This window comes from Hemiscyllium ocellatum, chromosome 15, assembly GCF_020745735.1.
Source record: "Hemiscyllium ocellatum isolate sHemOce1 chromosome 15, sHemOce1.pat.X.cur, whole genome shotgun sequence".
Lineage (NCBI taxonomy): Eukaryota > Metazoa > Chordata > Chondrichthyes > Orectolobiformes > Hemiscylliidae > Hemiscyllium > Hemiscyllium ocellatum.
Genome location: NC_083415.1, coordinates 16,802,789 through 16,946,967, shown reverse-complemented (window position 1 = coordinate 16,946,967; position 144,179 = coordinate 16,802,789). Strand labels below are relative to the sequence as shown.

At 41.2% G+C, this 144,179-nt stretch overlaps 1 protein-coding gene across 1 annotated transcript; it reads right to left on the bottom strand.

Moving 5' to 3' along the window:
* Positions 1–43,540: 43,540 nt before the first annotated feature.
* LOC132822897 (protein-glutamine gamma-glutamyltransferase 2-like) lies at positions 43,541–125,568 on the bottom strand. The gene is made up of 13 exons (XM_060836292.1): positions 125,391–125,568; positions 124,930–125,109; positions 99,081–99,323; positions 97,867–97,985; positions 97,585–97,713; positions 82,914–83,091; positions 73,396–73,531; positions 66,980–67,083; positions 65,673–65,915; positions 58,437–58,709; positions 52,535–52,695; positions 49,884–50,020; positions 43,541–44,708 (listed from the first exon to the last, which is right to left on the bottom strand). The coding sequence occupies exons 1-13, from the start codon at positions 125,398–125,400 to the stop codon at positions 44,561–44,563; spliced, it is 2,061 nt and encodes a 686-aa protein (XP_060692275.1). The 5' UTR covers positions 125,401–125,568; the 3' UTR covers positions 43,541–44,560.
* Between the last annotated feature and the right edge of the window lie 18,611 nt (positions 125,569–144,179).

Below are 144,179 nucleotides of genomic sequence, written 5' to 3'. Positions count from 1 at the left end.
TAAATTGTCCTTAGTGTTAGGTGAAGGGGTAAATGTAGGGGAATGGGTCTGGGTGGTGTGCTTCGCAGGTCGGTGTGGACTTGTTGGGCCAAAGGGCCTGTTTCCACACTGTAAGTAATCTAATCTAAAGACTCCAGATTTGTCAGAATGTTGCCCTGACCAATCACTTAGTTCAATGTTAATTAGGGAAGGCCACCAAAGCTGGCCTGGTCAGAAATGACAATGTCCATGGAAGACTGAAAAAGAAGTTGGATATATTTTGATGTTCCTTATAGTCACACACATGAAACAAAAAAGATTACATTAAATATTGAGTGGCACTGCTGCCTCACAATGTCAGGGAGCTGGGTTTGAGTCCAGCCTCAGGTGACAAGCATTGATGTCTTCTGCTTAGACCTCTGTGCCCATGCTACTCTCAGTAATGTTCAACATGGATGAGGACTGAATAATGGTTTGAGGAGAGGACAAAGTGGGGAAGGAGAAAGAAGGTGTGATAATCAGCAGGAGGTTTCCTGACCTGATGCCATTAAACTTCATGAGATCCAAAGTCAATGTTGAGTACTCGGAAAACAGTTCCCTTCCAACTTTAAATCCTTGTTCCGTCCCCACTGCTGGGCCTGTCCTGTTGATGGTAGAAGTGTTACAACACGGGGTAAACCCTCCTGCTTAATTTAAACCAGCAACACAGAAAAGATTTATCCTGTGCAGTAATCTGTGAAAATTTGAGAGGCCAAGGACAATTTAAAGCAAAAATTAACAACTTTATTTCTTAAAGTATAACAGAGAATAATTAACTAACAACTATTTGCATCTCTTTCCTCTAACCTTTCCATTATCTTCCCCTTCTATAATACAAGTCAGATAAAACCCCTGATTAAGATTTATGAAACAAAACTTCTTATCTCAAAACCAGGCAGCTTTCAGTTCTTCTCTGTATTCCTGTGTTCTTTTCTTCTTCTTGAGAATTCTGCTTCACAGGTTACAGATTGATAAAGGTACTTTTAAGAGAGCTATTTTTTGGGCAGTCTTTACATGCTGGTAGCTTGGCAGTTCTCCTCCCAACTGATCAATTTTCCCTGGTCTTATACACCCAAAGCATCGAATTGTGTCATTGGTTTTTAAGATTGTCAATATATTCAATTCAAACTTGACTGGAGGTTGGTATTTTGGAGTATAATTGAACTGATTGGCCAAATTTGAGTTTGTTTTTGTTTTTGTCTCCAGGCAACCAGCTAATCGAGTTGTTCGACCAAATGTTACATGATTTTTTTTCAGAACACTTGGTGCTGTCAGGTAATTCTAATATCGTTTAACTTTCTTAAAGGTATAGTACACCCATATCTTCATAACATCTCCCTCCTTAAGAAAAAATGAACCATCATAATGAAAAGATGGCTTCATTTTTTTCTATTTTGTAAATGCATTACCCTAACATACAGATAACTTTAATGTAAGTTCACCTTAACTTCTTCCTCTATATAAATATATAAAACATTAAATAAATACAAATCTCATCCAAACTTTATCAGTTAAATCCTCGATAACACATTTGTGATTATGTTCTTACGACCCGGAACATGAATGACTTTTAAATAAAAAGTCTGGAACATAAGACACCAACGAAATAGTCTCATAGTCTTCTCTTTAGAGTGTTCTAAGAATATAAGAGGATTGTGATCCATGTACACCGCCATCTCTGACACATTGTTCATGACATACACATTAAAATGTTGTAAGGCCAGTACCAAACCCAATAGTTCTTTTTCGATTGTGGACTATTTCCTCTGGTGGATGTTGATCTTCTTCGAATCGTAACCAATTGCCAGTTCAATCCCATCCTCATCTCCAATGTCACTAGGATTGATGTGACTTTAAAACATTTTGAAAAGTTTGGTGTAGCTAAAACTGATGAATATTGATTTCAAATGGTTGAATGCCTCCTGGCATTGTTCTGTCCACCGAAACTTTGTGTTCTTCTTCAGCAAACCAGTTAGCGGTGTCACTACACTGCTGAAGGTTGGAACAGATAGAGTCCGCTGAGTCCTAAGAATTGAAGCACCTCTTTCTTCAAGGTTGATCATGGAAATTCCTCGATGGCCTTCCTCTTTGCGTCCCATGGGGTCAATCTTCCATGACTGATGTTATGTCCCAAGAACCTCACTTCTGCTTTGACAAATTCAATTTTATTTATGTTTATCACTGTCGTGGAAAATAAATGGACTCGACTCAACTATTAGCAAGAGCAACCAAAAAGTTTTATTAATGTTTTTAACCTCTGCATTGTAGAGGGACCACATGCACTTGACAAAAATGCCTTGTGCAAGGGCCCTGAGCATAATTCAGATACTCGTCTTATACCGTTTCTTATCACACTCTCAAGGACAAAGATTGTGAAGATTTGAGTTGTTATTCTTTTCATTCCCTTGTTGTGGACATACTGTTCTTATATTTTTCTCTTGGTGAATGTTTACAAAGTTCCGCAGAGACAAGCTGTCTCTCAACTGCAGGCTTCAGCAAAGTTGAAAAGTGTCAGAAAGTTTTAAATTTAGTAAAACATTGTCTTCCAGATTTAAGAGTAAATGGATTTCAGAGTAAATGTTAATTTTGTTAATTTTCCATTACAATCACCAGTTTTGCTTCTCATGATCATTCAAAGAGCTCTGCCAACTGTATTATGTGATCTTTCCAGGACTTACTAAAGATCACTACATGGTCCAAATAGACTGCGCAGTTTGTTAACCCAGCCACAACTCTGTGGAATTTGAAATGTGGCGGGTGCGTTCTTCATTCCATAGGGCATCACTTTAAATTGATATAGCCCATTCCTGGTGAGAAATGCAGAAATTTCTTTTGCCGTCTCTGATAAAGGTACCTACCAGTAACTATGCATTAAGTCCAACTTGGTGATGTGACTAGCTTGTCAGACTTTCTCGATACAGTCCTCCAACCTAGGAATTGGATAGGAGTCCGATTTTGTAATGCCATTGACCTTCCGATAACCCACGCAGAGTCATTGAGTTCCATCCCGTTTGGAAACTAAGATGATCAGCGAACTCCACTCGCTCGGGTTTGGTTTGATGATGGCCTTGTCAAGCACGGCCTCCACCTCCATCTGGACCTGTCTGGCTTTGAAAGGATGTAGCTGATATGGGTGGTGTTTTATCAGAGTAGGATTCCCTACGTCTACTTCATGTACAATAGCATTAGTCCTCCCCATCTGATTCTTACATATGACCTTATACTGCAGTTACAAATCTTTCACCTGTGTTCTATGCTCCTGAGACAGATAGCTTACTAACCCATCCCCACTCCTCAAGGACTACTTCATTTTTTAATGTATTTTGAGGCACGTAGAAATCCACATCATATGGATTTGATTCCTCACTCTGCAGGGCAGTAACTAACATCTATTTCTCCAGGTCTTTCTCTCTAATATAATACCGTTTCAACATGTTCACATGACATACTTGATACCTTTTTGTTCTATCCGGTATCTTTATGAGAGCTAAAACAGAAATATTCTGGTATTTTCCCAGACTGTGTGGTAACCAGATCCCCATATCATAAGTCACAGCACAAAGAGAAAGCTGAAAAAATTGAGGTGCAGTTAGCAGATCCCCTTTTTGATGCAATGGTGTCGACTGGAGTCAATGCTTGGGACTACAGCTACTCATGTTAAACATTAATGATCTGAACAAAGGAACTGATGGCAATGATGCTAATTTTGCAGCTGTACAAAGATCAGTGGAAGCACAGATGGTGCTGAGGAAGTGGGCAGATTCCAGAAGGACTTGGGCATGTTAGGAGAGTGTGCAAAGATTTCCAGATGAAATTCAATGTGGAAATTGAATTGCAAAATTAGGCACTTTGGTCGGTAGAATAGAAGTGCAGAGCTGAAAAATGTGTTGCTGGAAAAGCGCAGCAGGTTAGGCAGCATCCAAGGAGCAGGAGAATCGAAATTTCGGGCATAAGCCCTTCTTCAGGAATGAGGAGGGTGTGCCAAACGGGCTAAGATAAAAGGCAGGGAGGAGGGACTTGGGGGAGGGGCGTTGGGAATGCGATAGGTGGAAGGAGGTTGAGGTGAGGGTGATAAGCCGGAGAGGAGGTGGGGGCGGAGAGGTCAGGAAAAAGGTTGCAGGTCAAGAAGGCAGTGCTGAGTCTGAGGGTTGGGACTGAGATAAGGTGGGGGGAGGGGAAATGAGGAAGCTGGAGAAATCTGCATTCATCCCTTGTGGTTGGAGGGTTCCTAGGTGGGTTCCCCTGCAACCGCAAGAAATGCAAAACTTGTGCCCACACATCCCCCCTCACTTCCCTCCAAGGCCCTAAGGGATCCTTCCATATCCATCACAAATTCACCTGCACCTCCACACACATCATTTACTGGATCCACTGCACCCGATGTGGCCTCCTCTACATTGGGGAGACAGGCCGCCTACTTGCGGAACGTTTCAGAGAACACCTCTGGGACACTCACACCAACAAACCTAACTGCCCCGTGGCTGAACACTTTGACTCCCCCTCCCACTCTGCCAAGGACATGCAGGTCCTTGGCCTCCTCCATCGCCAGACCATGGCAACACGACGCCTGGAGGAAGAGCGCCTCATCTTCCGCCTAGGAACCCTCCAACCACAAGGGATGAATGCAGATTTCTCCAGCTTTCTCATTTCCCCTCCCCACACCTTATCTCAGTCCCAACCCTCGGACTCAGCACTGCCTTCTTGACCTACAATCTTCTTCCCAACCTCTCCGCTCCAGCCCGTCTCCGGCTTATCACCCTCACCTTAACCTCCTTCCACCTGTCGCATTCCCAACGCCCCTCCCCAAGTCCCTCCTCCCTACCTTTTATCTTATCCTGCTTGGCACACCCTCTTCATTCCTGAAGAAGGGCTTATGCCCGAAACGTCAATTCTCCTGCTCCTTGGATGCTGCCTGACCTGCTGTGCTTTTCCAGCAATACATTTTTCAGCTCTGATCTCCAGCATCTGCAGTCCTCACTTTCTCCCAGAATAGAAGTGCAGACTACTTTCTAAACAGGAAAAGGCTTCAGAATTCCCTGAAGCACACAGGAGCATTGGGACAGCATGGTGGCACAGTGGTTGCATTGCTACCTCATTGTGCCAAGGACCTGGGTTTGATTCCAGTGTTGGGTGACTCTCTGTGTGGACATTCTCCCCGTGTCTGTGTGAGTATGACACTTTAGAATTGAGTTGAGGACGAATTTCTTCAGAGGGTGATTAATCTGTGGAGCTCATTGGTACAGAGTGCTGTGGAGGCCAAGTCATTGAGTGCATTCAAGACAGAGATAGCTAGGTTCTTGATTGGTAAGATCAAGGACTGTTGGGAGAATGAGTTTAAGAAACATGTCGGCCATGATTGAATGGCAGAGCAGATTCAATGGGCTGAATGGCCAAATTCTGATCCTTTCTCTCATGGTCTTATGATTCATACTACATTGTCAGCAGTTTCATTGCTTACCTTCAGTTTTGTAGTAGTTTGGTATAACTGACCAGCTTGCTGGACAATTTCAGATTCTGGGGTCACATGCAGGTCATACCAGCTAAGGAAGGATTTCTTCCCCTAAAGGTATTAGTTATCCAGACTATTTATTAATGAAAATGGAACATCATTACTGTTAGCCTAGTTTTCCTTTAATATCCAGATTATTATTGAATTTAACTGCTAATGTGAGACTGGAACCTATGCCCCCAAAACATTAGCCTGGAGCTCTGGATTTTTAATCTAATGTCATCATCATTCCACAACAGTAAGTTCATAATTTGGCAATTAACTAAGCAAGGAATATGTTTTCCTTGTTGAACAAATCTAACAATGTCACCGTTTAATTGATTCTGTGCTTGAGTTTATATTATGGCTTTCTTGCTGAGTTTGAACTGCTTTTGATGGGAATCAGCTGCATCCTTGCTGCTGAGGTGATGGTGAAATACATTTTCTTGAACTGCTGCAGTCCATTTGTTGTAGATATACCCACAATAGAAAGGAGTTTTGACCAATTGACACCGAATAAATTATGTTTTTTCAAATGACAATGGTGAGTGGCTTGGAGGGGAACTTGCAGGAAATGGTGTTCCCATGAGTTTGCTGCTTTTGTCCTTCTAGTTGGTGGTGGTCATGGGTTTGGAAAGTGCTCTCTATGGAGGCTAAGTGAAATTCTGCAGTCCATTTTGTAGCTGGTACACACTACTGCTACTGAAGGAAGTCAGCCCATTGAGTCTGTGGCTGCCATTCAATCATGTTTGTGGGAATGGTACCAATCACGCAGAATTCTCTCTCATAGATGGGTGTTGTTGGAGCTGTACCCATCCAAGCAAGTGGGGAGTATTCCACCACATTCCTGAGTTGTACCTTATGTGGGGAAATAGATGGTGACATCTTGAAAGTTGTCCATATTACAAAGGAGGAGACGCTGGATGTCTTAAAATGCATGAAAATGGATAAGACCCAGCACCTGATCAGGTGGACCCGAGAACTCTGTGGGAAGCTAGGGAAGTGTTTGCTGAGCCCCTTGCTAAGATATTTGTATCATTGATCATCACAGGTGAGATGCTTGAAGACTGGAAGGTAGCTAATGTGGTGCCACAGTTAAAGAAAGGTGGTAAGGAAAAGCCAGGGAACTATAGACCAGTGAGCCTGACATGTGTGGTGGACACGTTGTTGGATGGAATCCTGAAGATCAGGATTTACATGTATTTGGAAAGGCAAGACTGATAAGGGATAGTCAGCATGGCTTTTTGCAGGGGAAATCATGTCTCACAAACTTGATTGAGTCTTTTGAAAAAGTAACAAAGAGGATTGATGAGGGCAAAGCAGAGATGTGACCTATATGGACTCCGGTAAGACATTCAACACGGTTCCCCCTGGAGAGTGACTAGCGATGCGAGATCTCATGGAATACAAGGAGAAGTGGCCATTTGGATACAGAACTAGCTCAAAGGTAGAAGATAGAAGGTGGTGGTGGAGGGTTGTTTTTCAGACTGGAGGCTTGTGACCAGTGGAGTGTCACAAGGATTGGTGTTTGTTCCACTACTTTTCGTCGTTTATATAAATGATCTGGATGTGAACATAAGAGGTATACTTAGTAAGTTTGCAAATAACACTAAAATTGGAGGTGTAGTGGAGAGTGAAGAAGGTAACCTCAGATTACAAAGGGATCTAGACCAAATGGGCCAATGGGCTGAGATGGAGTTTAATTTAGATAAATGCGAGGTGCTGTATTTTGGGAAAGCAAATCAGAGCAGGATCTATACACTAATAGTAAGGTCCTAGGGAGTGTTGCTGAACAAAGAGACCTTGGAGTGCAGGTTCTTAGCTCCTTGAAAGTAGAATCACAGGTAGATAGGATAGTGAAGAAGGTGTTTGATAAGCTTCCCTTTATTGGTCAGAGTACTGAGTACAGTAGTTGGGAGGTCATGTTGCAGCTGTACAGGACATTGGTTAGGCCATTTTTGAAATATTGTGTGCAATTCTGGTCTCCTTCCTATTGGGAGACAGGGAGTGGTTGAATAGGCTTGGGCTGATTACCCTGGAGTGTCAAAGCTGAGGGGTGACCTTATAGGGGTTTATAAAATCAAGAGGGGCATGGATAGGGTAAATAGACAAGGTCTTTTCTCTGGGGTGGGTAAGTCAGAATTAGAGTGCATAAGTTTAGAGTGAGAGGAGAAAGATATAAAAGGGACTTAAGGGGTAATATTTTCAGGCAGAGAGTGGTGTGTATATGGAATGAGCTTCCAGAGGAAGCTGGTGGAGGCTGGTACAATTACAACATTTAAAAGGCATCTAGATGGGCATAAGAATGGGGAGGGTTTAGAGGAATATGGGCCAAGTACTCGCAAATGGGACTAGATTAAATTAGGATATCTAGGCGGCATGGACGAGTTGGACCGAAGGGTCTGTTTCTATGCTGTGCATCTCTATAACTCATGTCTCTAAATGATTCACCATATCTAAAGTTACTACTGATGCATTCTAGCTATTAGCATCACTGGATTGACCACTCATGTTACAAAAAAACTTGCCTTTAAGATCCGAAGGACCAGAATAGGCCTAAATTCCTCTCCTGAGTGATTTAGAAACCACAGTTCAGTTTTAAAAATGATCTGTAAATAACATTTAAGATTAGATTCCTATAACAAGGCAACAGGCCCTTCAGCCCAACAAGTCCACATCAACCCTCTGAAGAGTAACCCACTTCCCACTGACTAATGCACCATTTAGCATGGCCAATTCACTTGGCTTGCGAGAGGAAACCTGAGCTCCCAGAGAAAACCCACGCACACAGGAAGAATGTGCAAACTCCACACAGACAGTCACCCAAGGCTGGAATCAAACCTAGGCACCTGGCACTTTGAGGCCGCAGTGCTAACCACTGAGCAACTCTGCCACACCCGTGGCATGGAAAGAAGAGATGCCATTTTGTCTCCTTTGTAAATCTACAACATTTTTCAAATGTCTAATTCAATTTAAATTACTGTATGATTCTTTCCATTGCCAATATATTAACCAGTAATCACGTTTATTTTTAATAAAAAAACTAATTTACACAAAGTTGGGGTTGTTTTTGCCATGCATGATCATCTTGATTTTTAAAAAACAATGTGTTGGAATTACTATATTTTTCAGTTGAGATTTTCTTTCTAATGTGCTAGACTCTCTTTACATTAGTGGAGTGGCAATTGTCAACAACATCTGTTTCAATGTCTCCATTTTTTTCTCTGAGAGCTTTACAATTCACATATCACACATGAATAATGAACACAACTGTTAGTTTTCTCAAAGCATCTGTCAGGTTTTGTTTGTCACAAGTAACATCAACAGTGTTTATTGCAAAATACTCAACTTTGGAGGAGACTAATGTGAAAAAATGATGAAACCAGACATAGAAACATATGGTCTATGTAAATGAAATAAATGAAAATCATCTATGCGATAATGTAATAAGACATGACATATAACAAAAACATCTAACATTGATTGATGCATTATTGTTGCAGCAATGATGTGTTACTACATGCCTGTACAAACAAATCCTTAACTTGAAGATGTACGTGCACATAGAAACATTTCGTTGATCTACAAACATTTAAATTTGTTCTAATAATGTGGGTGACACTGGTCAGTCCACTATTTACTTTTCAGCTTTGATTCCCTGTCTGAATGTATTCTTGAATTATTGCAGTCTAAGGGCTAAGGGGAGGTTTGAGGATTTTGACTGAAAGAATGATGAAGCAATGTATGACCTGGCAGGAAGCTTGAAGATTCTGGCACCCCCATGCACTTGGTGCATTGACTGACAAAGGAAGTGGATGTGGAGTGTGGTAGATGTTTGTTGATCAATTAGGTTACACTACTCAGATGTTGCCAAACATCTGAAGTAGCTGCACCCATCTGGAAAAGTGGAGTACATTTCAGAACTCTCCTGAAAGTGAAGAACCGTTGAGAGTTATGAGGTGAGTTGCAAAAATGCTACAGAAAGCCTAGCCTTGGAGCTGCTTTAACATTTAATTACCGACAGAGTAATTGATTTCCGCTGCATATAACATTAAACCCGCCAGTGTCCATTTGCAGCTGAAAATGGACCTTATATAAGTTCAGTTCTATGTTCACGAATCCAAATAAGTATTCCATTCTAACCAGGAAAATGGCATCAGATATTGGTAGAAACCAATTAAAACTAAATATAACGTACAAGTAAAGCCAATACTGAGCCAAAGGACCTGTTTTAGGTTTTTGATTGTTTTTCAGGCATTGAATAGCCCTTTAAAACTAATGTATTCTGTACAAAAAATGGATGCCTATTACACATCTGAAGTGTGCCACATGTAATTCAAAAAAGGAAGCTATCTATAGCCTGTATCTGAGATAGGCATTGGCATTTTTGCATAGTTGTGGAAGAGGCTTAGCTCCTGCTTAAGGTGATCTTTCAACATTTGGGTCAGCCTGAATACAGATGGAACTACACTCTCAATGTCCAGGAAAGTCAGATCCACATCCTTTAAGAGTCTTTCTGTATTTTCAGCATGTGATAAAAGATGGTCAATCAAACATATGCTCAGTAATTCATCTCATTAAAGCAATTGTGAGCTGAGGAGGGTTTCACAATTGATTTGTGCTTGTGATAGTTTGACTGATCTCACTACAGGTAATACAATTGATTTCAGCCCCTTAGGTCAGAACAAGGGAACAATGACCAAGGAATCAGTTGTTGGTTGGTCTCCAATGACAAGTATGGAAAATGCTGACAGGATCAGGAGTTGCTCTGAAACTACCGAACAAACACTGGTATCATCAGACAGAGAATTTTAAAGAATTAGCAAAAAGGTATCAGTGGACTGAAGCAGTCCATGTCCAAAAGCAGGAAAATCTGAACAATGCCCAGGTGGGCAGACAAGTGGCAAGTAATATTCGTGTGACTACAACTGCCAAGCAATGACCATCTCCAACAAGAGAGAAACTAATCATCACTATCTAATGACATTACCATCATTGGATCCTCTACTATTAACATCCTGAGAATTACTATTAACTAGAAACTGAACTGGACTCACCATACAGCAGGATAAACATGAGGAATTAGGATTTAAGGGAAGACAATGACCTAATCACTATTGTCACCAGACTCATAATCCAAAGACTCAGATAATGTCCTGAGGAGAAAGTGAGGACTGCGGATGCTGGAGATCAGAGTTGAAATCAGAGCCCAATGAAGGCTGATGAAAGGTTCCTGCCCAAAACATTGTTTCCCCTGCTCCTCAGATGCTGCATGACCTGCTGTGTTTTTCCAGCACTACACACTCTCAACCAATGTCCTGAGGACCCAAGTTCAAATCCTATCATGGCAAATGGTGGAATTTGAACTCAATTTTTAAAAATATCAAGAAGTAAGAGTCTAAGAATAATATGAAACCACTGCTGATTGTTGAAAAAGAAACCATTTGGTTCACTAATGTACTTTAGATACTTTTTAGGGAAGGAAATCTGTCATTCTTATCTGGTCTGACCAACATGTGACTCCAGACTCACAACAATGAGATTAAATCAACCTGACTGGCAACATCCAAATCCTATGAATTAATATAAAAAACACCTACAGTGAGCTCACCCCCTGACTCCTCTAAGCCTGACACTATTCCTCTCATGTCCTTCTCCACAGTAAACGCTGATGCAAAATATTCATTTATCATCTTTCACATCTCCTGCGGCTCAACAGATGGACTGCCTGGCTAATCCTTGAGGGGCCCTATTCTCTCCCTGGTTACCCTTTTGTCCTTAATGTATTTTTAAAAACCCTTTCGATTCTCCTTAACTCTATTTTCCAAAGCTTTTTCATGTCCCCTTTTTGCCCTCCTGATTTCCTTCTGAAGTATACTCCTACTGCCCTTATTATCTTCTAAGGATTCACTCAACCACTCCTGTCTATACTTGACATATTCTTCCTTCTTTTTCTGAAGCAAAACCTCAATTTCTCAAGTCATCCACATTCCTTACACCTATCAGCCTTTCCTTTCAGCCTAACAGGAATATACACACTCTGGACTTGCGTTACCTGATTTTTGAAGGCTTCCCATTTTCCAGCCATCCCATTACCTGCGAACAACTGCCCCCAAACAGCTTTTGGAAGTTCTTGCCTAACACTGTCAAAATCACCTTTCCTCCAATTTAGAACTTCAACTCTTAAATATGGTCTATCCTTTTCCATTGCTATTTTAAAGCTAACAGAATTATGGTCCCTGGCCCCAAAGTGCTCCCCCACTGAGCCTTCAGTCATTTCCCAAGAGTCGGTCAAGTTTTGCACCTTCTCTAAAAGGTACATCCACATACTGAGTCAGAAAGTTATTTTGTGAACACTTAAATTCCTCTCCATCTAATTCCTTAACACTATGGCAGTACCAGCCTAGGTTTGGAAAGTTAAAATTCCCAGCCTATTATTCTTACAAATAATTGAAATCTCCTCACAAATTTGTTTGTCAATTTCCCATTGATTATTAGAGAGTCTATAATACAAGATTAGAGTGGTGCTGGAAAAGCACAGCAGTTCAGGCAGCATCTGAGGAGCATGAAAATTGACGTTTCGGGCAAAAGTCCTTCATCAGGAATAGAGGCAAAGAGCTTGCAGGGCGGAGAGATAAATGAGGGGAGGCAAAGTTCACAGATATCTCAGGCTTCGGAAATTGGCGACAAACAGTGGCTCTTGACAGTTCCCATCAGATGCAGCGAACAAGCTCCTATCCACATAAAATACTTGCTTTGGAAGACATCATTTTAATTGCCTTCACATCGTAATTGCCTCAGCGCTGAAGTCTTCCACTGGGCACTGTCACAATAAAGCTGAAACATAAACTATCAACTTTGTCTTGCATCATCTCATTTTAGTTCCTGTGATTATCTTTAATTGAATTGGTTTTAAAGATGAAAGACATTGATTTAGAAGTGATCATGGGTTATGCAAGGCCCCAGGAAATTAATGTGGGAGAAATAAAATAATCTGAATTAAAATTAACCCTTACTTCAAAAGAGCTTGAAACCAGTCAGGCAAGAAGTAGCCCACAACTCCTCTTTATATTTCACACCTGTATATAGGAGGGGTGAAAGATTTTCCTGTCATTATCCAGATTGGAAACAATGGCCCCGAGCAAGGATATACAAGGATATACTTCAAAAAAACTGCTTTGGCAGAATATTGGAGGTGGATATATAAAAGTAGAACAGGAAACTTTCTCTGCTTTCATTTAGAAGGACAAAGCAAATATTGACAACACACATTTGAGAAACACTTGAGCTTTCAGAACTCAAAGAATTTGCAATATTCATGGCTGCTGCTGATCCTGGTCACTGTGAACCAACTGTGGTCTCAGGTTAACAACTCCAGTACATAATAAGGACACTAAATTTAATATTCTTTTATCTTCCTTTTTGTATTGAACACGATCTCCTTTTAAACTTTGCCCCTACACGTGCTTGAAATTGCAACTTTATTATTTGTCTTGGAGTTACAAAGTAAAAGCATTATCTTTTTTTAATCCAGGGAAACCCTGTAACTGGCTTCTGAATGTTTCTGGTGAACTAATAAACTGCATTTGATGTAGAATGAGGGGTGGCTATGTGCTAGAAATGTCAGTGAAACCTTGTTGTGGCTAGGCAAGTATGTTGACAACAATGGGAACTGATTCCCGCCTCCTTAATTGGCCATTATAGGCTGGCATCCCAGAGAGACCTGACAAAGTCATATGCCACATAGGTGATATTCTGATCTATGATTCTGCAGTGGTTTTTGATGCAAGAGTATAAAAATGCTATAATGTTTACAGATTGCGATTCTCACACTCAATCACACACTCATCATAAGCTTCCTAGGCCATCATGTCCAAGACAATGACAGAACTAGTCTGGCACTTTGGTCTTGACACTTGTGGGGAAACATTTAGAGCTAAGGGCAACACACAAGCAGCATTAGAAATGCTGTTGGTGTTATTTTAGTGTGAAAATTCCAAAGCTTTGGAAACTAAAACATGATAGACAATAATGGAATAATTGAAACTGGAAGACTTAAGTGGATATAATTGATGAGTGCAGATATCTCAATGCTTTGGGCCTGCAAGAGTTTAGAGAGACACAGAGATAGAGAGAAAGATGATGCCATGGAGAGTTTTGGAAACAAAAATCCGAATTTTAATATTGGGGCTTCATTTCTCAAGAAGCCCAAAATAGATCAGTATGCCCAATCTCCCAGTCTCCCATACATTGAGACTCACACTGTGTGAACTCACTATCTATACCCTGCAGCTACAGTGTAGGGTGGTATGAAATAGCTGTTTATTTCGGGGATGTGGTTCTCTCTTCTCCTTTGTTTCTATGATAAGTGAAAAACTCAGTATTAGGAATTGGTTGGATGCTCTAGCCTACCACAGCATTTTCACTTCTTGACCCTCTCCGTGACACAGCTCAAGTTGTTTAATGTTACCTGACAAAACTTTACCTCGTTAGACATGAATGTGGGGAATCCTTTGACTTAGCCATTGCCGCTATTGGATAGTGTCCTCCTAAAAGACAAAAATAAAAATGTTCTGAATGAGTCAATAACTCCTGTTCTGACGAGAAAGGCCTTTCAATTAAATTTTAATTAACATTCTATCAATATTCTATACTATCAAAAATGACCTTTTGTTTTATTCACACACTAAACACTTTCATTAGCAGTTTAAAAGTTCAGCGCTTCCATAGATTAACTGATGTCACCCATTGTTAACAGCAGAGATTAAAGCATTTTCAAATATGCTTCAATGCATATGCTGCAAAAGATCTGACACTGATACTTTGTCTTTATCACCAGCCAAAGGTGAATGGAAATTATATTAGCAGAAAGGTTACTGTTTAAAACTGTTCCCTGATGCGGAGCCTTAACAAATTTCAGAAAGGAGAGTCAGTAATTTGTAATTAATGAACAGGGGTCAGGATTGCCATGAATTGGGCATGTTAAACTCTGAACTGATTCTTCAAATCATGTTCTGGTTGAGTGGGGCCCTGTTCCAGAGACAAGGCTATCAGATTATCTTCTAATTAACTGTAGGGGATAAACTTGGCTAACTTCTGCAAATGCACACAGAGATTGTGATACGTGATTAATCGATGGCCATTGAAATACAGGCAGCATGCCAACTTCATGCATCATTGGAAGTCTCAAAAATAATTAACAGTTGGATTGGAATCCTTAGAATATGGATCCATATATGCAAGAGGTTCAATAAGCTCATAAACCCACAGAGAAATGAGGGTCTCTCATATTAGTTTATTAGTTTATGTTCACTATGAAAATTTGCTTTCAACAATTTCTTCTCAATCTACTTTATCTTCCATGGGTTCTGTAAAGTTGCAGCAAGAGAATCTGAAATGAGAAGGGCCAAAATGTCTTTAAATGCAGATATAGTTGGGTTTATTGCTTAGCGATGCACAGAGATAATACACTCCGATTTAGATGTCTGAACAGTATATTAACCAATGCTATAAATCGTAGCTGTGGGTATGTTCACTGAGCCGGGAAGTTGATTTGCAGACATTTTGTCCCTGTCTGGGTGACATCCTCAGTGTTTTGGAGCCTCCTGTGAAGCGCTGCTGTACCGTGCCCTCTGGAATTTATTTGGTTGGCTTCCTGCTGCTTCCATTGCCGTGGCCGGTATAATGGGTCCAGGTCAATGTGCTTTTTGATGGAGCCTGTGGGTGAGTGCCATGCTTCTAGAAATTCTCTGCCGGTCCTATGTTTAGCTTGCCCTGTGATCGTTGTGTTGTTCCAGTCAAATTTGTCATCTGTGTGTATGGCTACTATGGACAGCTGGTTGTGGCGTTTAGTGGCTAGTTGCTGTTAGTGGATGTGGATTGCTTGATGTCTGCCTGTTTGTCCTATATAGTGTTTTGTGCAGTTTTTGCATGGAATCGTTTAAATTATGTTAGTCTTGCACATGATGGGTATAAGGTCTTGTGTCCGGGTGAGTTGTTGTCTGAGCGTGGCTGGTGGTTTACGGGCTGTCATGAATCTGTGTGGTCAGAGAAATCTGGCTGTCAGTTTTGAGATTTTTTTATGCAAAGTAGTATAGTTAGTGAGTTAGGTCGTGTCATGTCCTTGTTGCATTGTTTGTCTGCTAGGCATCTGTGGATGAAGTTGTAGGGATATCCGTTCTTGGTGAATACTCTGTAGAGGTGGTCTTCTTCCTTTCATAGGTCGGCAGTGCTAAAGTGTGTTGTAGCCCTTTTGAACAGGGTTCTATTTCAGCTTCTCTTGTGTGTGTTCGGGTGGCTGCTGTTGTAGTTCAGGAGCTGGTCGGTGTGTGTGTGGTTTTCATGTGCACTCTTGTAGTGCATTCACCATTCTGTGTTCTTTCTGCCATCACATCCTGGAATGGGAGTTGCTTGTTGGTTTCCTCCTCTCTTGTAAATCTGATCCCTGTGAGCATGGTGTTGATGATCCAGTGTGTGTTCTCGATTTCTGTTTTCTTAAAGGTAACAAAAGTGTTGTCCATGTCTCTGATCCAGAGTTTGGCTTAGATTTGTGGGAGGGTCATCACTGCTTCTGCTATGAGCTATTGCTGTGACATTTTCATGTGGTGGTTGTTCAGCGACCACTGGAGGTTGGTGCTAGTCCTGAGTTAGCTGGCACTTTGGACCCTCTTCAATTTCCCTGTGGCAATGACCCCTTCTGTGACTGAATACATTGTTCCCCGCTTCCAGTGAACCTGTGTGGGGAGTATCAGATACAGAACAAGTCCTTAGTAATCTGAGCAGCCAGAATTCATATCACAAACGAGCATTTACCACACTCCTCCATGCAGAAGAACATGGAGGACTCTGACATGGAGGTCAATGAAATACTACATATGGACCTTTGATGTAGGGGATGTTCTTACGGTATATGCCGCACAAACTATGTCATGAAAATACAACAGGAGACTGTAAGCATAAATGAATTACTGAGATATTACCCCCTTCTGCAACCCCCCCCCCCACCTCCCCCCCCCACCCCCATTCTTTCCCAACACCTCGATCACAAAAGAAAAGCAGACTTGCATACATTGGCAAGTACTTGCAGTTCAAGGTGAGAGAAAATCAACTTTCATTGTTTCACCTGTAAGATCTGGTTTCTTTTTGTGAATTGTACCCTGCAGGTGAGAATTTTAAGAATTATAAAGAAGCTGCAACTATACAAAACGCTAGTGTGGCCGCATTTGGAATATTGTGTACAGTTCTGGTCACCATATTTCGGCAAGGATGTGGAAGCGTTGGAAAAGTTACAGAGGAGATTTACCAGGATGTTGCCTGGTCTGGAGGGAAGGCCTTATGAGGAAAGGCTGAGAGACTTGGAACTGTTCTCATTCGAAAGAAGGCTAAGAGGAGATTTGATAGAGACATAGAAGATGATCAGAGAATTAGATACAGTTCACAGTGAAAGTCTTTTTCCTTGGACCAGGGGGCAGAACTACAAATTGAGGGGTGATAGATTTAAGACAGATGTCAGACACGGGCTCTTTACTCAGAGAGTGGTAAGGACGTGGAATGCCCTGCCTGCCAATGTAGTTAATTCAGCCACATTAGGGAGATTTAAACAATCATTGGATAAGCACAGGGATGATAATGGGATACTGTAGGGGGACAAGCTGAGTATAGTTCACAGATCGGCCCATCATTGAGGGCCGAAGGGCATGTTCTGCGCTGTATTGTTCTATGTTCTATTTATAACTATTTAAGCTTCACAATATTACAATGATGGGTCAGAACCCCAAGTATTATGGTCATTTTTAATTTGTAACTTGTAAATTCCAAAATGCAGTTTTTAGAAGCAGGCTGATACAGCAAAAATGGCTATGGTATAAATTATGTGGTTATCTGGACAGAGAGAGGAAAAACACACATGAATGTCAGGCCTACAGGTACAAAGGGAACTTCAAACAACAATGCTCCAAAGAGGGAGGAATAGGCAAGTTGAACTAGACTAGATTGTGATCTCATGTAGTTACAATGATAGCAGAAGCTGTCAAACCCTTGCTCAGCAGCAAGCCATCCCCTACAGATTTTATCCCAAATTGCAGCCACACTTCCTGTTTACTTTTCCTTTATTAAAAAAAAGGGGTTAAAAAGTCAACTCTACTGGAGTATACTCATACAACTCACTCTGTCATATGTCCCGCCGTGCATGCTGTGAAGGTCACGGTCGAAGAATTATCCCCTACCCGATTCTGTACTGCGGGGTAAAGACTTATCACACTCTGAGGGCTAGAAATTGGCTGGCTGACAGCCAGGGAAAAGCAAATAGGACAGCCAAAAGGACTCAGTCTCACACCCTGAATGCTGGAATTCACTCACAGTCGAAATGAACCAGAACTTGACTGTATCAACTAATGTACAAATGTAAGAATCAGGAAACAGACTATTCAACCAGCAGCATCAAAGCTACCAGAAGTCTCAATTGAAATGTTACAATATCCAACTAGCTGATCTCAACAGTCGATTCAAAAACTTTTGTACATTTTAAAAATATCTTTTTGGACTGACTGAGCAAATGGTCACCCCCCGTGACTGACCATTGCTAATGATTTGTCATACTGCCCAGCTTCATTTCTTTTGCAAACATTACAAAACTTCAGTGAGAGTGTTAAGCTCTGACTGAGGCAGAAAGATGCAAAAAGACAACACAAGTTTAGGGAGGCAAGGCAGAGATGCCACAAGTATCAAATTAGGTACAAAATGAGCACTAAGAAGCAAGGAGCTCAGAAATACACCTTCATTTGATCCATGATATAGAGGCTTGTCCTTATGCACAGGGTGCCCTGGAAACAGAATTACTATCTAAGGTGTTGGTGAACTCCAAAGTGCAGCACTGAGAACTGTATTCGAAGTCAGCTGAAAATGTGCCATGATGATGTGGTGAGGCTGGTACGTGTCCAATACTAACATCCTTGGAGGTGCAAGTGGTTGCTGTCCATGAAGCATGCCATGAAGTGGCCAAGATTGAGGCAAAGTGGGGAAGTAGTGAGCTACCAGATACTCACCTTAACTTTTATGACAGGAATTCTCACCATCTACTTCCTCTCATTTTTTCTGATCTCACCATACAGAGTTACCACTATCCATGTCATTAGAAAGCTGGTGAAATTCGGCCCAGTGATGTTTCTTTAAAGTAGATCAAATCAGAATATTTTGCAAAACATACTGCTATAGTAACCTGATATTTTGTGGATGTTTCCCACTCACCATTGAATGTATTCCAGAAGTGAGCAATATCATGTCAGATTCCCAAAACAAGAACTCTTTTCATGATTGATATCCCCTGCACCTGAACCCATCAACTCTTGGCTGTTAAAATTCTTCCTTTGTTTCAGTATTTGAGATTCCACTTTATTGATCTCTGAATTTAATTTCAAGGCATGATGTTCAACGGCATCTACCTGTTGAAAGTAAGAAGCACACAAGAGAATTTCATGCAACTCATTTTTCTAATATTTGTTCATGTGATGAGAGCATCATTGATGAAGCCAGCATTTATTGCTCATACCTCATTGCCCTGACAATGGTTGGGTGAGCTGCCTTCTTGCAATACTGCATTCAGGATGGTGTAGAGACATCCAGAGTGCTGTTGTGGTGGGAGTTCCAAGATTTTGATCCATTTAGGAGTTGCGAATTAATATTCAAAAAAATTATAGTGTTTGTTTCTGGTAGATAGCTTATCTATAATACTCATTCACAGGAAGCCAATTACATTCAAGTGACGCAGAGGCTGAGCTAACCACATGTGCAGCCGCAGGTGATGTTTTCAAACTAACCAGTGAATAGACAACTAATCACAGGCAAAAGCAGATAATCCTAGGCAAAGTGTCTACCCAAGAGGCTAGCTATTGAGGTCTAAATGGAATCAGATTCTGACCGAACAGAATTGTTAAGAGACAGAGGTCTTTGAGAGTGATGAGGTGTATATTGTGCAAATGATCCAACATCGCCTGGATTACAGTGTCATCCAGACTCATAATTATCTTCTGCCCTGGACAAAGATGCTGAAATAAGAAAATAAATTGCATTAATTTCTTGAAGTTTTCAAAGTAAATATTTAACACAGCACTTGCTTGACTTTCAGTCTGATTACATGTGAGCATATGAATTCGGAGCATTTGCCTATTTGGCCATTAGGTCATTTGGTCCCTCAAGATTGCTCCATCATTCAATAAAATCATGGCTGATTTGTTTGCGTTTTGAATTCTACATTCTCATCCAACCATAATAACCTTTAATTCCCACCCACCAAGAAATTCTCTGTCTTAAATATATTCTCATTCGGATTGTGACAACCTCAACTAGCCATTTTACTCATTAGATTGACAGAACACTGTGATCAAAAATTTGATGTCTGTAACTATTGTAATTGTTGCCAAGTTGCAGGCAAATCACAAAATGAAGATTAAATAAAAGTTCATGTATAAATCCAACTACAATTGAGGGGAGCATAATTTTAAGATACAGGTACAACAAGTAATCAGGACTGCTAATGGACCTTTACATTTTATTGCAAGAGGAATTGAATGCAAGAGTCAGTTTTACAGGGCATTGGTGAGACTGCATCTAGAGCACAGTACCCAGTACTGGTCACTCTGTACTTAGGGAAAGATGTTAATGTGTTGGAAGCAGATATCTGGACAAATTTTCCTTATGAGGAAAATTAAGACAGGCTGGGAGTTTAGAAGAGTCAGAGGTGACTTAATTGAAAAATGTAAAATTACAAGTTGACTTGACTGAATGGTTGTGGAAAGGTGTTCCTCTTTCAGGGGAACCTAGAGCCATATATCAAAAATGAGGGAATGACCAATTAAGATTGGGATGAGAAGGGCATTATTTCTCTCAGAGCTTTTTGAGTCTTTGGATGCAGTGGATCCTTCAAAGGCAGTGGCTGCAGAACCTTCACATATTTTTTCGGACTGAAATAGTTAAGATTCTTAATTCGGTAAAAACAATGACTGCAGATGCTGGAAACCAGATTCTGGATTAGTGTCGTTAGGAGGCATCCAGTCTTCCCAATGTAGAGGAGACTGCATCGGGAGCAACAGATACAATAAATGACATGGAGGTCCTGGCCCTCCTTCACCGACGCTCCCTCACCACCAAACGCCTGGAGGAAGAACGCCTCATCTTCTGCCTCTACATTGGGGAGACTGGACGCCTCCTGGCAGAGCGCTTTAGGGAACATCTCTGGGACACCCGCACCAATCAACCACACCGCCCCGTGGCCCAACATTTCAACTCCCCCTCCCACTCTGCCAAGGACACGGAGGTCCTGGGCCTCCTTCACTGCTGCTCCCTTTACCACCAGACGCCTGGAGGAAGAACACCTCATCTTCCGCCTCGAAATACTTCAACCCCAGGGCATCAGTGTGGACTTCAACAGTTTCCTCACTTCCCCTTCCCCCACCTCACCCCAGTTCCAAACTTCCAGCTCAGCACTGTCCCCATGACTTGTCCTACCTGCCTATCTTCTTTTCCACCTATCCACTCCCCCCTCCCCCCCAACTTATCACCTTCATCCCCTCCCCCACTCACCAATTGTACTCTTTTCTACTTTGTCCCCACCCCCACCCTCCTCTCAATTATCTCTCCACCCTTCAGGCTTTCTGCCTGTATTCCTGATGAAGGGCTTTTGCCCGAAACGCGATTTTCCTGCTCCTCGGATGCTGCCTGAACTGCTGTGCTTTTCCAGCACCACCAAGATTCCTAACTTCCAAAGGGATCAATATTATCAGCATTACATAGGAATGTAGAGTTGAGGTTAAAATCAGATCAGCCATGATCTTATTGAGAGATAGAGAAGGCTCAAAGGGCCGACTGGCCTTCTCCTGTTCCTTAGTCATATGTTAATTTTCTTCCCTTTGGAAAAGTTTAATGTACTATTATTGTTTGTTTAAAATTCATAGTCCTGTCACCAATTTTAAACGTTGATTGAAAGGATAATAAGCAGAAGCAACAAATATAAATGACAATTAAATAAAGGAAGATCTATCAAACAGATACTATACGATCAGAAACTTACCTTACCTTAGATATTCTCATGACACAGTGGCATCCATTACCTCTAAGTCATTGGAACATCTTACATTTAAGCATTGTGGACATACTACCAAATATCCCATACAATAGTGTAAATGGGCAATAACAATTCATCTGCATCTCCTGTAACCAGATTTATTCTGGCTATTGAGGGAGTGCAGCGTAGGTTCACGAGGTCAATTCCTGGAATGGGGGGATTACCTTACACTGAAAGACTGAAGCGACTGGGCTTGTATATCCATGAGTTTAGAAGACTGAGAGGGGATCTGATTGAGACATATAAGATAATGAAAGGATTCGACACTCTGGCAGCAGGAAACATGTTTCCGCCGATGGGTGAGTGCTGAACCAGAGGACGCAGCCTAAAAATATGGGGTAGACCATTTAGGACACAGATGAGGAGAAACTTCTTCACCCAGAGAGTGGTGGCTGTGTGAAATGCTCTGCCCCAGAGGGCAGTGGAGGCCCAGTCTCTGGATTCATTTAAGAAAGAGTTGGATAGAGCTCTCAAAGATAGTGGAATCAAGGGTTATGGAGATAAGGCAGGAAGAGGATACTAATTAGGAATGATCAGCCATGATCATATTGAATGGTGGTGCAGGCTCGAAGGGCTGAATGGCCTACTCCTGCACCTATTGTCTATTGTCTATTATTGCATCTGTTGCTCCCGATGTGGTCTCCTCTACATCAAAGAGAACGAGCGAAAACTCAGGGACCAGTTTAGGGAACATCTATGGTCTATATCCTCCAATCAGCTCCACCTCCCGGTTGCCATCCATTTCAACCCCCCTAACGATATGTCCATCCTGGGTCTCCTCCACCGTCAAAATAAGGCACATGCAAACTGAAGGAAGAACACATCTTCTTAGCTTACAACCATACGGTCTTAACATAGAAGTCACTAGTTTCCAAATCACCCCAACCCCCACCTCATCCCAGATCCAGCCCTCCTTCTCCGCTCCATCCCCTTGACCTGACCTAATCGGTCCATCTTCTTTCCCACCCACCGACCTATCATAATCACCTCCTACCTGTGTCCAATTATCACCATTCCACCTACCTTTCCCCTAGCCCCAGCCCCTCCCTTTATTTATTTCTCAACCCCTTCCTCTCGCCCAGTCCTGATGAAAGGTTCAGACCTGTAACATCGACTCCCTTGCTCCTCTGAGCTGCTTGACATGCTGGGCTTTTTCCAGCTCCACATTTTATTGACAATAGCAATATCATACCATTAGGAATTAAAATGTGTATTTTCATATCTTTTGTGCCTGTTTTTCCAATCTTTCTCAAGACAAATCTGGACAGCAGCTGATAAAAGGTGCTGGATGCAAATTGTTTAGTATGCTTATTTCCATGAAACTAAATAATGAAGGACAAGCACAGTCAAAGAGATCAATACAATATTCAATCATGAAAGAATTTGAAATATTCTGCACGTTGACATTGCAATGTCATCAGTTATTTTGTAACAACTGCTGTGTAATCTGATCCTGACCATAACTACTTCATCTAACTAACTGGTTAAACGCAACTGCCTTCTGAGCTTGTATCTTTCAGTAGATATGTCTTTATCCTGCTCTGATGAGAGCCCATGAGAATGCCTGTCAAGTGACCTCACACTAGCACCATGACAGAGACCAACTGATCCAATCAATGTGAAGCACTTAGAGATTATTGAGTCACACCAACAAATTGATTATTACTTGCAGGATTTTGGAAAACTAGTACGTTTGCAACTTAACTATCTTTTGCCTCATCATTTTCCCTTTAAGTTGCCTTACCATCAAATGCAAACCTTACATTGAATGTTTTCTTAATGAATCCTGTCCGCTGGCAAATGATCAAAAAGTTTTGGCAATATAACTTATTCATTTGAGACACTTCTGTTACAACTGCCTTCTTCCTATTCACCACCTGCTCTCTCTGCAGAAGTGACTGTTTTCACTTCCAAAGCTTTACCTTAACAGTGACCTCTAGTAATTCAATATTTATAATCATTATATACAGTAAATCTCACAAACACTAATGCAACAATTTTGTTCCATGTCAATCTGTCTTTCAAATATTATTCTGTATATGATTATTCCATTAAAATTAAGGCCAAGTTATTTTCTGTATTTTGTGTTGCAATGATATTGTGCCCTGGAAATGTGAATCATTTCCTTCCATCCATCATTCCTAAGGTATTGGAGGTGGTATTTAAACATTATAGAACTTGTGCAGAGCAATTGATCTCACTATGTCCTGCTGTGTAATGTTTGACATGTACCCATATCCTGTCTTTCTCTACTCAAGGTGTCTAAATGGAGCTGAAATCTGACAGATGGCTATCATGACAATGCCAACTTCTCTCAGCTTGGGACATCACAGGTTTACTTAGGATATAGAATACAGAAACAGGCCTATTGTTGAACCAGCCTATACAAGTAATTACATTCTATTCAAACCTCCTCCCAAGTTCTACCTTATCTAAATCTTATCATCATAAACCTCTTTTACCTTTTCGTTGGATGCTCTCCTCATTCCCTTTTAAATGTGTCTATATCATTTGCTGAAGTCAGTCTTTGTGATGGAGAGTTCAACTTTCTCACCATTCTTTATGTAGGTAAATAATTTCGCAATTTTTGATTGGATTTCTTGGTGGTCTGTATCAATGACATTCGAAATCTCTCTGGATCTACTATTGAACAGTTTGGGAAGTTATTTCCCTCTACTGACCTTTTTTAAAAGCTCTGCTGATTTCAACAATTATCCTGTTTCCAGTCAAATGTTGATACCTAGTTAAAATGCAACTTTCTTTGTGAAAAGATTTAGGACACGATGGCTGACTAATGGGAGAAACATAGGCTCCGTTATGACATTTTCCTTAGATATATTATTTGCTTTACTTCCTGAACTCACTTTGCACTTCATACAGTGAGCTAAACATTCTTTACCCAATCTGCACACTATAAATGCATAGCAGCAGCTTAATTATATTTTAATGTTTGTAGCTTCCTACAATTAAAGGACTTTTGGATAAAATCAAATGATGGCGGAGATGCTAATCGCAGAGTAAAATCAACTTTCTAATCCTGGGGCACAATAATTTAGAAATTGCTGTCAAAATATTTACTTTAAATGCTTAACATATTTGTATTAAATTGCTCTGTTTCATTGGCATGGATTTTAATTCCTTAAAATAAATTGGTTAACATTGAAATAGCTAGAATAATTTATAATTTTGGTAAACTTTGTGGTCAACTTTGAACTGAATCAGTAACTAAAGTATACAAAACTTCACCTGCTTGGAAAAAGCTAGAAACTGGAAGTGAAGGCATAAAGAAGTACATTAATTGGATTTAGTAAAATTCTAAATGCATCTATTTGTTTAGAAAAATGAGTAAATAAATTAATTTGTTTGTTAATTAAAATTGATCAAAAAAATCATACTTGACTTCAGCAAAGGTTTCATCATTTTAAATAATATGCAGATTATTGGAATGATGTTGTTTGTAAATTAATGAATGTCAAGACCATAATTCGATTAGTTTTAAAATAGCGTTGGAAAAGGATAGACTAGATCTAAAAATTGAGGTTCTAAAATGGAGGAAGGCTAATTTTAACGGTATTAGGCAAGAACTTTCAAAAGCTGATTGGAGGCAGATGTTCGCAGGTAAAAGGACGGTTGGGAAATGGGAAGCCTTCAAAATTGAGATAACAAGAGTCCATAGACAGTATATTCCTGTTAGGGTGAAAGGAAAGGCTGGTAGGTATGGGGAATGCTGGATGATTAGAGAAATTGAGGTTTTGGTTAAGAAAAAGAAGGAGGCATATGTCAGGTACAGACAGGAGAGGTAGAGCGAACCCTTAGAAGAGTACAAAGGCAGTAGGAGTACACTTAAGAGGGAATTCAGGAGGACAAAAAGGGGATATGAGACAGTTTTGGCAAATATGGTTAAGGAGAATCCAAAGCGTTTTTGCAAATACATTGAGAACAATTGGGTAACTAGATGGAGAATAGGGCCTCTCAAGGATCAGCAAGGCAGCATTTGTGTGGAGCCACAGGAGATGGGGGAGATATTGAACGAGTATTTTGTGTCAGTGTTTCCTGTAAAGAAGGGCATAGGAGGTATAGAATGTCGGGAAATAGATGGTGACATCTTGAAAAATATCTTAAAATGCATAAAAGTGGATAAATACCAGGACCTGATCAGGTGAAACCTAGGACTCTGTGGGAAGCTAGGGAAATGTTCTCTGGGCCCCTTGCTGAGATATTTGTATCTTTGATAGGCACAGATTAGATGCCAGAAGACTGAAGGTTAGTTAACTTGGTGTTGCTATTTAAGAAAGGTGGTAAGGACAAGCCAGGGAACAGAAGATCAGTGAGCTTGACATTGGTGGTGGGCAAGTTGCTGGAAGGTAACCTGAGGGACAGGATTTACATGTATTTGGAAAGGAAAGTAATTAGCGATCATCAGCAAAGCTTTGTGCATGGGAAATCATGTCTCAAAAACTTAATTGAGTTTTTTGAAGAAGTAACAAAGAAGATTGATGAGGGCAGAGCAGTGGATGTGATCTGTATAGACTTCAGTACGGAATTTGACATGGTTCCCCATGGGGGGCTGGTTACCAAGATTAGATCTCATGGAATACAGGAAACTAGCCATTTGGATACAGAATTGGCTCAGAAGTAGAAGACAGAGGGTGGTGGTGAAGGTTTGCTTTTCAGACTGAAGGCCTGTGACCAGAGGGGTGCCACAAGGATCGCTGCTGGGTCCACCGTTTTTCATCATTTATATAAATGATTTGGATGTGAACTTAAGAGGTATAGTTAGTAAGTTTGCAGATGATAATAAAATTGGAGGTGTAATGGACAATAAAGAAGGTTGCCTCAGAGTACAATGGTATCTTGATCAGATGGGCTAATGGGCTGAGGAGTGGCAGATGGAGTTTAAATTAGATAAATGTGATATCCTGCATTTTGAAAAGCAGGACTTAAACACTTAATGATAAGGTACTGAGGAGTGTTGCTGAACAAAGAGACTTTGGAGTGCAGATTCACAGTTCCTTGAAAATAGAGTCACAGGTTGATAGGAAAGTGAAGAAGGCATTTGGCATGCTTTCCTTTATTGGTCAAAGCATTGAATATATGAGTTGGGAGGTCATGATGTGGCTGTACAGGACATTGGATAGGCTGCTTTTCGAATATTGCGTGCAATTCTGGTTTCCTTCCTATCAGAAGGATGTTGTGAAACTTGAAAGGGTTCAGAAAAGATTTACAAGAATGTTGCCAGGATTGGAGGGTTTGAGCTATAGGGAGAGGCTAAATAGGCTGGGGCTGTTTTCCCTGGAGCATCAGAGGCTGAGAAGTGACCTTAAAGAGGTTTATAAAATTATGAGGGGCATGATAGGATAAATAGACAAGGTCTTTTCCCTGGGGTACGGGGGAAGACCTAGAGGGCATAGGTTTAGGGTGAGAGGAGAAAGATATAAAAGAGACCTAAGGGGCAACTTTTTCATGCAAAGAGTGGTGCATGTATGGAATGAGCTGCCGGAGGAAGTGGTGGAGGCTGGTACAATTACAGCATTTAGAAGGCATCTGGATGGGTATATGAATAGGAAGTGCTTAGAGGGATATGGGCCAAGTGCTGGCAAATGGGACTCGATTAGATTAGGATATCTGGTCAGCATGGACGAGTTGGACTGAAAAGGTCTGTTTCCATTCTATACATCTCTATGACACTATAACTCTAACTACTTTGCTTAGAGCTGAGTAAAAATATTATTTCCATTTTAAATCTTTTAATCCTTGATTGAAAGTCAAAATATATTCTGAAAACCAAAAGCAGACAGCTTTAAATAATACATCAAAGTTAGGCCAAAATGTAAAGGATAATGGCAGATATAGCATTGACGTTAAAGGTAATATTATGTTGAGTGGAAATTCATCCTTGGGAATACAATAATATTTTTTGTGATATAATGGGTGGGTGTTCAGGTTTGTTAAATTGAAACACATGATTCTCCTCATTCTATGATAGTTTGTTATCTTGGTTTCAGTAAAAGCTGTGTCGTATCTCTGCCTGCAGCTGTCCACCTCTTCTGACAGAGCATAACTGACAGAAGATCTTTTTAAAGAAATATGAAAGCATTTTTTTCTCTCTGTTATACCAGCAAAATTTTGCAAATGACTCAGAGTTGTCCATCACAGAAACAGACCCTTCGATCCAACTCATTCACGCTGACCAAACATCTCAATCTGCCCTAGTCCCATTTACTAGCATTTGGCACCTATCCTTCTGAATTCTTCCTATTCATCAACCCAGCCTGGTCCCTTTTAAATATAGTCATTGTACCAGCCTTCACCACTGCCTCTGGCAGTTTATTCCATGCACCCACCACCCTCTGCTTGAAAATATTGCCCCCTAGATCCTTTTTAAATCTTTCCCCTCTCAAGTTATACCTATGCCTGTAGTCTTGGAATCTCCTACCCTAGGAAAAAGATCTTGACTATTCACCCTATCCATACTCCTCATGATGTTATAAACTTGTATAAGGTCAGCTATCAGCTTCCGATGCTCCAGGGAAAATGGCCCCAGCCATTCAGCCTCTCTATATGTCAAACCCTCCAAGCCCAGCATCATGCTTATTATTATTTTCTGTAAATGCTGGAAGTTTGAGACATCAGACAGAAGTTGTTCGGCGTGTGCAGCAAGTCTGACAACATTTGAGGGAAGTGGAATGAGGTTGAAGAGCTGGGTTTTTTCAGTCTTCTTGGATAGCTTGGAGGCAAGGCTGCCTGGAAAATACTGGCACAGTGCTTCTGCATATCATTCAAACCTTGTCATGGGCAGCCAAATTTCCGAGGGGCAGCTGAGGAACAGGAACTGGAGCCAGCTGACTCATGGTAGGGATCCAGTTGAGGCTCTTTTGGGGGTGATTAATCATGATCTTGTGAAGTGATTTGAATGGAGCTTCACAACTCATCAGCTGTAATAAAATGAGGGCCAATCACTACGAGTCAATGCTCAGGATGTATTATTGGTAATGCTGTTTAATATTTTTCAGACAAATACCAAGTCTGCATTATTACAATGCTGTTATTTTATTTCATTTTAAAGATTAAAATTTGATCAAATAGTAACTCAGTATCTATGTACTGCTTGGGAGAGATTTCCAACATGTTCATGCAATGCAAAATGGTCACATCCCTCCTCCTACAGACAAATGGCGATTTTCCACATTCTACAGTTCACTTCCTTCATTGAAAAATCGATGCTTTCCCACCTTTCACAGTTCAACATGCAATGAAAATTCCTTCCCCTGATGCTGGAAATAAACCTCTATGGCTGTGGCCTTAATAAGACTTCTCACTAAATCTGCAGTTTAATTCTTCTATCTTCTGATTTTGACAGCTTCTCTTAAAATTCATCAATCTCCTTCTGCTAGAATCTGTTTCCAAAACCTATAAAAATGGCCTTTGTTGCCTTTATCCTACTCCATTACCTTTTCTACTGTGGCTGGGTCTCAGGGATCTGCTTGCAATTGTGGAAATGTTCACTGTGAAAACACGTTTTTACTTCTATGCTTCACAGTGGCTTCCTATTACAACACCCATGGGAAAATGCACTGACATTCAAAGTCTCGCTACTCTGCGATCATCGCCGAAGTTAAAGGTTTCATCAAATTACCCAAACTTTCTAATTCACCTGTGTGATAGATTTGGGTCAACAGAAAACACTGAGCGTGTTCTGTACTTATTTACTGTCTGTATTAGTTTATATCATAATTAAGTCAATTCTCACTGCAGGCAAACAAACATATGCATTATCAACAAATAACCCGACTAGCTTAAGCTCCATTCCCCCTTCTTAAATCCGTATCGACACGTGCTGACAGACACATGGTTACACATGGACATATTGGTTATGTCTCACCAACTTTATTGAATTGTTCAAAGAGGTGACCGGTGTATGGATGGGGGGGGCCAATGCATTTCAATGTAGTTTACTTGGACTTCAGCTTTTGATAAGTTTTTAAAAATTCATTCTCAGGATGACAATGTCACTGGCTTAGCCAGTATTTATTGCCCATCCCTACTAGTCCAGAGGGCAGTCAAGGGCCAAACACATCGCAATGGAACTGGAATTGCATGTAGGCCAGACCAGGTAGGAATGGCTGTTTCCTTGCCTAAGGGACATTAATGAAGCAGATGAGTTTTCCCAACAATTGACAATGGATTCATGGTCATCATGAGACTCTTAATTTCAGATTTTCTGTTTGCACTATTCCACCATTTGGCATGGCTGGATTTGAACCTGAGTCCCAGTTCGATAATTGCCTCCCCTCAAGGTCCTGCATGGGAGACTGATAGCAAGGAGAAGAGCACATGGGATCCAAGGAAATTTGACAAATTGGATCCGCAACTGGCTGAATGGCAGGAAGCAGAGAGTAAAAAATGAGGTCTGCAGATGCTGGAGATCACAGCTGCAAATGTGTTGCTGGTCAAAGCACAGCAGGCCAGGCAGCATCTCAGGAATAGAGAATTCGACGTTTCGAGCATAAGCCTGATGAAGGGCTTATGCTCGAAACGTCGAATTCTCTATTCCTGAGATGCTGCCTGGCCTGCAGGAAGCAGAGAGTAATGGTTAAGGAGTGTTTTGCCAACTGGAAGCTGGTGTCCAATTGCGTCTCACATGGGTTGAGATCGTTGCTATTTGCAATTTTTACAAATGATTCAGACTTGAATGTAGAAGGGTTCGCAGACCATGCAAAAGTTGTTTGGGTTGTAAGTAATGAGGAGGGTAACCTTAGATTACAGGAGGATTAGATGGGCTGATCAGTCCCAAATGGACTTTAATCTGGATAAATGTTGACTACGCTGAAATGCATTAGACCCCATCCATATACCTGGTCACCTCCTTGGACAACTCAATAAAGTTGGTGAGACATAACCAATATGTCCAGGGGTAACCATGTGTCTGTCAGCATGTGTCGATACGGATTTAAGAAGAGGGAATGGAGCTTAAGCTAGTCGGGTTATTTGTTGATAATGCATATGTTTGTTTGCCTGGAGTAAGAATTGATTTAATTATAATATACATTAATTTAGGCAGTAAATAAGTACAGAACACGGTCAGTGTTTTCTGTTGACCCAAATTTATCAGACAGACGAATTAGAAAGTTTGAGTAATTTGATGAAATCTCTAACTTCAGCGATGATCGCAGGAATAGTGAGACTTTGAATATCAGTGCATTTTCCCATGGGTGTTGTAATCGGAAGCCAACTGGGAAGCATAGAAGTAAAAAAGGAGCGCTTTGTGTTTTCACAGTGAGCATTTCCACAATTGCAAGCAGATCCCTGAGACACAGCCGCAGTAGAAAAAGTCATGGAGTAGGATAAAGGTAACAAAGTGGTGATGCACTTGAACAGAACAAACAAGACAAGGGAATGCATGATGAATGGCAACAGCCTGGGAAGCACTGAGGATCAGAGGGACTGTGGTGTGCATGTCGACCAGGCATCAGGGCAAGTAGAAAAATTGGTGAAGAAGGCGTTTGGAATGCTTTGCTTTATTTGTCGAGGCATAGAGTTTAAGAGCAGGGGTTTATGCTGAAACTGTACAAAACATTGGTTAGTCCACAGCTAGAGTATTGTAGCAGTTCTGGAATCCACACTATATGGAGGATTGATAACACTGGAGAGGGTGCAGAGGATGTTAACTGGATTGAAGAGCTTTGGATGTTTATAGATATTGGACAGACTGAGTTCTTTTTTCTGAAGTGCAATGGCAATTGAGAGGAGATATTATAAAATAATGAGGGGCACAGATAGGGCAGAGAGGATGAAATGTTTCCCCGTCCTGGAGGGAGTAGTGGCCAGGAGTGGGGATTTAAGGTAAGGGTTTCAAGAGGAAATGTTAAAACAGGGCAGGCCAGATGAGCAGAGAGACTTCACCTGATATTTGCACTGGACAGCAGAGAGCCCAATCTCAGGGAATCCACTCTAGTGTCTCAAACGACTCATATACTGTTTACCAAAAAAGTATTTTCTGAAAAAAAATCCATCTAGTGTATTTTTGGGAATCACAGCGCCAGAGACCCGGGTTCAATTCCTACCTCAGGCAACTGTCTGTGTGGAGTTTGCACATTCTCCCCATGTCTGCGTGGATTTCCTCTGGTTGCTCCAGTTTCCTCCCACAATCCAAAAATGTGAAGGTTAGGTGAATTGGCCATGCTAAATTGCCTGTAGTGGTAGGTGAAGGGATAAACGTAGGGGAATGGGTCTGGGTGGGCTGCTCTTCAGGGAGTCGGTGTGGACTTGTTGAGCCGAAGGGTCTGTTTCCACACTGTAAGTAATCTAATCTAATCTAAATACTAACTGCTTCCACTATCTACCTTGGGAGCCCTTGTCATAAAATGATCCCATTGCTTTGTGAATATAACAGATCTAAATTGCAAATTCACTCATTTCAGATAGAAGACTGGTCAGTACTGGTGCATTCTGGGCTGTACTGAAACCTCTTTTAGAACTCTTTGCCTGTTTTTAGCAATCATGAAAATAGTTTTCGAGGTCTAATTGACACCAGTGAACCCAATTGTTTTCCTTGCTCGAAAGTAAGCAAGCAAGGCACGGCATTTCTGTCACTAGAGCACCAAGGTGTTCTACATAAGTACACCTTGCCAAAGAGTGCTACGCTTTGTCAATCTGATATCAAAACATTAAATGAACAGATAAAGTTCAATTTCATTGAAAGGTGAAGAAATTATCAAATCCATTCCAATTAAATATTTAACAACCCCATCATATGTGCTTTTGCTTAAAACACAGGATTATTTTTAGCAAAGAACAATTATCTGTATAGAGAGAAAACTGACCAGCATGGAGTGAAAATAGATCTGTTCTAACAACATCAGAGGCAAGCCTTAAATCATTGGCTGTTTCAAAAAGTTTTTAGTCCAATGTAACATAGCTAAGTTTTCTTTTTGAAAAATACGGTGTGAAATTGTCAGTGCTAATAATTTTAAAATGGTGTTTTTATTTAATTAAAAGTTTGCACACATTTGCTGCCATGCTGCCTTTATCACAACTGTGATTGCATTTAATAGTACAGTTGATGGTTTAATTATAATATTTAATATTGCATAATACAATGATGCTACCTTTGAAATGGCAGTCTCAGATTGCAGTGAATTTAGCAGGCCAATGTGTAAATATCAATAAGCAATAACAAGTTTTAATTATACCATTGATTTCATGAAATCTATTATTTCTATTGCATCCTGGATTCCAATTCCCTTTTCAGTACCTGCTGCAAGTTATCTGAGTGGTCACTTTGCCTGACAATTTCCAAAGGTAAACTTTTGACAAATATGCAGCAACATTATTATTTCAGTTAACTCTATAATCTCCAGATGAGGTGACCTGAGGCCACAGCATTGAGAGTCAGACGTTGGATGTTAGACAAGAGTCAGTTTGCAGGGCTTTACAGGTAAAATGAGGTAATTTCACCTGAAAGTTCATTCCTTGAAGTGAACAAACATTTTAATGAGGAGAGATGATTGTAAGTAGATGCAACACCGAAAGAAATCCAAATCTGAGGCTTGCTGGTGGCAGAGCCTACAGGAGCACTTCTGTACCCAAATGGAATGATTTCGTTTTCTGGTATGCAGTAATAAAACTTAATAATTGCATCTAGTAGGAAGCAATCATAGATTAGGAGTACACAGATCGGCTATCATGCCTGTGCAGCCCTTTGAATATGTAATCAACTAAACCCACTCCCCTACTTTTTCTGTTTATCTATACATTTCTTCTGTCAGTTATCTGTCCCTCACACTTTTAAACATTAGTAATGAATATGCAACTATTACTTCTTCATGCAGTGCATTCAAGATCATAAAAACTCACAGTGTACAAAATAAAATTACCTTATTCACCCTGATTTTGCTAATCTATAGTTGGTTACTGGTGTTTTGTCACTGGAAACAGGTTTGCCCTTTGTACATGATATACAAAATACCCTGCAAGGACTGCAAGAAATATTACATTGGACAAACGGACAGGAAACTGGCCACCAGGATACATGAGCACCAACTAGCCACCAAGAGACATGACCAACTATCACTAGTATCCATACACACAAACGAACAGGGATATCAGTTTGACTGGGACAATACATCCATCTTGGGACAGGCTAAACAAAGATACGCATGGGAATTCCTAGAGGCCTGGCATTCAAACTGGAACTTCATTAACAAACATATAGACTTGCACTCCATTTACCAACCTCTCAGAAAAGGACTGAAAGTGATATCACCCACCATAACAGACCAAGACATATAAATAGCAAGTGGAACTGAACACCAGTGCTTTGTTGGAGGCTTACTGATGATGTTACCTAGCATAGTGATGAAATGTCTGAGAACAAATCTACTAGCTCAGTGAAGAAACTTACAATCTGATCCACAACCTGAGCTAAAAATCTTCTCCGAAATCGCATATATCAAGGGATCCACTAAAAATAATATTCAGCATAATTCTCATTCTTGATGAATGGCTTCTGCCTGAAATGTCAATTCTCCTGCTCCTCGGATGCTGCCTGACTTGCTGTGTTTTTCCAGCACCACACTTTTCGACTCTGATCTCCAGCATCTGTGGTCCTCACTTTCTCAGCATTTTCTTCTTCCTGACTAGATTTTTTTAAGGAAACATTTAAAACAAGAATACAAATTGTGACTTGACAAGTTTTCAAGTGGTTTTCAAAGAGACATAACCAAACGAAAAAAAATCAAGCAAGAAAAGGGTTTTATAAGAACTTCTCCTGATAGATTTCCCTTAGCTTATAAGTGCAAAAACAAAGGTCAGTTGAATGGTCAGGCTAATTATTAAAGGAACTAGTGAGTCCAGTAGATGTCAGCAGTGATCACTATGAAGGCAGATTGTACAGACCATCCAATTTTTTCTCTGTTCCTTTGGGGTAAGCACCTCACAATCCATTTCCCTAATGATCTTCTCTTCTGCCATGTCAGCAAGGCTTCCACAAGGGCATCCTGGGGCACTAACCTGAAGAGTGATGTCTTCATTCAGAATGCTAAATAAGGGATGTAGGAGCTTATTGTAATTTCAAACTATAAGTGGGTATAGGACCTTTCAGCCATTTATACCTGGCAGTAATTAGCCTAACCAGCAGTCTTTAAAGGTGCACTTGGAGACTGTTCTGATAACTAGTCAGGAAAGGCTAACTGTCACTTCATGCAGTTAGGAGAGCTAGTGTTGTCCCACCTTCAACAACAATAATATTGGGGAAATCTGAGGTACTGAACACTCCCCCAAGATTTAACGTTCTCCTTTGCTCCCATTCTCAATTATCTCAATGGGAATTTTGATTATTTCACACTCTCTCAGAACCAGTGAACTGAAATCAGGCACCTATTTAGCACTTTCTGCTCCCCACTGGAATGTAAATGAAGATTGGACCTCTAAGCAGTTAACCTTCCACCTGGCATGAATATGTGGGAGATGAGACCAAATATTATCTTCAACCTACCCCGTGAGTTCTCCATTGGCAATTAATGTGTCTTTTTTATCTCCTATTCATTGTGCCTTTAAAATTCTTTGTTAGAATGAGCTTCAATAAATATTGTCACAAGTCTGCCTTTATCTTAAACTATCTTCGACTCCCAGCCTTGATGTTATGTGTCAACCATGTAAAGTATCAGCCCTATTTTTCTGTATATTTGTGTAAAAGGTTTAATGTTAACAGATAAGAGGATATTGCAGAAGTGTTACAATCGGCTGCAAAAGATAGATACAGAGAAGGAGCTCAAAAAGATTGCTCACTAATATTCTCATATGTAAGCACTACAGGAAATCCAAAATTCTTTTTTCTTAACTGTAGCCAACAAAATATTCAATGTTTGTCTTTACCGTTTTAAGCAGGATGTTCATTATTATTGGTTTGTGCAAAATATGTTTCCTATAGTTTGTACCAATAAGGTGACACTCAATGAATTAAGCAACTTGTATACTTCAAGGCCACCATTGTGGAGGTCATAAATTGAGGTGTTCAATGCAACCTAAATCCTTCTAAACATTTCATGGAAAACATTATGTTTGATTTTGCAATGGTAATTACATTTATTCATAGCTGTTATGACTCTTGACAGTCTAAATTTAGATGATATTGTCCTGAGTTACACAAAAGGTGGAATCTTATAGAGGTCTGAAAAACAGGAGCTATGGCAGAAATATGGCAGAACCACATTAGTGATAACTACCTCAACATCAGGAATAATGTGTTGCACCTTCTTTACATCTGCGAACCTGAGAGGCAGATTTCTTGCTAAGATTTGGAGATGCTGGTGTTAATCTGGGGTGTACAAAGTTAAAAATCACAAAAAACCAAGTTATAGTCCAACAGGTTTATTTGGAAGCACTAGCTTTTGGAGCGCTGCTCCTTCATCGACCACCTGAAAGCTAGTGCGTCCAAATAAACCTGTTGGACTATAATCTGGTGTAGTGTGATTTTTAACTTCTTACTAAGAGGCAGCGAATTTCTAATTAAAGGGAATTATAGGTTGTTAAGTGCCTTATTAATGCCACAACTCACCTCATTAGTTTTTAGCTTCCTTTCTTACCAAGTGCACTGAACAAGTTAAACGTTGACAATTCTCAAGAAATCAGAGAGTTTCTTGTTCGTGTTGGGTAAACATTATTTTCGCAGCAACATCTCTTTCCTCTGTGACCATCTCTGGCTTTGCCGTACCCACAAGCATTCCAACTGAAGTCCATCCTTCATATTTCAAGCCCAACCAGGATTACAGGTATTTCTGAGACATATGTCACTGAACATCAACTCTGAAACATCTCCTCCTATCTCCCCCGCCATTGAAGATCGAGCTCTTGCACCGTCACTGACTTTGTCTCTTCTGGAGATCCCATCTCCACAACTTCCAACTTCACAGATCCATAACCAACTTCTACCTTCTTCTCAAAATCCACAAACAGGACTCTCCTGACAAACTCATGGTTTCAGCCTATTCCTGGTTCACTGAACTTACCTCCTCCTATCTTGACTGTTCATTGTTAAATCTCTTCCCATTTACATTTGTAATTGTTCTGACATTTTATGCCATTTCCATAATTTCCAGTTTTCTGGTCCTGGCTGCCTCCTCTTCACTACGGATGTGCAATCCCTCTACACATCTGTTCTGCATAGTCTGAGAATATCTAGTTCTTCTTTGAAACAGGCTAGCACAGTTTCTGTCTCCTGCCACCCTCCTTTGCCTGGCTGAACTTGTTGTCACTTTGAACCACGTCTATTTTATCTCGCCTCATTTTCTTCATGTCAATCGTGTGGCCCTGGTTATCCAGCTATGTCTGTCTCTGTTTGAAATGTGTGGAACATTTCTTGTTTTAATCCCACTCAGGCCCTCAACCACAACTCTTTCTCCAATACATTGATGATACTTTTGGTGCTGCTTCCTGCATATGTCTCGATCTGAAAAAAAAAATCAGTTTTGCTTCCACTTTCCATCTCTTTTCACTTTCACCTGGTCCCTCTCTGAATCTTCCCTTCCCTCCCTCGAATTCATTGTTTCTGTTTCTGGGGTTAGGCTGTTCATCAAAATACATTACAAACCCACCGACTCCTCACACCTTGCTTCCCACAAGAATTCCACTCCATTTTCTGAGTCTCTCTGTTTTCATTGTATCTGTTCTGATAATGCTACCTTCCACCAAGATGACATGGCCTCTTTTCTCCTCAAATGAGGATTCTCGTCATTGGGCCTTCAGCCATGTCTGATCCATCTCCTGCACCACTGCTTTCACCCCTCTCCCTCCTTTCTCGAACAATGATAAGGTTCCAGTTCTCCTTACTTAATACCTAACTGGTCTTCTCATTCAGAGGGTCATCCTCCACCAATTCCGTCACCTCCAACAGGATGTCACCACTCAACAAATCTTCCACTGCCCTTCAGTGTCAGCACTCCACAGGGACCATTCCCTCCATAATCCCTTAGTCCACTCCTCCATCAATTCCTCACACCTCACTGCCCAATCCCCACAATGGCACCTTTCCATGTTGTCGCTGAAGGTGGAACACTTACTCATTCACCTTCTCCCTACTTGTTGTCTAAGGCCTCAAACACACATTCCAGCTGAAGTAACACTTTACATGTATTTCTTTCAACTCAATCCACTGGATCACCATTTACAATGCTGTCTCCTTTACAATGCCAAGTCTAAATATAGACTGAATGACTGCTTTGTGGAGTGCATTGGCTTTATCTGTAGGAATGATCCTGACCTTCTGGTTGCTTGCCATTTCAATAAGACACCTTGCTCCCATGTTAACAATTCTGTTCTAAACTTGTTGCGCAGTTCCAACAAAACACCACATAAGCTTGGGGAACAATACCTCATTTTACATCTTTATACATTCCAACCTCGAGATGTCAATATTGAATTCAATAACTTCAGAAACTGATTGTTCTCCATTTCTTTTACATTCTCTTTCCACCCCAAGCCATGTTGTGTTTGTGTTTTGTTTTATTTGCATGTAATAGGAAGGATCAAATTATCTCCGTTTCACACCTTAATTTATACCCTCTTCACATCTCTTTCTCTTGCTCTATTATTTCATTTCTCCCTTTGCATTAGACCTCTCTATCATCTGCCTTCTTGATCCTCCTCTACCTTTGACAAAAGTATAAAAAAAGCATATTTTCCAACATATTTCAGTTCTAACGAAGAATAATAACACACTTGAAATGTTAACCGTATTTCTCTGCACAAATGCTGCCAGACCTGTTGACTTTCTCCGCTGCTCTCCTTGTTTGTTTCAGATTTCCAGCATCCCTAGTATTTTGCTTTTATGTTAGGTCTGACTAGGTATCATGTGACTTCAGTTGGCCACTCTCTGTGGAGAGCCAAGATGTTGCTTAGCACCTTGGTAATGACACGTGAGCACCAACCAAATACCATTCATCAATAGGCATTGGCATCTAATGTTTACATTAAATTTGATTCCTTACAGTATGGTAACAGGCTATTTGGTCCAACAAGTCCACACTGACCCTCTGAAGAGTAATCCACCCAGACCTATTCCATTACCCAATATTTACCCCTGACTAATGCACCTAACACTATGGGCAATTTAGCATGGCCAATTCACCTAACCTGCATATCTTTGGTTGTGGTAGGAAACCAGAGCACACAGAGGAAACCCGCACAGACACAGGGAGACTGTGCAAACAGTCGCCCGAAGTGGGAATCGAACCCGGGTCCCTGGTGTTATACCACCTAGCCACTGTGCCACCCCGAGCCTACCACTCACAGTACTCAAGGCACCTCGCTGGACCACTTGCAAGATGCATGGGAGGCAGAGAGCTATATTGAAAGATACACCAAGACCTAACACTGAAAAGCTGTTGAAGGACACTGTACACATAGGGAGCTGAGAGACTGGACCAAAATCCCAGGTTCTCAGGCTGCTCACTTGCCGTGTTAACACTAACTTGTGTAGTGCCTACCTATATGTCCATGGTGTGAATATATTGCCTTACCTTCTCTTTTCATGCCGTGCCATGCATGTTAGCATGTTGGCGCTTTGAGCAGAGTCCTAATGCTTTCAGTGCTGGTGTAATGTGAAGACCAAATGGCCATGTCAGAAAGTGAGTGTGTAACAACCCACAATCTAGTCAAGCAGAGTGAGAAACTGCACAGAGGCTGGTATCCTGTCACCAAGTCACCCTTTACTTATATATGCAGACCAGCCAGCTCAAAGGCAGTCCCTAGAATCATATCTTTCAGCCAGATTAACAGCCCCAGTCATGGAGCTCATAGTCAATGAGATCCACTTGGCCCTCATTCCATTCACTCCAGAGAGGGTCTATTGGTGGTCAGGAGGTCCTGGCATCATCAGTCATAGACACAGCCTGCAGCAGTCCAGTGACGTGGCCACAGTCAGTCATCCATTATGACTGGGAATGAACAGAGGAGATATCTGACCACAGTCCAGAGTGTGGTTAAGGTTCAGTCCTGCAGGGCCATCATGTAAGTATGACAATGAACACTGCTGAACACAATCAAAACTTAAATGACCAGGGGTCTGGGGTGGGAAAGGGCTCAGAGCACCACAGTCACTTCCTGTTTGAAGTGATGTATTGGTCATTCAGTCGGCACGGCTTCCTTCATGGAGCTGCTGTCTAGTTCTGCAACCGGAGCTGTGGTGGAGCAGACGATGGGGATCCTCCACATGCAGACCTGCTGAATGGACTGTGGTTTGAGCCACACCACACACACACTACCCCCTCCCTCAACCTCCCCTTACCCCACTCCAGTATTTTCCACATCATCCTGGCATGCTGTACAACTGCAGAAGGGAATTGGCAATATGAAAGATGGAGCTACTGTGTGTTTGGGAACAGTTGGATGTGAATGACATTGGGGAGGATGCAGTTCTCCTTGTAGTATAGAGTAGGAACTTATTAGCATGTGTACTATAATATGAAAAATACATTTTAGAAATCGTCAATATGACGTCTGCATCAATGACAAAGTCATGCATAGCAATAACAAATGTAAAATTAATACAAAGTTAATTACAATTCAGTTAATGGCTTCTGGGCTTTGGGATTAAGCAATGATAATGCCCTGAAGAACGCAGCCAGGATGATACTGCAATGCTGGACCGAGACGGCCACCCCAAGCCACCAGAAGCCACCTTGTTTTTGGGCTGGGAGAAACCTCCTATTGCCCATCCAATATTCCTCCAGCCACTGCCGCCAATCACCAGCTGTCCTTCCACCAATGCCTCGTGTCAATGTGAAGCTAAGACAGGGCAGAGCAGTTTAAAGGAAATCACTGCACTCCAGGTGCCCAAGCCTAGCTGCAAACCCAAAGCCTTGACCCAGCCTGTGAGTCTGGGCCAGGGTAGGTGGGGGGCAGTTAGCCTAGGGCCTGCTCCTTGCCCAATGGGAGAGTGCAGGCTGGGGTGGAGCTCTGTCCAGCCTGTGCTGGCATTGCAGCCATTGTTGTTCCCACCAGGGGACTCCTCCTTTGCCTGCCACTATCCAGGCTTCACAGGGAAGAAAGAGGGAAGAAAAAAAAGAGAAAAGCAGCAAATCTAAAAAGGGAAAAAGAAAGAGAAAGGAAGCCGTCAGGAGCAGATGAGCCCTGGGTTCAGCCCTTTTAGTCCACTGCCAGCTACAGAATCCAGAGGTGGCACGGTGGCTCAGTGGTTAGCACTGCTGCCTCACAGCACCAGGGACCTGGGTTCAATTCCAGTCTCAGGTGGTTGTGTGGAGTTTGCACATTCTCCCTGTGTCTGCATGTGTTTCCTCCGGGTGCTCTGGTTTCCTCCCACAATCCAAAAATGTGCAGGTTAGGTGAATTGGCTAAATTGCTCATAGTGTTCAGGGATGTGTAGGTTAGGTGTATTAGTCAGGGGTAAATGTAGGGGAAGGGTCTGGGTAGGTTACTCTTTGGACAGTTGGTGTGGATTTGTTGTGCTGAAGGGCCTGTTTCCACACTGTAAGGATTTTAATTCAGAACTCACCTACAATGCTGACTGATACCCAGTTCCAGTCAAGGAGTGTTGGGTGTAACAGATAATCACGGACACTACACAAATGCCAGCATTTAGTTGGTGCTGCGGGGACTAACAGCAGCCTCTAGTCATTTCTGTTTCAGTTTGCTTTTGCTGTCCCTGAATGAAAGTTCATGTTTGGAATTGCCCAATTGCTTGCCTATATGTGATGTTTCACTCCTGGACTGATATATAGTAATATAACTCAAGTTATTTCGAGCTAACTACATTACTCTGCAATGACATAACCATTTGAATACCAGAATAAATGGCAAGGACTATTGCAATCAGTAAATAGATTGAAAGATAAAAATATAATGTAAAATATGTTAGGATAGAAAGCATTTTATCATAGTAACTCAAGACCCTGTAACTTAAGTAGCTGACTTATTAGCTTTTGGTATCCACTTATGTAAGACTACTGTTTGTAAATCAGACTCTGGAGTTCCTGAACAAGCCATAGGTGTCCAGTAGGCACTGGGGACAGAGCTGTAATGATCTAGAGGGAGTGGTTATACAGGATGTAGCTTAAGATAGGTAAACTGTGTGACCTGGTGATTAAACAGAGACTAGAGTGAGAAATGAGGTTGTATGTGCGGTGGAAAACCTTCCAAAACACCCAATGCACCCTGGTAAAATTATCCCAAGCTTCCAGTTGCCTGTTACTTGCACACGCTATATTCTCCAGCCAACATCTCCCTCCCAAACCCACTGCAGTGATCCAGCTAGCTCAACACACACTGAAGCAACAACACCTCATCTTTCACTTCTGTACCTTACAACTTTTAAACTGCTATTTAACAATTTCAAACCCTCCTCTACATCAGTTCGCCTCCCCCAAATCACTAAGTCCCTGTTTACATGGGTTGCTTCCTGCTCAGCCAAACAAATTTCAAGCACTTACACTTCATGGTAATGTATCAGATATTTATCACTATCAGCTTTTCAACACATCTCTTGGTGTGTCTCTCCCTCTCTAGGTTCCATGTCCATGTACTCTGCTTATTGCAGGAGCAGCAAGATGTTCAACTCAGGAAGACGATGTGGATAAAGATGAGAACCCCTTTATAATTATGGCAGCAAGATCTCAAAGTTACAGAGAAAGATAAAGTGAAGAAATTTGATAAAATAAAATATTATTCTATAATTAAATGCAGAAAAAAGTTATGTCAACTTAGCAGGGTCAGGTATGTAATATATGACCGCCAGTAGTAATTAGGCACTACCTCACAGAGTAAGGGGAAACGGCAATGCAGTGCCGAACGCCCAGTCTGAGTGGCAGGGTGGGGAGCACAGTGAGTAATGGCCGTGTGCCAGAGCGAGGAACAGAGTGAGTGTGGGCGGAGTCCAGGCTAGAGCCAGGAGGGGCTGTAAAGCCTGGACAGAGGCCAGTGTGTGGGGACAGCAAGGCCTTGTGATCTGAAGCCTGATAGCCATGGACACATGTTGGAAAAGGACTGTAAGCACTGTCAATGGAGGACTTTATAGACACATTTTACTCTCATTCTGGACTTTTAAACTCTATATTCCCACACTAATATTGTTTTATGTTTCAATTTTGTGAAACACTTAAAATGTTCTCACCTAGGTACCCTGTACCCAAGATGGTGCCAAGAAGCAACATGACAAACTTTCCTCTGCGCTCATTTGAGTGTGCATGACAATAAAGGCTATTATAAAAGGTGCTGTGTTCCAGTTTTGACTAGACAGTTTGTGGCACTAACTGAAGCCTGACAAGAAAACCTATGCATGAAAGCATTACAAAGAGAACTCGATGTATAAAGATCTGGGTAACAGGGGAAAAAAAACACACCTAATGCCACCCTCACCCTGATGGCCATCTTTGTGTGTGGTTGCATCAATCTGTGCATGGATCCCGGTATGCAAACACCAAGTGTCACTACGTACTGAGGTTCTACCTGTCTGGACGGCCCAAAACCAGTTGACCTTCCAGCTGAAGGAGCTGACCCCGACTGAGTGTTACAGATTGGCACATTCCAAGGTCCAGGATGCGCTGTTGAGGGATGCGCTGAAGCTTGGGGCAGCTGCTGCCAAGGCGCGGTGGGGAAAGACCACCATGTTACATCTGCCTGAACAGGGGGCCCACACAGTCATTTGGGCTCCGCTGACACCTCAGCAGAAGAGCTGGATAGTAAATGTACAGACTTGTATATAGGAAAAATAAATTTCGATGTCTGTATGTAAAGAAAAGTAATGTGTGCACAAGAATGGCATGACCAATAAAGAGATCCAAATAATTTTATGAATAAAGTATATTTTTGAAACAAAAAAAAATGAAAGCATTACAAAGAGAACCATCTATGTGAGGTTAAGATGTAGCACAACCGTTTAAAGAAAGTCACTGCACTCCGGCACAGTATTTGCAAAATACTTTATTGTTAGGATTACTGGCACAACACATTATAATTGATTTCCGTAAATGAAGCCAAAAGAGAATCTGATAAGTATAATAGCTTGTGCAAACAATAGAGATTATAAAGAACCATTAGCAATCTGGCTTGAGGCCAATTAGAAATAAAAAGAATTTCCATTAAAATAGCAAAAATATTTGGTTAAAAATTATTTACTTCAATCACAAACCCTCCCAGAACTCAGCACCATGCCATTGATGAAGCTACCTCAAATGTAAATAAAGATGGAGCTTGCATTTATAGAATGACTGGTTTGAAATGCGCTGTGGTATCCATTCCATCCACTTAAGAAAGAAGACATAATTTTGGTTTACTGTCTCACCGCAAATAAGACACATCCAACATATCCCACACATTGTGTATTGTACTGATGATGTTTAGACTAAGCCTGCTGGAGTGCCTTTAAATCCTTTATTTTGTGATACAGTGGATCCAGCAGTGTTCCCACTGAGCTATGTCTAATATCTTGAGTTCTTGGTGAGTTAATTATATTTGATGCAATTGGTGAAATGGCTTGATCCAATGTCTGACTGCAGGTTTCTATTGTAAGGTGAGCCACAACACAAGTGGAGCGACTAATCAACTACCATCCGATGCCTGTATTACATTGTTCACAGGCAATGACTCTTGTATGATACTGGATTAAAGAGATTATTGATGTCAAGCAATTGCATAGTTTCACATCAGGTGGAACTTAAGTAAACGTAACAGTAATGGATAAAAACAGAAGAACAATACATCAACTATAGGGAATATTTGTGTCCTTTGACGATATGAAGCAAAACTGAATATGGATGTCTAATAGTGGTTTAGCGTATTATTTAAATGATTATTATCACTGAAAGGCTTGAACGATAGAGGAACACAGAATGTAAATATCTTTTGCTAAATCTGTGTTGACTTCTCTTCCCTTCTTAAAAGCACCGTCTTCATAAACAATATTTTTTGATGATGATTGACAGGTCCTATGGTCTGATGATAATATTTTTAAAACCTTTCACAGCTTTCAATTCATTGGTGTTGAAATTCACAGTCAATTTCCTCAGGCCATGTTTTTGAGGGCAAAATTTAACCCTCACCTTCACTTCTTGGCCTGGTTTGATCACCGACACCCTGAAACAAACAATAAAGGGGAAAGTGAGCAGACATGCTATTTATTGATTTAAATATATGGTATCCATGACGGAGATGGTAGTTCTTCAACTGATATGCAGACAACTAGATAATCAACTAGTCCACCATCTAAGGTGTGCTCAATAAGCTGCTTAATATTGAGAGGGAACACACTGCAGTCATCCAACTACTTTCTAATGACAAGTAGAGATGACAATTAAATATGGCCTTGATTGTTTCTTTTCAAAATAAAACGTTATAGAAAGTTAAAGAACCATCTTGTCAATTTTCCTTTTTCTGGATTCTGTTTCAATCAGTGATAAATCACTTCCAGATGCTTTTCTGAGAGCGAACAAAAGCAGAAGGCAACCCTGGTGCTCGAAGTTTGGGAGCCTGCACTTTCCTGTCCACAATTTATGTTTTAGCTACACAAATAAGGAGCAGGAGTAGGCCATCTGGCCCTTTCACCATGCAGTGCCATTCTACACATTTGGTTATTGCACATTTTTGCCCACATTCCAATAATCTTCCATTCCACTGCTCATCAAGAATCTATCAGCCTCATTCATAAGAATCATGTGACCATCAGCTTTTAAGGAACAGAGTTTTGGAGACTCAACACCTTCTGTGAGAAATCCTTATGCCAGTTGAAATGAGCCACTCCTGATTTTGAAACTGCAGCCCTCAAATTCTTGATTATCCCACAAGAGGAAACACCCTCTCCATATCTTCCACATTAAGACCCCTCAGGATCTTACATGTTTTGATCTAAGCTACAAACCTTGCTTGTCCAACTTCTTCTCAGTCGACAACATGCCCACTCATGGTATCAATCTAATAAATCTTTTCTGAACTGTTTCCAAAGCCTTGCATTCTTCCTTAAAGAAGACCAATTCCGTGGACAATGTGCAGGTGGTCTTACCAAGGCCCTGCCTAAGTGAAGGCTAACCTGCCGACTTTTCAAACCAATTCCATTTGCACAAGACATTAACATTCTATTAGCTTTCCTAATTACTTAATGTACGAATCTTTGTGACTCATGAACCAAGATACCAAAATCCCTTTGCCTCTTGGAACTGGTGAAATCATCAGGTAATGAGTTCCTATTGTTCTTGCTGCCATAACAGACAATTTCATTTTGTGCACCATGTCATCCATCTGATGGATATATCCCTACCCACATAACGTATCTATGTTTATCTTTTGGAGCTTCCTTACGTCCTCTTCACAGCTTACATTCCTATCTTTGTGTCATCAGCAGACTTAGCAACCATACCTGTGTCCCTTCATCCAAATCATTTAAAGTCAAAGGCCCACCACTGATCCCTGTAACACATTACTCGCTGTATGTTACCAACCTGAAGCAGACCCACTTATGTTCTGTTTCCTGTTGGTCAGTCAATTTCTACTTGTGCCAATATGCTATCACCTACTCCATGAGTGTTTATTTTCCACAATAACCTTTAATGTGACACCTTATTTAATAACTTCTGTAAATCTACATACATTACACTGATTGGTTCTCTTTTATTCTGGCATTTGTTACTTCCTCAAAGGACTCCAGAAAAACTGGTTAAACATGACTCCACTTTCACAAAATCATGAGGACTTTGCCTGATTAGCTTGAACATTTTCTAAGTCTCCTACCATAACAGCTTTGAGCAGTTTCTAATATTTTCTTTAAAATAGATGTTACAGTTCCCTGCTTTCTATTTACCTATTTTTTGAATAAAGAAGTTACATTCGCTAATTTCCAATGTAAAAGCATCATCCATGAAGTTTGAAAAACTGAAAGCCCCAGTTTTCTCACTAACTGATTATTTCAAGACATTAGAATGAAATGAACCAGGGACACCAAAGCTCCAACAATTTACTCAACACCATTTCACCGGTGACCATGACTTTTCTGAATTCAGCCATCTTTTCCATTTCCTGATTTACAGCAATTCTTGGATATTAATTTTTCCTTCTGTAGTGAAGACCGATGCAAAATACTTGTTCAACATATCTGTCATATCCTTATTTTCCATTATTGTTTCTCCTCTCTCAGTTTCTATAGGATCTAGGTGTAGTTTGTTAATTCCTTTCATTTTTAAACTATCTATCGAAACTCTCCATTTTTATATCTCTCGCTAGCATTCTCCCGTTCTCTAATGTATCCCTCCTTAGTCATAGAATCCCTATGATGTGGAAACAGGCCATTCAGCTTGAGTCTACACTGACCCTCCCAAGAACATCCCACTCAGACCCACGCCCTTACCCTATCCCTGTAACCCTATATGCCCTTGTCCAATCCACCCAGCCTGCACACTTGGCATTCCCTTGACTTGCCACCCATTTTTGCACAATGTATCTTCATGTATGATATTACTATTAACTTTTTCGTTAACCACAAAGGTCAGTCCACCTTTGCAATGCTTCATATTCATCAGAATGTAACTATTCTGTGCATTTGGAACTGTTCCCTTAAATATCAGTGACTGTCTTCTTATTGATGTATCCCTTAACCTAAATTTCTAAGTTATTTTAAGTGGCTCTGCTTTAAGCCCTCATAACTGTTCTTATTTTAGTGTGAAATACCAGTCTTGGACCAGCTCTTCTCTCTTGCAAACAGAATGCTAGAACTGACAGAAGTGTTTCCACAGAATGGCATATGAATCCTTAAAATGCCATCTATCTCTGCTCTGCCTGACATTGGGTGCCAGGAATTGAAAGTCTTCACTCTGGTTTGAGATTCCGAGAGGGTAAGCACGGATTCAAAAATGACAGAAAGAGGCCATCTGCCCATCATAACTGTCAGCTCTTCAAAAAGACTAATCCAATCGATCCCATTCTCCTGATCTTTCTCCAGACTCCTACATTTCTTTTCTTATCTTTTTATAACAGATCAGCAAAAGCATAGAGTGAAGATTATCCTTGTAGTCTCAGTTTCTTGTCAGCCAATGTTTGATTCACTGAGCCACTTGGTGAGTTAATTAAGTACCTTCTCAATATCCAGTTCTTCTGAGAGTCACTATTACGTCTGCTTCCAATGAGTAGTCAATCAATGAGAAAGGTATAAATGTAGCATTATCATTAGACACTGGCACTGAGGGTGGGGGGGCATGCAGAGGTTCAACAGGTTGATTCTGGAGTTGATGGGGTTGGCTTATGAGGAGAGACTGAGTAGACTGGGATTATATTCATTGGAATTTAGAAGAATGAGGGAGACCTTATAGAAACATATAAAGTTATGAAGGGAATAGTTAAGATAGGTGTAGACAGGATGTTTCCACTGGCAGGTGAAACCTGGACAAGAGGACATAGTCTCAAAATTAGGGGCAGCAGATTCAGAACTGAATTAAGAAGGAACTTCTTCACCCACAGAGTTGTAAATTGCTGGACTTCCCTGTCCTGTAAAGAGGTTGATGCTAGTCAATCAATGTTTTTAAAGCTAAGATTGTTCAAAAATAAACTGTGTAGATTACAGTGAAAGGGTGAATAAATGGAGCTGAGTCCAGGTTAGATTAGATTCCCTTCAGCCCAACAAATCCACACCAACCCTATGAACAGTAACCCACCCAGACCCATTCCCTTACCCTATATTTACCCCTGACTAATGCACCTAACACTATGGGCAATTTATCATGGCCAATTCACCCGAGATGCACATCTTTGGATTGTGGGAGGAAACTGGAGCACCCAGAAGAAACCCACGTAGACACGAGGAGAACATGCCCGGATGTTGCCCGAGACTGGAATCAAACCCGGATCCCTGGCACTGTGAAGCAGCAGTGCTAACCACTGAATCACCATGCTGCTCCATTTTTCTTTTTAGGGACGGGCAATAAATGCTGGCCTAGCCATAGATGCTCTCATCCAGTGAATAAATAAATATGAAAAACCAAACCCTTGTGGACTTTAATTGTGGCATGCTTTTGAGACCCCTCATCTAGTCACAATTGCAGGCACACATGGCTCATGAGGATAGCCCCTTGCCATTGGAATACAAGTCCTCCATGCAAGCAATCAGATGTTCACTCAGCTGCGAGGAGATCAGCCATGACCTTATTGAATGGTGGAGCAGGCTCAAAGTGCCGGATGGCCTACTCCTGCTCAGAGTTCTTATATTATGTAGACAAGCCAAAGAGGCAGTTTAAATACAGTTTCGCATGAAAAAATAGTGTTTGCAATGTTATATCATGCTTAGCTTTTTAAGCAGAGACTGTAACGCCACTTAAAGGGAATTTGGACAAATGTTGGAGAAGGCTATTAAAAAAGAGACAGTAAAAAGAAAGGAAAATTAATTTGGACTAGAGTGCTTCACTGCAAGATAAGACACTAGCAAAATTAAATGCTTTTTTAAAATTGTGAGGGTTAGTCATATTTGCATTTGGAAAATTCTTTGGCTGGCTAAAAATTCTGAAATGTGACATTAATAATGCACACATCGCATAGAAATTATTGTTCATGCTAACCTATTTAATTCAAATGGATTAAGATCTCTGTCATAATAAAGGAGAGAATTATGTCATTTAATCACATTGGGTATTCATTCCCTGATATCTAAGATAATTTCTAAGGTGATATAATAGTTTTGTATAACAGATCAGCAAAAATCATAGACTGAAGATTAACCTTGTAGACTCAGTTCCTTGTCAGCCAATGTTTTATTCACTGAGCCACTTGGTGAGTTAATTAAATGTCTTTAATTGGCTCGATGGTGTTAAACTGAGTTGTGAGCAAAGAAAAGATAAAAATAATTATAACTCATTTCATAACCTCAAAAGGCCCAAAATATTTTACAGCCACTGTCACAATCTTGAAGTATGGTCCCTACTGCAATATATAAAACACCTCATATGCTTACAGCAAGTTCTCAAACCTAGCAATGTTAAAGCAAACAGCTAACTTGTTTTAGATTAAGTTGGTTGAGTGGTAATATAAGCCAGCACTCTGGGGAGAATTCCTGCCTCTTCTCCAACCTTTTACCTCCCATGAGTGGCCAGAGGGGCTTACGGTTCATGTCTTATCTGAACGACAGCACTTTCAACAATGAAGCATTCCCTCAGTTGTGCACTGTTGTGCCAGTTCAATTATGGCTCACGTTCCTGAATTAGTACGTTCTGAATCACAGGCAACAATGCTACCCTATGCTATTTTACTCAGATGCTGAAAGCTGCAGATTCTACTTACGGACATGGAATAGTTTGCTCCTCAGTGAGGCCAGCTCCCTCCACCAAGAATGTACCACTGCACAAATCCACAGGCATCGGATTGGAAAAGGTAATTTCTGCAATTAGCTCGCGAAACTGTATTGGCTCTCCCAGGACCTAAAGCAACAAAGATTTCATTTTAACTCAATAATGTGAGTGGAAGACACATTTTGCTCTGTCCTGAAAGATAACAAATTTATAATTGAAATTGTTAGAAGCTTCTTCAATTACAAAAATAAAATTTCTCTCTTTTCAAGTACCAGATCAAAATATACCCTAGAATTTGCCATGTCAACAATTTACACATGCCTACATTTTATAGTTTAGTTCCTTTGATCTTATTTTTGATTTTGTTAAACAACATTTCATATACTTCCAGTTCCATTATAAGATTTAAGTAAGGGATTTTATTTTTATTCATTCATGGGATATGAAAAACGCTGTCCAGATCAACATTTATTGCTTATCCTTAATTACTCAAAGGGTCGTTAAGAGTCAATAACATCACTGTTAATCTGGAGTTACATGTCAGTCAGACTAGGTAAGAAGGGCAGTTACCTCCCTAAAGGTGAGTAGCAAACCAGATGAGTCTTTCCCAACAATTGACAAAGGTTTCACGGTGATCATTAGTAACAGAGGAAATAGGTGCAGGAGTAGACTATTAGACCCTTCAAGCCTATCCTATCATTCATTACAATCATGGCTGATAGTGTAATCACAGCACCCTCTTACTCCTGATCTCTTTAGCCATAAGGGTCTTTTCCAACTCCCTCTTGAATATATCTAACGTACTGGCCCCAATAACTTGCTGTGAGTGAGAATTCTACAGGTTTACAACTCTGAGTTAAGAAATTCTTCCTCATCTCAGACCTGAATGGCTTACCCATTATTCTGAAACTGTGACCCTTAGTTCTGGACTCCCCCATCATTGAGAACACTCTTCCCCCACCTAAGCTGTCCAGTCCCATCAGAATTTTATATGTTTCTATGAGATCTACCCTCATTCTAAATTCCAGCGAGTACAAATCAGTCGATTGAGTGTTTCTTCATCTATCAGTCCTGTTATCCCGGGAATCAGGTCTGGTGAACCATCGCTGAACTCCCTCAATAGCAAAAATGTCCTTCCTTACACTAGGAAAACAAAACTTCCCACAACATTCAAGTTGTGGCCTCACTAATGTCCTATATAATTGCAGACTTTTAATCCAGATTTTTATCAAATTCATATTCCATCATCTGCCATGGCTTGGTTCAAACCCAGGTGTCCAGAGCTTACCTAGTTCTCTGGAATACTAGCCCAGTGACTATACCTCTAGGTTTCTCACCCCCTCTTGGTAATATTTGAGATTCAGAGCAGCCAAGGGAGATTGCAATGGGTGGAAGGTTGGGTGTATCAGGAATGAGAAGAAGCAGTATTAAGCTTGGCTAGCCAAGGGTAAAGTAAACCATGGAGTCATGATAATGCGATATAGGGATACAAAAGGGTGTAGCAGCTTGGAAGTGTGATTTGGCTCAATTATAAGTTTTCAACCACCCCAGAATGCTAATATTAGAGTGAAACACAAGCACTGGAGTACAAAAAGATTTCCAACAATGAATTGGGCAATATTTCAGGAAACCTATTTTTATCATTTGTAAATTTTTAAACTCCTTTGTAACTTTGTAATCAATGTTGTGAATCTGGTGTCGATCGAAGGTTATGGACAAGTGAGTATTACGCAGCTAGATAAATGCTGGACAGTCAAATGATTTCTGGGAGGTGGACAGTAGGTCATGTACTTCATAGGGATTAATATCAGAGTAGGTTAATAGTATCAGTGAGTAAACTGCAAGAACAAAGGTATAGATACAGACTTAGCGTCACTGAGTGGTGAGTGTGTAAGCCACTGGAACCACTTATATTCATAATTGGATAAAGAAGGTAAACCTAAATCAAATTGTACATTGCATCCTAATCCTTGTGTTGAAATTATGTAGTGAAAAACAACAAAATCTCAAATGGCAGGAAATGAAAATAAATGAGGAAGCAACAAAGATAAGGTTGGAGGGAGCCTAGACATTGCAGGCTTCGCCACTCGCATACTTCACCCTATTGCTTTGTTCAAGGTTTGATCAGGTCAACTTGACAATAAATTTGAAAGTATCTAAATCAGTGAACTCAATGTTGTTTTAGACCGGGTCCACCAGAAAATGGATGTAAGGTGTGTGAATGTATGGTTCACCCCTTGAAGTCACATTTGACATCCCTTCTGTAGCAGTGGGTAACATCAAATGGTGCATCAAATTTCTTCGGATTGTAAGGAATAACATTTAATAGCTGTAGCTGAATGTCAGATTGCTGAAGTTAGAAGAAGTAAGGACATTTGGTAAACTATGTCCATCATATGCTTGTGTGGAAGGTACAGGTATAACGTAAACAGAGCCCTGATATTTCAACAAAACAGCCAAAGAAAATAGCCTGTATATGTATTTTCCTAAACATCTCGCTCAAGTTTTAGTAATGCCATGACTGAGCAAGGAACTGGTATCATAGGAGACTTCCAAATGCTATTCAGTCAGTAATAAGTCTCATACAAGCAAAATACTTAGGGTGGAATGCCATTGTGAACCATATTTCTTCATAATCATTACCTTAATGTGTAGTTCTGCATTCTGGAGAGTAATCACTTTTTTAGAAATCAGCACCTCATTAGATGCATACTCAATTGCAAGAGCCACGATGAGAATCTGATTGTGTTCTGTCAAGGTCCTTCCATAGTTTGAGTAAGTCACCTGCAGAGTCTCTGTCTTTGCTACAGAAAACAAATCACAATGGAATACAAAGTTGTGTTTTAATTATTTTCAATGTAATAATACATCTGATATCTTTGTTCTGTGTCCTGGAGCGTCAGCTTTAGGCAGTAAATTCACAGCATCATAGGGTCTTATAGCATGGAAGCAGATGCTTCGGTCTGACCCGTCCATGCTAACCAGGTTTCCAAAATTGAACTAGTCCCATTTGCATGCATCTGGCCCATATCCATCCCTTTCCTATTCGTGTACCTGTCCAGATGTCTTTTAAATATAGTAACTGTACCTGCATCTATCACTTCTTCTGGCAGCTCATTCCACGTATGAACCACCCACTTTAAAAAGTTGCCCCTTAGGTTCCCTTTAAGTCTTTCTCCTTAAAGTTATGCCCTCTAGTTTTGAATCCTCTACTCTGGAGTAAAGACCTTATTCACCTTACCAATGCCTGTCATGAATTTATGTAAATTAATTGTTAACAGGAGAAACTTTATTCTCCATTTTTTTTGGACACCATAATTAGAATATGTAAAACATTAGCAAAATTTTCATAGAAACATACAGTACAGAAAAGGGCCTTCAGCCCATCAAGTCTGTACTGACATGTGAGAAACAACTGATATTCAACCTAATCCCAATTACTAGCACTTGGCCCATAGCCTTTTATGTTATAAGGTACCAAGTACTCATCCAGGTACTTTTTAAAAGATGACCACGCTTTAGGCATCTATTTACAAAGCCAGCACATTCCAGACCATCATCACCCTCTGGGTAAAAAGAAATTTTACTCATATCCCATGAGTACAGACATGATGGAAAATGGCAGGCCCATCAGCAGAATGGAATGGAATTCTTCACTGACATCCCTTAGAAATTGCAAACAGGAATTGCTTGCACTTGGTTATGTAGTTTCAAATAAAGGTTCTCCATAGGCATCTGAGCAAGTACCAGTAATAGGTAATAGGCTTTTTGTAAAACAAAATTAAAGCCCATTCAACTAAGTAGAGAGTTACAGTTAAAGTGATTGTAATGAGGTCAGCCAGGTGGACCTCACAAAGTAGGGGTTCTTTGACTGGGGCTGAAAATCTAGTCCAATCAGAGAGTCCTGGCTGACAGGTAAGAACAAGAATGTCAGACCCTCTGTTCTCTCTGAAAGCAGGCTCTGAGGGAGCTGCTTCAGTTTTAACAACATTCCACGTGTAAATAAAGGGTGATTTGGTGTTGGGATACCAGCCTCTGTGGAGTTACTTCGATCATAGACATACAAAATTGGCTAAGTGGCAGAAAAGAGAGAAATCGTGGATTACTATCTTAGGCTTGAGTTAATTATAGAATGCTGTTCCTCAGGGTTCAATAAGAATTATGTTTTTTTTTTCAAAATGTATTACTAACCTCATCTGGGTATACAAGGCGTAATTTCAAATTCTGCATACCAAAATCAGATTTATAATAAACAGTGTAGAAGGTAACAACAGGCTTCAGGGAGACTAGGCACACTGATGAATTGGAAAACAGAGGTGTGCAGGTACACAGCATGTACTTTATTCTTTGAAGCTAGCAGGACAAGTTGAAAAGCTGTTAAATAAAGTAAGTACCACTACTGGCTTTGTAAATAGATACCTAAAGCGTGAAGAAAAGAAAAGAATGCACTGACTAGGCCTCGGTTAGGCTGCTGCGTTCAGTTCTGAAAGGATTTCAAGGTCTTGGATGTGGTCCAGAAAAGATTTACTGGAATAGTACTGGGGAATGAGGAACTTCAGCTGTAGAGAAAAAATTGAACAAGCTGGAATTGTCCTATTAAGATTTGTGACGGACTTTTTCAAAACCATGAACACTTCAAATAGAGTAAATAAGTCGATGTGTTTTTCAATGACAGATGCTGTCAGTATAAGCAGGGAACATAGATTGAAGCTGATTGGCAAAAGAACCAGAGGTGACACGAGGATATATTTTATTTATCGTAAGTTAGGATGGAAGAGAACGCTCTGTTTGAAAGGACAGTGGCAGCAGATTCAATAGTAACTTTTAAAATAACTGTTTACATTTTCAAATAAAGTAAAAGAGTACAGGGTTATGGAAAAATCATATAGAATAAAGATTATATGGCTTGTTCTTCTAAAGAGCCAGTACAGGCACAAAGGGGGGAAACAGCCACCTCTCTGCTGTTTCCTAATGTTTTGTTATACATGGTTCAAATAAATTTTCTTTGTAGGTTCATGTAACCACAGAGACACTAAGCACATTTAGAAAGGCTTTATGATGTTATTTTTTGAGATTGAACATCATTGACAAAACCAAAACCAAGGAAGTGAAATTCAAGTGACGGAGACTTTAAAGGTAATGTCCCTGCTCTGTTATTAGACAGATATGACTGATGGTGACTTGAAGCTAACGGTTGCCATGCCTCAGGCAAAGGAAGAGGCTGAGAAGGTGGGCCCATCATGGTGAGCTCAGCTGGTATAGGAAGTGAACCTGCTCTGTTGGTGGAATACAAGCTCAGAACATTGATCGCTAACCTCTTCAAATAAACTTCCGCAAGCAACAAACTGGACTCTATCGACTGGTGTTAATGCAAACATCAGCACTGGCATGTTTTCGTACCTCATTGGCGTATGTACAGTGCAGATAAAATAACGAGGCTGATTTCAGGGATTCAGGGAACATAAATTGAAGCTGATTGGCAAAAGAACTAGAGGTGATACAAGGATATCTTTTATTTATCGTAAGTTAATCACAATTGAAAGTTTCTGCTAAAAGTGCAGGCCTTTGAGGAAGACTGCCAGGAGCAACCACTGTATCTTGGTTGAGAGAAAATCATTTATTGTTATTCATTACTCTTCTTATTGCTGTGCCTACCCATGAACACAAACTATTCAAATGAAGCCATATGAACTTTGTCTGATTTGTTGGAAAAGATTAAATATTTTGTTTGACTAAAAAAATCAGAAATGTTCTGAGACACTGATAGTGGTTTACAGCACAGGAAGAAAACATTACTTGTCTCTGTGTGCTCCTATGTCAAGGTAATTTAAATCGCATCTGACGACTTTGATCTTTATGTTTAGCTCTACTTCCTCCTCAGCTTTAAATCTTCATTATAATTTTGAAAAGATACAACAGCTTGTTTCTCAAATTTTACCTCTGACAAGGTAGCCCATAAATAACTCTCTTTGTAATTATTGTGGGAAGTCTGCCTTGAATGCAACTGATGATCCAGCCATGAGCTGCACTGAAATTGAGAGTGTTTTGATAAGTATATTTGTTTTCTCAATTTTCTACACTGAGTTGTTTGCGCAGCATTGAACAGACAAGATCTGATTTGAAAAAAGTATAGTTGGACAATATTTTAATATGCAACTGTAATGTAATATCCAAACATTCAGAAGAATGCCCACGCCTTGCAATTGCTGCAGAGAAGATCTACCAGAAGGGAAACATAGGTGAGAGACAGCAGTGATGTGAAAAGACCTGGGAAGCTGAAATTGCTCTGAATCAAGCAGTCAGGTTTACTTTTTGACGAATACATCAGAATATAGGTTAATCGTTAAAAAAATCTTTTAATCACTGTCTATCCACCACATGCCTAGAATTCATTCTTATATTTCTGTGAATGACTTAAAATCTACACCGAACTATTTGCAGTTGTGTTAGTGTATGATGTCCAGGTTAGAAACATAGGACCAGAGGTTAGCCATTCAGCCCCCAAGCCTGGTCCACCATTGATTGAGGTCATGTCTGATCTGTAGTCTAACTCCATAGACCATCCTTTGGGCCAAATCCCTTAATAGCTTTGTTCAACATAAATGTACTCTCTCATATTTAAAATTAACAACTACTCCAACATCCACTGCCATTAGTGAAAGACAGTTCCAAAGATCTACCAGTCTTCTTGTGTAGAAGTGCATCCTAACATCTCTCCTCATGGTTTGGCCCTCAGTCTCACATAATGTCCTGTAATTCTAGAATCCCCAACCTATGGAAATAGTTTATCTTTATCTACCCTGTTTGGTTCTGTTAATGTCTTGAAAACTTCAATCAGATCATTCCTTTCCTCCTAGATTCTAGAGAAAGTAGGTCTAATTTGTGTAAATTAACTCCTGCAGTCCAAGTGTCATGCACGTCAACTATGTCGTACTCTATCTAAGGCTAATCTGTCCTTCCTAAGTTGTGAAACCCAGATCAGCTCATAGTATACCACGTGGGGTCTAACCGGGGTTTAGTCTAACTGCAGCATAACCGCATACTCCAGCCTTTGAGATTAAAAGGCCAGCATTCCATTAGCTCTCTTGATCGTTTTCTGCACTTGTTTGTGACATTTTAAAGGTCGATGGAACTGAACCACCAGTTGTTACATCGATTGTATTGAACTTCATGCCATTTAGAAAGTTCCCTGATCTATCCTTTGTCAGTCCAAAATAGATAACATCATACTTGCTTATATTGAATGCCATCTGCCGTAGTTTTCCCCATTCACTTAGTCTAACAACATTTGTAGTTTTATCTATCATTTACACTGTCGTCTTAGTTTAAAAATAAACACACATTCAAACACAGTTTTAAATGTGCTTACTATTGCCCTCGTGGCAAAAGAGCCAATTTAGTTTTCAAATCTTCCTCAAAGGGCTGCACAAATAGCTGAAACTCAATTATGATTAACTTCCTTCGGGAAGTGTGTAACTGGTTTGTGAAAGTGTAGGCTTCCAGTGTGATGTGAAGAAGGGCTCATGCCCGAAACGTCGATTCTCCTGTTCCTTGGATGCTGCCTGACCTGCTGTGCTTTTCCAGCATCACATTTTCAGCTCTGATCTCCAGCATCTGCAGTCCTCGCTTTCTCCTCCTTCCAGTGTGATGTGCACTACTTAAACTAGCAGAAAAATTGTGGAAACATAGTTTTTGCTGAATGCTTAATTTGTTTTTATAATTCACAGGCATTACACTGATTTCATCTCAAAGGAAAAGTAAAACTGGGTGGAAACTCCAAATCTATTTCTCTCGACTCCTTTCCACATCTCAGTGCTGTGCAAAGTGAATGATTCCTTGTCACTGGGTGATAGATGGAATAGCTTTTCCCTAGACATCCTCCTAAAATCATGCATTAATTCATAAAAGTGCCATTAAATCACATCTTACCCTGCTTCATAAACAATCTTAGTAGCTCCTTTTTTCTCTGCTGTAACTAAATCTTCTTGTTCTGAGTAACAGGCTGATCAATTTGCTCTGCATGGTTGAGAGGATTTCAATGCTTTTCGATCTTGGGATGTCCAAACGTGCATATGGTGCTCAATATATTGCATTCTAGGAATGTTATTTGCACAACTTTGTGCATTAACGTATTTTTTTCTGCTAAAGTCACTTTATCTCTGATTTCAGATGATGCCTCACCAGTTTAACAGCTGAAAAAATCCATATAGAATGACATATCTAGGGTTAGAGGTGAAATTGGAACAATTTTAAAAGGGTAAGATAAAGTTACCATCATTTCAACAGACCATAGAGCTTCTCTCTCATTAGGAAGTGACAACTGGTGGTGATTTAACCTGAGGGTCACCACACCTTAGCTGAGGGGAAAGGTCCTTCATGACAACCTGAGCCAGTGCAGGAATTCAATCCATGCTGATGATAGCACTCTGCATTACAAACAAACCATCCAACCACTGAACCAAGAACAATTGACATGACTTTACAGTGGCATAGTTTAAACCATTTTTCACAGGCTGAATGCACTTTGATGCATATTTGGCATTACCTTCCTGTGGTTGAATTTCGATGTCAACTGGATGTTTCCAGGCACACTCCGAGACTGGTTGTCCATTGTACATGATTGTTCGGGCACACAGGTACAGCTTGCATTTCTTCACCTCTGAGGTATTATTCCTGATAATGGCACTGACCTCAAGGTCAGCCCCGTTCATATTGACTTTCTGAGGTATCAATTTTATGAAGAATTTCTGCTCTGGCTTTTTAGACAGTTTGTTCTTCATGTCTGCTTTCATGAAAGCTTTATTTCCTTCCTCAGAACCTTTGTGAAAGCGATTACAAAAATATATTAGAAGAGTCGACAACTTAGAACATAGAAAAATACAGCGCAGTACAGGCCCTTCGGCCCTCGATGTCGTGCCGACTGAAGCCTACATAACCTACACTAGCCCAATAACCTCCATATGCTTATCCAATGCCCGCTTAAATGACCATAAAGAGGGAGAGTCCACCACTGATACTGGCAGGGCATTCCATGAACTCACAATTCGCTGAGTAAAGAATCTACCCCTAACATCTGTCCTATACCAACCTCCCCTTAATTTAAAGCTGTGTCCCCTAGTAACAGCTGACTCCATTAGCGGAAAAAGGTTCTCACTGTCAACCCTATCTAAACCCCTAATCATCTTGTACACCTCTATCAAATCTCCCCTAAACCTTCTTTTCTCCAATGAGAATAGCCCCAATTGCCTCAGCCTTTCCTCATACAATCTTCCTACCATGCCAGGCAACATCCTGGTAAACCTCCTCTGTACCCGTTCCAGTGCCTCCACATCCTTCCTATAGTATGGCGACCAAAACTGCACACAATACTCCAGATGAGGCCGCACCAGAGTCTTATACAACTGCAACATGACCTCAGGACTCCGGAACTCAATTCCTCCACCAATAAAGCCCAGTACGCCAAATGCCTTCGTCACAGCACTATTTACCTGGGTGGTAACTTTCAGAGATCTGTGTACATGGACACCAAGATCCCTCTGCTCATCCACACTACCAAGTAGCCTACCATTAGCCCAGTAATCCATCTTCTTGTTACTCTTACCAAAGTGAATGACTTCATACTTAGCTACATTGAACTCCATTTGCCACCTTTCTGCCCAGCTCTGCAACTTATCTACATCCCGCTGTAACCTGCCACATCCTTCTTCGCTGTCCACCACTCCACCGACTTTCGTATCATCCGCAAACTTGCTCACCCAGCCTTCAAGCCCCTCCTCCAGGTCATTTATAAAAATGACAAACAGCAATGGTCCCAAAACAGATCCTTGTGGAACACCGCTAGTAACTGCACTCCAAGATGAACCTTCACCATCAACTACTACCCTCTGTCTCCTTCCAGCCAGCTAATTCCTAATCCTAATCTCTAATGCACCATCAATGCCATACCTCCGTAATTTGTGCAGTAGCCTACCATGGGGTACCTTATCGAACGCCTTGCTAAAATCCATATACACCACATCTACTGCTTTACCCTCGTCCACTTCCTTGGTCACCTTCTCAAAGAACTCAATAAGGTTTGTGAGGCACGACCTGCCCTTCACAAAACCATGCTGACTATCCTTGATCACATTATTCCTATCCAGATGTTCATAAATCCTATCCCTTACAATTCTCTCTAAGACTTTGCCCATAACAGAAGTGAGACTCACTGGCCTATAGTTACTAGGGTTATCCCTACTCCCCTTCTTGAACAAGGGGACCACATTCGCTATCCTCCAGTCTTCTGGCACTATTCCTGTAGACAATGACGACATAAAAATCAAGGCCAATGGCTCCGCTATCTCCTCCCTAGCTTCCCAGAGGATCCTAGGATAAATGCCATCAGGCCCAGGGGACTTATCTATTTTCACCCTTTCCAGTATTCCCTGGACCTCTTCCCTACGTACCTCAAAGCCATCCATTCTAATCAGTTGTGACTCAATATTCACATCAGCAACAATGTCCTGTTCCTGAGTGAATACTGACAAAAAGTATTGATTTAGTGTCTCTCCAATCTCCTCCGCCTCCACGCACAACTTCCCACTAGTATCCTTGACTGGACCGATACCTACCCTAGTCATCCTTTTATTCCTGACATACCTATAGAAAGCCTTTGGGTTTTCCCTAATCCTACCAACCAAGGACTTTACATGTCCCCTTCTCGCTGCTCTTAGCTCTCTCTTTAGATCCTTCCTGGCTACCTTATAACACTCAATCGCCCCAATTGAACCTTTATGCCTCATCTTTACATAGGCCGCCCTCTTCCCTTTTACAAGGGATTCCAATTCCTTATTAAACCATGGCTCCCTCACAAGACCCTTTCCTCCCTGCCTGACTGGTACATACTTATCAAGGACACCCAATAGCTGCTCCTTGAACAAGCTCCACATATCATTTGTGTCCTTCCCTTGAAGCCTATTTTTCCAATCCACACATCCTAAGACATGCCTCACCGCATCATAATTTCCCTGCCCCCAGCTATAACTCCTGCCCTGCAGTGCACACTTATCCCTCTCCATCACTAGAGTAAAAGTCACCGAGTTGTGGTCACTGTCCCCAAAGTGCTCACCTACCTCCAAGTCTAACACCTGATCTGGTTCATTACCTAGAACCAAATCCAGTATGGCCTCACCTCTTGTTGGCCTGTCTACATATTGTGTCAGGAAACCCTCCTGCACACATTGGACAAACACTGACTCATCTAACGAACTCGAGCTATAGCTTTCCCAGTCAATATCAGGGAAATTAAAGTCGCCCATAACAACCACTCTACTACTTTCACTCTTCTCCTGAATCATCCATGCAATACTTTCCTCTACATCTCTCGAACTATTAGGAGGCCTGTAGAAAACTCCTAACAGGGTGACCTCACCTTTCCTATTTCTAACCTCAGCCCAAACTACCTCAGATAGCAAGTCTTCCTCCTTTATCCTTTCCACCACTGTAATACTATCCTTGACAAGCAATGCCACACCTCCCCCTCTTATACCCCCACTTCTGACCCTACTAAAACATTTAAACCCTGGAACCTGCAATAGCCATTCCTGTCCCTGTTCTACTCACATCTCTGTAATGGCCACAACATCGAAGTTCCAGGTTCCAACCCATGCTGCAAGTTCACCTACCTTATTTCTTATACTTCTGGCACTGAAGTATACACACTTCAAGCCACGTTCCTGTTTACCGGCACCCTCCTTCGAGATCGATGCCTTGTTCCTAACCTCCCTACACTCAATTCCCCATTTAAGCATTATTTCCCCATTTTCACTCGTGCTAATGAAACAACTTCCTGTTCCAATGCAGAACCCTGAAAGTACATTCTATTCCCTACTGAAAAGTTCAGTCCTTCCTTTGCAAGTTAAAACTTTCTGAACTATATTTTTGACTGTTTGATTTTGCATTGCTTTTAAGTTACAATTATTTAACAGCATGGGTAGGTCAGCCACTCAAGCCCGATCCAACATTTAATAAGATCACAACTGATTTTAATGTGGCTTTGACCCTGCATTACAACCGTGAAAATAACTGTAAAGAGGCTGGTATCTTATCACCAAGACACCCTTTATTTACTTGTGGACAGCCAGCTCAGAGCCAGTCCCCTGAACTCAGCAGATTCTAAATCTCCTGTTTATACATAATTTTTAAGTCAGTCCCCTTCAACTGAGGAAATTCTAAATCTCCTGGTTAAAATGTCCTTTTTAAAAGTTTAAACGCCCACACTACGGCCAAACGGAGGTAGCGCTTATTTTTCCCAGCACCCATGTTGTGTGCATGTGTAGGATATGGTGAAAAAACATGTGCAGAAAACCTTATTCAATTTGCACCACCAAGAAGAAAGAAAACACCCGAGTGGCCAGTGACAAGCAGTGCCCTTCACATCAAAGGGCAATGCCTAAGTGATCAAAAAGGGTAAAGGGGAGGGCAGGGACTAAATCAATATAGAATCAGAGGGGGAAATAAAGCACTCCACACCCTGTGGAGCCTCCTCTCCCTGAAAACCTTGCGGTTTTTGGTAGAAGCCCCTGTTTATTTTTTTTTAACCCAGGCTCTGACATAACTGCGGAAGAGGGGCAGGCAATCAACCATAATGACCCCCTCCACGGCCCGCTGCCTGAACCTGTTTCTTGCCAGTTTGACCAGGCCCAGGAACAGACCCACGAGGAGGTCCTCTGACCTGCCCCAACTGTTTATTTTTCTCATTGCGAACAGAACCTCAGTTACTCCTATTTATTTCTTTTTCTTTTTCTCCCCCATGCTACCACCTCGCAACAGGAGTGCTTAGTTTAATCTCCTGTTTATATTTCTCTTTCTTCCTCCTCTTTCCTTATTCTGCAACTCCAATTGTTTAATTTTCAATGTAATTCTATTAACTCCATTGCCGTTCTCTTATCAATCTCCTGTTTATATTGGTCTGCCAGGGCTTCCTGATTGGTGCAGGTTAATCTCAATCAATGACCTCATAGTCAACAAGGTCCACCTGGTTGCAATCGCTACACACCTATACCTCATAGTCTTTAACTCCCTTCTTAGTTGATACTGCAACAAACATTGACTGGATAAAACATTGGCACCTGACACTGGGCTCAAACCCAATGAATCTGAGATTAACGATCTTAGGCTCTGTTAATGAGCTAGCTGGGCATGAAAACAATTAAAAATAGTTACCATACTTCAACTCATTTAGCCAACTAAAATGAGAGTTTTCTAAAAAGTTGCATGTCTTTGCTGTACTACCCTTAAGCAGATGCTATCACATGGAAGATGGATGGTACAGTGGTTAGCATTGCTCCTTAAAGCACCAGGGATTTGGGTTCAATTCCAGCCTTGGGTGATTCTAAGTACAGAGACTGCACATTCTCCCTACGGGTTTCTTCCAAATGCTCTGGTTGTTCCCACATTCTAAAAGCATGCATCGGAAATGCTGAATTGTGGGGGATTATGATGCATTTCAGGGGTTAGTGCAGACTCAATAGGTGGAATGGCCTCAATCTGCACTGTAGGGATTCTAGGATAAGGAGAGTGAATCTGGAATCTCATAGAGTCATGGAGATGTACAGAATGGAAACAGACCCTTTGGTCCAACTCACCCATGCCGACCAGATATCCCAAACTAATCTAGTCCCACTTGCCAGCACCCAGCCTATATCCCTCCAAATCCTTCCTATTCATATACTCATCCTGATGCCTTTTAAACGTTGCAATTGTACTAGCCTCCACCATTTCCTTTGGCAGCTCATTCCATACATGTACTACTCTCTGCGTAAAAATGTTGCCCCTTAGGTCTCTTTTATATCTTTCCCCTCTCATCCTAAATTTATGTCCTCTAGTTCTAGACTTCACCACCCCAGGGAAAAGACTTTGTCTACTTATCCTGTGCTCTTCCAGCACCACTAATCCAGAATCTGCCAGTGCCCCTCATGATTTTATAAACCTCTATCTATCAGGTCATCCCGCAGCCTCTGACACTCCAGTGAAAACAGCCCCAGCCTCTTCAACCTCTCCCTATAGCTCAAATCCTCCAACCATGGCGACATCCTTGTAATTCTTTTCTGAACCCTTTCAAGTTTCCAAACATCCTTCCGACAGTGAGAAGACCAGAATTGCATGCAATATTCCAAAAGTGGCCTAACCAATATCCTGTACAGCCGCAACATGACCTCCCAACTCCTGTACTCAATGGTCTCACCAATAAAGGAAAGTATACCAAAAGCCTTCTTCACTATCCTATCTACCTGCAACTCCACTTTCAAGGAGCCATGAACCTGCACTCCAAGGTCTCTTTGTTCAGCAACACTCCCTCTGACCTTACCATTTTGTATGTAAGTCCTGTTCTGATTTGCTTTTCAAAATTGCAGCACCTCGCATTTATCAAATTAAACTCTATCTGCCACTCCTCAGGCCATTGGGATCTTGACCAGATGAGCCATTGTAATCTGAGGTAACCTTCTTCACTGTCCACTACACTTCCAATTTTGTTGTCATCTGCAAATTTACTAACTATACCTTTTATGCTCATATCCAAATCATTTATATGAATGATGAAAAGTAGTGGACCCAGCATCGATTCTTGACTGCAATGGTAGTTTGAGATATGGGGCTTGGGAAAATAATCTTTTACTTAACACCCTGCAGAAGTTTTCTAAGTGTCAGAGAATGGATGCCATGTTCCACACCATGGCTGCTCTGATTAACATAGAGATGGTAATAAGAGTGAAGAATCATTCAGTGTCCTTCACGGTAACTTATGGAACATCCCTAATAAGGTTTCCCCTTCACCTGAAAGGGATCTCCTTTTGTGGTGGCAATTCTGCTGCACAATCTGCAACAGGAAAATCATACAATCACAGAATAATACAGTACAAGAGGCTATTCAGCCCATTCAGCACATGATGTCTCTCTGAAATGTTATTGAATTAATCCCTGTCATTGGCCTATAACCCTGCAAATATTCTCTTGTATTTATGCCATCCAGGCAGAACCAGTGCAATCCATTGAGTAAAATAGGTGGTATTTTATGGTGGTAAATGTTTTGAGGTTGAGGTGTGGTAACAAAATATCAAGTTATTTTTAAGAATAAACTGACCAAATAATGAACTAACGATTGCCTCGGTTGACATCGGTGTGATAAATTGCTGAAACCAAATAAAACAGTGAAAAAAGTCACCATTCCTCCCTTCTGGTTTGGACTCTTGAATCCCTGAAGTTTCGTTCTTTCTTGGCAATGATTTCCACACATGATAGTTCCATGGAACTATCCATCCATTTTGGGAATTAAGGCAAAGGTTTGTTTGGATATAAAGTTTAAATGTGCATATTGATAATTAATATTCCAGTTTGCTACTTGCTAAAGGATAAGTTTGTTTTCAGTTTCATTTTCTTATTTACTGATGAAAGCTGGTTGAGCTTATTTTGTCTCAGGTAGTAGTCAGGCAAATTAATCACTTTAATGATCAACTTGACCATTTCTACATCTGTGATAACTTGTGAAATAGTGGGACTTGATTTCAAGTGCACTCTTCCCAATAGGACTGTTGGTTAAACATTCAACAAATATTCTTTAATTTAGTCTCGCTATCTTTCCCTAGAAATTCTTGCTGAGTTTGCTGTAATACAACTGTATTCAAGCATCTCAATTTTCACCACACTATTTAGAATGATTAAATATAATTCACTAAGACTGTTTTTATATTTTCCTTAACTTGAAATTCATGCCATTTTTTACACCAATGTAACCAAGGCCTACCCTCCTCATATTTGTAATTGTTTGTAATATCTTCACGTTCATCACTGCCAACAGCCTTTGTACTGATTTTCTGACCGACTAATTGATGATTAACATCAATCTGTTTTTTAGTTCCATCATTAAGGACAAGCCAGTCCACTACATCTGCATTGACTTCAGCAAAGACAAATGGGATGTCAAATTTCTGATTGATATCTCCCTCTTTAATGGCTTTAACTGGAGCTGGTCCACAGCAATAGATTCCTGAAATGAAAACAAAGTAATAGTCATTGAAATGTCAACAGCACAACTATTGGATTCTGCATGTCTTGAACAATTTCTAAAATATGCAATAACTTGGAATTATCAAATCTTTGTAACAGTCTGTAGGTTACTTATATAGTCATTTTGAACGGTTAATTTGTCAATGATATGCTTATGCATGGCCAACAACAATTATTCAGAAGTAATCGATAGGCAGTAATTTCATCTTGGGTTCAGATGACATAAACTGTAAGTTAAATTTGTTAAGCTGATGGCTTTACATTGCTGTAAATCAGCATAAAGATGATGGACCCATTCTTGACTTATATCGATCTCCTGAATGTCTGATTTACTTTTATTTCCTGCACTGTTGTCTCAGATCTGGAGGACAGTTGTTTACTTTTTAACCCACCTTGTACCTTTTGTGCTCAGGTACTCAGAAATGAATTGATTTACCTGGGCATATATAGATAATTAAAGGTGACTGTATGCTCATGAAGTCAATTCATAGCTTCTTATAAATCCTTCATTTCTGGTCTGAAAAGACCAAAATAGAAAGAGAAAACGCTGGAATAGTTTAGCAGGTCAGGATGCGACAGCAGAGAAAAGCAGAGATAGCATTTCAGATCGGTGACTTTACAGAAAGACATGAACTCTGCTTCCAGCCAAAGATGCTGCCTGACCTACCAATTTTTTTCCAATGCTTTTTGCCCTGGCTTAAGATTTCCAGCACCCAACTGAAAGAATGTTTTTGCATTTGTAAAAAAAGAGAGTGAAGGACGTGGGAGTAATGTTTCCAGGCAAACATCGGCCAGGTGTATAATTTGCCAGGCCAGTAAACTGTAGTGGAATCAAACAGACTGTATGCTCTATTTAGTTGAAAGGTTAGTTATTGCTAATTTATTAGATGACAATCTGCAGTTGATTTCTGTATCTAATGAATATTCCTTTAGAAAACAATTAACTACACCACAGGATGGTAACAATTCCCTTTGCAAAGAAAAGTCTTTAAGCAAATAATGTTAAATGGCACGTATTATACACTCCATGCTATTTGCACTGACCTTCACTTTTCTCCTGTGGTGTTGGGTCAAGTACCTGCCAACCATCGTAGCCTGGTTTCAGATCAGGACGCGCCATCCAAGACTCTACCCAACAGTGGTAATTCCTTCATTGTTACAGAAAATAATTATAGTCAAAGCACTGCTTTGGCCACTTGGTCGGATTTTTATAATTAGGTGTCAGCCTAGTTTTACAGGTAAGCAGCAAGTCTTCTTTGAAGTAGATGTGAAATCAAGAACTGGCATGAGAGATATGAATGCAGGAACTTCCCGATCATTAAATAGATTATGGCCCTCACAACACACCCTTAAAACTACATCAAATTGTCAATGTCACTCTGTATATGAAGTCCTTCCTTCCACAGGCTTCATGCTATCCACCTGACCATAGACTCAATCCCAGTTGTTTATTCTTCTGAATGAAACTTTTGCAAAGGTCCACAAATGGATGTTAATATATTTGTACACTCTGGATCTTCCCAGTACTTAATCCTGGTCTGTTGTCTTCATAAAGCATTCACATAGTCAGGGTTGAAAATTACACCAATTTAACATTTCAATGCACTGTTGTTGTGTTCTCAGTTTCAGATAGCTATCCCCTACCTCATACCCTACCCTCAGAACTATCTTTAAGAAGCTGAAATTGTGGAAAATTGTTTGGTAGCTTTCTTTTAAAAAAATCAACGAAGAGGTTTACAAAATTATGAGGGGCATGGATAGGGTAAATAGGCAAAGTCTTTTCCCTGGGGTCATAATAAATTCAAAGTTGATTAGTTTTAGTATTCTGGGGCATAATTCAAACTGATTGGTTAGATTTGAATTATTGCCAAAACAGAAATCAAAACTCAGAAATCTATTTCACAGCCAAATGTTACATATTTTCAATTTTCCCAGTACACTCTGAGACTGCTAGCTAGTCATATGACAGGTGCTTGTAAGCTCTCAGTGCAAAACATCATTTACCCTCTCTTAAAGGTATAATACACGCCTTCAACTACATAGCAGTGTTTGGAAGCTTTTTAAATGGCACATGTGGGAACCTCCATTGAGATGCAGGTCAGCAAGACAATTTGAATCCTGTAGAATTCATTGCAGGAACAGATTTAACAGAAAGGTATCAGCCTCTATCACCCCCAACTCCGCTCCCATCTACCCCACCAAACCAAACTCTGTGCCAGCTTTGAAGATGTGGCTTTCCTCATGTGGTTAGGGAGTAACCACCCAAAGCTTGGCGGAGGAATGCCTCATCTTCCACCTCGGGACCCTCCAGCCCCATGACATCAATGTGGATTTCACCAGTTTCCTCATTTCCCCTCCACCCACCTTATCCCAGATCCAACCTGCCAGCTCAGCACCACCCTCTTGATCTGTTCTATCTGTCCATCTTCCTTCCCACCTATCGCCTCCACCTTCCCCTCTGACTTATCATCATTACCCCCAACTTCATCCACCTATTGCACTCTCAACTACCTTCTCCATAGTCCCAGCCCCCTTCCATTTATCTGTCCATCCCGAAGCTCTCAACCTCATTCCTGATGAAGGGCTTTTGCCTGAAACATCAATTTTCCTGCTCCTCAGATGCTGCCTGATCTGCTGTGCTTTTCCAGCACCACACTTGCGACTCTAATCTCCAGCATCTGCGGTCCTCACTTTTGCCATGCACTTACTGTGTCAAGACTAGCTGTTGTCAAACAGCTGAGCTGCTGAATTGAATTGAATTGACTTTTTTGTTATGTGTACAAAAATAAATACAGTGAAAGGTTCACAATCGCTGCATTATAGCACCATCTTAGGTACAAAGGTACCCAGGTACAGATGAAGATCAAATTCTTTGGAATCAAAAAAGAATTAGGAAGGTAAAGAAATAAATAGTCCAGCATTATAGGTCATAGGAACAAACTAGAAAAATAAAGAAATAAGTTCCGGTAAATGATGTTTTGCACTGAAAGCTTACAAGCACCTGTCATATGACTAGCTAGCAGTCTCAGAGTGTACTGGGAAAATTGAAAATATGTAACATTTGGCTGTGAAATAGATTTCTGAGTTTTGATTTCTGTTTTGGTAATAATTCAAATCTAACCAATCAGTTTGAATTATGCCCCAGGATATTAAAACCCAATCAACTTTGAATTTATTGTTTTCGCCAACATCGAACAATGAGACAATCTGATGTTGGGGGCATTAAAAAAAAAGCAGGCACTGTGAAAGTCAGACAGATAACTGCCATTGAGACAGACCCAAATACTTTATCAAATGTAATGTTTCATATAAAAAAAATTCACAGTAAAAGAAAGATGATGACCCAGGGAGATCTTCCACTGGAAGGAGATACACCGATGAAGACAACTGCCATATGATTTTGAAATTAAGTTGATGTAATTTTAACAAGTGTTTTTATTGGAACAGCATATTGTTATAGCGTTGAAGGCAGATAATAAGCAGTTAAGAGAAAGGGGGGCTTAAAATTGTGAATAGTTGTTTGGTTTTCACTTTTAGAGTTAAGGAATAAATTGATATTATTTTCTTTAAATAGGGGAATTTGGGAGTTCTCTGTCACTCATATTCTAACAGTAAATGAGGTGAGCTTTTCTAGGTATTCAATTAAGGGAAGGTTTCACTGCCATTTCATAACAACACACACCAGTCCACTGTAATGCTAGAACATGTAACCTTACATAGGAAAGCGCTGCACTATCCATAGCACTTCGTAATAATCAAAATGAAGCTCTACCCTTTACAAATCATTGCAGTAACTCAGTCTGGCTCCCAGCCATTATTATATCAGGGTCCAGGCCTATTTTCTGGATCGTCTACTAGACTCCCAGTTGAGCCCCAGAATTCAAAAAGTTAAGTCAGTTTCTGTCTCATGAACACTAATCTCCGGAAACCACAGCAACTGCAATATAATTGTTTCCAGCAATAACAATTCAGTCAAACATCATTTCTAATTAGAATCATGCCATGAGACGGAGATTCCTTCTTCTACTTTATCTACTACAATTGGAGACGGACTCTTGGGCGTACAGGAAATTCTATCTGAAGTACCAACAGAAGCTGATTCCGCAAATAATATTAAAAGAGAATTAGGCAATATAGAGGCATAAGTGAGTACTGCAGATGCTGGAAATCAGAGTCTAGATTAGACTGGTGCTGGAAAAGCACAGCACGTCAGGCAGCATCCGAGAAGCAGGAAAAACGATGGTTCAGGCAAAAGCCCTTCATCAGGCATGAAGGCAGGGAGCCTCCAGGGTGGAGAGATAAATGGGAGGGTGGGGGTGGGGCTGGGGAGAATGCAGCAAAGAGTACAATAGGTGGATGGGGGTGGGGATGAAGGTGATAGGTCAGAGAGGAGGGTGGAGCGGATAGGTGGGAAGGAAGATTTGTAGGTAGGACAAGTCACAACGTTGGTGCTGAGCTGGAAATTAGAACTGGGGTAAGGTGGGGGGAGGGGACATGAAGAAACTGGTGAAGTTCAAATGGATGCCCTGGGGTTGAAGTGTTCTGAGGTGGAAGATGAGGCGTTCTTCCTCCAGGCATAGGGTGGTTGAGGGAGTGGCAGTGGAGGAGGCCCAGGACCTGCATGTCCTTGGCAGAGTTGGGAGGGGGAGTCGAAATGTTGGGCCACGTGGCGGTGGGGTTGATTGGTGCGGGTGTCCCGGAGATGTTCCCTAAAGTGCTCTGCGAGAAGGCATTCAGTCTCCCCAATGTAGAGGAGACCGCATTGGGAGCAATGAATACAATAAATTGTGGATGTGCAGGTGAAACTTTGATGGATGTGGAAGGCTCCTTTGGGGCCTTGGATGGAGGTGATGGAGGAGGTGTGGATGCAGTTTTGCAATTCCTGCAGTGGCAGGGGAAGGTGCCAGGAGGGGAGGGTGGGTTGTGGGGGGCGTGGACCTGACCAGGTAGTCATGGAGGGAATGGTCTTTGCAGAAAGCAGAACGGGGTGGGAGGGAAATATATCCTGAAGGTGGGGTCCGTTTGGAGGTGGCAGAAACGTCGGCGGATGATACGGTTTATGCGGAGGTTGGTAAGGTGGAAGGTGAGGACCAGGGGAGTCTGTCCTTGTGGTGGTGGTGTTTGAGGGCGGAGGTGTGGGATGTGGATGAGATGCATTGGAGGGCATCTTCAACAGAGACATAGACAAATAAAACAGTAATGTGAGAGTAAGGGTCACTGTCCTTACAAAGAGCTAGTGCAAGTTTGAAGGGCTGATTCACCTTCTTCCCTGCTTTAAGTTTTTTCAATTCTAAGATAATTTTCATATAAACATTGAAATAAAAGCAGAGGAAGTTTGGATAAAAATCAAAACAAAAATGATGTAACAGAAATATGGTAACAGAAACCGACATAGCTGGTGAAAGATTGACTGACTCCACCTTTCGAACACAGGACTTACGATTTGTCATCTTTTCTTGCTTTTCTTTATTCACTTGTGAGACATGGACATGGCTGTGTGAGCAGCATTTATTACCTATTGCTAGTTTTCCCTTCACAAGTGGTGAGCTCCCTTCTTGACTTTCCACATGTTATCCACCACCACCGCCACCACCACCACTCAACCAAGGTCAAAGCTATAATCCCATCTGTTGCTAATAGCATATCAGTTGAGTGTCTCGATACCATCCTAATCAAACTGCTCAGATTGTTATTTCTTACCTCTGGCACAAATGGGACTTGCACCCAGGTCTCCTGATTCAGAGATAGGGACACTACCACTGTGCCACAAGAGCTCATCATGCTACAAATTAAAATGCAACAAATATTTGTAGAGAAGACCACTTTTCTACATCGGGGAGACCAAACAAACTCTGAGCACGTTTCACCGAGCATCGCAGCCTGGCCTGCAGGGGCTAACCGGACCTCCCACTCACCGCTCATTTTAATTCCCCTTCCCACTCCCTTTCTAACGTGACCATCCTTGGCCCCCTCCATTTCCACAATGAACCAAAACGCAAATTGGAGTAACAACACTTCATCTTTCACCTGCTCAGCCTACAGCCCAGAGAACTCAACATTGAGTTCTCCAATTTCAAATAACTTCCCTTTCCTTTCCCTGACTCCCTTGCTTGCTTCTTCCTGCAACCAACCAGATTCAATCCTCCCATTGACCAAGCAGGTCGTACCCTTTACCTATCTACACCTATCGCCACTTCACCACCCTGCCTCTACCACACCCTTTATCTGCAGCTCCCTTTACGGTCACCCCTGTCCCAAGAAGGGTTACACCCAAAACGTTGACTTCTCCACCCCTTGGTGCTGCCTGGCTGGCTGTGTTCTTCCAGCCCCCTGCCTGTTTACCTCTTAACTTCATGACCCACCTTGCATGATCTTACCCAAGTATCTATGCTGACCAACTACCCTTTCAACTTGACTGAACCAAATTAACCACCATCCTGCCACAACGTGACTACCACCATTATCTTAGACAATCACACCACCAATTTGACTACCTCTGCTGACGATCTGACTAGCATTACTGAACCTGATTACCCTGCCTGGTCATCCGATTACTACTAAAACTGATCTGACCTGAATAGTCATTGCCACCCTGATATGGCTACTCAGTTCCAAACTTACCCATTCACCACCACAACCCCTATCTTCCTACCCACCTATCTAACCATTAATGAATCTGCTTGGATAAAATATTAAAACAATATTGACTACAGAAAAATTTAACTTGGCTTCTTATGTGCCAATCCACTGACTCATCTCATCCACCCAGCTCCCTATCTTTTTTAGATTAGATTACTTACAGTGTGGAAACAGGCCCTTTGACCCAACAAGTCCACAACAACCTACCGAAGCGCAATCCACCCAGACCCATTCCCCTATATTTACCCCATCACCTAACGTTACGGGCAATTTAGCATGGCCAATTCACCTAACCTGCACATTTTTGGACTGTGGGAGGAAACCGGAGCACCCAGAGGAAACCCACGCAGACATGGGGAGAATGTGCAAACTCCACACAGAGAGGCACCTGAGGCAGGAATTGAACCTGGGTCTCTGGCACTGTGAGGCAGCAGTGTTAACCACTGTGCCACCGTGCCACCCACGGTGGCATCTGCCTACCCATTCACTCACCTACCTGATCTTTAGAGCTACTGTTTGGAAGGTCCAGATCATATTGATTCCCAATAATTGTATAACTTGTTAACCCAAATAGTTCAGTCTTCATGTCTGTCACTTCCTATGAAAGGTAACATTTTCCTTGCTGTTACATCCAGCTTTTCTTTATTTCTACAATAGTAACATTGGCTATTACAAGATCACAGAGTGAAGAAACAGGTCAACTCCCAATTCCATTTTTATAAACTGCAATTGGGTAACAATCTCTCTGAAATGATCATGCAAATGTTTCAATTTCTGTTGTGTTTTGACACGAATGCGGGACATGATGTGATGCCACTCACCAGATACTATCGTTAGTCTTTTTCAACCGTTTTCCATTCTCATCAACGAAGCTGTCAACTCTCAGATTCTCGTCTGTGTCATGAGCAGAGTTGAAGTTTGTAATGTGCCGGGTAGGAATTCCCAAACACCTCAAAACTAGAACAAAATGCCCAATGTTAGTGTTGGTCCTGTACAGATGGTAATTGAAACTGGATCAGTCCATCCAGGCTAAATTCAACAACAGCTGTCTATTTATCACTTTTTCTAAGTGATTAAAAAGAAAGGTAATTGGTTTACGGTAGTTAGGAATAGAGCTGCTCATTGGGAATATATATCATAACTTCTGGAAACATTACTCCTGGATTCTTTGTCCATGAGCTTGTTGAAAAAGTCCCCATATGAAAGTGTTAGCTGCTTTGAAATGTTAACATGAAAGAATAAATAACTGGAAGATTCAGTAGGGCCCCTTTCCTTTTAATCCCGTCTAGGGTTTCAGAGAGACATATTTAAACACGGGAAATTAAAATAGAAGTGTTAAGGCTTCTCCCAATGATGGAAAACTTAGCAAAAGCTCATCAAGTTAGTGACATCTTACAGTTAACACATCAACATAAATATATTTAAGACCAGGACTGCAAGACAAATTGGGTGGAAACAGCTAGATGGGAAATTATTTTACACCACAATCATTGCAACAAAGAGTGCTAGTGTATTCATTGCAGACAATCAAAAACCTGAGTCATATCTGTCTTGGAGAGCTACGGATAAGTTGTTGATTTTTGCTGTGTTGGATCCAAAGGCTTTCTCAACTGAGTTTAGACGCTGACTATTTTACTGCATGGCAAGGTGTCCCTCGTGCTAATCACACTTAAAGATAGCTTCAGTTATAAATTGATGTAAAAGTCACCACTGTATATATGGGAAATTATGAGGGAGACAGGAGCTCAGCAGTAACATCACTGGGCTCATGGGTCAAAATCCCACCACAGCCAATGGTAGAATTTAAATTAATTGAATAAAATTTGGAATTGAAAGCTAGTCAAGCAATGGTGACAATGACACCATCCATGAGTGTTGCAAAAACTTACCTGCTTCACTAACATTCTTTAGGGAGGAAAACCTGCCCTGCTTATCTGGTGGCCCCAGATCTGTGGCAGCAGTTACCCTGCCTCTGAAATGTCTTGAATGTGGCCAGCAAGAGAAATGGAGTATTAATTGGTGACTATCCAAAACTCAGGTAATCTTTGGTTTATTTATAAGTCAGACAGTTGGAACTTCAAGATTAGAACTTAGTAAAGTACTTTTTGCATGAGTCATTGGATGGAAAGTAAATTCACATTCTGTGCCTCAAATCCATGCATTTGCAGAAGTGCAGTTATAACCATAAACTGAAACAGCATATTGTTGTTCAGCAGTCATTAGGGAAAAACAAAAGGTGCTGTGAGAGGCTGGGTGTACATAGAAAGCAGCAGATGTGTCGTCTAAGAATGTGAGACCAAAGCCAATATTGATGCAAAGTTTGACAAATGATGCACCCTGGTAAAAGTATGCCACGCTAACCTGTTGCGACAACATTATGTTAATTATTGAGAGGATCCCATTGTTTGATTTAATCTCCGGCAAAAGTATGCCACGTTAACCTGTTGCAGGCAAATATGTTAATGATTGAGTGGATCCCATTGTTTGATTTAGTCTCCAGGAGAAGACTTTTAATTAAACTTATACATCAAAGGATAAACAGTATTTAGTACTTAGAATTTGGCAGGGATCATGCAGACCTGAATCATTCAGGCACGAGTTTTGGCAGATGCAACTACTTCCTTCTCCACACAATGTTTTTTTATTAATTTGAGATGTTTTGTTGCTCATTCTGGTTCCATTAAAGAGAGCTAAGATATGGTGTTCCCAGCATTACATACATGGAGATTTGAAATTCCCTCAGCCATGCCAAGTGAATTCTTTGGAACTTTCTTGCACCATTAGGACCACTGGACATTGTTTGCAATAAATTGTTAGATTTGAGGACAATGAGAGATTGGGAACAAATATCAGTGACATCAAAATCCCAGAAAAGAATAAATAATGCATAGACAGTCAAAGTTAAATTTGCTGCAATTTTCTCTCTCCCTCAATATGTTCTCATTCTGGATGAGATACTTTGGGCTGAATTTTGCCATTTTGAATTGAAGTGTTTTTTTCATGTTGAAGCAGGTTTGTGGTTTCCAGTCTGTCATGGCTCATAATGACTTTCCTCACAAAATGTCTGACTCTTCACTTCATCAGTAATGCATCCTGACTGTACAGCGCTCTTCTTCTGGAATCCTGTGGGAGGAGAAGTCAATTGTTGGATGCTGCCAGACTTCCAGCATTTATGCCCAGTTGCATAACAAAATGCCGGTGTAGCCACATTTGGAATATTGTGTACAGTTCTGTTCGTCCAATTACAGAAATGATATGGAAGCATTGTAAAAGGTGCAGAGGAGATTTACCAGGATGTTGCCTGGTCTGGAGGGAAGGTCTTATGTCGAAAGGCTGAGAGACTCGGTCTGTTCTCATTGGAAAGAAGAAGGCTAAGGGGGGATTTGATAGAGACATACAAGATGATCAGAGGATTAGGTAGGGTAGACAGTGAAAGACGTTTTCCTAGAATGATGACGTCAGCTTTTACAAGAGGGTATAACTACAAATTGTGGAGTGATAGATTTAAGATAGATGTCAGAGGCAAGTTCTTTATGCAGAGAGTCGTAAGGGCAGTCAACTCAGCCATATTAGGGAGATTTAAACAATCCTTAGATAAGAACATGGATGATTTTGGGATAGTGTAGGGGGACGAGCTGAGAATAGTTCACAGGTCAGTGCAACATTGGGGGCCAAAGGGCCTGTTCTGCGTTGTATAGTTCTATGTTCTATGTTGCATACCACTTTAAATCCTGCAAGTCAGGAGACCCTGCGACTCCAAAACTGTAACTCTATAACAATCCTAATTGGTTAATTTTGATCATTCAACAAATACTCAAGGAATTCCATAAATCACTCCTTCCGCTGATTGTCATTCAGTGGCTGAAGCCAAAATGTTGCAGCATCAGGGCGAAGACTGAGCGAGGCTTGACTGTGATGCTTCCAAATGCTGAACAGCCTGATTTCAGGATCACACATAGGGAATGGCTATTTGCACAAAGTGTTGCTGCCTTCAGTAAAAGAGGGAGCAAAATTGAAGGTTCTGATTACCTTGAAAACTAATCTATTGCAACAGAACTCAGCATTGTTTTACCTGACCACACAATCTAAATGTGGAAAATGTCACACACTGCATTATGGCTTTAGCAGAGCTTCCCAGACTGGACAAAGGCCAGAACATTTTCTTTAACCATTGCTTTTTGATTCAAAGCCAACAGTTTACCGTATCAGCAGAATTGCTGACATGATGAAGTCTTCCTGCCTTTGTTTCCAGGGCGGCTGCACTTAAAAAGGACAGGAAGCTGCCCAACTGGTACACGGTTCCGTTTTAATGATAGCTGGAGCCTCAGACATCGTCTGCGATGGTCATTTAAAGGTATTGTTCCAATTCCAAACCTGGATTGCACTGGTATTTATCTGCCTTGTTCAGTACAGGCAATATATAGTTGAGGTGAATGGCAGAAGTGGCAGGGAGGGGGGAGGAGTTTGTGTCTCATCTATCAAATGGGAAATGCTCAGTATTGCTATCTTTTGGATGCAGTATGTGTCTATCAGGCACTCAGCTGGGGAGCAGCCAACCTTGTGCCCAATCACAGGCATCATGGTGAAAGTCTTCTTGCTGAGCTGCCACTGGGCAGTGCTAAGTTCGGAGTAATACATCACCCAAGACCCAGACTCACCAAGCGAGCTAGGTCACAGGTAAGTGATGGCAGGGCTGCTGTGGTAAAATTTATGGGTGAAGAAATTCCATGGTAAGTGTAGGCAATTGGCTATCAGCGCGGCCTTTCCCTTCGAAGATCCACTCCACCGTGGGTATTAATTGCCCATTTCAGAGCCTTATTTTGTGGCTTTCCACAGGCCTCCAGGTTTAATCACAGATGATCACCCATTATTTTCCTGTATGATTAAATGTGCCTCTCTCACCAAATGCAGGCAGCCTTGAGAACCCTTATGCTAGGCTTTGTGGATAAAGACTTGCCAATTATAAGAAACTTGGCAGGGATTTTACTAAGGAGCATGTTGGCTGCAAGCTGGAGAGTTGAGGTTCAGAGAGATGACAGACCACCCAGCATTCACAGTATGAGGCCTTAGGGACATTTAACCCCAGCACACAGCTTGTAGAATTATACAGTCCAGCAGCAAGTTTGAGCTGGTGAGCAAGAGGGAACAGAACGTCAGGCAACAAAAATCTTCTTATAGGGACACAAATGAGATATTCCTAATACTAAGGTTATAGTCAGTCTGGCACCATCGACTGGCGAAGAAATATGCATGGCAGTAGAGACCCAACAACTTTACAAGCAAAATTCAGCCAACACATGAAATCTGAAAGAAAGGACTCATGACTCATGGGAGCCCATAGAGTGTTTCTGCTTCTCCTGGTCCACAAGCTTCCAATCAGCTGGAATCTGGTCTCTTCCTTTCTGATGCTTCACCTTCTATTCTCACCAACACCAGACTTTTATCCTGCCTTTTTCTCTGTTTTCACATTCTCAACCTCCACTTCAGATGTTGGGAAATCAATTTGCCCGCAGACTCATTTCCAGGTTTCTTCACGCTGTCGCAATGACTGCAAGTTGTTTCACCAACAGCCACACTTCAAACACTGTGGTCCTCTTCTCATCTGCCTTATTAAAGGTCAGGCTTCCACACCCACACCACACAACTCTAGGCTTCAAACCAGCAATTTTACAGTTTGCTTTTTCACTACAGGCTGGTGTGCAATGCCCTCCGTATTTCATTCAACCCACAAGAGCTATAGCAGGCAATCATTTGCTTTGTTTTAAATTATGTGCTGCTATTTCCATTTGTAATCACTTTCAATCCCATAATTTATCTGCATTCTCAATGTTTTCTAACCGAATGCTGTTGCCATCAAGAATTGCTGTCTAGTGTGTCTTACTACGGATGAAATTAAAAATCACACAATACCAAGTTATAGTCCAACAGGTTTATTTGAAAGCACTAGCTTTCAGAGCGCTACTCGTTCACCAGGTAGGTGAAGGAGTAGTGCTCCAAAAGCTAGTGCTAACCCTGTTGGACTTGAACCTGGTGTTGTGTGAGTTTTTGTCCATCCCAGTCCAACACTGGCTCCTCCACATCGTTATGATTGATGATGCAAAAAATCAAACTTCAGGATTGACTTTCTCAGCTCTTTAGCCGTCATGGCTAGTTCTTTGCCAATTAAGGAATATTCAGGTTTCACCTGAATGTCTGATGTCTCAGAAGTTGTGTTGAGCCCCGGGAGAGCAGGACTGACTTCTCTATTTCCTCCTATTGCATTGAAAAGTAATGATGAATTAAAACAGACATCCTTACTTAACTCCTTTAGACCATAAGACACAGGAGCAGAATTAATCCATTTTGCCCATCAAGTCTGCTCCATCACTTGATTGCGCCTGATACATTTCTCAAACCAATTCTCCTGCCTTCTCCCTGTAAGCTTTGATGTCCATATTAATCAGGAACCTATCTATCTCTGTTTAAAGATACTCAAAGGACTTGGTCTCCACAGTCCTCTGCAGCAATGAATTCCACAGATTCACCACCATCTGCTGAAAATATTCCTCCTCATCTTAGAATGAAAGGCCAATCCTTTAAAACTAAGGCTGTGTTCTTGGATCCTAGTCTCTCCTACTAACGGAAACATCTTCCCACAACCAGCCCATCTGAGCCTCTTAGTATTCTGTATATTTCAATCAGATCCCACCCCCCCCATCCTTCTCAACTCCATCAAGTGCAGACTCGGAGTCCACAACTGTTTCTCATATGACAAACCCTTCACACCTGGGATCATTCTTGTAAACTTCCTCTGGACCCCTCCAATGCCAGCCCACCTTTTCTTAGATATACCAAATGCAGTCTGACCAGAGCCTTATATAGTGTCAGCAGTACATACCTGCTGTTGTATTCTAGCCCTCTCAAAATGTATGCCAACATTGCACTTACCTTGCTAACATGCACATGAACCTGTACATTAACCTTAAGAGATCTAGGACTTCATGTCCCTTTGTGCTTCAGACTTCTGAAGCCTTCCGCCACTTAGAAAACAGTGTTTGCTTCTATTCCTTCTCCCAAAATGCGTAACCTCACACTTTTCCAGATTGTATTTCATCTGCCGTTCCTTTGCCCACTCACCGAGCCTATCCAAGTCCTTCTGCAGCCTCCCCACTTCTTCATCATTAATTATCCCTCCACTTATCTTTGTGTCATCTGCAAACTTAGCAAATCCCAGACTGGTCACGTGCCATTACATCTGAATTTACACTAGCATTGAATCGGAATTTTTCAGGGGAATGTAAATGGATACAATGAATTGCAGACTGTTGATGTGGATAGAGAAGATGAATAATCTTTGCAGGCCGTATTGATCATTGCTAAAGTGTCTGGATTACTAGTTATGGTATTGTTTGTGCAACTTTCGAACTCTGCCTTAGAAGTCAGTGGTGATGGGATCATTGAATATTTTTAAGATGCAGGTAGAATGATTCTTGCTTGTCAAGAGAATCAAAGGTTTTCAGCATTGATGGGAATTCAAATCACAAGCACATCAACCAAGACATCATTGAATGGCAGAACAGACTTGAAGGGCCAAATGGTCTACTTTTGTTCCCACTTTGTACATTTGTATATAGGCCTGCTAGCTGCAGCATTGTTACTATCAATTGACTGAAACATTACATATCAATCATTCTTTTTTTAACTTGCAGTAAGCCAGAATAACAATTTCAAGCAGGTGGGTGGAATCCTTCAGCTCAACATTATGTGGTAAGTATATTTCACATTTCCATAAAAGCATCACCTGCAAAGGCACACTCTTCCCCCAGCCGTCTGCTTGCAAACTGACAGCATGCTGGTGGGAAATATCAGCAGAGAGTCAACCCTGAACTGACAACATAACTAACCAGCATCTGCTGTGATTTGAGTGGCACATATAGAAGTATTACCCCTCAGCCAGTGATAAACAGAATCACTCAGGAAAATTCTCAGAAGAATCATTGATAGCACCTTGACTGAACATTTGATGTGCAGTTATAGAGTTAGTGAAGCAACTAAAACTTCCTTAAGATTTAGATTTTGATCAATTTGAGCAAATCATGAAAAACACCCATTATTACTAAGCCTTGAGAGCATTTTACAATTTCTTTTATTTTTTCATTCCCAACTACAAAATGCTAAGGGGAAGCAAGAAGCAACCAATTACAAAAAGAAAATTACGCATAATGGGTTCGATTCCATCCTTGGTTGACTGTCTGTGTAGGGTTTGCGCATTCTCCCAGTGTCTGCGTGGGTTTCCTCTGGGTGCTCTGAGTTCCTCCCGTGGTCTAAAGATGTGCAGGTCAGGTAAATTGGCAATGCTAAATTGCTCATAGTGTTAGGTGCACTAGTCAGAGGGAAATGGGTCTGGGCGGGTTACTCTTCAGAGGGTCAGTGTGGACTTGTTGGGTCGAAGGGCTTGTTCCACACTATAGGGAATCTAATTTAATCTAATAATAAAGCACAAATGCTAGTTTTTAAAGATATAGTTGCCTTTTCCCGAGGATGGGGGAATTTCAAGACTGGGGGCACATTAGGTTGAGAGGGCAGAGATTGAAAAAAATAGATGACAGGCAAATATTTTACACAGTGTGGTTCACTGGTGGAATGAACTTCCTCAAGAAGTGGTGGATGTGGATACAGTTGCAACATTTAAAACATTTGGATCAGCACATGAATAGGAAGTGTTTGGAGGAATATGGGTCAGGAGCAGTCCCGTGGGACTAGGTTAGTTTGAGATTATGGTCAGAATGGACTGGTTAGTCTGAAGGATCTGTCTTTGAGCTGTATGACTCTAAGTGTCATACCATATGTCATAAATGATCAAAATGTGGTCTCTAATAGATAATTTATTTGAAGAATTTATATTCTCTCTTTGGAAAATGTATGTAAAATGTAGGAATATATGTTCAATTGACTGAAGTACAAAAGGATCTCTTTTAATACATGACACTGAAATAGATTTACATTTGTACTGGTCAAGGTAAGTCTCATTCAATACTCAGCCATTTACTTAAGACCAGTTGCAGAAAGTGAATCAGTTCCAATTGTAATAGTGCTGTGAGACCTCATTACTACAAGCTGCCAGATGCTGATGGAATAACTCATAAGGAAATGAATACAGCAAGAATAAATTGCCAAGAGACCTTTAACAAAATCACATGCAAAAGATGTAAAAATCTATTGCAAACATATAAATACATTATCAGTTTGAATTAACGTACACTTCAAATCGCAATAAGCTTCAAATTTCCACTTCCCTGTTACTTATGTTGCTTCATTCAAAACATTTGATCTTTTCATTTCAAGAAATTACATTCTATTTTCTACAGCATGTTGTAAATGGCATGAGCTCCAACATTATTTGTATAATAGACTGACAAGGGTCACTGCTCCCAGCTAATTGGCAAAGTAAATTGGTAAACCGTTCTTGTTATTATGCCAATACATGAGTCAGTGCAATTTCCATCTAAATGGTCAATATATCAAGAAAAATAAATGCATTAACAGTCAATGCATTCAGTAATGAAATAACAATACGCTGTTAAATGACAAATTCTTTACCCAATATTCCAAAATACAGTAGTACTGAAAGAAAGTGAGTTTCATACTATTGTTTAAATCCATTATTCAGATTACATCAATAAGTCATCAAAGAAGAAATCTTACAAAGACTAACCTTTTGGGACATTTAACTGTATAAGATTAAATGCTACAACCTTGAGAAGTTATTAGGAGTAACTCACTGTCTCATTTTACTTCATAGCCTTCATCTTTCAATCAGAAATGTTTTTTTTTCTAGACTGCCCTGTTTTTAGCAAACATGCTACTCCTCACTAAAAACAATACAATCATATTTTAAAAATCAGGAAATTTCATCTCACACCTGTACTTCATGAATATTGCCACATAAAGCTGAAACAGATTCACATTTGAACTTGCTCAGGTAAATCTAATTCAATACTCAACTGTTTACTTTGGCTCAGTTTCAGTGAGTAAATCAATTCTAATTCTCCAGCAAGACCTCATTACTACAAACTGGCTGATGATGCAATAAATCATGAAGAATTGATGGTCAGGCTTTATTTAAATATAAAGATGAAAGGTGTCAGAGTTTCAGACTGGATTATAAAATAAACTCCTGCTAAGCTGAAACATGTATTGTTGGAGTTGGTTATAATGAAGTCTATGGATATATATTCAGTTCTCAATAGGTTGAACCCTAATTGTTTCTTCAATAAGCAGCATATTCCCATGCCAGTTCAATATTAATGGTGACATCTTACATATCTTGTCCAACCCCACTTTTCTGTCTGCTTCATACCTGTGCATGCCACGGCTGCAAAGACCCAACACTGTCCATAGCAAACACGTTGACAATCAAATCTGTTCCACTGACGAAGGATACTAACACTTCCATTCCACGATAATGGTGATTTTCCACCTGAATAATCAGTGGTCCAGTTACCCAGCAGTATCCCTTTATCATCATTGCAATTCACCTGCACATAAGAAATAAATGATTAATGATTATACAAAGATATAAACACAGAAAAACAATGAGTCACTCTTACAAGACACAGTTCTGGTGATTACATGGCACGTAAAAGTTAGCCACAGAACTTAACATATAAAGTTTTTTGCCACAAACCACTAAAGCTCTAATCACTAGCAACAGAATTAAATTAAATAGAATCAGACTCGCCGCTGCCAACTACCCAACCGAGAGTAGGGGCTGCTACTGTTTAGAGAGTCCAGGAAGCGCCCTATGTTTCGAGAAGGTCCCCAGGCCATGGGTGAGTGCCGAAGGAATGAAGGTCACTGGAATCGGGGGTCACCAGGTAGGTGGGGATGAGGGGCGTTGGAAGTAAGTGCATTACATTCAGTGGGTCCCCCTTCTCAATCCCAGATCCCTCAAGCAGGCACTGTGTGCCTTTGAATGAGAAATCCACCTAAAAGATCATAACTTTGTTTGGCTATGTCTTCATGAGGCAAGCCTAGGATGAATTCAAGTGACAGGAGGTTAACATCCTTAAGTGGACACAAATTAATTTCCCGCTAAAAAATTATTGATGCTGGCATTACTTTAATATCTACTGTGCTATAACTCCCAAAATCATTTTCTTTTGAAAGTAGTTTCCTGAGCCATCCCAACCCAGACCTATCTGGATGCAACTAGCCAGGTATGCAGTTTGCACATTCCTGCCTAATCATACCCTCCAGGTACCCACTCTAACTTTAATGTCTAAAATTGGCACCATGCTGTTTCTCTCCACTACCTGGGAAAATAGTAACCTCTCTATAATTGATTGGTGTTAATATTATCGTATGCAATTAGGCTCCTGGCCACTCATTCTTGAAATTCTCATTTAGTCAAGCATCTCATTTAGTCAACAAAATCAAGCATTTTTTTCTCAACATCACAAATTTCATTATTTCTTTCTTGTCACCACTGCCAATTGTCTCACCATTGCCCAGGTCATTCAGGGAGTGGGAGAATTCAAGAATACAAAATTCCAAAGGGAATAACAATTTACAGAGGAACCTCGATTATCCAAAGGACACATATTTCATTCGGTTAATCGAATTCTGGATAATTAAATGCCGGATAACATAGTTTAGCCAAACATCAGGACCTTGCAATCTTGCCGGATAATCCAAAATTCAGATAATCAAATGCTGGATAATCGAGGTTCCTCTGTATATGGCATGAGAAACTGGGTCTTGGGCTTGATTGAGAATTTGCCATAGAGAATTCACCAAGGAATAATTACTCTCAACATTTTTGTTTAAATGTCTACAAAAAAGGGAAGCTGCTTTTGACTGGGAGTATTAAATTCTGCCAAGACTAGAGCAGTAATGGAAAAGTACAGTCAGTCAGGCAGCACCGACGAGCAGGCAAATCGATATTTTGGGGAAAAAGCCCTTCATCATGAATGAGGCTGGGAGCCTCAGGAGGTGGAGAGATAAATGGGAGGGGGGTGGGGCCAGGAAGAAGGTAGTTGAGAGTGTAATAGGTGGATGGAGGTGGAGTAAAGGTGATAGGTTGGAGAGGAGGGTGGAGCAAATAGGTGGGAGGGAGATTGACAGGTGGGACAGGTCATGAGGACAGTGCAGAGCTGGAAGGTTGGAACTGGGATAAGGTGAGGGAGGGGAAATGAGGAAAATGGTGAAGGGGGCGTGGACCTGACCACGTAGACTTGGAGGGAATGGTCTTTATGGAAAGCACAGAGAAGTGGGGAAGGAAATATACTTCTGGTGATGGGGTCCGTTTGCAGGAGGCAGAAATGTCGACAGATGCGCTGTATATGAAGGTTGGTGGGGTGGAAGGTGAGGACAGGGGTGTTCTGTCCTTATTGTAGTTGGAGGGGTGGGGTTTGAGAACAGGGATGAGGAACATGGATGAGATGTGCTGGGGGGCATCTTCAACCATATGGGAGGCATAATTATGGTCTGTAAAGGAGGCCATCTGGTGTGTTCTGTGGTGGAACTAGTCCTCCTGGGAGCAGATGCGGCGGAGGTGGAGGAATTAGGAATAGGGGAAAGCATTTTTGTAGGAGGCAGGGTGGAAAGAGGTGTAATCCAGGTACCTATGGGAATCAGTGGGTTTGTAGAAAATGTCAATGGAGATGGAGAAGCCCAGGAAGGGGAGAGAGGTATCAGAGATGTTCCAGATGAATTTAAGGTCAGGATGGAATGTGTTGGTGAAGTTGATGAATTGTTCAACTTCCTCGTGGGAGCACAAGATGGTGCCGATGCAGTCATCAATATAGCGGAGAAAAAGGTGGGGAGCAGTGCCGGTGTAACTCTGGAAGATAGACTGTTCCATGTAGCCGACAAAAAGACAGGCGTAGCTGGGGCCCATGCAGATGCCTATGGCTACCCCTTTCATCTGGAGGAACTGGGAGGATTGGAAGGGGAAATTACTGAGGATGAGGACCTGTTCAGCCAAATGAATAAGAGTGTCAGTGAAAGGGTACTGGTGGAGTCATTGAGAGATGAAGAAAATCTGGTCATGGCAGATTGAAGTGTAGAGGGACTGGACATCCATGGTGAACATGAGGCATTGGAGGCCAGGGAAATGGAAGTTGGAGGAGTTGGAGGGCCTGGGTGGTGTCCCGAATGTATGTGGGGAGCTCCTGGACTGGGAGGATAGGATAGTATCGAGGTAGGTGGAGATGAATTTGGTGGGGCAGGAGCAGGCTGAGATGACCGGGGTACTTACGCATATGGATCTTGGGTAGGAGGTAGAACCGGGTGATGTGGGGTTCCTGAACTATGAAGTTGGAAGCTGTGGGTGGGAAATCTCCTGAGGTGATGAGGTTGTGTATGATCTGGGAGATGATGGTTTGGTGATGTCAGGTGTGATCATGGTCGAGGAGGTAATAGAAGGAGGTGTCTTTGAATTGGCGCCTGGCTTCAGCAGTGTAGAGGTCGGTGCGCCAAACTACCACTTTGCCCCCTTTGTCCACTGGTTTGATGATGAGGGTGGGATTGGAATAGAGGGAGTGGAGAGCTGTGTGTTGTGAGGATGACAGGTTGGAGTGGGGAAGGGGGTAAACAGGTTGATGCGGTTAATGTTTCGGCGGCAGTTGAAAATAAAGAGGTCAAGGGTTGGTAACAGACCTACACGGGGTGTCCAGGTGGATGGAGCGTGTTGGAGGTGGGCAAAGGCTTCCTCAGAAAGTGGGCGGGAGTCTTGATTAAAAAAGTAAGCTCGGTAGTGGAAGAAGTGTTTGATGTCACAACGTGTATTGAATTCGTTGATGCATGGATGGAGGGGGATGAAGCTAAGGCCTTTGCTGAGGACTGATCTTTCGTCCTCACTGAGGGGAAGGTCTGGGGAGGATAGTAAAAACCCGACAGGGTTGGGAGCTAGGACCTGGTGTAGGGCTGGTGCTGGGAGTGGGGGTGGAGACTGTGACTGCAGTGGGTGTGGTAGTGGTGGGAATGGGGGTGAAGTCAGTTGCAGAAGAGATGCTCACCCCGGTGTTCTGGGTTGGGTAGGGACGGTGACAGTGTGATCTGTGGGGAGGTGGGGGAGCATATGAGCAGTGTGTCAATGGGGGTGGAAGTGGTTGTGATGACAGCAGCTGCAGAGGAGGAAGTGGCGGAACGCATGGCGTCAGTGATGACATGGGGGGGCGGAAGTGATGAAACGCGTGGTGATGTCGTTGGGGGTGGAAGTGGCTGCGGCAGCAGCCATGAAGGGGGCGGAAGTGTGGTTCCAGTTGGGCCTTGCGCTGGTCTCTGCAGTGGCGGATCTCGTGGTGATCACGGAGGTGGCATGAGCAGCTGTGGCTGCACCTGCAAATGGACCCCACCACCAGAGATATATTTCCCTCCCCATCCCTATCCACTTTCCATAAACATCGTTCGCCCCGTGACTACCTCGTCAGGTCCACGCCCCCTAACAGCCCACCCTCCCCTCCTGGGACCCTCCCCTGTCACCGCAGGAATTGCAAAACCGATGCCCACATCTCCCCCCTCACCTCTGTGCAATTGCCTTCCACATCCATCAAAGTTTCACCTGCACTTCCACCAATGTCATTTATTGTAGCCGTTGCTTCCGATGCAGTCTCCTCTAAACTGGGGAGACCAGACACCTTCTCGCAGAGTGCTTCAGCGAACATCTCCAGGACACCCGCACCAGTCAACCCCACAGCCCCGTTGCCGAACATTTCAACTCCCCCTCCCAATCTGCCAAAGACATGCAGGTCCTGGGCCTCCTCCACCGATACTCCCTCACCACCCGACGCCTGGAGGAAGAATGCCTCATCTTCCGCCTCCGGACCTTTCAAGCCCATGGCATCAATGTGGACTTCATCAATTTCCTCATTTCCCCCTCCCCCCACCTTACCCCAGTTCCAACCATCCAGCTCAGCACCATCCTCATGACCTGTCCCACCCGTCAATCTTCCTTCCCACCTATCCACTCCACCCTATCACCTTTACCCCACCTCCATCCACCTATTGCACTCTCAGCTACCTTCCCCCCAGTCCTAACCCCCTCCCATTTATCTCTCCACCTCCGGAGGCTCCCAGCCTTACTTCTGATTGCCGGTTTTTGCCCGCAACGTCAATTTTCCTGCTCCTCAGATGTTGCCTGATCTGCTGTGCTTTTCCAGCACAACTCTAATCTTGACTCTAGCATCTGCAGTATCCACTTTTGCCTATTAAATTCTGCCCACTATCTCTGTGCATTTTAGCTGTTTTTCTCTTTCCCATATAACTTACAATCTGGTACGGTTTGCATAAATAAATTAATAATCTGTAATTCGTTTTTGTACAATGTGTTATGTGCAATTCATATTAATACAAATGATTCAGTGAACTCTTGCACTGTACCAAATATAACACAGAACTAGTTATTTTGTCAAACGTTGATGAGTAATTATTGCTTATGCAGGACTGGTTCAATATGTTTCTGTTCTAACATATCTGGAACTCTGTCATTCGACAAGATATGGCAACTATTTATTATTAAATTCTTTAGCCCCTTGAGGTCTCTCCAAAACCAATTATGCTTGTTGTAATTATTTTTCTATGAATATAAGAATTGAATTTCTTGAGGCTGCCTTTCTTGTGAATCTGATTCAATTTAACATTACCCACTTTATTCTTCAAGGAAATAAATATTTATAAATTTCTTTCAGATTTTGTTTCCAGATATTGTCACAGAAAAATTTCTGGGTTGCTCCTAACATAATGCGTTTTTATTTATTCCTCAAGGTGTTTGGCAGCCAATCATTTTTTGACAGGAATCATTATGAAATGTAATTAGCTAAAAACTTTCTGGAGTTTTTTTTTCATGGAAATTTGTTCTTGTCACATATTAAATGCCAACATGTGATTCTGGTGAACAGAAACTCAAGTGAACTCTGAAAGGGGCATGGATTATTTGCTGCCAGATTTTACCCGTTATTACATCTGGCCAGGGCTTAACAAAAAACAGTAAAGACATGAATGTAGCCCCGAGCATTTTATGTTTAGGATTACTAGACTGATGTCTGAGATTGTAAGACTGATGTATGAAGATAGCTTGGATCTGTTAGCACTGTATTCACTGGAGTTTAGGAGGTTAAGGGTGGGGGGGAATCTCATAGAAACAGATATAAGTCTAACAAGATGACAGAGGGTAAATACAGGAAGGATGTTCCTGGTGACCGGGAGTAAAGAACCACGGGTTATGTTTAAGGATACAGGTTAGGCAATTTACTATTGAAATGAGGAGATACTTCTTCAGCCAGAGAGTGGTAAGTCTGTGGAATTCATTACCACAGAAAGTAACAAAGACCAAAACATTAAATGTTTTCAGGAAAGTGTTAGATATAGTTCTTGGGGTTAAAGGGTATGGGGAGAAAGTGTTAACAGTGGACTGATTTGGATGATCAGCCATGATCAAATTGAATGGTGGAGCACATACAAAAGGCTGAATAGCTTATTCCCGCTTCTATTTTTCAATGTTTCTATTTTGTTTCTATTGTATTTTCCTTTATTTCTAGCTGTATTCCCCTATATCTCATACAGGACACTCAGTGAACTGTTTAGAATGGGCTATTTTAGCATTTTGTTTCATGTATATATTTTCTGGAGCAGTGTTTGGTTTGGGTTATAAAATGGATGACCAAATGCAGCAGGCAAATACAGTAAATATCAATTTCCCACTATCTATGGAGAACAACCAACTCAACCAAACCGACTCAATGTGTCTTTTTTTTAAATTAAGCAAAAATGTTGAGCTAATCATTCCCTGAAGAAATCTCTGAAAATTCCTCAATCAATCACTGTGTGCGCATAGCACTTTGAAGGCACAGTGTGAACTTAATGTGGTAAACAGTGTAAAATTGTGTGAGGAAACTTGCTGGGATTCAAAGAAAATGACCCTTGTTGGCATTCCCTGAGATTGACTCCAAGTCAAATTTCAGGAAAATTCAGCCCCTTCTGACTGTCCTGGTGATGGCAAGATAAAAAGTTTTGCATATGTTTCTTTTATTCAGCAGATATAAGGGCTGTGGTGGGGAGGGTGATGGCCTAATGGTATTATTGCTAGCCTACTAATCCAGAGACTTTGGTAATGTTCTGCAGACCTGGGTTCGAATCCTGCTATGGCAGATGGTGGAATCAGAATTCAGTAAATAAGCATGATAGGGGTTCTAATGATGACGACCATGAATCCATTGGCAATTAGAGTCATAGAGATGTACAGCATGGAAACAGACCCTTCGGTCCAACCCGTCCATGCCAACCAGATATCCTAACCCAATCTAGTCCCACCTGACAGCACCAGGCCCATATCCCTCCAAACCCTTCCTATTCATATACCCATCCAAATGCCTCTTAAGTGTTGCAATTGTACCAGCCTCCACCACAACCTCTGGCAGCTCATTCCATACACGTACCACCCTCCGCGTGAAAAAGTTGCCCCTTTGGTCTCTTTTATATCTTTCCTCTCTCACGCTAAACCTAAGCCCTCTAGTTCTGGACTCCCTGACCCCAGGGAAAAGACTATCCTATCCATGCCCACCATAATTTTGTAAACCTCTATAAGATCACCCCTCAGCCTCCGACGTTCCAGGGAAAACAGCCCCAGCCTGTTCAGCCTCTCCCTGTAGCTCAGATCCTCCAACCCTGGCAACATCCTTATAAATCTTTTCTGAACCCTTTTGAGTTTCACAACATCTTTCTGATAGGAAGGAGACCAGAATTGCATGCAATATTCCAACAGTGGCCTAACCAGTGTCCTGTACAGCCGCAACATGACCTCCCAGTTCCTGTACTCAATACACTGTCTAATAAAGGAAAGCATACCAAATGCCTTCTTCACTATCCTATCTACCTGCAACTCCACTTTCAAAGAGCTATGAACCTGCACTCCAAGGTTTCTTGTTCAGCAACACTCCCTAGGACCTTACCATTAAGTATATAAGTCCTGCTAAGATTTGCTTTCCCAAAATGCAACACCTCACACGTATCTGCATTAAACTCCATCTGCCACTTCTCAGCCCATTGGCCCATCTGCTGTTGTAATCTGAGGTAACCCTCTTCGCTGTCCACTACACCTCCAATTTTGATGTCATCTGCAAACTTACTAACTGTATCTCTTATGCTCACATTCAAATCATTTATGTAAATGACAAAAAGTACAGGGCCCAGCACCGATCCTTGTGGCACTCCATGGTCACAGGCGTCCAGTCTAAAAACTAATCCTCCACCACCACCCTCTGTCTTCTACCTTTGAGCCAGTTCTGTATCCAAATGGCTAGTTCTCCATGTATTCCATGAGATCTAACCTTGCCAATCAGTCTCCCATGGGGAACCTTGTTGTACACCTTACTGAGGCCCATATAGATCATATCTACTATCAATCTTCTTTGCTACTTCTTCAAAAAATTCAATCAAGTTTGTTTTTACAAATATATTAAGGACAAAAGAGTAACTAGGGAGAGAATAGGGCCCCTCAAAGATCAGCAAGGCAGCCTTTGTGTGGAGCCACAGAAAATGGGGGAGATACTAAATGATTATTTTGCATCAGTATTTACTGTGGAAAAGGATATGGAAGATACAGACTGTAGGGAAATAGATGGTGACATCTTGCAAAATGTCCAGATTACAGAGGAGGAAGTGTTGGATGTCTTGAAACTGTTAAAAGTGGATAAATCCCCAGGATCTGATCAGGTGCACCAGAAAACTCTGTGGGAAACTAAAGAAGTGATTGCTGGGCCTCTTGCTGAGATATTTGTATCATCGATACTCACAGATGAGGTGCCAGAAGACTAGAGGTTGGCAAATGTGGTGCCGCTGTTTAAGAAGGGCGGTAAAGACAAGCCAGGGAACTATAGACCAGTGAGCCTGACCTCAGTGGTGGGCAAGTTGTTGGAGGGAATCCTGAGGGACAGGACGTACATGTATTTGGATAGGCAAGGACTGCTTAGGGATAGTCAACATGGCTTTGTGTATGGGAAATTGTTGGAAAAACCCATCTGATTCACTAATGTCCTTGCGGAAAGGAAACTGCCATCTTTTATCTGATCTGTTCATCTGGGACTTTCCCTGACTCCAGTGACTTTTGAAAGATTACAACCAACGCCTCCACTATTTCCTTAGCCACCTCCCTCAGAACTCTAGGATATAGCACATCGGGGCCAGGAGATTTATCAATTTTTAGATCTTTTAGCTTTTCTTGCACTTTCACTTTTGAAATGGCTACCATACTCAGCACTGCCCCTTGACTCTCCTTATTTGTTGGGATATTATTCATGTCTTCCATTGTGAAGACTGACACAAAGTACTTATTAAGTTCTTCAGCTATTTCCTTATCTCCCAGCACTAGCCTTCCTGCATCAATTTGGAGTAACCCAATCACTACTTATGCCTCTTGTTTGTTTCTTTTGTATTGAAAGAAACTTTTACTATCATTTCTAATATTACTGTCTAGCTTACCTTCATATTTGATCCTCTCCTTCCTTATTTCTCTCTTTGTTATCCTCTGTTTGTTTTTGTCGTCTTCCCAATCTTCTAATTTCCCAGTGCTCCTGACCATTGTATAGACTCTCTCTGTTTCTTTGATACATTTCCTTTCTCAGCCATAATCATGTCCTCCCTCCCCACAACTCCCCACAACCCCTCCCCTCAGGTAATCTTCCTTTTCTTTGGGATGAACCTCTGTACTGTGTCCTCAATTACAACCAGAAACTCCTGCCATTGTTGCTCTACTGTCTTCCCCACTGGGCTCTGCTTTCAGTTAATTTTCGTCAGTTCCTCTTTCATGACCTTGTAGTTACCTTTATTCAACTGTAACACCATTACATCCGATTTTGCCTTCTCTCTTTCAAAGTGCAGACTGAACTCTACTATATTATGATCGCTGCCTTCTAAGTGTTCCCTTACTTTAAGATCTTTTATAAGTCTGGCTCATTACATAGCATTAAGTCCAGAAGAGCCTGCTCCCTTGTGGGCTCCATCACAAGCTGTTCCAATAAGCAATCCTGTAAGCATTCCATGAACAGAACCCAAGGTGGCATTTAGTTATAGGCATTGTCACAACTTTTCAAAATTTTACTGACAAGTGCACTAAATTGAACTACATAGAACATAGAACATAGAAGGATACAGCGCAGTACAGGCCCTTCGGCCCTCGATGTTGCGCCGACCGAATCCTACCTAACCTATACTAGCCCAATAACTTCCAAATGCCTATCCAATGCCCGCTTAAATGACCATAAAGAAGGAGAGTTCACCACTGATACGGGCAGGGCATTCCATGAACTCACAACCCGCTGTGTGAAGAATCTACCCCTAACATCGGTCCTATACCTACCACCCCTTAATTTAAAGCTATGTCCCCTAGTAACACCTGACTCCATTAGCGGTAAAAGGTTCTTAGTATCTACCCTATCTAAACCCCTAATCATCTTATACACTTCTATCAGATCTCCCCTAAACCTTCTCTTCTCCAATGAGAACAGCCCCAAGTGCCTCAGCCTTTCCTCATAAGATTTTCCTACCATTCCAGGCAACATCCTGGTAAACCTCCTCTGCACTCGTTCTATAGCTTCCACATCCTTCCTATAGTATGGCGACCAAAACTGCACACAATACTCCAGATGAGGCCGCACCAGAGTCTTATACAACTGCAACATGACCTCAGGACTCCGGAACTCAATTCCTCTGCCAATAAAGCCCAGTACACCATATGCCTTCCTCACAGCACTATTTACCTGGGTGGCAACTTTCAGAGATCTGTGTACATGGACACCAAGATCCCTCTGCTCATCCACACTACCAAGTAGCCTACCATTAGCCCAGTAATCCATCATCTTGTTATTCCTACCAAAGTGAACGACTTCGCACTTAGCTACATTGAATTCCATTTGCCACATTTCCGCCCAGCTCTGCAACTTATCTATATCCCGCTGTAACCTACCACTTCCTTCCTCACTATCCACAACTCCACCGACTTTTGTGTCATCCGCAAACTTGCTTACCCAGCTTTCAAGTCCTTCCTCTAGATCATTTATAAAGATAACAAAAAGCAATGGTCCCAAAACAGATCCTTGTGGTACACCGCTAGTAACTGCGCTCCAAGATGAACATAATCCATAAACTACTACCCTCTGTCTCCTTCCAGCCAGCCAATTCCTAATCCAAACCTCTAATGTATCCTCAATGCCATACCTCCGAAGTTTTAGCATTAGCCTACCATGGGGAACCTTATCGAACGCCTTACTAAAATCCATATACACAACATCTACTGCTTTACCCTCATCCACTTCCTTGGTCACCTTCTCAAAGAACTCAATAAGGTTTGTGAGGCACGACCTGCCCTTCACAAAACCATGCTGGCTATCCCTGATCACGTTATTCCTACCCAGATGTTCATAAATCTTATCCCTTACCATTCTCTCTAAGACTTTGCCCACCACTGAAGTCAGACTCACTGGCCTATAGTTGCTAGGGCTATCCCTACTCCCTTTCTTGAACAATGGGACCACATTCGCTATCCTCCAGTCCTCTGGTACTATTCCTGTTGACAACGACGACATAAAAATCCAGGCCAATGGCTCTGCTATCTCCTCCCTAGCTTCCCATAGGATCCTGGGGTAAATGCCATCAGGCCCAGGAGACTTATCTATATTCATCCTTTCCAATATTCCCAAAACCTCTTCCCTGCATATTTCCAGGGCATCCATTCTAATTATTTGTGATTCCATATTCACATCAGCAACAGTGTCCTGTTCCTGAGTGAATACTGATGAAAAGTACTGATTTAATGTCTCTCCAATCTCCTCCGCCTCCACACACAACTTCCCACTACTATCCTTGACTGGACCGATACCTACCCTAGTCATCCTTTTATTCTTGACATACCTATAGAAAGCCTTTGGGTTTTCCCTAATCCTACCAGCTAAAGACTTTTCATGTCCCCTTCTCGCTTCTCTTAGCTCCCTCTTTAGCTCCTTCCTGGCTACCTTATAACTCTCAATCGCCTCTACTGAACCTTCACGCCTCATCTTTACATATGCCGCCTTCTTCCCTTTCACAAGGGACTCCAATTCCTTACTAAACCACGGCTGCCTCACAAGGCCCTTTACACCATGCCTGACTGGTACATACCTATCGAGGACACGCAGTAGCTGCTCCTTGAACACTCCCCACATCTCATTAGTGTTCTTCTCTTGAAGCCTGTTTTTCCAATCCACACATCCTAAGTCATGCCTCACTGCATCATAATTTCCCTGCCCCCAGCTATAGCTCTTGCCCTGCGGCACACGATTATCCCTCTCCATCACTAAAGTAAAAGTCACCGAGTTGTGGTCACTGTCCCCGAAGTGCTCACCTACCTCCAAGTCTAACACCTGGCCTGGTTCATTACCTAGAACCAAATCCAATATAGCCTCCCCTCTTGTTGGCCTGTCGACATATTGTGTCAGGAAACCCTCCTGCACACATTGTACAAACACCGACCCATCTAATGAACTCGAGCTATAGCTCTCCCAGTCAATATCTGGGAAGTTAAAGTCCCCCATAACAACCACCCTGCTACCTTCACTCTTTTCCTGAATCATCCTCGCAATATTATCCTCTACTTCTCTAGGACTATTAGGAGGCCTGTAGAAAACACCTAACAGGGTGACCTCACCTTTCCTATTTCTAACCTCAGCCCAAACTACCTCAGATGGCAAGTCCTCTTCCATCGTCCATTCCACTGCTGTGATACTGTCTTTGACAAGTAATGCCACGCCTCCCCCTTTTTTACCCCCATGTCTGATCCTACTAAAACATTTGAACCCTGGAACGTGCAACAGCCATTCTTGTCCCTGTTCTACCCACGTCTCTGTAATGGCCACAACATCGAAGTCCCAGGTACCAACCCACGCTGCAAGTTCACCTACCTTATTCCTTATACTTCTGGCATTGAAGTATACACACTTCAATCCACCTTTCTGGTTACAGGCACCCTCCTGTAAAACTGCCACCAATTTTGTAGAATTCAAAATAAAGGGACTTCCATTAGGTTACCTTGTCCATGATCTACACTATAGGGCAATCTCAAGTTGAAATATCCGCAAATATTGTACTTTTAAAACCTGAGGAAATGCTAACTAAAATCTCAGGAAACTCTCGCCCTTCCCATATGGAATAGTAAGAGTTAATAATGAATCTAATGTTTGAACAAGTAAAAGCAATACTTTTACAAAGTAGCTAATAAGGAATCGGAATTAAATTTAATATATTACATAGTATGACAATACTACTTGGCGACATGGATTGTATTGGCAGGAGGTAAAACAGAATTCTTCAGCAATTACTGCTATAGTCAAAATGCTGATTGCGTGTACATCCTGGCAATTGTACTGACAATCAATCAACAGGCTTCACAGTTGTGTTGCATTATTCTAAAACAAAATAGACAAACAAACAGTCTTTCAATAATAAGTGACAGCCACATCCACAACATAAGAGCGATGCTGTATTTCGGTAAAACAAATCAGGGCAGGACTTTAATGGGAGGGTCCTGGGCAATGTTAGCGAACAAAAACACTTTGGGGTATAGGTTCATAGTTCCTTGAAAGTGGGGTCACAGGTAGGCTGGATAGTGAAGAAGGAGTTTGGTATGCTTGCCTTTATTAGTCAGTGCATTGCGTGCAGGAGTTGGGTGTCATGTTACGACTTACAGAACTTCAGTTAGGATCTGGATCAGTGGTGCTGGAAGAGCACAGCAGTTCAGGCAGCATCCAAAGTGCAGCGAAATCGACATTTCAGGCAATCAGTTAGGCCTTTTTTTGGAATACTGTGTTCACTTCTGGTCTCCCTGCTTTAGATTAGATGTTGGGGCTATTTTTCCCTGGAGCATCAGAGACTGAGGGTGACCTTACAGAGGTTTATGAAATCATGAGGGTGTGGATAAGGTAAACAGACAAGAACCTTTTCCCAGGGTACGTGAGTTCAAAACTAGAAGGTGAGAGAGGACAGATTTAAAAGGGTGCTAAGGGGCAAATATTTCATGCAGAGGGTGGTGCATGTATGAAATGAGCTGCCCGAGGAAGTGGTAAAATTGCAACATTTAAAAGATATCTGAATTAATATATGAATAATAAAGGTTTAGATAGATATAGGCCAAATGCTGACAAATGGGACCAAATTAACTTTGGATAGCTGATCAGATTGGACAAGTTAGACTAAAGGGTCTGTTTCAAAGCTGTACAACTCCATGAAATCTATAATTGGTCAGTATATTTATTTTAGATATTCATAGGCGATACAGGATCACAACTTAGACATTAAAGAGATTGTTAATGTGCAGCCACTTGCTGCGTGAGTCATTTCAAATTAGACCATAGATATCTACCAAACCAGTAGATGCAGACTCACTCTACAATCTGGGTGGGTCTCTGATTCATTCAGTTATCACCATCATTAAGACAACCTGTAAGACACAATTGTTTCTGGACTTTCCTTAAGAATGTTAGTATTTTCAGTTACCTCCCTTCCCAAATCAATATGGAATGCCAGCTATTTCTGGGTCCCAGCTGTTCCCAGGAGGGTGCTCGATGTTCTTATTCTTCACTTGTTACAGGGATGTGCAGTCACCTACGACATGCCGTCTGGCTTTGTGAATTCAGTTGGAGTCTTAGGACATGAACCCAAATCTGTCCATTCTGCAGACTAAAATCAGCATACCCCGCAGACAGTTCCTTATCATAAAGTACTGGAGGAGATTTAATCTTTGTTCGCCTTTACTTGGTTATCAGTGATTAGTATAGATTGACAGTGTCACCTAAAGCATCACCAATTCCAGTAACATTGAATTTTCCAGCTGGCAAAATCTAAGTGGATTCATGAATCCTATTATTTCATTTCTTTTCACTTCTTTTCTATGATGATCTTTGGAAAGATAACAGTGGACAAACAGATATAGAACAGTTAATTTCCTCCCTACTGAGATAATTAAATTATAATAGAAGCAGAAGGCATTGGGTTTCAGTACTTACCATGGCTGTCACAATCCTGCTGATATAAACAGGATCATTTCTGTGGGAGTAGTCCTCCTCCTGATTTTTCTTGAAGTTCAAGCTGTTATCCAGAACTTTCAAGCAAATATCCACAATACCATGTTCAAACTGAAAGCAAGAATCAACAATAAACTGTGCAGCAATAATGAGGATAAAATCAGAATTGATTAATTATGTGCGTCTGTTCGCGTGTCTATGCTTATTCTTCTCAACTACTTTTTCACTGAAGCTGACGAAAAAGAAAGTTAACTTCTTCAGTACCTGACCAAAATTCCAAGCCATGGTTGCAATGTGGTTCTTTGAACCTTGAAAGAGCAAACCCTGATCATTCAGTACATATTCCTTCCGTTGATTCTCATCGTCTAGGAAGACAGTATCATCTGAAAATTTGAAACAAGAATCTCGAGGAGGTTAGCCATTCCAGGAATACTTGCAGTTACTGACATTTGTGTCTGTAAACTTCAAAGGTAAAACAGATAGTAGGATGAGTCCCCTTTTGGAGCTGGATGTAGGCAATAACAGAAAGACAGGCAATCCAATTCAAATATCCAATATAAATAGTCATGGTAACCAAGCCTATGAGGGATACTTTGAGACTGACTGAGAGGAGTTTCTGGGGCATAGTTTTCATGAGCCATTGTAGAAGTCACAATAACTAACAAACAGTATAACAACTGCCAACATTAGTGAGTCAACCAACTTAATAACAGCTCCTACTGATGTTGATCAAACAAACACAAACTTATGGGCATGGAATACCCTTACAAGTTAAGGGAATTAGATGTTTTTCACTGCCCTTTCTCTTTAGGATCTTGATTTGAATCCAGTAATTACTGAATATTGTCCTGAACATAAAATGTTAATCATTCTGCACAATTTGAGAATCTGAAATTACAGAGGATGCCTAATCTTGAGACAAGAAACATACATAGAGATTCCTCCTCTGAGTTTGCAACTGAACCACTAAGGAGGGAAAGGATACTTCATCTGGCCCATACCAATGCTGATACTGGATGTACATCATAGCAAAAAGAATAATTGAAGGACGAAGAAAAATATTTTATTCCCCCAAATGGCCATTGCTTATCTCAATAAAGATTATCTCACTTTAAAATATGAGGAATAATACACAGAGGGCTGTAACCATACAATTGCTCGAAACCATTTTATTTAACGATTGATACATTCTCAAGAAATGTATCTTCATTGGACCTGAAACATTAACTCTGTTTCTTTCTCCACAAATGCTGCCAGATCTGCTCAGTTTCTCCAGCAATGCTTGCTTTTGTTTCAGATTTCCAGCAACCACAGGTCTTTGTTTTAGTACAACTATGAAACTCTCATTATAACTCAGCACATACGAACTAACAAGCTTTCCTATTTGCTCTCAGAATGTACATGTCTTCTGGATAACATAACACTTATGTATCACACAGCTCAGATGTTATGTTAGGATCTTTCAATAAGTATCATACCTGGGCACCATGGATTGAAGAGCACGATGATTTGTCCAAGGTCAAACCATGCAGATTGGCCTTGTGTTGTGCACTGCAATGTTAGAGTGTAAAGCCCGATCTTGGCATTGGCAGGTGAACATATGGACAGGGATAGCTTGCTCCCAACATTGCTTACAAGAGCAGCATTCCATTTATTTGCAACCAGTGTATTTGACAGCGACATCCGGGCTTTCGTTCCAGCTGTTTCTGAAGGTACCCAACCTGAAATAAAAGACAGAATTTTATTAACATTCAGAACATGAATTAGATTCTTAGCAGAAATGTCATCACTGTGAGTTTATCTTGTCATTAACTATTCAAAGGGATTTAGGTCTATGGTTAAATGTCAAAGCGTATGGTGCTGGAAAAGCACAGTCGGTCAGACAGCATCCAAGGAACAGGAGAGTCGACAATTCGGGCATAAGCCCTTCATCAGGAAGGGCCTAAGCCTGAAATGTCGACTCTCCTGTTCCTCGGATGCTGCCTGAATGGCTGTACTTTTCCAGCATCACACTGTTCAACTCTGATCTCCAGCATCTGCAGTCCTCACTTTCTCCTGTGGTCAAATGTGACTAAACTCATCAACTAATAATTCTAAGTTTTTATTATCGATGATTATTACCTCATAAATTATTTTCCTGTATAAATGCTTTACAAACCTTGTTTTTCATTTTTCCTTTATAACATTGTACATTCAATTTCCATTTTTCTCATGTTTCAATCAGACTGCAGGTAAGAGAGCAGATAGGTTATGAGCTTTCAGCCATCTGATCATCAGAAATTGAGAACTCAATACTGGCAAATTGCTGCAATATAATTCACTCATCAACTCTCTGCCTTGAATTTGAGAAAATGGTTTACCTCTGATCAAAGTCTGTTCTGACAACTTGGCTGCATTCACTGGTTTGTCATGTGAGATATAATGACCGTGAATTATTAAATGATTTTTGTTAAGTCACCTCAAATTAGTTTTATCTTTCTCATGAGATGTCTACCAGTAGCAGCTGTGGACCATTTTGTGATCTTCCTTTGAGAAAAAAAGTGAAAAGACATGGGCTAGCTATTTCTGATGTCACCCTGTAAAACTAGTTAGTTATTCTCCTGCTCCGTTCTCTCACTAATTTCAATAGATTTTTTCCAGTCAGGTACTTCTAAAATACATTGGCTTTGGCTCAGGGTGGTAGTTGCACCTTTGAGTCACACAATTGCAGGTTCAAGCCCTCCATCAGAGATTGGAGAAAATAATCTGCACTTTCAGAGATGTCATCTTTCAGATCGAGAACGGAGGCCTCATTTACCTCTCAAATGGGTGTAGGAGTCACAAGAAAGGCGTGAGCTAAACATCTGCTGTGATAACATCACCAGAAAAACAAACCAACCACTGTTGAACAATGGTACAATCAATTTAAATAAAATAAATTGCCATATTTCACAATTCTATTGAAATTAATACACTTGGGCAATGTTCAAAGCAAGAAAGGATCTTGCGATTTAAATGATGTGAACTAACAACACATTTTCAATGTACAGCAGAATCTGTCTTATAATAACATCATATAAAGTACAATTTTAATAGAGCAAGGCATTGCAAGGGGATCCACAGGAGTGTTTTGGACAACTTAGGATTTGCTTAGAAATAATGAACATTTACACATTAATGTTCGGCAGAAAAATGTCTTTCAGAAGTTAAATTAAAAAAAGTTTTTTGTCTCTACCAACAGGCTGACAGCTCTCAGACAATACTGCCCACAGTGTTAAGGGGGGGTAGTCAGTTTTCTTCAATTTAGTGACCAGGTCTTCCCTCACTAAAAGCTGTGATTTATGGCTCCAGCCATCAGAAGTGACCAGTGTGTTTATAAAGTGCCTTAAGCACTGAACCTCACAAAGGGAAAGACATGATTCTGCAAGCTGATTTATCTATCTTCTGCTCAATGGCTAATCTCCAGGATGAGGTACCAGAGGCCTACAAGATGCACTAACAAATCTGCTGAGGGACCTCAGGACCAGCTAATGGATCATTAAAGATACACTATCCAAAACTGAATTAAATTAAAGTCTAGATATCCAGAATGAAAATGTTTTTTGACTTTTGAAAAGTAGCACTCCAAAAATACCATTTCATGAGATACTCCACTATCTCCAAATGAATAACTTTTATCTGAGGTTCTGGTGAATCAGGAAACGTTTGAAGATTCAATTGAACTATTTAAATTAAAGTAGGCAGTTTTCTAGTGGAATGGCAAAATATCCTGCCTATACGTATCAGCAATTGTACTTGGTCAGTTGTGTCTCACCGAATGTGGAAATTCCTGTGGGCAAAATGGCCACTTTGTGTTTAGATGCAACAGTCTCCATAGATGGAAGCATTTACCTGCATTTGTGACAGTCACAGACACTTTGCATGTACCTGTCATGTTACTCTGTTGTTTCTCATCCTCCCAGGCTTTTTCAAATTACCTGCATTCTGAACTGAATACGAACACATTTTAATCTAATCTCAAATGTTGAAAGAGAATCCAGCTAGTCAAATTGTTATCTTAAATCTATCAATGCATAGGGTAAAACAGACCATCCATACTAAGATTCAGTCGAGTTCATCTTAAATCTAAGTAAGAAGATTCTGGTGCCACAGCCACCTGTCACCACAAGAGACAGACAGTCCCCATTTTATATCCTCAGCCCAACATTTTCATGATGTCCCTCAGTTTTTGCTAGAATGCTCAGGAGATTGGAATCCGTTCCACTCACAAACACAGCCACCACCGTTTTTATGGTGTGTGGGAAGTGGGACAGTGAATTAAAAGCAGGTCAGCATTTGTCAACCCGTGGTTCATGGAGACCAAGCCACGACTGCCTCCAGTCATGTCTTATTAACACCCACTAGGACGGGGGATCCAAGATGGCAGCGACCCAGCAAGTCTGAGTCTACAGTGCTCCTCCCAAGACTTGGGCAAAGTGGGTCACCCACCCCCACCACACTCACCAAATCATTTAAAATAGCTGTTTAATTTAATTAGTTGTTTAGTATTGAATTTAAACAATTTAATCTTCAGTTAAAATGACTAAAGGGAAGGGAGCCCACAGCTCTCAGCAAGCAGGAACCCCTCCCCCAACCTCTCCAACTGCAGAAGAGGCATCCGCAGCCGCCCCAGGGGACTTACTTACAGTGGTGAGCCGTGTGGAAATCATCTCCAAACTGGATGTGAAGATCAACACTTTTATTGAAGAATCCCGAAGTCGATGGGACTCACTCTCAGCCGCGCTGCAAAAGCACGACCGAGACATTAAGAAAATCGAGTGCCGAGTTGGAGGGGTGGAGCTAAAGGCCGTGACCTCCGAAACCACAGCACAATCGGCCGTGGATCGGGTCCGGACTCTCGAACAGCGAGTCCGGACCTTAGAGAACCACACTGACGACCTCGAAAATTGAGGTCGTCGAAAAAATATTCGTTTGCTGGGCCTTCCCGAACGGGAAGAGGAAGGCCAGCTTACAAGGTTCCTTGAACAGTGGCTTCCACAGCTGTTAAATCTGGAGGCTGGATCAGGCCAGATAAGGATAGAATGGGACTACTGGGTTGTAATACATGGGCCTGGCTCGAACCAACGCCCCGCCCAGTCCTGTTTCGGCTGCAGAGCTATAAGGAGAGGCAGATACTCCTAGAAGCTTCTAGAAATCTTGGAAAAGATCCCCAGGCCATGATCTATAAAGGAACCAAGATCATGTTATTCCAGGACTTTTCCCCAGCTCTGGTCCGAAAGAGGAAGGCATTCGATGAGGCGAAGAAGTGTTTAAGGGACTTAAATATTCAAAACTCCTTACGCTACCCAGCGACGCTACGTTTTAATCATGAAGGATCGTGTATAACTTCGGATTGCCGGAAAAGGCCAAGGAAATTTTGGACTCTCTTAGATAAATTGTAAGAGATAACGGATGTTGGTTTGCCTTCCCCCCACTCCAGTTTATATCCCTTTTTTTTAACATTACTGTTTAATATTATCTTGGGGGGGTGGGGAGAGGGATTTATTTGTTCTCTACTTAACAATTTTCTCCCCTCCTTGGGTTTTTTAAAATTATTATATATATATAGATAGACTGGGGGGGTCTAGTTAATGTTGGTGGGGGGAGGTGGTTACCTTATTCCGTTTTACCTCTGTCTCTAGGAGCGGGGTTGTTTTCCTTGTTATTTTGTATTAATATATTTAATTATTACTTGTTGAGGTTGTAATTTTATAGTTATATATGTTTATACATGGTATTAACTTTACCAAATATATCCAGTGTTGGTGGGGGTGTGTAGGGTGCTCACTGTTAACTCTAGCTCTGCAGTATATTTGAATTTTCCTCATCCTGTTGAGGAGTGCTTGGGTCAAGGGTGGGGCACTGGTTGGGAGAGGATACGATGGACCTTTGGAAAGGAAGTCATATCCCCTGGGAACAAAGGGGAAAATCTCCATTTAAATACTTTATTTTTTTTTATTTAGAAATAGTTTTTCATTACACTGTTGTGAGTGTATTAGAGAGTCTTTATTTTTGTGAATTTTATATGCTCTATGCTCAGGATGTTCTGGATAGGGTTTCCCTTCCCGAGGGGTCTCGGATTTGCCCGGACAATTATGGTTGATCAGTCGGTTAAGTGGTGCACCTGGAATGTCAAGGGGAGTAATTCGCCAGTCAAAAGGAAGAAAATATTATCAAATCTCAAGAAAGAAAGGGTTGATATAGCTCTCCTACAGGAGACACACTTGTTGGATAAAGAACACTTGAAATTACGACAGGGTGGATTTGATCAGGCCTTTTTTTCTTCTTTTAGCTCAAAAAGCAGGATAGTTGTTACTCTTATTCGAAAGAATTCCCCTTTCAAAATCCTAATTCATTTAAAAGACGAATCTGGACAATATATTCTGATTAAAGCCCTTATAAACGGAGAGGAATATGGGATTTTAAATTTGTATTGTCCCCCAGCAATCCTTTTAAATTTATAACGGAAGCCTTCTCAAAATTGATGGCTCTCGGTGCTTGTCATACAATTAAAGTCTCCCCCTATAATTGTATTATGGATCCGGAAATAGATTGGATTCCCAAGAGTATTGCAGGAGTATCTCCCAGACCTAGACAATTAGTGGATTTGAACAAAGAATTAGGATTAGTAGATGTATGGAGATGTCTTCAAGCACAGGGCAGAGATTTTTCTTTTTACTCCAATCCACATAAATGTCATACCAGAATTGATATGTTTTTTGCCCCCTTGATTTTTTTAAATTCCATATCATCCTGTAAAATAGGTAGTATAGCAATTTCAGATCATGCTGCTGTATATATGGAAATCAAGGCGAGGAACAAGGGGACATCCCCTCGGCATTGGCGTATGGACCCCTTCCTGATGAAAGATAGTAAATTTGTAAAGTAATTCTCTCAAGAATGTAAAACCTTTTTGGAAATTAATTTAGGTACGGCTAGCAACCCATCAATGATGTGGGAGACCATCAAAGCTTACGCGTGAGGTTTGATCATCTCATACTCAGAGACCCAGAAAAAATTAAAGGGAGAACAACAGCGTCTGCTTGAAGCTCACTTAAAAGCAGCTGAAACAGCATATGCTGATAGACCTTCTATTATCAAATTGCAAAGGATTACGGCCCTTAGGACAGCTTTAAACACCACGCTTACCCAAACGGCTAAGAGGGAAATATTATTTGCAAAACTAAGGTTATATGAATTTGGCGACAAACCTGGTAGATACTTAGCATTTCTTGCAAAGAAAAAAAAGGCCCCTCAAACTATCACGTCTAAGGAAAGTACGGGTATTTTGACTCATGATTATAAAAGGATTAACGCAATCTTTAGAAAATTTTATTCTGATTTATATAAATCGCAGGATTGTGAAGACAGAACTAGGAGGGTGCAATCATTTTTTAAAAATTTGACCTTTCCGGACCTAACTCTGGAACAGGTATCGGTCTTAAATGCTCCCCTAACAGTCCAAGAAATACTTGACACAATCAGGCAACTTCAGAGCGGTAAGGCACCTGACCCAGATGGCTTTCAAGCTGAATTCTATAAAGAATTTACAGGAATATTGGCTGGTCCACTTATGGACGTGTATAACTATGCATATAGCCAGGACTGTCTCCCGCCTTCATTGAAAGAGGCAAATATCTCTCTTATCCCTAAAAAAGGAAAGGACCCAGAAGATTGCGCGTCATATAGACCAATATCCTTGCTAAATGTAGATTTTAAAATCCTTTCTAAAACGTTAGTATATCGAAGGTAAAAGCCTTCGATAGGGTTGAATGGTCATATTTGTTTTACACATTGGAAAGGTTTGGCATTGGAAAGGTGTTTACGAAATGGGTCTCAACATTGTATAGTGATCCCAAAGCAGTTGTGGTGACCAATGGATTAGGCTCAGATAGCTTCAGTGTGGATAGGGGCTACCATCAGGGATGTCCTCTCTCACCATTGTTATTTACGCTAGTAATTGAACCACTAGCAGAAGCTATACGGGCTGATCCTAATATGATGGCCCCGAGGATTGGTACAGGTAAACATAAAATTACCCTTTATGCAGATGATGTTCTTCTATTCCTCAGTAATCCTCTGATGTCCGTGCCTCGCTTAATCCAAGTTATTAATACATTTAGTGCATTCTCAGGCTATAATATTAATTTCTCAAAATCAGAGGCTATGCCGATGGGTGCCTTGCTATGATACCCCACTTAGTGGACGGATCACACTTTCCCTTTCGGTGGTCCCTGGAGGGTTTCTTATATTTAGGCATTTTTATTGCCGCAATATTTGGTCAGTTATACAATACTAACTTTGTGCATTTACTGGAAAGGATAAGGCAGGACCTCCAGCGATGGGTAGACCTTTCAATTTCCTGGCTAGGTAGAATAGCACTAATTAAAATGAATATCCTGCCCCGTCTCCTATACCCTATGAGAATGCTTCCGGTGATGTTGCCAAGGCTGGCACTATGTAAATTATATGGCTGGTTGGGTTCCTTTATCTGGAATCATAGACGGCCCCTCATTAAGCTGAAGAAGCCACAGCTTCCACAGGCAAGGGGAGGATTGGACTTTCCAGATTTTAGGAAATATCAGTTAAGTTCCCTATTAAGTCACATAGCTGATTGGGTCTTGTCTGACCCGCAATCAATCTGGTTGGACATCGAGGCTTCTCAAGTAAAATGCCCACTTATTAACGTTTTATTTTCAGACAAGAGGAAAATCATTACAGATCATTGTAAAAACCTTATAATACTAAACACAATTAAAGCTTGGAATATAATGCGGCAAAATGAGGGCATCTCACATGCTCCGATAGTGCGAGCATGGGGATTTCAACCGGGGGTTACAGATGCCACTTTTAAACTCTGGAGATCCATGGGTATCTCATGTCTAGGGGACCTATTTAAAGAAGAAGGGGTCCTGATGTCTTTTGAACAGCTGCGTCAGAAATTCAGATTACCTAATGGAGACCTCTTTCAATACTTCCAAATTCGAGATTATATACTGAAGAAGACTATGTTATTAGACAGTCGTTATAAATCAGATAGAGAATGTAGAGTGCTACGACCACTGGGGGTATCTTTTGTCAGTACTATTTATCATTTACTACATGATGAAGTATCAGGAGATATGGACAATCTGCTTAAAACATGGGATCAGGATTTGGGACTAGAAATCTCTACAGAAACGTGGAATGACATTTGGGAAAGTGCCAGAAGAATCACCATCTGCAACAGAACTCAGACTATCCAGCTGAAGATACTTCATAGGGTCCATATAGCACCGGATCAATTAGCAAAATCTAAGGCAGGAGCATCTCCAATGTGTCCCAAATGTAAAATAGAGGTGGGCACTCTTGTACATTGCCTATAGACCTGTCATAAGATCTGTAGATACTGGACTAAAGTAGCAGGTACCCTGACAGAAATTTTAGGAATGGAAATTAAAATGGACCCTGTATCTCTCCTTTTGGGCTTTTCGAACTTACCCTCCCTGGATATGCACGGGAAGAGATTATTTTCTATTCTCTCTATCTGTGCAAGGAAAAATATTTTGGTAAACTGGGTGGCTGAGGGTCCCCCCGGACTTTCAAATCGGTACAGATTAATTATGGAATATATTCCCCTTGACTTCCTTACAAATATGGTGCACCAAAAGACCAAATTATTTCATAAAATATGGCAGCTCTTCTTGAGTTATATAATACAGATATTTCGGCTATCCTAACAAGGGCTTTTATTTAATTGAGATTGTGAACCTGGCTGGTCTGGGGCCCCTTGGGAGAGGAATCCCGCACGAATACGGGTTTTGTTACATTTGATGTTAACACATTCCGAGCATGTATCTCACTACCCAATTTCTGTGTTATCTGTTGTTTTTTTTTCTATTCTCTTATTTGAATAATGTAAGAGACTTAATTATACTGTCTGGTTAGTTGTAGGTTAGATTAGTAGTTAGTTTTGTTTTTTTTTCCTCGGTATTTTTCCTTTGTTAAATTTTGATTATTATTTACTTAAGATTTAATTGTATATCAATGTTTGTACTTGAGAGTTTTTTTATTTTTGTAAACTTGTAAAAATGTTAAATTTCTAATAAATATATCTATTAAAAAAAAACACTAGGACAACATTAGCAGATTAGGCCGGGAAGGAGCAAGTCATAAATTTTATGGAGTTGCTTGACATCATTTTGGGTTATGGTCCCAGTTCAGGTTTGACTAATGTCAGGTACTCTTCAGGAGAGGTGTGGCATTGTGTGGGGTTGTTCAAAATAGACACACAACTGAGCACAAAAAATGCATAAATTCACTAGAATTGTCGAAAGAACTGTCAAAAAAGTTTGCCAAAATTTTGTGTCAAAAGAAATAGGCAAAACAAGCTGTCAAGTCATTTAAAACTTCTGCTTTTTAACTATTTGAAAAAAAAAGTGTTATTTTACTCTATAAGCCTGAGGTTTATCACTACAGGGCTAGTGCCTGTATGACTGATTTCAAAACCTCTCATTATTAGAAGGTTGTTTCTCTCATTTCACAGTTTAATCAACAGCTCCAAGGGGTTATAATGGTAACTAGTCGTAGTAGTTTTGGTATAGTATGGTGAATTCCAAAACTTGTTTTTAGGATGGATTAAAAGAAGTTAAATGCAATGAGTGGTTTTTCATTCATGCAGATATTTTTAAGTAAGCAAATTCCTCTATAGACATCTGAGAATGCGACTTTATCAACTTTCTGCATGGTTTCTGAGGACTTCCCATGATGGATGCTTGATGAATTGGCATGGTAACTGTGAGCAGAAATGCTGAAGGGGCATAGATTGACACTACATTAGCATAGAGTCTATAATGGTAAGGAGGTGGACAGGTTGCCTTGGAAGTTCTGAGACTTCAGAATGGAGGGGGAGGCATAAAATGGCATAGATAAGGCTTGGGAACTGTGTGATGGGAGGTAAAAGGGCTGCAAAGCTACTGTGTAATTTATTTTGAAAAGAACTTCAACAAATTGTCAGTGCACTGAGGCAGACTTTACGTCCAGTTTGCATTCATTCAGGGGTTGCCTGCCATGACTCCCACAAAATTCACCACACAGCTTCTCCCCCACTGAGGCCAACAAATATTCAAAGTACCAGAGCAATAATTTTGGATATAAAGTTCACAGAATTGGTGAGGCAGGAACTTTGTCTATTCTGTGCTTCGGACCCAGGAGCAAAGATTCAGGCTTAAACTTCTGATTATTACTTGCTGTTGTTGGCTTGATCTCTTTTAGCATGTTAAGTTGACAAGAGATCTAAGGTGGCTCAATGACAGAATAAACATGACAGGCACAAACTGCAAGCAGTGGACTCAAGCAGAAGGATACTTACAGTTTATTTTAACTCAAACCACTGCTTCACAAAACATGGGCCAGGGATCAAACAAAGACTGGCAGTCTGAGTTGAACAGTTCCAACATAGGAAAAAAAACTCTTCAAAAAGAAGAAAGTCCTTTTTAAACTCAGTTCATTCGTGTGATACCCTTATACTGTGGATGCTACATCTCAGGTTTGCCATGAGATTCCAGGTGGACAAAAGCCATTATAGTTCACCAGCATGAAAGAAGTCTGGCTGTGTGCTAAGCCATTCTGTTTGTTTAATGTGACCCCTTGATGTATTAGTCATGCCGGTGCAGGACATCTTAAGCCTTATGCTCAGATATTGTAGGCCAATGTTTTCAGTAGGGCTTGAGCCAATTTGGTGATGTCACAAACAAATACAGGCATTTAGACTTGGAAAAAGTAGAGACATTGAAGAAAAAAGGGGCCTGGACAGACTTGGCAAAGTTTCCAATGGGAATGAATAATCAAAATACACGTAATGAAGCAACAGTATGGTGAGAGCAATCAGGCCACTGCCAAAGATTTCAAGAGACTAAGAGATGGGGGAAATTAAGACACATTTATCGTAAAGTCCCCTATCTTTTATTTCACACCAATTTCAGAGGAATTGCACACTCCATCCAATCAAGCAAGAACTGAAAGATTTTTTTATTCCAATATTTACCACACAAATTCTTCATAAATACAAGCACAGATTCATGTGTAATGGAATCTCTTTTGTTATAAGTTATAGACATTGAAACTGCATTTAACTCTCTCAAGATACATTTGCACTGTGCGTGGAATAATCGTGGAACTTGTACACCCTTCCCTCAGACTGGGCTGTCTGAATCCAGAGTTCTGGCATGATAGCAAAACTCTGGATGCTGAAAATCTGAAATAAAAATATAAAATGCTGGAACTATTCAGCAGGTCAGACAGCATCTGTGCAAAGAGAAGCCACATTTAACACTGCTGACCAATGATCTTTAATCAGAACAGCGAAGACTGCTCTCGAGGAACGTTGCTACTCAACAGCTAATGGAATTTATGATTTTTACACCTGCAGGGAAGAAAATCTGTTTCTGCTTCATGTTTTGGGCAGCTACCTTCTCCTTCATGCTCCTGCCTGCAGTCCGAGTTCTGGCATTGGGACTATTGCCAGGCACCCAGATTTTTAGGTAAGGCTTCTGCCGGGCACAACAGCAACCAGCCACAGTTTGGGGGGCACAGGGTAGACAGTCCACACCCCTGTAAAACACAGCCCATTAACTCAGATTCTCTCTCCACAGATACTACCTGACCTCCTGAAAGTCACCAGCATTTTCCATTGCATTTGCTGGTAATGTTACTGGACTCCTAGAGGTCCAGGCCCTCTGGGGCAGGAGTTCAAATCCAACCACTGCTGTTGGTGGAATTTAAATTCAATCGGTAAACTCAAAACATACACTGTTCATCTCATTAATGGTGACTACAAAACTATCATTGATTATTGTAAAAAAAGATTCACTTTTCTAATGTTCTATAGGGAAGGAAATCTTTCCCTCAAACATAAGAACAAGGAGCAGGAGTAGGCCATCGGGCCCTTTGAGCCTGCTCCGCCATTCAATAAGACAATGGCTGATCTTTTCATGCACTTTCCCTAGTCTAACCTACATGTGAGTTGAGTGAGGTGCTGGAAAAACACAGCAAGACAGGTTGAGGAGCAGGAGAATCGATGTTTTGGGCATAAGTCCCTCATCAGGAATGACGTGCATATGCCTGAAACATTGATTCTCCTGTTCCTCAGATGCTGCCTGACCTGCTGTATTTTTCCAGCACCACATTCTCGACTGATCTCCATCACCTGCAGTCCTCACTTTCTCTTACCTGACCTACATGTGAGTCCAAACCCACAACAATGTGTTTGACCCTCAAGTGCCCCTGAAGCATTCCAGCAAGCCACACATTTCAAGGACAATTAGAGACCAGCAATAAGTACTGGCCCATCCAGTGACACCCACAACCCCTTGCAGGATTAAAAGATATGTCATCATCCACAGCTTTTGCATTTTTAATTCATTCCATCTCTCTTCCAGGAATGTCCTCTTTGAAGTGTTCCACTTTTCTCTCCAATGTTTAGGATTTTTGTTCATTTCTTGTATCTCACTCACCTTCATTGTTTTTCATTTCTCTCCTCGTATTCGATCAGGCAACTTACCCAAAACCCACTTTCACAACCACAACTCCTTCCTCAGCAACTGTATCCAGTTGTGAATTTATTCGGCATGCATTCCAACAGAAGTTCCACCCTTGCTGCTTTGAATTCACCCACTGCTGCAAATATTGGCTTCGTCTTCAGCAGACCTCAAAGAAATATTCTCACCATATCCCAAGATCGACATTCATTGCAATGTGCCGTCACATGAACACTCCCAACCTTTCTCTTCACCGTATCACAAAACTATTCCTCATCTGCGGTTTCAGTTCATCCTTTGTCTCAAAGAACAAAGAATAGAACAACGCAAAAACAGGCCCTTCGGCCCAGCAAGCTTATGTTGAAACATGATGCCTTTCTCAAGGAAAAATCCTTTTATCTCTACACAGTCCAAATCCCTTTATTCCCTGCCTATTTATATACCTGTTAAGATGCAGCTTAAATATTGCTTTTGTATCTGCCTCCACCAGCTCCTCTGACAGTACATTCCTGGCACTGACCACCCTCTGTGTAAGAAACTTGCCTCTCACATCTCGTTTAAACTTTCCCCTTTTTACCTTAAACCTATGTCTCCCAGTAATTGTCATCTCTATCTCAGGAAAAAGACTCCAGCTATCCGTGCCTCTCAATTTTGTAAACTTTTATCAGGTTGCCTTTCATCCTTCAATGTTCAATTGAAAATGAACCAAGTTTGTCCAATCTCTCCTCATAGCTAATATCCTCCAAACCAGGCAACATCCTGATAAACCATTTCTGTACCTTCTTCAAAGCCTCCACATCCTTCAGGTAATTTGGCAGCCATAACTGTACACAATATTCCAAATGTGGTCCAACTAAGGCTCTGTACAGCTGCAGTCAAGAGTGTGGTGCTGGAAAAGCACAGCAGGTCAGGTAGCATCCAAGGAACAGAAGAATCGAAGTTTCAGGCATAAGCCCTTCATCAGGAATTTCCAGCATCATACTCTTGACTCTGATTACCAGTCCTCACCTTCTTCCGCTGTACAGCTACACGTCTTGCCAACTTTTATACTTTATGTCCCTAACCGATAAATGCAAACATACCATATGCCTTCTTAACCACCTTATCCACTCACATTATCACATTCACAGAACTGTGGACCTGTACACCTACATATTTCTGTATGTTAAATCTTGGAAGGGTTCTGTCATTTACTTTATACTTCCCTCCTGCATTAGTCCTTCCAAAATGCACCACCTCGCAGATTCACAACCCTCAAAGAGAACTTTTCCTCATTTCTGTTTTAAATCTCTTACCCATTATCTTAAAATGATCACCACTCATTCTAGATTGCCCCACATGGAGGAACATCCTTTCTACGTTGACTTTGTCAAGCCCCTTTAGCATTTATTGACTTCATTCAGATCTCCTTTCATTCTTCAGAACTCCAGAGAATATATAAGTCTAAACTGCTCAATCTCCTTTCATAAGCCAAATGCCTGATCTCTTGAATCAATGCAGTGAACCTCCTCTGAATTACAACTATATCCTTTGCCAAATAAGGGAATCAATCTTTTCAGTTTTACTTCTTAAATTAAGTAACAGTTCTGACTGTTCAGACCTCAAGTTTGTTCTCTGTATCTCAGCTCCAGTTATATGCCTTTGTTTCATGCCGCCTCACGCTGCTAACCTTACACCAGATCTGTTCATCTCAATCTTAAACTTTCAATTGACTCAGCACCCACAACCGATTTTGGGGCGGGGAGTTCCAAATTTCCATTATTGTTTGAATAAACAAATGTCTCTTAGTTTTGTTGAATGTGTGAACAAAACTGTTGTGTTTGTGGCTTGTTTCTACTTACAAACATATCAAAATAAAATGCCTATTTAGTAACCTAGACTCTTTCATTTCAGTCTCAGTATGAAATCAAGTTTCAGTTAATTCATCCTCATAGTTCATTCCAGCCTGAGCTTCTAAATCAGACGTCCTTTAACATGCACAGTTTGTGGAATAAATAATTGAAGCAGCAAATTCCCATTTTTTATATTAAGTTGTTCACTTTAAGTAAGTGTATAACTATATATGTGCATTTTATCCACACAAAACAACATTGAATTATCAGTTGCAGATTTTTGCAAACCATTGTCACAGTTAGTATTGGTTCATGACACCAACAACCTCCCCTTAGACAGGGTCATATCTCTGGGAGTAGAACCCATGATCACAGAAATCATAGAATCCCTGAAGTGTGGAAACAGGCTATTAGATCCAATAAGTCCACACCGACCTTCCGAAGAGGAACCCCCCCCCACCCGACTATTGTACATTTAACCCTGACTAATGCACCTAACCTACACATTCCTGAACACAATGGGAATTTTAGCATGGCCAATTCACTTAACCTGCACATCTTTGGATTGTGGGAGGAAACCGGAGCGTCCAGAGAAAACCCACACAGACACGGGGAGAATATGCAAACTCCATACAGACAGTATGGACAGACAGTATACTGGTATAAAACTGATTTTGTGACTTTTAAAATTTATGGCATGAGGGTGTTGCTGGCTAGTTCAACATTTACTGTCCATTCCTAATTGCTCAGTGGGCAGCTAAGAGTTAACCGCATTGTTGTGGGTCTGGAGTCACATATAGGCCAGAACATTTAAGATGACAATTTCCTTCCCTGAAGGACATTAATGAACCAGATAGGTTTTTTTTCCCCCTACAATTGACAATGGATTCATGCTCATCATTAGACTCAATTCCACATATTTATTGAATTCACATTCCATCATCTGACATGGCAGGATTCAAAGACAGGACATGTGATATGTCGTGAAGTTTGCACAATCCATCTAATCTATGTAATTGAACAACATAAGAATCAGAATACCCTTTGTTCTATTAATGTATTGATTCATAATACTTTTAATACGTCCGCTGTCTGCTGTTTTAATGGAGGTGTTAAAACCCATTTAGGATGATGAATAGTGGAATCACCATGGGGAACTTTGCATTGGCAATGGATTGTCTGTTATGTACCTTACCCAACTTTCCTTTTAATTTCCATTTGAAATAATGCTTGTTTTATGCCAAAGCTGAAACATCTACAACTGAATGGATGCCCAAATGTTTCAGTAGGAACTATTGAAAGCAAATGTTAGAAACATATATTTAAATGTAATGGGCTCGTTTTCTCGGCAGCAAACAACAAACTAGAAGATTAAAACCATATATTTAGTTAATGAGAGCATTTTACTGCAGGGACTCCCACCAGGAATCGATTGATTGTTTTCTGTTTATGTAATATGTTCTGTTTACAGCACTGGCTGAGACATGTCATTTTAATGTCTCTGCAAAAGCACAACTAAAACAATTTATTTTCAAACTGTCAAAATGGAAAGTACTTAAATCTTTTTGTCCTGTTATTTATCTACCTTATTTATATTTAAATTACACAGAATTATATAAAATCTACAGCACAGAAGCAACCAGACTGTCCAACTAGCCTTTGTTGTGTTAATGTTGCACATCAGCTTTTTCCAAGCTTAATTCCATTTCACCTAACTGCTTATCCTTTCTCCTCCTCCTTCCTTGCATGGATCTGTAGGTTCCTTTTAAAGACACCTACACTACTTTTCTCAAGTACGCCACATGGTTCAATGCCACATTTTGACCTCTCTAGGCAAAGAGATTTCTTCTGTTTTTTTCAATAACATATATTAAGGACCACCTGATATTTTTTATCCCTTGCTTCGGTGTCCTTCTACTTCCAGTGGAAGCATTTCTCATCAATTACCCCATTAAATTCCTCTGTACCTCCATTAGACCACTCCTCAAACTTCTGTCTACAGAAAGAAACTGAAACTATTCAATCTATCTAAGCAAAATTCTCAGTTCTGTTAATGTTTAAAAAAAATTTTCTAGTACCTCTTGGCTATGATTTCCTTTTGGTTATGATAAAGTGAAATAAAGGGGTAAAACATTTTTCACCTGTTTGAGGTGGTTCTGTTTGAATTCACCACATGTCACTTCTAATAAAGTAGTGATATCGAAAAGAATGAAACATTTCAGATGTATTTCGGCTCAGTCCAAATACTCTTCCTGATGAAATATGTTTCATAAATTGGGTATTACATAAGAGTTACAAGATCAGAGATACCAGATTCCTTTTCATCCAAATGGATCATGACCAACGTTCATTACATTCTGTCTTGAGGAGGGACTGGAACCCAGATCTTCCAAGTTCCAATTAGGAATACTACCTCATGCCAAAAAGACTCTTTATAGAATAGTAAGCAAAATTGAGCCCATGTGGGGAAATCCCTATGGATTTCAAATTTATCATCTTAACCATGTGACCACAAATGCAGTCTCCCCGAATATGTTTAGTGTTTGGGTGCTTTTGGCTGATGTAGAAAGTTGGGAACGGCCAGGCTGTATGAGACAACGTAACACAACTTTCCGTTTCATTTTATTTTTCCTACATCTTTCGTGTGTGCTTTCCTATGAAATTACTCCACCATGTTTATCTATTTTCACACTACTTTCTTAGGTTAGTTGTTTTTCACTGTTTCAGCGTGATGTTCAAGGTGACTTACTCGCTTTCACCTTTTCAAAACCAGAAACAAGTTATTACCTCCTCTTGTGGAAGTCGTCAGCATTGCTAATATTTCAGACCATCAACACGCTGTGACCCTGTCGGGATATTCATTCTTTACCAATACAGATTCTGGCAAGTCATATTTTGTAAGTATGAAACACTAAAATTAACCCGGACTGTAAAACAGAGACTGGAACTTGTGAAGGGGACAAGCAAACAACCATAATTGGACAGGAATCACATTTTAATGAGGTGTGAACAGCTGCTTGAACCGATCAAAATAGCTGAACTAGGGCTCACATAATTTGTTTGATATAGGCTTGAAAGAGGGTATGGAAGAGATTTACAAGAATAATTCCGGTGGTGTGATTAGTTATGTAGATAGACTGGGCAAAAAAACTAGTGTGGCTCTCCTTAGAGTAGAACAAAGAAGCATTAAAGGGGCACTTAAAATTAAGAATGGTTCAGGCCAAGTAAAACAAATGTTACTAATAGCTAAAGGACCAGGAACCCGATGGTACAGACTTAAGATGATTTTCAAAACAAAGGTACCTGGAGGAAGAACGTTTTGAACACAGTGAGTGGATACAATTTGGAATACATTGTCTGCTAGGGTTCAATAGTAGCTTTCAAAAGAGAATTGAATTAATACTCAAAGGAGAAAAAAAAATAGCAAAAACAAAATGCAGCTTCAAATATGTCCTATATATAGAACTGACAACCTGTGACATTAGAAAGGATTAGCGATAAACTACTTGAGATTAACTGGGCCACCAACACTTCAGCTATTTTTAAATCATTTCACGTTGAATTTTAAGGCCAAACAAAATTTGACTGTGTGCTAAACTTGTCATGATGACTTCATAAGACCAGAAACCATCGTAGCAGGAGTCGGCGATTCCGCCCATCATGTCTCCTTCACCCTTCAACGACATCATCACTGACCTGACAATTCTTAACTCCACTTTCCCACCTTATTCCTTAACTTTTGATCCCCTTACTAATTAAAAATGATCTTTTTCTGTCAGCCTTGAATACTCTCAACAACCTCAGCCTTAGCAGCCCTATGTAGTAAAGAATTCCACAGATTCACTGAGAGAAATTCTCCTTATAACTGTCTTAAATGGTGGCCTCATACTCTGAGATTATTCTCTCCCATCCTGCGGTCTCCAGCAGTTGGAAGCAGCATTTCCACATCTACCCTGTCAAGTTCCTTAAGAATCTTAGATATTTAAATAACGTCTCATCTCATTTTTTGAAACTCCAGTGAGCACATGCCCATCCTTTCTTTCCATACCCAGAATCAACTGAGTTAAAGTCTTGATTAGCGTGGTGGTGGAAAAGCACAGCAGGTCAGGTAGCATCTGAGGAGCAGAAAAATCGAAGTTTCGGGCTAAAGCCCTTCTAGAGGAATCAGGCTGGGACCCTCAGGGGTGGAGAGATAAATGGGAGGGGGTTGGGGCTGGGGAGAAGGTAGCTGAGACTGCAATGGATGGATGGAGGTGGGGGTAAAGGTGATAGGTCAGAGAGGAGGGTGGAGCGGATAGGTGGGAAGGAAGATTGACAGGTTGGACAGGTATTGAAGACGGTGCTGAGCTGGAAGGTTGGAAGTGGGGTAAAGTGGGGGAGGGGAAATGAGGAAACTGGTGAAGTCCACATTGATGCCATGGGATTGAAGGGTCCCGAGGCGGAAGATGAGGTGTTCTTCCGCCAGGCGTAGGGTGGTGAGGGAGTAGCGGTGAAGGAGGCCCAGGACCTGCATGTCCTCAGCAGAGCGGGAAGGGGAGTTGAAACGTTCAGCCATGGGGCGGTGGGATTGATTGGTGTGGGTGTCCTGGAGGGGTTCTCTGATGCACTCTGTGAGAAGGCGTCCGGTCTCCCCAACATAGAGGAAACTGCATTGGGAGCAATGGATACAATAAATAACATGTGTGGAAGAGCAAGTGAAGCTTTGGTGGATATGGAAGGCTCCTTTGAGCCTTGGATGAAGGTGAGGGGGGAGGTGTGGACGCAGGTTTGCAATTCCAGCGGTGGCAGGGGAAGGTGCCAGGAGGGGAGGGTGGGTTGAAGGGGGGGGCATGGACCTGACCACGTAGTCGCAGAGGGAACGGTCTTTGCGGAAAGCAGAAAGGGAGGGGGAGGGAAGTATATCCCTGGTGGTGGGGTCCATTTGGATGTGGTGGAAATGTTGGTGGAAGACGCGATTTATCCAGAGGTTGATGGGATGGAAGGTGAAGACCAGGGGGTTTCTGTCCTTGTTGCGGTTGGAGGGGTGGGGTTTGAAGGCAGCAGTGTGGGACATGGATGAAGTGTTGTTGGAGGGCATCTTCAACCATGTTGGAGGGAAATTTTGGTCTTTAAAGAAGGAGGCCATCTGGTGTGTTCTGCAGTGGAACTGGTCCTCCTGGGAGCAGATGCGGTGGAGGCGGAGGAATTGGGAATACGGGATGGCATTTTTACAGGAGGTAGGTGGGAGGAGGTGTAATCCAGGTAGCTGTGGGAGTCAGTGAGTTTATAAAAAATGTCAGTGTTGAGTCAGTCATCATTGATGGAGATGAAGAGGTCCAGAAAGGGGAGGGAGGTGTCAGAGATGGTCTAGGTGAATTTAAGGTTGTGGTGGAATGTGTTGCTGAAGTTGATGAACTATTCAACCTCCTTGTGGGAGCATGAAGTGGCGCCGATGCAGTCATCAATGTAGTGAAGGAAAAGGTGGGGAGTGGTGCCAGTGTAATTCCAGAAGATAGACTGTTCTACATAGCCGACAAAGAGACAGGCATAGCTGGGGCCCATGGCCATCCCTTTCATCTGGAGGAAGTGGGAGGATTCGAAGGACAAATTGTTGAGGGTGAGGACCAGCTCAGCCAAACAAATAAGAGTGTCAGTGTAAGGGTACTGGTGGGGACATCAGGAGAGGAAGAAATGGAGGGCTTGGAGCCCCTGGTGATGGCGGATGGAGGTGTAGAGGGACTGAGTGTCCATGGTGAAGATGAGGCATTATGGGCCAGGGAAATGGAAGTCTTGAAGGAGGTGGGGGGTGTGAGTGGTATCCCGAATGTTTGTGGGGAGTTCCTGGTCCAATGGGAGTAGGACAGTATCGAGGTAGGTGGAGATGAGTTAGTCTTTCTATACCCAGAATCTAAGGAAGGTGTTGCCCAAGTACCACCAGAACATTACCTGCCCACCAGAGACCCGAACATTTCAGACCACTGCTACACCACTGTGAAGTATGCCTACCGCTCCATACCCCACCCGCATTTCGAGAACTCCGACCACAATGCCACAATGCTTCCACAGCCAAAAGCTCAATCACGAGACCTCCTTGCAGATACAGGCCCAGTGCTGGTTGGAGGAGGCAAAGGATCAACTCCGGTGCTGTCTGGAATCAGCTGATTGGACTCGTCCACAGATACCTTGGACGAGTACGCCACCATCGTCACAGACTTTATCAGCAAGTGTGTGGAGGACTGCATACTGAGGAATTCAATCTGGGTGTTTCCCAACAGCAAAATCAGGATGAATCAGGACATACAGAACCTGCTAAAGTCCAAGCGTGAGGCCTTCAGATCAGCAGACCACTCAAATATAAAGAATCCAAGTATGACCTTCGCAGAGTCATTATGATAATTAAGACAATTAAGGACTAATACCAATCCAAACTAGAGACCCAGACAGACACCCGGCGACTAGGGCAAGGACGGAATGACATCACAGATTCTTAAAAGAGACAGTGCAAGATAGCAGATGATGACCTATCCCTCCCAATGATCTCAACGCTTTCTATGCTAGCTTTGAGCAGACCTTCAGCAGAGAGGAAACACTTACTCTGACAAGTTCTAATGAACGTATCCCAATAGTAACTGCATAAGACGTCTGATCAGTTTTCCTTTGTGTGAATCCAAGGAAAGCGATGGGACCAGACTAATTCCATTTACAAGTTCGCTGATGACACCACCTAGGTTGGTCGAATCTCAGATGGCAATGAAACAGACTACAGATGGGAGGTGGAAGACCTGGAAAAATGGTGGACTGAGAACAATGTAGCTCTCAATGCTAGCAAAACCAAGGAATTCATTATTGACTTTTGCTGGGATGTTACTCCTGCTCCCGTACACATTAACAGCACAGAGGTGGAATGAGTGGAGAGTGTCAAGCTCCTGGGAGTGGTCATCCACAACAAGCTTTCTTGAATTTCATGTGCATTGGTTACAAAGGCCCAACAACGTCTCTTCTTCCTCAGGCAGCTGAGGAAATTTGGCAAGATGGCGAATACTCTTGTCAATTTTTATAGGTGTGCCATCTAGGGCATTCTGTCTGGATGTATCACTACCTGGTATAGCAACTGTACCATTCAAGATGGTTACAGAGAGTGGTGAACTCAGCCCGGACAACCACAAAGGCCAACCTCCCATCTAGAGAATCCATCTACCAGGTCTGCTGTCAAGGAAAGGTCGCAACAGTCTCAAAGATCCATCCCACCCTGGCAATGTTTTTCTACAACCCACCACCGGGGAGAAGGTACAGAAGCCTGAACACACACACCAGCTAGTTTTGCAACAGTTTCTACCCTACTGTTGTTAGAATACTGAATGCACTCACAAACTCTTAACATTGGTCTGTATCTGTGTTTTTGTTTTTTGCCACTGTTTACCTATTAATTAATATCTATGCTACTTACAGTGTGATCTGCCTGCATTACTCGCAAGATAAAACTTTTCACTGTGCCTGGGTACATGTGATAATAAATTGATTCAATTCAACTGAGTTAAACTTCTCTGGACTGCTGCTGATGCCAGTATAATTTTTCTTATGTAATGGGATCAGACCTGTTCACAATTCACAGATGTGACCCAACTAGTGCCTTCTTTGTTTTGAGAAGACCTCTGGAGTTTTATATTCCATTCCTTTGAAGTACAGCAACAGTCCATTTGCCTTTCCAATAATTGCTGAACTTGATTATGATTCTACAGACATAAAAATCACCAGAGATGTGTAATTGAGCTTCAATTCGTTGCTAACATTACCCTATCATAAATTCTCAAAATTTGCCCTATGTAATTTGTAACACTTGAGAAACATCAACTATGATGCACATTTGTGAGCCACTGTAATATCTGCATCAAAGTTTCAGTTGGTTCTGAAATGTTGCTCCTCCCTCCGTACAGCATGGAAGCAGATCCTTCGGTCCAACCTGTCCATGCCAACCAGATATCCCAACCCAATCTAGTTCCACTTGCCACCACCCGGCCGATATCCCTCCAAACCTTTCCTATTTATATACCCATCCAGATGCCTTTAAAATTTTGCTACTTCCTCTGGCAGCTCATTCCATCCACGTACCACCCTCTGTATGAAAATGTTGCCCCTTAGGTCTCTTTTATATCTTTCCCCTCTCACCCTAAACTTATGCCTTCTAGTTCTGGACTCCTCCACCCCAAGGAAAATAATTTGTCTATTTATCCTATCCATGCCCCTCATGATTTTACAAACCTCGATAAGGTCATCCCTCAGCCTCCGAAGCTCCAAGAAAAACAGCCTCAACTTGTTCAACCTCTCCCTACAGCTCAAATCTTCCAACTCTGGCAACATCCTTGTAATTTTTTCTGAACCTTTTCAAGTTTCACAACATCTTTCTGATAAGAAGGAGACCAGAAATGCACACAATATTCCAACAGTGGCCTAACTGATGTCCTGTACAGCTGCAACATGACCTCCCAACTACTGTACTCAATACTCTGACCAATAAAGGAAAGCATATCAAACACCTTCTTCACTATCCTATCTAACTGCGATTCTACTTTCAAGGCGCTATGAACCTGCCTTCCAAGGTCTCTTTGTTCAGCAACACTCCCTAAGACTTTACCATTAAGCATGTAAGTCCTGCTCTCATTTGCTTTCCCAAAATGCAGCACCTCGCATTTATTTAAATTAAACTCCATCTGCCACTCCTCGGCCCATTGGTCCATCTGATCAAAATACCAATGTAATCGGAGGTAACCTTCTTCGCTGTCCACTATACCTCCAATTTTGGTGTCGTCTGCAAACTTACTAACTATATCTCTTATGTTCACATCCAAGTCATTTATATGAATGACAAAAAGTAGCAGACCCAGCACCCATCCTTGAGGCACTCCACTGGTCACAGGCCTCCAATCTGAAAAGCAACCCTCTACCACCCACCCTCTGTCTTCTACCTTTGAGCCAGTTCTGTATCTGAATGGCTAGTTCTCGCTGTATGGCATGAGATCTAACCTTATTAATCAGTCTCCCATGGGGAACCTTTTCGAATGCCTTACTGAAGTCCATATGGACCACGTCTACTACTCTGCCCTCATTAATCCTCTTTGTTACTTCTTCAAAAAAACTCAGTCAAGTTTGTGAGACATGATTTCCCATGAATAATTTAAAGAAACATACCGCTTCTACTCAACAAAACCAAAGCAGTTTTGACATTAAAGAAAGAAGTAAACTTACATTTTATAACACCCAGCACAAAGAGCAGGATATAACAAAGCAGTTTGCATCAATATGCTGGTTTTAAAATACAGTAATTGTCAATTTGTCCGGTATTTCTGCAACTTGTGTTTGGTCTATTCTACATTTAGGCTTTGCTGGATCTCCTCCAGTTTTTAAAGCATAACTGCTACAGAAACATAAGTTAAACACAATCGGTCAATTTTGTGGTTGATAACAAATAAAAGATTATTTTCAAATAATTTTTACAATAGGAGTTAGTGGCACAAAACGCATGAATACTAACATGTTCAATTGAATAACTTTCTTTCTGAATTGAGTGTTGCTGTGATACACTGACTCCTAGTACTGCTGATTGGTGCTGGGTCCTCTACTTTTTGTCATTTATATAAATGACTTAGATGTGAACATAAGAGATATAGTTAGTAAGTGCTACACTACTCCTTGGTTAACCACACATTACAGAAAAATCATGCTTTGGAATCAGTGATGAAAGTGTTGATGCTGTAATTGTGTTACAGCCAGCACATGTTTAAAAAGTTTGCATTGTAGAAACAGCATCCCAATTTGTCAATTGCGTTCCAGCGAAGTTGCGTTGATGAAATGCACAGTATGACAGAACAACCTGCAGACATGTTTTTTTTATAACAAGGCACAACATACAATGTTCATTTTCCTGACTGGAAAGGTAGAATTTCCCTACAGGTTTTGAAACTCCAATGTCTGAAAGCCCAAGCCCATATCTGCAGGGAGGAAGACTGGCCCAGCAACATCCCAGAAGGGAGCTCCTTATTATTTGGCTCAATGCAGATGTTCTACGGAGCAAAGTGAATGGCTCCTAATGCTGCCACCAACAAACTCAAGGAGACTTCAGATCAGAATTCCCTTCAAAAAGGTAAATCTTAAGGGAAATTACAGAGGCCTGCACCTCCATACCAACAAAGAGTCAGCTTCGACGTGTTCAATTCATTCGCATGAGTTGTATGACCCTTCCATCTTTTCCTCATAAATTCTGAGTCTAAGGCCTTTCTCTCTCACTAGTACCCAATGAAGGAGCTGTGCTTCGAAAGCAGTGTTTTCAAATTGGACCATAATCTTGTGTCGTGTGATTTTTGATCTTGTCGTGGGTTTAATGAAGACAGTGTCAAGGGAGCTTTAGTCATAGAGTAATAGAGTAATAGGGATGTACAGCACAGAAACAGACCCTTCAGCCCAACCTGTTACGCCGACTAGATATCCCAACCCAATCTGGTCCCATCTGCCAGCACCCGGCCCATATCCCTCCAAACCCTTCCTATTCATATACCCATCCAAATGCCTTTCAATGTACCAGTCTCCACCACTTCCATAGGCAACTCATTCCATACATGTACCACCACCTTAAACCTATGCCCTCTAGTTCTGGACTTACTCTCAGTTTACTTCCACTTTAAAACAATAGAGGGAGTTTTACTCTGAATCTAACCTTATGCAGTTTCTGCCCTGGGAGTGTTCAATATGGACAGTGTCAAGAGAGCTTTACCTTCAGTTTAATAGAGCAGTTGGTGCTAAACTCTGTATACAACTCTGTATATTACTTGTCCCATGAGTTTGATGGGGATAGTGTGGAGGGACCTTCACTTTCAGTTTTAAAGTGGAGAGGAGAGTCTGATCTATTGCAATCTGAATGCTCTGTCCTTAACACCAGTCTGATGAAGCGCAATGTTGGGAATTTAGGGAGAGTTATATTCTGTGGACATGAGGACTCTACGCCTATATTTCTCCAGGAATCCTTCTAAATATAACTAGCTTAATAAGATTGATAGCACACATCATCTATAAGTTGACATGAGCAATTGGGGAAAAAAATATTTAGGTTAGATTCCCTACAGTGTGGAAACAGGCCCTATGGCCCAACAAGTCCACACCGACCCTCCGAACAGTAACCCACCCAGACCCATTTCCCTCTGACTAATGCACCTTACACCATGGGCAATTTAGCATGGCCAATTCACCTGACCTGCATATCTTTGGATTGTGGGAAGAAACTGGAGAACCCGGAGGAAACCCACGCAGACACGGGGAAAATGTGCAAACTCCACACAGACAGTCACCCGAGGCTGGAATCAAACCTGGGACACTGGTGCTGTGAGGCAGCAGTGCTAACCACTGAGCCACCGTGCTGCAAACATTCATATCAGATATCCCTCTCTGCTGCTTTATTAAATGATTTGACCAATTTAAACTGATGTCCATTAAATGTTCTAACCTAACATCACTGACAATAGTTACTATATAAAACACCTTTCCAGTAAGACTTTACAACATTACCCCATCTAATTTGGATATAAGACACCTCCCAGGGAATTAATTTTGGTGGAGAGCAGGGAATTTCTCCCAATGGCCTGGCCAACCCTTGTCTCTCAAGTAGCTAAACATAAGTGGAGAGAAATAGTGTTAAAGTTCATGAACTCTACTATAGCCTGACCTACTGAGATTAGCACCCCCCCCCCCCCCCCCCCCCCCCGCAACTGTGGCTGCCCTTATTTGAAATTTCCAGAATCCGGGGTGCTTGGCTTCCACAACGTGGCTGGTCTCAGTATTTTCACTTTGTTGTGTATGAGGTGGGGGGAGCAGCTGCGCGGAAATTGGCTGCATGCCGAGACTTTGGGAGACCCTGGGGCTAGATCATGTTGTTGAACTTCTGACTTTTCTACAACTACACGGGGAAGCGGTGTCGGAATTCATTGAACCGTTACCTGTTTCCACACTCAGGCAGATCTGATCCCGCTTGGACTCATACCCCCGCCCGGAGAACATGAGGGTGACGGTGAAGCGATCCCCACGTCTCACAATCAGCCTGGAGTAGCCGAAATCTGCTGTCCTGTGGGCATCGTTGTTAACATCACAGTGAAAATCTGTGGATGCTAGTCTCAAAACTAGGGAGCAAGCAGAAGAAGTAATTACAGTGAGAGAACCTCAGACCCATCTTCACAATTCACAAATAATTATTCGATCCATTTCGTTTGAATGTACAACACAATTTCTAATAGCCTAACGTGTCAGTCAGTTCAGATTTCAGAATATTAAACTATTAGAGTAAGTTTGGAGGACTTTTCTGTACATTGGAGGAAAACCCCTCATATCTTCTCCCCGAACACACATTTTTGCTGCTATAATAACTTCATTCGTACACTCCAGCAGGTTAATTGCTGCTGACCTTGTGCCATGTTCTCTCGCACTCCGCTGTTTCACACCAGGCAACGTCCCCCTCCAACTCTACAGGCAGAGCGTCCCGTTGCAAAACTTTTATAGGCAACGCAATCCTCCCCTTCTCGTAAACCTGAAGAATAACAAGCCTACAAAGAGCAACAGCTGACCTATGCAAATTAAAGGTTCGTTGAGGCAATGAATGAAGTTTTTTTTTCTTTTTTTACCCCCCCCCCCCTCTATATTTTATCAAGGCTAGACAGAAGAGCTCCCTCTGGAGGTCCAGGTCGGATAAGGGGTGGAAAAGCCAGCAAACTCAAGCAGTGGACTGAGAAGGAGTTGCTGAATCACTCAGACAGTGCTTTGCATTCGGTGGAAATTCATAGTCACTCCTTTTCAGTCAAAATAAATGCATCTTTGAAGTTAAATATCGTAAAGAACACAAAGAAGACATAGAGAGGAAGCAGGAAAATATGTAGAATCAGCCTCGGAAGAAAGTTACATTCAAGTGAGAGAGGCTGTGAAGGTAGAGTTACCACAGGCCTACTGGAGAAAGAGTACTGGCAGTGAGCTTAACCTGAGGGTCACCACACAGCAGGCAAGTGGCAAGGTTAAGAAGACAAGACATTCCTGGTAACTTCAGCCAGTTCAGGAATTAAACCTACATTTTCAGTACCACTCTACAGTGAAAAACAGCCATCCAGCCAACTGAGCTAACCAGACATCAGAGCAGAAGCCAAACAACATTTACCCCTTGATGTAGGCTTGCTCGCTGAGCTGGAAGGTTCATTTTCAGATGTTTTGTTGCCATACCAGGTATCATCTTCAGTGAGCCTCCAGATGAAGTACCTTGGAAGAATATTCAAGGAAATAATTTGCTTTTTTTCACTAGTCTTACATCAGTCAGTGAATTAAATCTGTGAGAAAGGATGCTATTGAGCGCATCTGGGTTTGTTTGAACCATGCATAACATTTCAAATAATTTTTTAAATGTACAACGTGAGGTATCAGATGTTCAATGTCAATATAATGCCAATATCTGCCATAATTCTAGCTTGTGCATTTTAATCATTAACTTTCATGGCAATGTAAACTTTTGAGTTTATTAAATATTCAACCCATTTATTAAAGAGGTCAGTTGTACTGTCCATAATGATAACAGTCAAAGAAATACTTTATTTATTTCAAGATTCCTCTGGATATATCAAATACAATGATTTTAAACTGTACAACATAACAAAATGGATAACAATGACTCATAGTATATTTTACAACTCTTCTGAGTTTTATTTCCATTCAACCCAATTTGCTATCATTTAGAATATAACAAATTCATCTCTTATTTAAGTTACCCTCTGATGTGATCTTCACTAGGCTCCAATCTCTTTATCTCTTGATAACATCCTCAATTATTGAAAGGTTACCAAACCATGGCTTATTGTCATGATTTTGCTACAGGAGGCAGAAATCAAATCCCATGATATTGGTATTATTCTGAAAAACCTTTTAGCTGCCTAGCCAACTGTGCTAATCAGCACCCCTACAATCCAGTACATTTCATGTAATAGCTGGAATAATCTCAGCGTCTTATGGAGGGACACACTGCAGTATTACTGCATTGATACAATGACTGTGGATTAAAAATGATTATCAATTTTCAACTTCCAAAATCTTAATTTTAATATCTGGAAACTTTTATGGATTAAAATGCTTCTAAAAAAGGGATTAAATAAACTTAAGATGGCCACCATGATCATTGGACTAGGTTGAACAAAGCTCATAAAACCATCAATAAGTACAATCTAGTCTGAAAAGAAATGATTATGTCATCAAAATGACTGAAACCTGTCACATAGATCTGTGGTTTTGGTTTGATGTGTGCTTCCAACACATTGGGATAAAGTACTTCCCTGTTGATTATCCAACAAGGAAAAAAAACAATGAAGCCAGACACATGAATACACAAGTGAACTGTCATTCAGCCAACACCTTTTGGGCAGAGAGAGAAAACAATGAAGAATTTGTAACTGCAGAACTGAAAGATTGGCTGGCTGGCTGTCTCTCTCTCTCTCTCTACTTCTGTCTTTCTCTCTATTTCTCCATATATCTTAGACTCAAAGATGACAATACCCTATGTAAAACAAATCAGAAAAACAGCCATTCATGAAGAATTTGAACATAGCCACAACCTTCATTGCTGCAGAGAATACAAGTCATCAACCCAACAAGCATACTTTTGGGTTAAATTAAACACCTGATAGACTATAAGATTTTTTTATATCTGCATTTCTGTCTATTTGATGATATGGTTTATAAATTTTCTCAGGGTTTGCAGGCAAAACAATTTCTCTTTCTTTCACTCAAGAAAAACTGGCAATTGGCTTCTTCATTTTTGAATGATTGAAATGTGTTTTGACTGAATTATGCGTGTAGCTGTTTTTTGAAAGAATAAAAAATAACCTTGTTATGGCACCCTTCATTATGGGGAGATTTTTTTAAAAAGTCAATTTGCCCCTGCTCACCTGATTATAAAACAACTAAGGTAATGTTAGTGTTAGGGTTAAGCAGTGCATACTGTTCTGTAACAATCTACACTAAGACTCTTAATTACATGCAATTCACCAGAAAACCTTAATAAACACAAAATTGTGAATGTTCATATCTAAGGTTGCAAATAATTGTGACTCATCTCAAGATTGTTAAAACCAGGAGACACCAAGGCATAGTAGCATTTTTCTCTAATATGTTCTGAAGGTCACTGCAACTGATGTAAGAGCACTTCTTCAGATAAAATATCTTGCAGGATTTTTTGAACATTCCTGCAATTACACTGGCAAGTTGTAGCATATTATTGGTACAGTTATACACAAAATTCAGTGAATGATCACAACTGAGGCTTATTGAAACCTTCATATCAAGAAGAATGCTTCTGACAAAAATCCACATGACGCTCAATCCAACAACTTATTGATCTTAATAAAAGATTGCTCTATCATAAGGAGATAGTGAAAAGTGTAAGGAAAATCATAATTAAGTGCTAGCAGCTTGACCATTAGTAGACTATGAAAATATTGTTCTTAAACAAATTTCATGTCTTCCACGACTTGATAATGTCAAGATTAGAGTGGTGCTGGAAAAGCACAGCAGGTCAGGCAGCATCTGAGGAGCAGGAAAATCGACATTTCGGGCAAAAGCCCTTCATCTAATATCTTTAGATGACAGCTGCCTTCTCACTAGTAAATATTAGATAAATGGATTCATGATGGTATCATGTTTTTGGCTTGAATAAATAAGACTTTAGCATCCCTGACATTTAGGCACCAAACAAATGGCCAGTATAAAATATAATTAGTATGGATGATGGATAATATCAAAGATTTTGAGTGAATGACCTTTTTTTGGGAAATGTAATATTGTAATTCATTGTTGTATCATATTTGCATTGACAACAGTTCATACTGAATAATAAGTTATTGAAATAAGAGATCCAGAGGATGTACTAACCATGGATCATGTTGTGCTTATTTTCAAAAAAAATCCCAGCAAAAAAAGTAAACAACCATACTAATATTTTCTCTGTGGTACCTCAATAACACACTATTATAAGTCACTAAAAATCCTTCAATGTTGACTTAATAATTGTAAGAACATCCCTTCTTATACTACCGTTCATCATTTTTAGCCCATTTACATCTCATTGCACTCCTCTTGCCCTATGATATTGGCTACACTTTCTTGATTGGTAAATACAGATATAATTACATCAACCAATGTGTCCATTCCAAGCATACATTCTGTCCATGATCCATAATTATCCTCATCAGCAGCCACATAGCTTAGAGGAAATGTTAATCATCATCCTCCTTGTTATTCATATGCCTCTAGAATATTAGTGGTTTCTTTTTGAAGTTTGCTGTCAGCATCCTAGTAAGGGAATTAGAAAGGGGAGGTCATGCCTGATAAATCTGTTAGAATTCTTTGAAGAGGTAATGAGTAGGTTAGACCAGGGAAACCCACTGGATGTGATCTACTTAGACTTCCGAAAGGCCTTTGATAAGGTGCCTCATGGGAGGCTGCTGAGTAAGGTGAGGGCCAAGGTGTTTGAAGTGAGCTACTGGCATGGATTGAGGATTGGCTATCTGACAGAAGGCAGAGAGTTGGGATAAAAGGTTATTTTTCGGAATGGCAGCTAGTGACAAGTGGTGTCCCGCAGGGTTCAGTGTTGGGGCCCCAGCTGTTCACTTTTTATATAAATGATCCGGTTGGAGAGACTGGGGACATTCTGGCGAAGTTCGCTGATGATATGAAGTTAGGTGGACAGGCAGGTAGTTCTGAGGAGGTGGGGAGGCTACAAAAAGATTTAGACAGTTTTGGAGAATAGTCTGTGAAATGGCTGATGAAATTCAATGTGAGCAAATGCGAGGTCTTGCACTTTGGAAAAAAGAAGAACACAGGCAAGGACTATATTATAAATGGTGAGAAAATTCATAAAGCCAAAGTACAAAGGGATCTGGGAGTGCTAGTCGAGGATTCTTTAAAGGTTGACTTGCAGGTTGAGTCCATGGTTAAGAAGTCATTTGTAATATTGTCATTTATTTCAAGAATGTTGGAGTGTAAAAGCAGTGAAGTGCTACTAAGACTTTATAAAGCTCCGGTTGGGCCCCATTTAGAATACTGTGTCCAATTTTGGGTCTCACATCTCAGGAAGGACATACTGGCACTGGAGCACGTCCAGCAGATGATCCCTGGAATGGTAGGCCTAAGATACGATGAATGGCTGAGGATCCTGAGATTGTATTCGTTAGAATGCAGAATGTTATGGGGAGATCAAATAGAAACTTACAAGATAATGCATGATTTAGAAAGGGTGGATGCTGGGAAACTGTTTCCATCAGATGGGGAATACTAAGACTCATGGGGACAGCCTTAGATTAGAGGGGGTCTATTTAGAACGGAAATGAGGAGACATTTCTTTAGCCAGAGAGTGGTGGGCCCGTGGAATTCACTGCCACAGAATGCAGTGGAGTCTGGGAAGTTAAATGTCTTCAAGGCATAGATTGATAAATTCTTAGGAGTTAAGAGATAGGGGGAGAGTGGGGATAAGTGGCGTTGGAATGCCCATTAGCCATGATTGAATGGTGGAGTGGACTTGATGGGCCAAATGGCCTTACTTCCACTCCTATTTCTTATGATCTTATGGTCCTCTCATCGGTTTATCAATTCTTTCACTTCAGCTCCGAAATTCTTACATCCAGTGCAGGTCTTGCGTTGAATTATCAACATGACCTCTGACCTGGCACCTATTCTTGGTTTTATCATATTCTCATTTGTCATACAGAGTGCTTTGTTTGTGTTTAGATTAGATTAGATTCCCTGCAGTGTGCCCTTCGGCCCAACAAGTCCACACCGACCCGCCGAAGAGTAACCCATCCAAACCCATTTCCCTCTGACGAATGTGCCTCACACTAAGGGCAATTTAGCCTGGCCAATTCACCTGACCTGCACATCTTTAGACTGTGGGAGAAAACTGGAGCGCCCAGAGGAAACCCACGTGGGCACGGGGAGAATGTGCTAACTCCACACAGCCAGTCACCTGAGGCAGGAATCGAACCCGGATCCCTGGTGCTGTGAAGCAGCAGTGCTAACCATGGAGCCTCTGTGCCGCCACCGTGCCGCCATTTATCTGACCTCAAAATGTCATGGGCATAAGCATCGACTCTTTCTGACCCATATTCTCTTTAAAGGCAGTTCACTGTTCAGTTGCAGTTTTGACTGTCAATCTTTCATGATTGAACCAAGCTCGGATCTGTTCTTGCTGAAATTGGCCTTTCCCCAATTATTATCTCTTATTCTGGATTGCTCCTCATCCTTTTCTGTAGCCGAACTAGACCTCCAATACTACAGCTACTGCCCACTAAATGTTCTCCCATGGACACTGGAACCTGCTTATTTCCCAGAACCATGTCCAGCATTGCCTCTTTCCACTTAACCAGCAACACATTTTCAGCTGTGAAAACCAGCAACACATTTTCAGCTGTGAAGTGAACTCAGATTTCTCCAGTTTCCTCATTTCCCCTCCCCCCACCTTGTCTCAGTCGGTTCCCTCAACTCAGCACCGCCCTCCTAACCTGCAATCTTCTTCCTGACCTCTCCGCCCCCACCCCACTCCGGCCTATCACCCTCACCTTGACCTCCTTCCACCTATCACATCTCCATCGCCCCTCCCCCAAGTCCCTCCTCCCTACCTTTTATCTTAGCCTGCTTGGCACACTCTCCTCATTCCTGATGAAGGGCTTATGCCCGAAACGTCGAATTTCCTATTCCTTGGATGCTGCCTAACCTGCTGTGCTTTAACCAGCAACACATTTTCAGCTCTTTCCACTTGAGCCTGGCAATATATTATTTCAAAACAGTCTCCTTAGCCCACTCCAAAAACTCATCTCCCTGAACATTACCACCTGATGTATTAGAATAATTAGAGACTCCCATTGTAATGAAAAAAACGTAGTTGTACATTTGGTTTTTTTTCGCAGATTTGCTTTTCTGCCTCTTTCCATGAAACTGTGGCCCATGGAATACACCCCATCACATGGTGCTACTTTTTAAAAAAATCTCTGGGGTAAATTCTTTCCTTGACTCTCTAGGCCCTATTCCCTCTCTGCCACTCTCATGTTTTGCTTCATCTATACTGTCACCTCTCACCCTTTCCTTTCCTCTCTGTTTTTCCTCAAGCAACTTATATCCAGTTCTGCCCTTCTGATAGTTTTTTCAACTGTAGCTTCATCAACATAGCAGGGGAATAATCAAATCTTTTCTCTTCACTCCTAGACGCACTGATTCACAATGCAATGCAAGTCCCCAGACACCAGCCATCTGCAGGAGTGAGCTAAACGTTGAAAGTTAGCAAACACTGGAGATCTCACAGCTGAGCCAAGGTCCACTAATTACGTAAGCAAACTTTTCAGTGGGGTCGTGATTAGCATTCAGCCTTAGTATTTCTTGCTTTTTAAATCATTCTGTAGCTAAGTTATGAAGACCCGAAACACTAAGTCTGATTTCTCTCCACAGATACTGCCAGACTTGCTGAGCTTTTCCAGCAATTTCTGTTTCTCATTCTGATTTCCAGCATTAGCAGTTCTTTTCGTTTTTATTCTGTAGCTGAGAGAAGCATGTCCCCTGAGTGCAGTGAGCTGACATGGCACAGACTTGGGGTGAACTTCTGATCTGTCTGGGCTTTATGGTTCATTTTCTCAGAATGAGCTGCACGTATGAAGGATTGGGATGACGTTGCCTGAGTCTTTTTAACAAAAGATTGCCACATATATTGTTATTCTGTCGCTGACCTGCACTCCATTTGAATTTGGCTCCCATTGAAAGGGCCAGTTCACAGAATTTTAAAAAAAAACTAATGGTCATCTGCAGGGCAAGAATTTTTGGTTCTTGTAGAATCTGACATCAAAGGTAGAGATCTGTTGGCCTATCATGTCTGTTCCAATTTTTTTCAAAGAAGGAGTTATTGGCTCAATGTTTACCAGGCCATGTGCTTGGAGCCAGGAAGAGGATTTACAAACCAGGAAAGCAGATGTAAAGGCTTCCTGAATGCCTGCCCAATAGTCACCTTGATTGACAAACTGGTTGCTTGTCTGGCAGAAGGGCCTGTGGCTCAAGGGTTCTAACAGAGGAGCAGATGGATCAGGATATGGCATGAGGGAGTGATGGTGATAAATGATGGCTGGGGTATTAGAAGTTGTTGATTTGTCAGTGCATCTATGTACCAGTCACAGTGACGAAGATGACCAGGAGCTGAAGGGCCCAAAACCAACAGGGTAGCAAATGACCCTCCTGTTCATTTTGATCCACAAGGAGTGCTTAAAGGCTCTTACATTATAGGTTCAACATGTCACACACCCATTCCTCAAGGCTTAAAAATCTCAGTCAAATTCAGTCAGAGAGAAAAAGCTAGTTCAAATAGAATCATTCAGCCTCCTAAAAAGAGCAGCCAAAAACCGGCCTGCTTCCAGACAGCTGTTCAATTATCTGCCTCTCAATTCTGTAACGTTAATTAATTAATTGCATTAATATTCATATTTAAGTTTACAAGCTCAAAGTGGATTTTGTTCAGGTTTGAAATGTTACCAAGGTAACAAAAACTAAAGACTCCATATCTGGTTGTGTGTATCATTCGTAGAAAATACACATTAAAGTAAGTAAAAATGGCATGACAGCTATTGTTGACATATATCTTCAGGATGACAAGGATTGTGCCCTGAATATTGAGACAGAATATGACATTTAAGAAAATTAGAAAGTTAGGTAAATCTGGAGATGTGACATTGTTAATCAAGGATGGCATTTGTGCAATAGTTAGAGAAGACCTTAGTTCAGGAGATCAGGACTGAGTGTCAGTTTGGGTGGAGATTGAGAATAACAGGGGAAACAAGTCACTAGTGTGAATGATCTACAGGGCCTATAACAGTATCTATAATGGAAAATAAAGAGTACAAGAACAAATATTGGGTGCCTGCGATAAAGGGACAGCAATAATTATAAGTGACTTTAATATACACATAGAGTGGAATAATCAATTTGGCAGTAATATCCTCAATGAAGAGTTCATAGAATGTTTTTGAGATAGTTTCCTAGAGATACACATTTTGGAATTGACCTGACAGCAATTTATATGAGACTTACTACTGTTTACTGTAACAGGATTAATTAATTATTTCATTTAGAGCACCTTAGGTAGCAACAACCACAGTGTGATTCAGTATTACACTTGGTTTGAAAGGGAGAAGATTGGGACATACTTTGAACCTTAATAAAGGTGACCAAATAATATGAAAACTGAAATAAACTGACATAATAGACTGAGGACAAATGAATAGAGACACTGTGGCAGACATTTACAGACATATTTCAATTTATACAGAATAATCATATTCCCAGTACAAAAATAAATCCTAAATGGATGTCCTAGCATCCATGGTTAACTAAAGAACTTTGAGAAAGTATCAAGGAAAAAGCATCTAAGTACACTAAGATACATATCAGATCAAATGGCAGGTCAGAATGTAAAGGAAATCAGAGAATGGTTAAAAGGTTAATCAGGAGGAATAAATTGAAGCATGAAAACTAGTGAGCTAGGAATGTAAAAATCAATAGCAATCCCTTTTACAGATATTTTCAGAAGGGGGATAGAGTAATAAGTGTGAGGTTGTCTTCTTGAGGGTGAGAATGGGTGCTTATAGTAGATAATACAGAAATGGAGGATAAAATGAACAAATAATTTCCCTCTGTTCTTGCTTTAGAGGTTACAAAAAAACCATTTCAGTCATAGCTGTAAGTCAGGAAGTGAAATGAGAGAGGAAGTCAGAAAAATTACAATCATTAGTGGAGTGATGCAAGCAATGTCCTGCTGGATTTCTTCTTAGAGTCATAAGTGCATTAGTGTTCATTTTCCAATGTTTCTCAGATTCCATTGAACTAGAAAGTAGCACATATAACCCTTCTATTCAAGATGGGAGCCAAGCAGAAAACAGGAAACTATAGACCAGTTAGCTTGATGTTTCTTAAAGGGGCAGTGTTAAAGTCAATCGTTAAAAATACTACGGCTGCACACTTAGAAAAACCCAAAATAATCAGGAGGAGTTAACATCTTTTGCCAAAGGGAAATCATAGACAATCATGATATAAAGGTGCCAGTATTGAACTGGGGTGGACAAAGTTCAAAATCACACGACACCGGGTTATAGTCCAACAGGTTTATGCGGAAGTACTAGCTTTCGGAGTGCTGCTCCTTCATCAGGTAGTTAGCTGGTGTCATGCGATTTTTAATAAAAACAGTCATGTTATTGGAGCTCTCTGAGGGAGTGAAACAAGCTATGGATTAAAGAGAACCTGCAGATATGTCACATTGGATTCGCAGAAGACGTTTGCTATAATGCCATATCAAAGGATACTGCAAAGAAATAGAAGCCAACGATATGGGGAGTAACATATTAGCATGAATAAGAATGTGCTGTGATAAGTAGAGACCTGATGGATGAGGGGAATGTTACTCAACACTGGAGTAGCGCACCGGAGATAAAACACCTTTATCCCCACAGTCATCACACATGTCAAAGATATTATTGATGCACACAAAATTTCCAATTTCACTGATCTGATTGACACCGATTAACTTAAAGCAGAGACCAGGTTTCTGGTTGAATCAAGTATTACCATTTATTACAAATAAATAGATTCTAACCACAACTATAAACTAATGACATGCAACTGTACGTGTTAAAACTCTACAGCCTGCCTAACAAGTATTCACGCTTACAGAAAGACATAAACAAACAAAAGTGGTGTTAAGACTGGGAGGAAAATGTAAAGTTGTGCTTTGGCAGGAAAAAACTTTAAGAAGTGTTAAATGGAAAATGATTGCCAAATTCCATTGTGCAGAGAGATATGGTTTTCTGGCACCTGCATCGCAACAAAAATTCATATACGCTTGCAGCATTTAATCAATATGGCTTATAAAATCTATCTCTTATTATGAGAAGAATTGAAAAGTGTAAAAGTAAGGATATCCTGCTTCAGTTACAATGGGCGTCGGTGAGACCACCATGAATAATGTGTGTTGTTTTTGTCACGTTATTTAGGGAAGGATGCAAATGCATTGGATGCAACTCAGAGCAGGTTTATTCGCTCGAAACCTGGAATGAGTGGGCAGGCAGATAGGACAGACTGGGCTTGTTTCCACCGAAATGTAGAAGAGTGAGAGGTGAGTGATTGAAGTATATAAGATTTTGAGTTATCTTGGCAAAAAGGATGTGGAAAGGATGTTTGCACTTGTCGGGTGAGTCTAGAGCTAGAGGAACTGTTTTAAAACTAGAGGTTGCACTTTTGGAACAAAGATATGGAGAATTTTGTTTTTCTCTGAAAGGGTTATATGATTTTATGACTTTCTGACTTAACAGGTGGAGGGTGAGGAGCAATTGAATATTTTTAAAGCAGAAGTAGATTCTTGTTGGACAGTGGAATCATCAGTGGAAGATAAGAATGTTTAAATTTTGTCTGTTATTATGTAATCTCCTTATCTCCCAACATACCCTACATATTTCCACCCCCACTGTTTTTCCATTGTTAGCACTTTTCCTTTATCAGGTAAATAAGCCAACTACGTTTTGAATGGCACCATTGAAACGGTTTCCATTATCATTTCCGGCATTACACTCAAGACCTGAATAACTGTGCTGCTTCTTTTGAAGCCCAGAAATAATGTCAACAATTTTCAAACTCTACACTCCTAATGGGCACTCTGGCGGCAGTGTTTCCCCGATGGGGAAATTAATTCCATTTTATACTGCATCCATTTTTTAAATGGTCTGAGCTGTGCTCACCAGAATATCTGTGACCCATCTTTTCAGTTGGTGGAATACACACAAAAAAAAATTACAAATCATAACTAAATGTTATCTTTTTATGAGATACGGTTATTTCATCATCACATTTTAATTTCAACAAGTGGACTACTGATTTCCCAATGAATGTCATAATTTGACTTGTTGTACACAAACCTGTTTACCTCACAATTTGAGAGGATTTCAGGGAATCGGTCCTGATTCTGTGAACTCAACTGCGTCAGAAAGCATTCTGTGGAAAGATAAATTATGTGCAATTACATGCAGAGAGACAAAAAAGTTTTATCTTCCTCATGTCATGATTGTTATCACATTTTGCCTGATTTCCATCATTGCACACAGAAAGTTAATTTCATTGAAAGGCCACAGGCATTCTTCATGAAGATAAACCAGATCATGGATTGAATTTCTAGTCAACTTTCCATTATGAGTAAAATCACAAAGCAGAGTGAGACCCACACCCACTGAGGTGTCACACTTACCTTTGATCCACGTTCTGCAGAATCCATTGCCAGGCTGAATTTATTGGCATGAAATTGTACAGGGCCTGAAAACTGACCTGGGGTTCAAAGTACAGAATTACCCAATGCCTCATGCTTCTGGAGGCAGTTAGCATTTAAACATTGGGTTGTCAACTGACCTAAAGAATTCCAGTGTGGGACAAATAAGGGACATGAGTAGTTGATTGTTGAGATTACAGAAAAATGCCAGTCAAACGCATTGCCCATGCCATGTGGATAGAGATCACAGTCATGCTGATTGACAGGCCTTTCACCTGAAGAGACTGTTCGATGTTAGAACCAATGAGGATAAATAAAGCAAGAGAACCAACACATTTTCTTCCTGGTTTTGTGCCACAGAACCCTCCCAATTGTTTACTTTCCTAAATTGGATAACAAGTTATCTTGCACAGTGGACTGGTTCAAGGGGGCTTAACTCATCCACTTGAAACCACATGTGTGCAACTCACGCTTCTGTTCTTTATGGTTCCAGTCTCTTGTGTGGCTCAGTCTGTTTCACTCTTATCTGCCTGACCTCTGTCATTTGGACATTTCCTTCGTGCGCATACCTTCATTCAATCTTACAAAGCTAGTTCCAGAAAATTAATTGCATACAATGCCAGTGATGGGCATGCACATGTGAAAGAGATGATGGACTATTAAGATTAGATACCATTGGCAAAGATGTGACCCAAAAGCATAAACAAGCCCTAAGGCTCGGCAGAAATGTTTAGATTAGATTACTTACAGTGTGGAAACAGGCCCTTCGGCCTAACAAGTCCACACTGACCCTCCGAAGAGTAACCCATCCAGACCCATTCCCCTACATTTACCCCTTCACCTAACACTACGGGCAATTTAACGTGGCCAATTCACCTAACCTGCATATTTTTGGACTGTGGGAGGAAACCGGAGCACCCGGAGGAAACCCACACAGACCCGGGGAGAATGTGCAAACTCCACACAGACAGTTGCCTGAGGCAGGAATTGAACCCGGGTCTCTGGCACTGTGAGGCAGCAGTGCTAACCACCCAGTTTTGAATGGACCTTCAGTCATTTGGAGCTACCCTACAAATGAACTGTTCAGAAGAATCAATATCCATTAAATCTACTCTCACACCAATCAGGACAACAAGGGACCTTGCCTTCATATTATTGACACTGCCAATTCAACCTCAGGACAATAGCACCTAACATGCTCTGGTCTAGTCACTTATACCCAACATAATGTGCATCTAGCAATCCACCTCAGGCAGTCGGGGAAGTCAAGAAGTGATAACACACTCAAAAATTCTTTCTTAGAAGTCATGAGACAAGGGTCAACTCAATCCCAATGGGCATCTATTGCAAATGAACAAACAACTCTTAACATAGAGCCATAGTCCTTCCATTAAATAGTGACTGAAAATTATAGCAAAGCAGATGTGAACATTGTTTGAATTAATTTTTCAGAGCGTCTGTGGTCTGATTCTGATAGTGTGGTATGTTTGTTTAGCAAAACACAGACAGCTGCTCTCTCTCAGGATCCACTGCTGGAGTAGGCACATTGCCTGAGGAAATGTGGTGCTTGGACTTTAGTTAAAAGAAAATTCAATTGGAGAATGTGTAATCCCCACCCTACAAATTTCCACAGTAGGCAGAATAGTAATCACCTTTGAGTCAAGGTTTTCATAAGATTGAGTCTCAGATCAGTCTCCATTGCAATCTACCTGTATAGCTAGGAAATCTATTTCCATTTCTTTCTGCAAGTGCACAGCAAAACATCAAAGTGTTTGACTGCATCAGCCTTCCTATGCAATCATACAGAAACAGACCCTTTGAAACTCCAACAATCTTCTCAGTGACAATTTGACTAATGATGTATCAATATTCTGTTGGCAAGAATGGCAATCACAGTGAATGTATGAGTGCTCAGGGTATACCTTTTAAGCCATAAATCTTGTTTACCCCTCACACTGCAAGATTGATATCCAATTACTTCAGCTTGGCACAGACTTGGCGAATTGGTCTGTGCAGCTCAGAAAGAATTTGAAAATTGAGGGTGTGGAACCTCTCTTCAGAGAATATTGAATCTCTGGAATTCTTAACTGTGGAGTGCTGTTCAGGTTGGATTGTTAAATATTTTCAAGGCTGGATCTTTAGGTTTTTAATCAGTAAAGTATCAAAGGTTACGGGAAAACAGAGAAGAAAGTGGAACCTGGAGCTATCAGATCAGCCTGAACAATATCCACTCACTCAATCAGGTATCAGTTACCAGCCTGATTGGTAACTGGTCTGTAATTTCCAGGGTTATCCCTTTCCTGAACAAGGGAATAACATTTGCCACCCTCCAATCATCTTGTATTGTACCAGTGGACAGTGAGGACACAACGATCATGGTCTGGTTTGGTCTGTAATTTCCAGGGTTATCCCTTTCCTGAATGAGGGAATAACATTTGCCACCCTGCAACCATCTCGTACTGCACCAGTGGACAGTGAGGACGCAAATATCATGGCCAAAGGCGTAGCAGATGGTATCAAACAATAAAAGGCTTACACGAGTTAAAACCAACCTGCACTGCTTCAAATGAACCTGCACTTCTTAAAGGGGAGATGCATTTTGACTGATGTAGGTGCTGCTATTTTATAAAATGAAGTTAATTTGAGAAAGACACAAGTAATGACAATATGTGACAGAGCGGAGATACCAAGATTTTTGGTGCTCTATTAGAATCTTTGGTGTGGAAAGAACAAAAATGGAGAAATGCCACAGAAGCCATGCAGACAGACTTTGTAAAAGCAGTGGAACCAAATACCAATGGTAGTCAATTTCAGAAGTTTAGCTCCTAGAACCAGGATACAGTACTGCAAGGTGACTTCATGAACCCATGTTTAAACATTATATATCTCCAACTGCACTACTATTTGTAGCGTCACTTCCCTATCTCTGACCAGTCAGCAGTCCCTCCATCAATCCTGCAGACAGAAAATGTCACATTGCAATGGGGCTAGGATGCAACACTCTGAAGCCTGATGCTCGCTCCATCTTAATGAAAGGCAGAATGTAATGTTTTCAACTCTCCTGAAGTGCAGAGCCTCAGTGGCCTCCCTAATACAATAGTGGGAGACAAACTGGGAAATGTTTCAAAGACCACATACTCCCGACTGGAAGGAACTAAATGTGTAAAGTTCACTTTCACAGCCACTGGCAATGCTGTCATTTCTGTGTTCTGAGGATGTGAATGTGGCAGATTTCAATCCAGGCATCTTTTGATATCTCTGAAATATTTCCAGTTAGGAAACCAGCAGAGATTCAAACAAGGCAGATACACAGACATAGCAAGTCCATCCAAGGTCAGAACAAGAGAAATAATAATGGAGAATTTTAAGAAAACAAAGATGTTAAACAACTCTTTTGCATCTCTCTTAATAGTTGAAAATGCAGAACATATCTAGGAAATTGAGAAGAACTGGGGTCTAATGAGAATGAGGAACTGCAAGCAGTTTATATTTAAAAAAGAAAAAAAAATTGAGGAAGTTAATGGGACTAAGCCACGTCATAACATCTGAATCTGATAGTCTACAACCTTACGTTCTAAAAGAGACAACCACAGAAGCATTGGCATTGATCTTCCACAATTTCTTAATCTCTAGGATGATCCCTGTAGACTGGGAGTAAGCAAAGATAACTCTACCATTCGAGAGATGAGGTAGAGAGAAGACGGAGTACGACCAAGATAGCCTGACATCAATGTGATATTATCCAAGATGCTCAATACTGAGCAAATAGGAAAATCTTGCTGCACTTGTACTTGGGTGAGGCAATGCCTGGAGTATTATGTACAATTTCTGGTCTCCTTATCTAAGCCCGAACATACTTGCCACAGTGGGAAGATATCAAAGATTCACTAGATTGATTCTAGGATGTATAAAATTACACATTGCATTCGGAATGAGGGGCACACACTCGAATTTGCCACAAATTTTGTGAGCCTGAGGTAAACAGTAACTGGAGCCTCTGAGCTGGCAGCAAGAGTGCTGGCAAATTTTACCAGAATTTTACCTTCTAATTGGCCAAGTCAAAGGGCGAGTAATGTGGAGTGCTCAGACACATTGCCAAGAGGGGTGGACCCACCGAGACAGCTCAGAGACCTCCAAAAATCTGCAAGGAGAAAGCCCTTCAAAATGTCTGAGGGAGAAGGCCGTGCCAGTCATAGGGCACACTCATCAGAGAAGAGGAAATAGGAGCCAGGAATAACCCTTTCATCTTGCTACACCATTCTGTAGAATCATAGGGGATCTTTGGGACCATGGAGGCTGTGTTTCCTCCTTGACATCTCCCCTTTGGGTTCCAGAGACTTCAGACACATGGCCTTTTGTAAAATGCTAGTGATCCTTTCAAATTAATTGAGCAGATAACTTCCTTGGCAAACATCTCTGACTGCACACCTGTAAAAAGAAGCTTTCCCAATATAGTTCCCTGCTTTTTTTTTACCCAGCTAAGAAATTTGTCTATTTGTCTTTTAAGAAAAGAAACCTGCCATCCTTATGGGGTTTCTTCAACATGTGTCTCCAGATCTGCAGCAATGTGGCTCTTAATTGTTCTCTGAGCTGGACCAGTACATCACTCAGTTCAAGGATAATTAGGGATGGGCAACAAATGCTGCCTTCACTACATGTTTATTGCAAATTCTCTAAATTTATCTGCTGTCCACAAATGCATTGCTTCACAATTCACTGATTTTCATTTTCCATTTTCTATGCCAAAAACCAAACATCATCCTGGAGTCAACAGATATCATCATCATTACTATATGTCCAACTGTGTGGTCATCTGAAACTTTGCCTCCGACATTTAAATTCAAATAATTAATAAACAGAACAAAAGCAAGAGACCCAGCTCTGAGGTCTACAAAATGTCATGGACAACCACTCCCTAGTCACAAAAAATATCTTTTTACCATGACCCTTTCTTTCCTCAATCCTCCAAATTTCTCAATTTTGGTTTTAACTCACCACATTCTCGATATCCCATCAGCTTTTGTCTTTCTGACTAGTCAGCTATGTAGAACCTTGTCAAATGCCTTACTAAAATCCATGTAGCCAATGGCCTCTCCTCAGCAGACTTCTTTGTTGCATCCATAAAAAGTTGAATGACATTCACATGATGTGGTGTGACCTCAAACAAACCATGCTGACTATCCCTGACTAATCTGTTCCTTTTTAAGTGACGTTTTTATCCTGCCATTTCAAACTGGTTCAAATATTATCCCACCATCCAGGTCAGACTGACTAGTCCGTAGTTGTTTGAACTATCCTTACACAATGTTTAAACAATTGTACAACATTAGCCAAACTATAATCCTTCAGTTCCCCACCTATATCAAGGGAGGATTGGAAAATGATTCTCACGGCATTTGTTAGTTCTTCCCTGGCTTCCTGTAACAGTCTAAGATACAGTCCATTGAACTCTAATGGTTTATTCACCTTCAAGGATGTCAGTCCTTCTTAACATAAGAAGGAGATAGCCAGCAGCTCATGGAGAGTGTATCCTGGCTATTATGCAAATGCTTCTTCACAGCAATGTGCTCAATGGCCTTCTCAAACTTTTGTTCACACAAATCAGCATCAGCAAATCATCAGGCTCATCACACCATCATTATTGCTCTTGGGCAACTCACACCATGTTTTATCTCTTATTTGGATGCAAGTGCTTCAGGGAAACTGTGCAGTCAGGGTAACACATCTATCTCAGACGTCTACATAGGATACCATCCTACGACTCTTAGTTTGCTATCTTTATGCTCACTCACTGAAATCAGCAGTAATTTCCAGCTTCTCAACCTCTATGTGTATCAGATTTCTTCCTTAGTACATGGGTTCTTCAGTGCAATTACCAGCTTCAGACAATGTGGCTTGCATTGTTTTTAGGGCAGAGGGAGTGGCAGACAGCTTCTAACATTGCATGTACTTTAAGCAACTGACTTTGGCTGAAAGTTAAAAAGAAACAATCCTTCATGGGATTAAGGGGGAACAACAGGCATCAGGGAATACAATTGGTGTCAGTCAAGGGATTTTTCTGATTACACTACATGGAGTTGGTTACAGTACACGTAGGGCTTGATCCTATTAAAGTGTGGGGGATCTATACCTTTGCCAACTGGGGTTTGGACCACGGTTACTCCTTCAGATCAAGTGCAAGGTGTCCAGTGATCAGGATGTCGTGAATACTCTGGAGAGGCAGGCAGGCTGTCCTGTCAAATTAGCCTGAGAGATAAACACATGGTCAGCCCTGGAGCTTGTTCAATAATGGTCAGTGTGAGATCTGATCTCCCATTACAAGCCACTACAGGTACAGTGATGGGCTTTTTAACCACCAGCAGGGTACTTGTACCAGATGTGGCAATACTTAGATTAGTATGGTTAATAAATATAGACAACTTTGTGCTGTAACTTCAATTTACTTTTATTGTACCTTCTGGTATCTAATTGCATTACAATCAAAACCACTAGGTGATTCAATTATAAACTACTGCATACTTCCCTCAGCATGTCATGATGCAAGTGGACCCACTTAGATGGAGTCTGAGACTTTTATACCATCAGGTAACATGCCACAATAATGTGATGATAATGATATTATGAGCATATCTCTTAAAGGGATATTGCATACCACGTGTGAGACATAACACAACATCTTCCTTTATCAAAAGAAAAAAGGAATTCCAAACAGATATATACTTTTTAGATTACTTACAGTGTGGAAACAGGCCCTTCGGCCCAACAATTCCACACCGACCCGCCGAAGCGCAACCCACCCATACCCCTACATTTACCCCTTACCTAACACTACGGGCAATTTAGCATGGCCAATTCACCTGACCCGCACATCTTTGGACTGTGGGAGGAAAC

What these genes read in the sequence shown, in the direction of transcription:
- LOC132822897 (XM_060836292.1), bottom strand. An exon ending in CTTCAATCCATGGTGCCCAG is followed by an intron (nt 97,986 to 99,080) that starts GTATGATACTTA and finishes TCAAATTTTCAG; the next exon opens with ATGATACTGTCTTCCTAGAC. An exon ending in CGAAATTCAACCACAGGAAG is followed by an intron (nt 52,696 to 58,436) that starts GTAATGCCAAAT and finishes TGTTTTCTGTAG; the next exon opens with CAAAGACAGAGACTCTGCAG.